At 39.2% G+C, this 144179-nt stretch overlaps 1 protein-coding gene across 7 annotated transcripts; it reads left to right on the forward strand.

Annotated features, from left to right (window-relative positions):
* Window positions 1–41714: 41714 nt before the first annotated feature.
* On the forward strand, window positions 41715–119700 carry IGF1 (insulin like growth factor 1). Of its 7 annotated transcripts, XM_058741593.1 has the most exons (5): window positions 42973–43089; window positions 46685–46841; window positions 97330–97511; window positions 99018–99069; window positions 112918–119700. In XM_058741593.1, exons 1-5 carry the CDS (start codon window positions 42988–42990, stop codon window positions 112941–112943), a joined length of 519 nt encoding a protein of 172 aa, XP_058597576.1. In that variant the 5' UTR covers window positions 42973–42987; the 3' UTR covers window positions 112944–119700. The 7 variants fall into 7 exon arrangements, with proteins under 7 accessions (XP_058597575.1, XP_058597579.1, XP_058597576.1 ...); XM_058741592.1 differs by lacking the exons at window positions 42973–43089; window positions 112918–119700 and adding an exon at window positions 41715–42056 and having other exon boundaries at window positions 99018–102074; XM_058741596.1 differs by lacking the exons at window positions 42973–43089; window positions 99018–99069 and adding an exon at window positions 41733–42056.
* Window positions 119701–144179: the final 24479 nt, after the last annotated feature.

Genomic DNA, 144179 nt, shown 5'->3' on the forward strand with positions numbered 1-144179 from the left:
AACATCTGCTCCTTTCTCCACTTCTGATGGGCTGGATGTTCAGGAACTATCTATCCACCACCACTGCCGCCACCGCCATCATCATCCATCACAGCTCCAGATGCTGTGGTCACTTGCCATGACCATGAGGCACTGATTTTAGGACAAACAAGCCCAAATTGCTGAGTTCTGTGTTAGAACGGAATTTGGACAATACCAGTGATAGCCAGCATGACGGAGCACTTGTGATGACCGCTGTTAGCACTTTACATACCTTTTGTTATCGAATCCCCACACTCGCTCCACGATGCCATTCACTGATCCCATTAATCCTATTTTCCAGATGAGGTAATGGGCCACAGAAAACTTAAACAATTTGCCAAAGTCCACACAGCTAGAAAATGAAGCCCTTTTTCTTGCATCCTAGAAAATAGAGTAGGTAAAGTCCGTATGATTTAGTTTGTTCTCATTAAATTTGTCTTTTCTTAAAATTTCCATTAAAAAGCAACACCTACATGAGGTAACCTATCCGAACAGTGTGGAGAGTGATCAAATGAAAAGCAGAAATCGCCCTCACCTGGCTGTTCCTTTCCACCTTTCCTGTTCACCTCTGTGAGGGAAACAAATGCAGCTTCTGGAAGATGTTTTGCTGAAATCCCCTTTGAGTAAAGAAGCAGTTCTTCCTTTTCAGTCACATTTTCCTACCTCCCCCAACTGTTCAGGGCAGCACTCTCTTGACACAAGCCATCCTTTGCTTCTTTCCAGTGTCTTTCCCACCTCCCCGCCTTACCTCCACCCCAAGGCCTCTTGGCCCTTCCCTGGAGGGCAGCAACTGCCTGTTGCCAACTTTTGCACAGTTGCAAGTCCTTTTGAGCACAATCACGGAATACAAGGATGAGAGCTCAATCACCAGCAGCTTGCGATGAGAGAAAGAAGAAAAGGATAAAAAAAGAAAAATCCTGAAAAGCAGAAGGTCCCTGAATAGTCTTCCTGCAGCCCTGTGGGACAGCTCTCCCTTTCTTAGGTCTGAATTGTCACCCTAAATGGGCAGACTCTGCTTAGTTGCTGAACTGTCAGGGTGAGCCCTCAGCTGGACAGTTAAATAAACACATGAGGTCACTGGCAAAGAAAGACATTCCTAAGGATCTGTGCTGTCCTTGAGATCCCCAAGTTAAGACAGCCCCAAGTGTTAATTTGGGGTTCCACCCACTGTTCTGCTTTCACCACAAACTGCCTATATTTTTTTATTGTTTTCTAAGTTAAAAAGTGCAGCTCTCTCAGAAAAGCCCCAAGAAATAACCTTTCAAATAGGGCCTTCCGAATGTGTTCTATTCCAAATGCTTGCTCTGTCCAGAAGAGGCACACATTCCCACTCACTATGAATCCCAGTTCACTCTCCATCTCTCTATTATATTCCTCAATAGCATCGACCTAAGTATTAGCGAGTAACAAACATTTCCTCCTTAGAAAATCAAATGGAGGGGCACTGGGTAGCTCAGTCAGTTAAGCATCTGACTCTTGATTTTGGCTCAGGTCATTATCTCACAGTCATGAGAGAGTCTCTCTCTCTCTCTCAAGAAATAAAGAAAGAGATAGAGATAGAGAGAGGGAGGGAGAGAGGGAGGAAAAAAGGAAGAAAACCAAATGGAAATTGGGCAGCAGGCACTGGATCTCCCTAGAGCCCAGTCAATGCTGCTCCTGTCTGAGAAAGATAATTTCCTGAGCAGGTAATGGCTCAAGAAAATGGGGTGAAAGCTCCAAGCCCACACCTGGAGGATTTCATGATATTGGCAACAGGGCAGGGACTTTGAGAGATGCCCTAGTCAATAGGGAAGAGAATTGACCAGCTGGTAAAAACAAAAATATATTTAGATGCCTCATGAGTATATACATGCCATGAGCACATAATCCACCCTTTGATTTTGAGCTAGGTAACTCAGATTGTTCCCTCCAAGATGAGGTATGATATATAAAGATCTAGTCTTGCTTTCGACATAGCTCTATCTCCCTTTCAATGCCCATCACCTCCACCTTGATGGCATCTAGCACTTTCATCAAACTCCACCCCCCAAGCCACCACCACCACCAGACAAGCATCTGGCACTCTCAGTTTGTATCAACCCTGCGCTGATACCCCAAGTTCCAACTTGTGTGAAAGACTAAAATATTAATATCTGGACACCCTCCACTGATTGATAGAGCCTGCCTGGTGGGCCTTGTCCAGATTCAAGAGGAAGACCTTATGAAAAAACCATGTTTCTGTCATGGGTACATAACTGGGGAGTTATACAGTTGGATTGCCACAGATTTGCAACCCTGACAAATTCCTCCTCTCCTATCAAATTAACCTGATACTTAGCATCTCTTGGAAACTATATCAGGTCCATTCATTCATTCCACACATATTTATTGAGCATCAATTATTACCGTTGGTACTTGCGATATTTTAGTCTATGATACAAAGAAATTTTGTCCTCATGCAGCTGATACTCTATGGAGGTATGAAGAGAGGCAGGAGTGAAAGTGGAGATAGTGAGTAAACGATAAACATGATAAAAAAACTTAAGTTATATAGTATCAGAAGTGCTATGAAAAAGGGAAAAAAGAGTAAGGGTAAGAGAGATTGGAAGTGATAGAAGGTCAGACTGCTATTAACATTAAGGGTTTAGCATAGGTCTCAGTAAGAAAGTGACCAAACAGGTGGCCTAGAGTCCTTAAGACCACGTGCTCCTTGAATGCTTATGTGTGAGCAGGATACCCAGTAAAGCTAAAGTAGAATGGAATGGAGAGAGTGGTAGGAGATGAGGGAATGAGTTAGGAAAAGCAGATGCTGTACGATCTTTTACTCTAAGGAAAACAGGGAGCCATTGGATGGAGACATCTGTAGCTTTGTTGCCTACCCAGCACCCATTTCTCACCTTTTATCATACTTCCATTTTCCCTCTCCCATTCAGTCCATGTGGTTTAGGCGGGGCTTACCAAACCTCATGATCCGGGTTTGGACACCCAGGTCTAGCAAATCAGAATCCTGGTCATTGGGATCGGTTCAGAGGTGGACATTTGACCCACATTAAGCCTAAAATTCAATTCCAGGGTTTTCACTGAAATAAATGAAAAGAGGAATGCTCTTTCTGCCTGGGTTGCCAAGTTGATAAAGTAAATCTGGAGTTTTCAGCAACCATTGTGGCATCATGAAGCAACAGCTTGCCTCAGCATGATGCCAACACAGAACCTAGGGATGGAAAGACACAGAATCCTATTCACATCATCTGAGCACCTGGATCCAGCCCTGCCTGAAGCTAGTGTCCCATCTTTTTAGTTATGTTAATAATTTCCCTTTATAGCTTCAGCTAGTTTAAGTTGGATTTCTCTTACTGGAATGGGAAAAGTAATGATTACAACACTGATTGATGCAAATTAGTTGTTGTTTTTCTAATGGTCTTAATGTGTTGTCCCTTCAGCCAAAGGAGTAATTAATGCAAGACAGCAAGGAGTACATGTGAGTTGTGGATAACATTTAAGAGAACATCAAACCTTATGCTCAGCCTCAAACTTCCACAACTGAGACCATTAAAGCCCCACCTTCACACTCAGCCTCACCTCAGTTCATGAGGACTTTTCTAGGCAAACATGGATATATTGGAATAAATAGGCCTTATATCTGGGTCCCTCTGACCGTTGAAGCCCCGTTTCACAGTAACTGACCTCCTGCTTCCGCCTCCCCCTGTGTCTGAGTCCTCTTTAGCTCCGAAGCTACCGGGGACTTCACTTCCTTCTCCTGAGTCTCACTTTCCCCACGCCCGCCTGTAGTCGATTGAATCACCAGTCCCAGGTCTTCACTCCTACATTCACAGCCTTTCATGGCCTCTTCATGGGGGCAGTGGGCTTCCCTACCTTTTGATTTTTGAGTCTGGCCACATGATTTGCTTTGGCCCGTGGCATGTGGGCAGAAATAACAATGAGCTAGTTCGAAGCTTAGGCCTTAAAAGGGCTCACATATTTCTCGCCAAGGTGACTCAGTCAGTTAAGTGTCTGACTTCAGCTAAGGTCATGATCTCTCGATTCATGAGTTCAAGCCCTGCATGGGGCTCTGTGCTGACAGCTCAGAGCCTGGAACCTGCTTCAGATTCTGTGTCTTCCTCTCTCTCTGCCCCTCCCCTGCTCACACTCTGTCTCTCTCTCAAAAAGATAAACGTTTTAAGAAAAAATTTTTAAAAAGGACTCACATATTTCTGTTTACACTTTGTTATCACTGGTTCCTAGAAGAGGATAAGAGATATGTGAGAGCCTTCCAATCTGCAATAGCCTGAATGGAGTTATCCCTATCTAACTAAAGATAACATTTACAGGCAGATTTGCTCACCCAAGTCCATTCCAGATGAAAAAACCACAGCCAACTTGCAAAAGCACTAACAATGTATGATTATTATTTTGAACCACATGATTTTGGAGTGATAGGTTACGTAGCATTTGATAACTGATACACTGACTTCCTTATACTGGCTGTCAATATCACCTTCCTGGCCCATATTCTTGGACATTTACTGACTAGATATCCTGGGCATCTTGGAGCAAGATGTTTAGACTTCACATCTGAAAAGACTTCTCTTTTCTTCCCTGTAGGGTTGCCGGATAAAATATAGGACGCCCAGTTTAAGTTGCATTTCAAATAAAACCTGAATGTTGTTTAGTGTTAGTATATTCTGAGCAATATTTGCAAATATTTATCTGAAATTCAAATCTGGGGCACCTGGGTTGCTCACTTGGTTAAGCGTCCAACTCTTGGTCTCAGCTCAGGTCATGGGTTCAGCTCACAGTTTGTGGGTTCGAGCCCTGTGTCTGGCTCCATGCTGACAGTGCGGGACCTGCTTGGGAATCTCTCTCTCCCTCTCTCTCTGCCCCTCCCCACTCACGTCCCCTTGCTTCAAAATAAATAAATAAACTTACAAAGTTTCAAATTCAAATTTAACCGGGCATTCTGCACTTTATATTTATTAAATCTGACAACACTGCTCCTCTACTGCTTAACTCTGGTTGGTTATGAAAAAAGAAAAAGATGCCCCTCCCCCACAGCACACACACGATTCAGGTTTAGGATCACTTACTCTGTCACTTCATGGAAGAGTTATTTGCAATGAAAGTTTAGAGCATTTTTTGGGTCAGTTTGTTTGAAGTGACTGCCCTGTGAATATTCTCTCCAAATTCCAAGGTGCAGAGGTGAGGGAGGGAAGATATGTGGAGTTGTTTACACTCTGTGCTCGTGCAGTTAACTGAGTAAGGACTCCATTTCTCTCTCCGTTGGGAAAATCTGTCCATTCTCAACACATTAGAGGTGAAACATAGAGTTAAATTCCAGCAGCCACATATTGAGATTGCAAATGGCTGCTTATCATTCCTCAGTTCATAGAAGGACCATATCTTTTATTGTCAATTTGATTAAAGGCTTCAGCTTCAAAATAAAATTCGTGTCCAAGGGGCTTTCATTTTCCCTTTGATAAACGGGCATAATTCACTTTTCTTTAATGTTATTCCAAAGAGTGTTGTGTTACAATGGGGTTTTTGTGATGCCCCAAAAACATTTTTTGAAACTGTTCTTATCTTTCCAGGCTCTTGCTAACAGCCACCACGATACTCTCTTGGGCATAAGTGTGCCTGCTCTAGTAAAGGCTCAAGAAATAAGTTCATAGCCTCTGGAAGTTGGATCTCCTGGGTGGGAGGGAAAAAAAGGTTGCACATAAATTCTTTTCCATAAAAGGCTTTATCAAATGACTGAAACAGAGCATACTAGGTAACTAGTTCCAGATTCATTTTCAATCAGCATTTTGTGAGCACCAGCTAGGTACAGGGTGGTTCATGGTGGTTCCTAACCTTGAATGCACATGAGAATCACAGAGGGAGCTTTTTAAAACTACTGCTCCCTGGCGCCCACCCTCAGAGACTCTAGCTCAATTGGTTTGGGGTGGGGGCTGAGCATTAGTATTTTAAAAAGCTCCCTAATGATTCTAAGTTGGAGGCAGCAATAAGCCACGCTGATATATACAATTTCGTTTATTCTCCCCTACAATCTGACAAGGTCGGCAGGGGTATCAAGTATAACACAGGAGGGGATTTCTCATTATAAAGCAGCCTCAGTGACCTCCTCAAGCTTGGGCTTATTTCATGCTCAATTTCATACTATGACAGCTCCGGGCACCAAGAGACTGAAGGGAATTTTTTTTTGAGGCCTCTAAAAAGAGTTTAAATGCTCAGAGCATCTCAGAAAATTAAACTCAACATACCAAAACATGATAGATGCACCTTAAACTTTATATTATCAAGTGATTAACACACATAAAAGCAAAGGAGCAGTGTGACTGACCCCCCATTACCCATCTCTCAACTTCAGCAATTACATACAGTTTCCTAGTTCTGCTTCCTCTCTGTCCTCCAGGGTTTCGTTGTTTTGTTTTCTGAGATTATTTATTTATTTTTAATGTTTTACTTATTTTTTAAAAAATTTTTTTTTTCAACGTCTTTTATTTATTTTTGGGACAGAGAGAGACAGAGCATGAATGGGGGAGGGGCAGAGAGAGAGGGAGACACAGAATCGGAAACAGGCTCCAGGCTCCGAGCCATCAGCCCAGAGCCTGACGCGGGGCTCGAACTCATGGACCGCGAGATCGTGACCTGGCTGAAGTCGGACGCTTAACCGACTGCGCCACCCAGGCGCCCCTGTTTTACCTATTTTTGAAAGAGAGAGAGAGAGGCAGAGAAAGAGGGGGACAGAGACTCCCAGGCAGGCTCCACACTGACAGCAGAGAGCTCGATGTGGGGCTTGTACTCAGGAATGGTGAGATCATGACCTGAGCTGAAGTCAGACTCTTAACCAACTGAGCCACCCAGGCATCCCGCTCTATCAGGTTATTTTAAAGCAAATCCCATCCTCTGGCGGTTTTCTGGGTTCAATGTCACTCCTTATCAGGGAAATACAAATCAAAACCACACCCACACTCAGATATCACCTCACGCCAGTCAGAGTGGCCAAAATGAACAGATCAGGAGACTATAGATGCTGGAGAGGATGTGGAGAAACGGGAACCCTCTTGCACTGTTGGTGGGAATGCAAATTGGTGCAGTCGCTCTGGAAAGCAGTGTGGAGGTTCCTCAGAAAATTAAAAATAGACCTACCCTATGACCCAGCAATAGCACTGCTAGGAATTTACCCAAGGGATACAGGAGTACTGATGCATAGGGGCACTTGTACCCCCAATATATAGCAGCACTCTCAACAATAGCCAAATTGTGGAAAGAGCCTAAATGTCCATCAACTGATGAATGGATAAAGAAATTGTGGTTTATATACACAATGGAATACTACATGGCAATGAGAAAGAATGAACTATGGCCCTTTGTAGCAATGTGGATGGAACTGGAGAGTGTGATGCTAAGTGAAATAAGCCATACAGAGAAAGACAGATACCATATGGTTTCACTCTTATGTGGATCCTGAGAAACTTAACAGAAACCCATGGGGGAGGGGAAGGAAAAAAAAAAAAAGAGGTTAGAGTGGGAGAGAGCCAAAGCATAAGAGACTGTTAAAAACTGAGAACAAACTGAGGGTTGATGGGGGGTGGGAGGGAGGGGAGTGTGGGGGATGGGTATTGAGGAGGGCACCTTTTGGGATGAGCACTGGGTGTTGTATGGAAACCAATTTGACAATAAATTTCATATATTGGAAAAAAAAAATAAAGCAAATCCCAGCTGTCGTATTATTCACCTGTGACTAATCCAGAATTTATCTCTAACACCTGAGGACTTTTTTTGTTGCGATGGTAAAATAAACACGACACAAGATTTACTATTTTAACCATCTTTAAGCGTACAGTTCAGTGGTATTAGGAACATTCACATTCTTTTTTAAATTTTTTTTTTAAAATTTTTTTAATTTATTTTTGAGACAGAGAGAGACAGAGCATGAACGGGGGAGGGGCAGAGAGAGAGAGGAAGACACAGAATCGGAAGCAGGCTCCAGGCTCTGAGCCATCAGCCCAGAGCCCAACGCGGGGCTCGAACTCACGGACCGCGAGATCATGACCTGAGCCGAAGTCGGACACTCAACCGACTGAGCCACCCAGGCGCCCCAGGAACATTCACATTCTTGTGCAGCCATCACCACCACCCATTCCTAGAACTTTTCTCATATTCCCAAACTGAAACTCTGTTCCCATTAAACAGTAACTCCCCGTTCTCCCTTCACTCAACCTGTGACAACCACCACTCTACTTTCTGTCCTTATGAGTTTGACTCCTCTAGATCCTAGTTTCAGTGGAATCATATGATATTTGTCCTTTTGTGTCTGGCTTATTTTACTTAACATAATTTCTTCAAAGTTCATTCATGTTGCAGCGTGAAAAACACTAAGGACTTTTTTTTCTGTAGCAAAATCCAGTATCATTTTCATCCTTAATGAAATTAATATGATATTATTAAGATAAATTTCCTTTAATCTAATAGTGCCCTCTTACCCCAAACCCGGCGCCATTTTGTGCCATTTATTTGTTAAAGAAACCAGGTCATTTGTCCATAGAATTGTCCATGTTAAATTTGGCTGGTTAGATTCTCACTCCCTGGGAAGGATTTGGTATGCCCCTCAATCCCATTATTTCCTGAAAGCTGGTGGGTAGAATCAGAAGCTTGACCAGACTTGGACTATTGTCCAATTTTTTGGCAAGAAGAATTCACGGAGGGTGTGACATATGTTGTATGGTGCCTTTCAGGAGGCTAGTAATGTCTGATTGTCCTTTTAGTGATGTTAAGTTTACTCAGGTGATGCCACCCTGATCTTCTATCCAACTTCTCCATGATAGAATTTCAATACTTAAAGAAGCCACTTTGAATTTATGACCCCCCTACCCAGCTTTTCTCCTCTGTTTGAAGGAAGAAATAGTACCAAAGAAGCTTAAGGATTTGTTCAACATCATTGGTTTGTCAACCAATATATATCAAGTTCCCACTCCTGAGAGAACTCTTTCTTCTCCATCCTTCCATGTGGCTCAGTTCGTAAAGAACTTACTAGGCCATGAAAACTTCCTAGAGTAGACCACAAGCCACAGGAGGGAAGAGAGCTTATCTATTTATTCTCCTTTGAACTCCTTGGGCAGATGGCACAGAGCCAAGACTACTAAATATTTGTTATATCAAAGAAAGACAAAAATGAATGAATGAATAATTACTTAATTTAATTAAAAGATGCATGAACTTTTTGGGCACTTTTCTAAACATTAGTTTCTACATACATCTTCATAAAAGAAAGCCAAGTAGCTTTTAATAGATTCTGTCCATGATTCCATCTCAATATAAATTTTAGATACTTGTAGAAAAGCAGTGTAATCCTTTGCAAAATGCCTTTTCTGGGAGCTCTCACAAGGGGTCAAGGACTGGCTTTGATTCCCCCACAGGGCTCTGAAGTCTCTTACCTGGATACTCTGATGCCCCTCTACAATTTGCAGAGAGCAGCCAGGGTGAAATTTTTCAAATGCAATTCTGATCATGTCATTCCACCACTGAAAACCCTCCAATGTCCTTCCATTGTGCTTTAGAATAAAGCCCAAACTCCTAGCTGGGACCCCCAAGTTCCTATCTAGCCTACCTCATATCCATCTCTCTAGCCTCTTCTCTTAGCTTCTCTTCTCCTTCACTGGCCTCTTCATTTCCCTGACCCTAGAACCTGAAGCCTGTTCCCACCCAAGGACTTTTGTACCTGCTTTCCCCTCTGCCTGGCCTGTTCCCCAACAGATCTTCCTAAGGGTGGCCTCTAATCAATCGCCCTGGGAAAACCCTACTTAAAATAGGCCTCCCTCCTCCTGGTGTTCCATCACTGGGGGTATTTACTTCTGTTCCATCACTGTGGGTATTTACTTCATAACACCATCACCATTTTATTTTATTTATATTTTCCCTTGTTGACTATCCCTCTTCTCCATTAAAACAGAAGCTCCATGAAGACAGAGAGTTTGTATTTTTACCATTCTATTCTCAACAACTAGCACAGTGCTGAAAACAGAAAATAAATTGAATGACTGTTTACTAGGTGAATGAATTAAGGCAAACCTTTATAACTTGTGAATGCAGAATGCCTAAATCCTTACATCAACCTTGCTGCTCCCCTATCCTGGGCCTCAACGCAGTATACAGCTAAACCTTTTGATGCACTATGGCTCCCCTCAGACCCAGACTGTAGGAAATGCTGAAAGAGCCCTGATTTGCTTGGATCTCACATCTAATTTCCCTCATGTGAAGCCTGCTCCCACTTTGGGCCTGAGGTCTAACTCCTAAGGTTGTAGCTTATTCCTTCACCTAAATATCCACATTATTCCTCAGGTCATACATAGACTCTGCCTTTTTCTCCCTGCTTCTCCCTTTGCCTTATTCTTATCCACTCTCCCCTGATCACAGGAGTTAGAGCCTGGTCCTTATCCTATCCCTGTGCTTGGGCCATGCTGCTGCTGACCTGGTGGGTCTCAACTGGATCTATCTCCACTCCCCCATTGAAGCCTCTCACCAACTCTTGACCAAAGCAGCCAACACCAGAATGGTGGGCCGTCTTAAGTACTATTACACCAAGAGCAAGCAAACTGGTCTTGCTTCTCCTCTATGGAAGATGGAAAGGGTGTCCCCAAGGTCTTGAAAAGGAAGACGAAGTGGGCCTGTTTCTCTCATGTTTATGAGAGAAACTTAGCATAAAAAGAAACATCAACATTGCAGATTTGAACTATTAAGTTGAACTACATGAAATTGCCAGTATGCTACCTACCAAAAAACAAAAAAGAAGGTTCTTATCAGTCAGCCTAGAACATTTCCCACATGCCTCTTCCACCCAGTCATGGCACACAAAACTATTGTCAGCTGTTTTAGACTAACTTGGAGTGAAGAAAATATGGACCATAATTAAAGGGTGAAGTCTGAGACCAAAAAATTCTGTGGAAGAGAAAGCCTCCCAACCCCTTTGTCATTGCTTAGGAACACTTGAAGCCAAGGATAAGAAGGAAATATTGGTCATTCATTCGATTCCTCAGCACAAATGCATTCAAGTCCTATGTGCACTAGTCGCTATGCCTTTAACCTAACATTATCTTCATACTTCATGTTTAATCCTAGCCTTATTCTTCCTTTCTAGAAAGATCTTTGTGTTACAACAGAAACAGCACTGCTTTAGGGTCCCATATCTGTTCTTAATTAGCTGCATGACCATGGGAGAAGTTTCAGACTCTGAGTTCTATTTTTCTCATTGATAAAATGGGTATAAGAAATACCCACACTATACTTTGAAAATGAAATCAGTTGATCCATACAACAAGTGTACTCACTACAGGAAAATTCCCTTCATTTCTCCTTTTTTTCATAAACACTTTATATATTCTCAGATTTCCTCGTAGCAGCCACAGCCTCTATTTTTGATAGGTTTGTACAGTTGGAGCAAACACTTAAAAAAGTCTGGGGTAAGGTTCATAGACACCAGGTGAAGAGTCCCTGATGTATGTTTACATGCTCCAATACTCAGTGGATGACTCTGACCCCAAATGATCAATGTTGCTGTTTGCTTTCCTGTTCTATTTTTGGATGTTTTATAAACACACTAATATCAAAGAGCAATATCAGAGTTTGGCTGTCACACTGGACTTTGCCCAAAGTCCTTGGCCAACGTGATCATTAGTCACGACTAATTGTTAACAAAGCTGCAAAGAAGAGCCACCACTCTTATGTCCTGCTAGGGAAAGTATAAATTCAGAATACTTTTTGGAAGACAATTTGACAGTCCATATTAAAACCCCAGAAATGTGTATAACTTGTGATCTAAAAATTCACCATTAAGAATACCTGGTGGGAAAATAATACATTAGATGTTTGTTTATAACACATTGGAGGGGAACCCCTCAATATCCACCCAGAAACTTAATTAAATCAAGTATAGCTTCCCATAAAATGGAATACAATGAGCCACCAGACATTTCACGATGAAATGAGAAAGTGTCATCTGTCGCTAAGTGAATAAAGCTGACTATAAAACAACATAGAACAATTATTTCATTTACTTATTTTTAATAAATACACCAAAGGCTTAACAGCGGTTACATCTACATGAAGGGATTATTGGTGGTTTTTGTCACCCTCTGTGATTTTGTATATTTTCTAAATTTTCTGCAACCCACATAAAGTACTTACAATGCTTTCAAAATTAGGAGGTGGGTGAAAGGATGCATCTTTTTGTTTCTAAGTAGTTGATTTAAAAACAACTCTTCAAATAGCATTGCCCCATAGGGTTGTAGAGCAGAGAGCACGGACTTCTGAGAATGATGGGGATATAAATAGCCATTTATGTCTATGAAAGATTTGAGGATCAACCCTGTTGACATTTCCCTGTTCTATATCATTACATGTTTAGAGGATGTTGTAAGTTTTCCAGGTGACATATAAAAGATTGCCTTGACCAGTTGCATTAGACTCAGTGAATAATAATACAATGGAATTTCAGGGCATAAAGGAATCTTCAAAATCAATTTGTTTTGTTCCCTTTCTTAGATGAGGCATCTACTCAGAGGAGTCAAGTGACTTGTCTTAGGCTACAGAGCTAGTCATGTCCTTACAGATGACACTATGTAGAAAGTATATTGGGGTTCATATGATGAATGGGGAAAGATTACCACATATTGGAAAGACCCATCACAAAACTATCCATCTGGAACAAGGTGGAGTATAAAAATCAGTAATGAAACAAGATGAAAACTGTGTCCGCCAGCATTCCACTGAAGGAGAGAGCACAGTGTTTGCTTTAAGGAATGTTATGATAAGCTTACTTGGACTGGAAGTTGAGGCCATGGGGTCATGAAATGGTTGGTGCCAAGGCTTTAGGAAGAGGGCAGAACCTCTCTCCACAAGAGGAGAGAAATGTATCTTTTCCTTAAAAAGGTAAGGATGAGGAAAGAGGAAAGAGATGAGAAATGTTAGTCATGAAACATTGGTGAATAGATGTTTTTTGGGGGGAGGTCCATGAAATAGCTATGTTCTGTACCCAAGTTGAGGCAGTCAGTAGGCTGACTTGTCCCAACTCATCCAAGTTTGCCTAGGACTTTCTTAGTTTAGGGGTCATAGTCCCATGCCCCAGGAGACCCTCAGTCCTGGACAAACCAGGATAGTTTATCACTCCATGGCAACATGCATAGTTATGGGAGTTGGAGGCCTCATTTAACATTTAGTTTACAAAATAACTTTTTTAAAAATCCAAAGGACTGTCAAATTTTACAAAACACTATGAAGTTTTGTAACAGGTTAAGTGAGCAAAAAGGGAAAGAAAACATCTCTTCCCACATCAAAAGAATGTATAATTTTTCAGAAGCCACTTCCTAGGATAATAGTAATGCTTTAAATTATTTATGAATGTGAGAATCTTAATTAGAAAGCTTCTCTCTTGCCAGTCTTGTGCCTGATGAGCAGGGATTAAATTCCTACCCTCCCAATGGTGAAGTTTACCAAACTTCTGTGATACATGTAGAAATAACATCTCCTATAAATAAAATCAAACTTCTATATGTAAAATGGAAATATAATTGTTGTACTATTTCAAAGTTCCAAGGTTTAAATGAGCTCATGAGTGTCATAGTGACTTAAAAAGTTGCTAGTTTCTTTGACTTTTACTGGTTAGAGGTGCCGTTTGCATTTCTATTTCATTTTTAGATCCTCTGAAAATATGCTTAAGATTGAAGGCAGAAGAAAATTGAATGCAAAAATCCCCACATCATAGTGTTGGGCCAGAAGCTGCTACCCAGCTCATAGAAACTGCCACTTTTTCCTCTTCTAAGTTTTCTCACTTTTCCTTTCTTAGTCTAATTCTCTGCAGCTCCAGAGTGAGGATTTGGATGGCCATCACCCATGCCTCAGGGGAGAACTTGCCTTGGGAGGAAGAGTCAGGTCAGTTGGAAAAAGATGTGCCTTCCTTCTTGTCATTGCATTAAAGCCCTCCAGAGTTTGGTACAGCTCTCATAAACTGCCTTTCTTGTGGTCTCTTTGTGGCCACAATGGTAAGGATAGCATAAGGGGGAGGTGATGATGGAAAGATGTGAATTGAACAACAACAACAACAACAACAACAACAACAATGAAAACATCTGTCCATTTAACTCCTAAATAAGAGTTAGGAGTATCTTGTTCTAGTGGGTATAGAATAATGGTTCTCAACCCTAACTGAGCATTAGAATCACCAAAGAAATTTGTTAAAAATAGAAATGCTACTATAGATTTACTCAATCTGTAGGTCAGCTATGACCTGAATGTTTGTTTCCCCTCAGAATTTATACATTGAGATCCTAACACCTCAGGTGATAGTATTAGGAAGAGAGGCCTTTAGGAAGTAATTAGGTCATGAGGGTGGCACCCTTGTAAATGGGATTAGTGCCCTTATGAAAGACATCTGAGAGAGATCTCTTGCCTCTTCCACCATGTGAGGACACAATGAAAAGTCTGCAGCCTGGTAAGAGGTCCCTCACCCAACTATGCCAGGACCTTGTGGTTGGACTTCCAGCCTCCAGGACTGTGAAGAATAAATTCCTGTTGTTTTTAGGCCACCTAGTCTATGGTATTTCGTTATGCCAACCCAAATGGAGTAAGATCAGGTTTATATTTTTAGCAGGCATATGTATATTTAACTACTTCCTCAGATAATTCCAAAGTAAAGTCAGGATTGAGAATCTTGAGTATAGCATATGTGTGCTATACTGGGTGCAATGGGTCTCAGACTGGGGGTTCTGAGGCAAGTAGAATGCAAGCTGCACTCTCAGAAAGGGTGCTCCAGTAGTTAAGAGCACAGGTTCTGAAGTCAGGAGGACCTGGGTTGGAATTCCAGCTCTGCCCATGTATAATCAGACAAATTACTTAACCTGAGTCTCACTTTCCTTAGGTATAAATTGAGAATGAAAATAAGACCTTCCTGTTAGATGAGAGAATGTTTGCAAAATATTTATAAGCACATTAACAAGGTATACAGTAAATAGCAAAATATAGGCGTTCCTCTACTTCTAACTAGTCACTTAATCCTCTGTTAGTCTCAACAACCTCATCCACAGAACAGAGTGTGCTCAAGATTATCTCTCTGGTGACTCTCAGTTCCCATTTTCTATGACTGAGTAGGATGTAAAGGAGGCATTGGAAAACTTTTTCTCTAAAATGGTAAATATTTTAGTCTTTGCAGACCATACAGTGTCTGTTGAAACTGCTAGATTCTGCCATTATAATGTGAAAGAAGCCATAGTTAATACATAAATGAGTGAGTGTGGCTGTGTTCCAATAAAAGTTTATCAACAAAAACAGGCAGTGGTCCAGATTTGACCCTGGGCTATAGTTTGTAGAACCCTGATATGAAGGATAAAAGGAGAAGGCAAGTTCTCTCCACTCTGTGCTAGTCAGAACAACTGCAGGTACTACAATTTTAGAATATACTAAGGCACAGAGAGGTTACATAATATGCCTATGGTATGCATATTTTTCGAATATGGTCATAACAACGTCTCCCACTGCACATGCTGTTCACACAATGAGACTTTGACATCCTTTCATCAAGAGGTGGGGTCCATATTTCTTACCTTTAACTCTGGGCAAAATTATGACTACGGAATGATGGCACAATGTGTCTTTTGAGACAAGTTCATAAACAGTGATACAGCTTCCATCTGGTTCTCTTGGGACACTTCCCTTTGTAACCTAGACACTATGCTGTGAGAAGCCCAAGGTCTCCTTGTGATAAAACCCACATGGAGAGAAATTGGCAGTTAGCACCAAATTATCAGTCACGGGAATAAGCCATCTTGGAAGTGCATCATCCAACAATAGACGGACCACCCCAGCTGCGAGGATCAGAGATGAAATGTTCCTGCTGAGTGCTGTGCAGGTTGAAGATTCATGAACTAAATAAATTATTGCTTTTACTCTAATCTGTAAGTTTGGAATGGTATATCATGGAGCAATTGATAACATTTGGTACTGGGAACGGGAGGAAAAAGTAAAATACACCATACCAGCTTTGGGATTGAACAGTGGGCAGAAATCTAAAGGGTCTTGAAGAGAGTGAAAGCCAAAAGGCCTTAAGAAGGTATAAAAAAAAAAAGTGAATTCAATGTTATTTTGAAGCTAGAGGAAAGGGTATCCATATTGTGTAGTGGCAGAAAATTTGACAAGTCAGTCACCTAGGGTAACATGGCCAATAGGAAATGTACCCAGTGAATTTGATGACTTAGCTAAAGGGATTTCCAAAAATATTGGAAAAAGCCACCTTGCTTCTTCTCACTATCTATGATAAAATGTGAGAGGAGACAAATTAGCTAAAGAACAAACTATTGTGTACAAATAAGCCAGGATTTGCAGGGTTTGAAAATAAAACTGTCTCATTCCTAGCCTTTCCAAGATTTTCAAATCTATAAATGGCTTCAAGGAAAAGATGATTAAATACAGGGTGTGACTATAAATCCTTTTGTTAGGGCTTCAGAAAAATTTAACCTGGTGCCTCAGAGACCTTGATAAAAGGACTTCTAAGAATATGAGGGGCATAGATCACCAATGATCTCCATTAAATAATAGGGTTTCCAAGAATCTTAAAGGCACTGTCATCCAGTCGACTCACAGGGGGCCAAATATTTAAAGGTCTGAAATAGGTTTGTGGGTATAACTTTTGTCTAATGGGTAAAGATCAATATGATGCATAGAAAACCCACAGTGTTTTTAAAATAATTTTTCTGGTGGAAGCACTGCCAATTTAGGTTGAAAGGACAAAGACTATATAAAATTAAAAGACTTTTGGACTGGGATATGGACTAAGAAAATTACTCAGCTGCAAACACAGTCTACTGTTTATGCATAATAAAGGATAATTCAGAAGATGGAACCAAGAGTTAGAAGGTAGAGAACCAAGAGCTGTGGAGAACCATTCTAGAGAGTAGGATAAGCCCTAATCAAGGACTAACATATGTGTCTGGCTGGATTCCAAAATTATTATAGCCCCAAACAGTTGTGTGTTTCTTATTTTCCCTCTCTCTGAAAGACAACGTCTGTCAAGTTATTTAATGCCTATCCCAAATTATATGTTGGCTATGAGAAGAGCAGATAATTTGCCTCTCTAGTCACAAGTCATCAGAATAAAGACTCAAATGACTGTACTTGATGCCATAACGAGATGAGATTTGGGGTTCCGGGAGAAGGGGATGGCACTCCTCTATCAAAATGTGATACTCTGTGCCTTCTGAGGCTAGGTCATAAAAGATAATACAGCTTTTGCCCAGTTATCTTGAACTACTCATCCTTGGAATTCAACCACCAGGCTACAAGACAGCCCAAGCTCTCATATGGAGAGGTCTCTGTTGAAATTGTCAGCCATGTAAGTGAGCCATCTTGGAAGTAGATCTTCCAACCTTAAATGTGCCACCCCCAGCTGATACTGTGCAAAAGAGAGATGAGCCACTGAACCTTACCCAAATCGCAGATTTATGCCGTAAATAAATGATGATTTTTTTTAAGCCATTATGTTTTAAGCCAAAACATTATTATGTTTTAAGTTTGTCACATAGCGACAGATAACTGGAACACTTAACAAATGGTGGAGCTCACACCTGAACACGAGTAGTCTAACTCCAGAGTCCACATTTGCAGTTGATACAGAGTTGATGCAGGATCTGCACTGCCCAGATTTCCCTGCAGGAAAGAAAGGTGTATTCACTCAAGTGCTGCGTATGTTGCTCACCAATGGCTCTCAATTCTCAGGCCTCTACTGTAATTGCCCTTGGCTGAAAAGAGACACCTTGCCTAAGGTCATGGCTCTCTCCAGGAGCAGCCTGCATCCAACATCTGGTTGATGTAGAGACATGAAAGTTCGGCCTCCTTCCCCTGACCTGGGCCAACTCTGAAGGGCTGCCCCAGCTTCAGAACTCTCTGAGGTCAACTAAGGCCTTCCTGCTGCTGTGCCACAGCACAGCTTCTCTCTCTTCCCAATCTGCTTCTTTCACTTCCTCCACAGGTGCAGATCCTGAGAAACCTCCACCAAAACTTCCTGCATGCAAATCTCCATTTCAGAATATTTTTCTCGAGGAACCCAACCTGTAACACTATTCTTATCCATCATGAAAATAGAATGAGATGTCTACAAAGGACACAAGTTGAAGGCATTCAAGCACAGGCACTTGATGGAAATAGGGTAGAGGGAAGTTAGTCTATGTAGGTAACTTTTAGTGATTACCTACTACATGGGAATATAAAAATAAGAGACTGCCTTTATCTAGAAAAGCTTGCCATCTAATAAAGGATATACACAAACATGGAATTACAATACAGTGTTATAAGTACTATGAGACAGAAGGATTCTTTTTTTAAATTTTTTTTTTCAACGTTTTTTATTTATTTTTGGGACAGAGAGAGACAGAGCATGAACGGGGGAGGGGCAGAGAGAGAGGGAGACACAGAATCGTAAACAGGCCCCAGGCTCCGAGCCATCAGCCCAGAGCCTGACGCGGGGCTCAAACTCACGGACCGCGAGATCGTGACCTGGCTGAAGTCGGACGCTTAACCGACTGCGCCACCCAGGCGCCCCTGAGACAGAAGGATTCTAATGAGTCCATGAGAACCTAAAGGACCAGGGACAGTGTCTCTGTGTTTTGAAATATGGCAGAACACGAGCAGCATACAGGGATCCATTGGCACTGCTGAAAATACAAAAGGATGGGAACTGGTAAGTGATATAGCTATAGGAGTTGGCATGGGCTGGACCATGAGAGACTGTGAGTACCCTGCTTAGTGGAATGTATTTTACTTTATAGGAAAATAGGCTTCCACTGAAGGGTTTCAAGAAATGGATCATCAGAGTTATACCCACATTCTAGAAAGATTACAATGGTCACATCTTGGAAGAAAATTTTTAAAATGGCAACACTGGAGACAGAAAGAGCATTTAAGGTTTGCTGTAGCAATGATCCAGATGTGAAATTAAGATCTTTATTATTCTTCAGTGGTGCCGACTAAGAAAAATGGGAATTCTGTACCTCTTCCCCAACTCCCTGCCAAAGATTAAAACATCTAATCTGGGCAGTCAATGTTAAATGTGGCTGTCTGGACTGATTAAACTGAGCAATTAGCTGATTAATCCTCTCTTCCATGGAGAGTCTGAGAAGGCAGAAGAAACAGCAATAGGTCACCAGTTTTGTTAGGGAAAATTAGTTCCTCCAGCGCCAGCACTTCAGAGAAAGCACCAGTTCCTCAAAATGAAGATCTGTATTAGCCACTTCTGTGACATGCCACTGCCCAGCCAAGTGTTGAGACATTCTGGGCACCCCTAAGGAGTGATTTCCCTGCCCCAGAGTGTCAGGACCACTCGAGGGACTTTCCTCAAGGATGAGAACATTTCTGCTGGCAATGTCTTATCAAGAATATCTAGTCCAGCTTGTGCCAGAACTTATTTCTTGTTTGTGTTTACCTTAAAAAGTTATCAGCTGTCGTTTCTTTGGTTCACAGGAAAGCAGAGACCTGAGAACAGTGCAACAGCAGAAGAAGTATGGAGGAGGTCATTCTCATGATTGGCTGGGAGCAGAATAATCTCAGCATTAGGACATCTAAGAGTTCAAGAAAATTGCTGGAATCCTTTCATATTCAATTCCCTTAAGATTAGAAGGTGGGAATGGAAATAGGAAAAAAACTTTCTATTTTGTTTCATTAACTACAATCTACACATACACACATACATACACAACTACCCCAATTCACTTAACATTTTAATTTCTTAAAATAGGTCCTACTTGAGCATATTAAAAAAATTACACAATACAACATACTATAGTAAAAATAATGTTTTTCTCTTTCACCCTGTCTATCTTGTCTCTCATTCTTCCAATTTCCATGTTAGGGCAATTACTGTGTGCAGTTTCTTCTACATCCTTCCAGTGATATTTTCCAGTGTGTATATACACACACATACACACACACACACACACACACATATACACACATATATACACACATTTTTACACATATGGTAGCATATTACTCAGGCCATTATTAATCTTGCTTTTCTATACTGATAATACACATCGATGATCTTTCTGTATCCGTACAGATAGAACCTTCTTATTTATTTAGCAGCCACATAGGATTCCAATATATGGTTGGCAATAATTTGTTTAATCAGTCTCTTACATTGATAGACATTGAAACTGTGTCCTAAATTTTGCTACTACAAATAATTAGTCAGTGAATATTGTGTGTATATGTGTACGTATTTGTGCAGTTGTATGCATTTATCAAGTGCATAAATTTATAGAATTGGAATTATTGCATGGAAGGGTATGAGCATTTAAATTTTTGAAATATAGTGCCATACAGGCCCTTTGCTTCCGATGCCCCCACCATACCCTTTCCTTAGTCACTAATGGCTTCCTACTACAAGCACCTGCATGGCTTTGTCTGAGGGATTTCCCTGGCTGTCAAAGTGTGTTTTGAGTGCTCTTGGGTAGGCCAGAAAAGCTGGGAACTGAACATACCAAAGAGAAGTCCTCAGTCAATGACAAATAAATGCCCCCACTTTCTTCACCCATTGGCAGGGAACATCTCTATACTGAGGTCTGTAGTGGAACTGAGCCTCAGCTATCCACAATGATAGCCCTCTCATTAACGTACCCTTTTATTGGCTTCCTTCCCTTCCCTCGCCTTTACCCGTGCTACATGGGATCGCCTACTAAGTAAACTACTTGCTCTCAAATCTTTGTCTCAGAGCTTACTTCTTTTTTTTTTTTTTAATTTTTTTTTCAACGTTTTTTTAAATTTATTTTTGGGACAGAGAGAGACAAAGCATGAACGGGGGAGGGGCAGAGAGAGAGGGAGACACAGAATCGGAAACAGGCTCCAGGCTCCGAGCCATCAGCCCAGAGCCTGACGCGGGGCTCGAACTCACGGACCGCGAGATCGTGACCTGGCTGAAGTCGGACGCTTAACCGACTGCGCCACCCAGGCGCCCCTCAGAGCTTACTTCTGAGGAAACACAATTAAAAGTACCCTCCACAAAATTTGTGATAATTTGCACCTCCACAAACAATGTCTGATCCCATCCCCATTTCAATTCCATCCCCACTCCAACTCACTATCTGTTTTATTGTTTTTTTATTCATTTGTTCATTTGTTCAATAGATACTTCTTGAGTATTCTCTATGTTTCAGGCACTTAGCTGGCCCCTGGATACAATATGAAGCACTACAGATCAGACGTACCTCCATTGCCTGTATTCTTCCTCCTTTAAGTTGACACTTAAATTGCTTCTAAGAAAAGGAAGTCCAATATTATTCCACAGTCAGAGGAAAAGCATTGAAAATGCATAATCTTGACTAAAGAAACACACAAGTGAGGGATTCCAAAAATCTGTTATCAGCAGCAACAAGACTGATTATCAAATCCTCCCCAGGTTTGTAGATGGATGGGATTGAAGAGAACAGGAGATGTCAGACCTTTGAAGTAGGTCAAAGGGACCTAGGACAGAAGATATTCTTCAGAGATTTCACATGGTGATCGAGACTAGGGTCTGGTCCAGTACAAAAAGAAACTGTGTAGTAAGCAAGCAATTCTGTCATACAACTACAAGTGTTCTGCTTTCGTGATTTATGGACATGTTTTTGTTTTTCAGACTGCCTGTTTTAATAGTAAAGAACTTTATTCCCAGAGTACTAATTAATGGAGGTATTATTGTTCTTAAAAGAACAAGAAGGAAAGTCACCCCTATTCTGGACAAATGCCACAGTCTGCCTTCTCTGTTCCTAAACCAGGCTGCCAAGCTTTGCTGGGAAGAAGTAGCTCCATTCTAAAATCATGGACTCCAACCACAACTCAGCCCTGGTTGCTCTGAATATGACCTGATGCTTGCCCACAGTCAATTTTCCCCCATTTTTCTCAGCAGCTATTTTAAACTTTCTCCTTTCTCTTTAACCCCCCTGAGCTTCTACCTTTTGCCTTAATCTAAGCACATGACACTTTTTCCTATTTTAAGGGGAAAAACTGGGCAATCCAAACATGGGCTCCTCCATCCACAAATCTCTCCATATCTGCTCCATCTTCTGCTCTCAATTACTGAGAGGACTCAAGGACCTCACCTATTTCTCTGGTCTCCTCCAACTCATTATTCTAGGGCTCACCTCCTATACCTCTTGTATCTTCATTTTCCCAAGGCTTCACTACAGACCTTTGTTTTTAGCAAATAAACATGCCCAATCTTTCCCAACTTTAATTAAGAGGTGCTTTTTGGGTCATTCCCTCAAACTCGCTCCCTCTCTAATTTCTTTGATAATTTTATGCCTTGAAATAATTGCCTATCCTCACTGCCTTTACTCCACCTCCCCATCACTCCAAACTCCCTGCATCTTCATCCACCCACCACAAACACATGTACTGTTCTCCTTTTCCATATTTTCAAGTCGAATAAACTCTTTTCACATTTCAACCTTCTTCAAAATCTCCATAGCAGTGGTTCTCAAAGGTGGTCCCCAGACCAGCAAGCAATCAATACATACATACATACATACATACATACATACATCACCTGGGAACTCTTGAGAGATTTAAACTCTTGGGCCCCACTCAAGACTTACTGAATTAGAAATGCTGGGGTGGGGCCCAGCAATCTGTGTTTCAGCAACCCTTCTAGGTGACTCTGAGTTTAATACTTCTAACCTTTCCTCTTCCTTTCCAAGATTCCTTCTTCACTTAATTTCTGTGAGCTAGATAGTACTGATTCTTCTTTTACATTTTAAGCTATTCTTTTTAGTCTCCTTCTTCCATTCATCCATAAATACGGTTTTTCCTGGTGCTCTATTATCTCACTATCTGTCCTGCCCATGTGGTGTAATCTATTTACAATACTTCAATTACAACCAGCATTAGTCAGGAGTCTAGGTTATAAATGGCAGAAAATGCAATTCAACTTAAGTGATGTTGAACAACGTTAAACAAAAGATAGAATTTATTGGTTCGTGTAACATGTTTGTCTTGCCCCAGGATCTTAAATAATGTTATGAGGATTTGGCCTCATTCTCTTTCTCTCTTAACTCTGCTTCCATCCAACTTGGTTTTGCTTCTAGTCCACGTCCCTCTATGTGGTCCCTTAAAGCTCCAAAAATACATGCTTTCAGTTCCAGGGCCATATTGGTTTATGTGCCCATCTTAAACCAATCATTGTCTCCAACAAAGTAATATGATTACTTGTTAATCCTGAGTCATATCACCATTTCTGGAGGCAGGAGTGAGGTCAACCTCAAAAAAACTGGTGTTTATTTAACATACATTGAGCACTTACTATGTGCCCAGTTCTTTGTTCTAGGAATGCAACAGTGACCAACAGAGTCAAAGTCCCTAGGCTCATGGAGCTTATATTACAGAGGGAGATATAGTCAATAAACAAATAAAAGAAACAAACAAAGGAAGATAAGCATAGGAAGATAAGGGAGTGGAGAGTGGTAAGCTGCTGAGAGGGACAGGGGTAACTTCCCAGAAAATATCAGGATGTTGTTAACAGAAGGAATAATGAATTCTAAGTGGGTAAAAACAATAGATACAATTCCCAGGTCTACATCTTTAACAATTATAATCAATTGCCTATTGACCCTATCACTTAATAGGAAAATTAAAATTCCCAAACTGAAATTAGCATATGCCCTACTTTGAAGTCCTTACTCAGTTTTCTTTGAATTGTTTTTCCTTTTTAAATGCATGATTTTTTTTTAACTATTAGGGATCAATATCTTGTCTTCATCCCTTCAAACAGGAAGTTATAAATAACAAAGGATAGTAGAATGGAAGCCTCACAAACAGGAATGGAGAGAAACTACAAAGACTATTTTTGAGAAGTCTTAGGTAGGAAGTTTGTTGAAAGGTGAAGTGTAAAGAAATGAACAACAACCTATGAACAACAGAAATGAACAACTTCCTATGAACAATAACCTTCCTATGAAGTCCCCTCCAATCATCCAATGAAATATTCTGGGTAAAATCTTAAATCTAGAATGACTTCATTTGTCCATTATCTCTAGCTTCTACCTGATGGTTCATGATATGAGCCAAACTGATTATCTAATTTCCCAAGTCAAGTTTCACTCACCAAATCTTGCAAATTCTGCTTCCTAAATGTTTTTGGAAAATATTCTCCAACCAACATTCCTGTGACTATTTCTCTAGTTCATGGCCCACCATCTCTTTTCTGATTCTTTCATCTGAATCCTACCCAGTGTTCTTGTTTGTAGTATTGTCCCCTTCCTCAATATTCTTCACATTATTTCTGGAAAGGTCTTAGATTTCCAAGCAGTACAACCTACTGTACTGTAGGTTGATTTGATGTTTGAGGGGAAAAAAATCTAATGTGAGGCTGCTCAGCCTGATTATGTGTTTTCGTTAGCCACATTCAACTGATAAGGTGCAGCTAGGGAATCAACAGAGATTTAGAGTTGGGGTTTTTGCCTGACAAATGTGGTGGGAGGAGGGATGGACAAGGTATATATATACATAGGGATGGATTAAAGTGCCAGGTCATAGAACCTAAATTGGTAGAGAAGGAAGCAAGGGCATGAGGGAATAAGACAGGGAAATACGGTAGAATCAAAGGATTGGATATCCCAGTGGGGTTAAGAATGGTTAGAGGAAGAGCACTGAAAGAAGTAAACTGGAGAGATAGAAGATGGTATGCAGGCAGTGGTAGGTATACTTGGAATAGGGATTTTGGAGATGATTCTTTTTTTTCTTTCCTGAGAACATGTTTATCTAACATATTCTGAAAACAATGGAAAATGGATTGAATTCAATTTAAAGTGAAAGCATGTTTTTGCATTGGAATTTTGAGGAATAATACTTGGTCACCTAAGTAAGTGGCAAAAGCCACAAACCCCCAAACATAAACTTGAACCCTGAACCCTCGGATTAAACATCTGATGCTCTACCAATTGCTATACCCAAGAGAGTAGTAATTGAAATAGAAATCTCTAGGGTATAGTGTGTGCATGTGGAAGGTGGGTGATAGCTGAGACAGAGTGGAGGAACAGATGATTGGATGCGAGGAAGCCAAGGAGTTCAAAGACCACATTATCAGATGGATTGTTCATATGGATGCTGTAGTCCTCAAGAATGGTTATAAGAAAAATGATGGAAGGAAAGACAATGATCCAGACAACAAATCTTCAATGAATGAAAGGGAATGACTAGGAAGACAATGGGTAATAGCAATAAGGTGGGATAGAAGGTGGCATATTCTGATAGCTTGTGCTCCCCAGGAGCTGGAAGTAGAGTAGCTTGGGAAAGAAAGAGCAAAATCAGAAAATTGTCATGGGGAGTAAAAAAGACATCTATCCATCATTTCCAGACCCTGCTGTTTATGAAATATAACATGAAAAAATAAAAGTTTCAAGAGAAGACTAGAAAAAATTGCTGTCCTCAAGAAACAGATGGGTTTCAGTCAGAGTAAAAAGGGGAAGCAAAAGATGAAGAAATGGGGGATTTTGCTGATGACATGTCATGAGTTCCAAAGAGCATAGTTGAAGAGTTTGGGGAAGGAATACAGAAGACTAAGTCAGATTAAGGAACGTGTAGAGCAGGATAAAGAATATTCATTATGAGAAGTGACCTGAAATGTAAACAAGGATCAAAAACATGATGGGATTAGTCTACGTAGTCTTTTAGAGGGAAGTTAGTAACCAGCTCTGGTTGTAGTCTCCTTTCTGTGACTGGTCTCTGAAGCAGTTTTCAGTAATGAGGTGGGAAGTGTTGGAAAGCAACATGGTCTTGCTAAAAAGCACGAGAAGCTCTGTTAGCCTTTTAAGGAACCCCAAAGCAATTCCTATTAACCTCTGCATAAACTGGAACCTTTCCAGGGACTGTTTGTACTTCTAAGTGAGGCTGTTTTCCTTAAGTATATGGAGGGAACGGATTTGGGCCTTTACATCTTGCCTCCTCTGATCCATTTTTATGTACGTTCCTCCACTTCACCTCAGCTAATTGTCTAGAGAGTTAACATGGCAGAACAAAAATTACAGTTGCTACTCAAATCATCAAAATAAGATAAATACTAATCATCAAATCATCAAAAATAAACAAATCATCAAAATAAGATAAACACTAATATTTAATGTAATGTCTTTCTAAATTAAAGCTAACAAATATGACAGAGAGATCAATGTGACTATTTTCAGTTTGAATGAAATTTCAGAATCTGAAATTCTTTTGGATAGCTATTAGGTGTCCACTGTGGATTAATGACAGGGATAGTAAATTTTATAGTAGGTGATATTTCCTATGGACATTGCAATCATTCATATTAGCTAGCTTATCTATCAAGGCTTAAATAAATTTGAGAACATCCAAATTGGTTTGAAACAGGTCACCTTGACCTTGACCCAATTTTTCTACTAAAGAGAGGCCATCAGGAAACTCTGTATACAGATAGCACAAAATAGGTTCCAAATTGGAAAACTTTATGTTAGTGGTTTATACTCAATGTATATAAACATTCTCACACTAACAACATCTACTTTACTAGCACTTTTTGTGTGCTCAATCCGTGAAGTATGTATCCATATCCTAATTTTATAGGTAAGTAGTTTTCCAGAGAATAAATAACTAGCCCAAAATCATACCAGCAATTAATGATGCTGCTGGGATTTAAGTCCCAGTCTGCTTCAACCTGGGATTATAGATAGAAAAGCTCAGAGAGAATGAGTAAATATCCAAGGTCATAGAACTATTTGGCAATACTTCTGGGATTTAAATCCAGGTCTTGTCTCAAGTTCTGTGACACTTAATTTGGGGTTATTTACTCTTTCCAACACAATGCTTCTATGTCCCAACCTAGACCATCTTGAAGCTTGGCCTATCCACCCAAAAATCTATGTCTAAACTTCCTTTCTTTTAGTGTTGCCTCTCTTTTCTGAGGCACACAAATCTAGAAGAAATCTTTTTCCCAGGCAAGTGCCCATCAATGTGTCCAAGAGGCCATTCTATTTATTCACCTACCTCTTCCACAAAGTGCCATATTAGTGAACATATATAGCAAAGATACATTTCTTCTTTCTTGTTCTGTTGCCTAGTTGAGATCACTGTACCTCATTATTCTGTACATTATCCCTCATCAGACCTCCCATTCTCCATTTCAGTAAGATATCAAATGAATAGTCAGGTGGACTTGTGGTTTCTAAGGTCCCTTCCAATACTAAAATACCATGAGTCTCTCAATACTGTACTTCTGATTCTTGTCTTGAAACATGGTACATTAAGCACTGATAGCAAATATGTGCTTTTCCTTGCTATCACTCCTCCTCCACCCCTCCACAAGGATATGCATAGTATTTATTTTAAGTGTTGGCTTTGCATTTCTATAGTTTCTTCTATGCTGTTAAGTAATAAGGTTTAGTCATGAAGAGGGAAGGTTGTTATGGTTTTCTGTATTTGCCATCTCAGTTTCCACATACTCAGTAGTAAGATGAAAAGATGATGTTGGCTTTCCTGTCTTTGAGGCTGAGAGTCCATATGTACTAATGAGTGGTTCATGTGCTTCTTCTAGATGTCTACAGATTGTCTGTTTTAGAAACTTTCTTGGCAATTTACCAGTTAAGCTTTGTCTATTGCAGCTTCTGATTTTCTATGAGTTTTCTCAAATAGCTTTCCACCTACATCTAACACAATTTTGGTTCAGTTCTGTGAACTAGATAAAATTATTTTCTTTTTTTTTTTTAATGTATATTTTTCACAGAGAGAGAGAGAGAGACAGAGCTTGAGCGGGGAAGGGGCAGAGAGAGAGGGAGACACAGAATCGGAAGCAGGCTCCAGGCTCTGAGCCGTCAGCACAGAGCCTGATGCAGGGCTCGAACTCACAGACCGCGAGATCATGACCTGAGCCGAAGTTGGACGCTCCACCAACTGAGCCGCCCAGGTGCCCGAGATTAAATTATTTTCTGCCAATAAACTAAAATTATCATAATTATAATTCAGTAACATAAGAAGCAGTATCTAATACACCAATGATTTGTGTTCTAAATGTTTATGTATTCCAAGAAATCGTAGCTGCATGAAGGAACTGACCCACTTGCTAGGATATTGGCTATGAAGTCACACTGAAATACAAAGCCCTTCCTTTTATTCCAATTTTCTTTTTACTCTACCTACTTTTAAGAAGTGTTTTTTTTTTCCTAAAGAAAAGATTATTTCTATTCAGTTGGAATCAGACCTTTAGGAATTCTTACCACTGATAACACTGTGATTTCCCCTACTCCCTATAACAATATACACATTTTTAATTCAGTAGGGAAAAGTCCAACAACAGAAAGGTAAAAGGAGAGAGAGAGAGATGAGCTGGCAGCTGGATGGGAAGGTAGAATCAAGATGCGAGAAGGGCAAGCATATTTATGTGCTAGTGAGAATGATGCAGGAGGGAGGACTAATTGAGAATACAGGAGAGAAGGGAAGAATTTCTAGAGTGAGGTCCTTGAACAGGCAAGAGGGAAGGCAAAGGTGATTAGTCTCAACTAGGAGCATGGGCATGTACATCTGCTAGTGGGAAAGCCACAGTATGTGGCTACAAAAAAATGGGTGGACAAAAGAATACTATAGGAGGAGGTTGTAGGAAGTCTCTTTTGATGCTTCTATCTTTTTGATGAAACAGGAAGTAAGGTCTTCAACTAAGAGTGAGGATGGTGGTAGAGGTGGTAGAGAATTTGCGAAATGAGAGAAAATGAAAACCACCATCTATAAGAGGAGGTGAGTGAACAGATAAAGGAAATGAAGTATGATTGCTAGCCCAGGTCAAGGGCCCATTCTCCCCTCTCTGCTGACCATAGCAATAAATACATACCAATAATCACATAATCTAGGAATTCGTCACCACATGTTCAATTTAATACTTCATGGTTATATCATCTCTAATTTTTGTGTGTGTTTAGTGTCTCTTAAATCAAAAGAGCTAGCTCCTCCAAGTCATAGATCATGTCATGTATTTCTCTGTGTCCTTCTGGTGCCAACTAATGGAGTGGGACACATAGTAGAAGTTCCATGAATGCTCACTGCATTCGATTAGAACCATAACTGCTCCCTCTCTAGAATCAGAAACTGACCTCATGTGGCAGCACTCACAAGGATGATGCCAACACAAAAAGAGAATGTGGTTCAGAATGGTTGATTTTAGAGCTTGGGGATTTGGACTGGGGGTAATGGTTACGAAGGTACCAACTGGGATACAAATATCTACACTGGAGAGTTGTATGCTCTGTGGAGACTTCAGACTACAGAGGTGCCTTTGGAAGACTTACTGTGTTCAAGTAACGTCACCAGGAATGCATGACAAAACCTTATCCAGCCCATGGCAAATACAGTAAAACACAGTCAAATCTTTATCTGTGCCATTTAGATAAGTTAACTGTTAATCCATTTGCTTGCTCATTTTTCAAGAACATTTGAATATTTGTTTCAATTTATACAAACTACAACTTTAAATGAGGAAACTTTGATTCAACTCTTAGTACTAAGCTTATTCTGCCAGCTAAAAAGTTTAAGCAACTTGAGATTTTAGTTTTTATTATTGGTCCTTTAACCATGATTATCATAACAGGTAATTTCTTTCAAAGAACTACTTCTAGATTCTTACATTTTTAATCTTATTTCAAATTTAAATTATTCACCATCTCTTGAGTCTAACCTATTTTCTACCTGCATTTAAAAAAAAAAAAGTTACTTTGGGTTCATGTTGTTTAGTGAAAGCCCACAGTTAGTGCCCACAGCATACTTTCCCTTTGTGTTTCTAGGAGGCCTTTTTTCAAAGTGGGTCAGTGACACAATCAATTAACCCAGGTACTGGATAGAAGAATGCAGCTAGAAGAATATAGATTGTATTTCTACTTTTTACCATGTTGCCTACTTTGCTCAATGACTATCTTATGAATGAAGGAATAAATATACAAATAAGTGTCTGTATGCCTATACAAATGCATACAAGAGGAGAAGGGCATGAACAAGTGATATGGGAGTTTACAGGGATGAATCATCACTTCTAGCCAGTGCAGGGGTGAGGAGGGTATGGAAGAAATGGCAGGAGGATTAAGGAAGGATGGGTGGAAAACATGCCAGAATTTTCAAGCCAAATGTGCTGAGGTTGAGGTAAGGATGAAAATGACTTTAGTAGGAGCCGAAGGTACAAATGGGGCAACACATGTCTAGAGTATAGTAAGCAGTCTAATTTGGTCCGATGGACAGATGAGTTATGGAACAAGAGGTACTTTTGTTTGCAAAGGTACGTTTAGGCTTATTTGTATAGGGCTTGGAAGTTGTACTGATTTATATAACTTCAAAATAAAAAGCTGGTGTGATTCAATACATTACCCTCCAGGATAGAGAACATTGTGAAGCAGATATCTACAAAGAATCTAAATACTTCTTTTATTTTTTAATGTTTATTTATTCATTTTGAGAGAAAATGCAGAAGCTGAGGAGGGGCAGAGAGAGAGGGAGAGAGAGAATCCCATGCTGGTTCCTTGCTGTCAGCACAAAGCCCAACGCGGGGCTTGAACTCACAAACCACGAGATCATGACCTGAGCCAAAATCAAGAGCTTAACAGACTGAGCCGCCCATGTGTCCCAAGTCTAAATTCTTCTTAAGATGACTCTTTAGAGGTTGCTTAGAATGTCTCCTTTTGGAGGACATTCTGAAATGTAAGCAACACAACAAATAGAAGCCTCTTGTTCTGACAGTGCAGGACACTGAAAGGTCTGATTTTACAAAGTTTGGATACTCAGTGATACAGTCAAGGTGATCTCTATCTGCATTTGCATTCCTTGTCCCTAGAAATTTCCGGCAAAAGTCCGTTTGACAGTAGAAATGAGCATGGCACCATGAGACTAAAGTGAAAAAGAAAGATCTCAGATGGAAAGGTCCTTCAGTATTGCCTTTGCTTGCTTTTTCTTTTCTTTTTCTCTTTCTTCCCACTGCTTTTTACGTGTTTGTTTTGTTTTGCACACGTACACTTACTTAACTGGAACTATGGGATTTAGCATTATAATTCCACACGTATCATATTTCAAGTGTTTCTCTGTCTCAGTTACTAAAATCAGACTTCCTGGGCAAGGAGAAAGCCTCCACTCTGCTCCCAGCAGATGATTGGGACATAATGAACATCTGGAATGTATACTCAGCTTCTTTACATGATTACTGATAGACCCAATCCTATTGCGTTCTTCCAGGACTATAAAAACGTGTTAACATGGTTACATCACACACTTCAGCTGGTTTGTATAAGGCTGATTTTGTCACATGATATTTACTTTAAAAAGTAAATAATAGTCTCATTCAAAGTGATGCTGTAATTCAGCGCACCCATGTCAGCCCAGCCCTGGCATTTCCTGCCCATTTTCTGGACTTAACCAAATTACTTAGCACTGAGCTATGTAAATGTATTCTCCAGGCAGCATAATTTAGTAGTTTCAGGAGAATGAAGTTTTCTCCAGTTTGGGATGACCCCAGCTTCAGTGTGAATAGCTGGTATGCCCTAAATGATGAATTGGATCTTCTAGTCATATGTTTCAGAAATGTCTTACCTTTCACAAAGAAAATCCCTCTTGTGTAGGATAACACAGCCCTGGGTTTGGCATGTTCAGGACATGATTGCCGGTAAAATTTTTCAAAAGAGCTCAATGAAGATCCTGTGGAATTGTTATTTATAACCTGCAAAAATGCAAATTTATCATCACTGATGCTAAATGCTGACAATTGCTATTGTCTGGTTATTCCTGACTACACTTAGCATTTGTTCTTGGTTCTTCTCTCCCACTGAAAAAAATTCCCTTCATTCCCCAGGAACTTTGGGTTTTATGCCTTGTCTATTTTGTGTTTGGGTCTTAAGAGTTGGTTAGGTTTGGATCACAAGAGTCCCTTGCCCCACTGAGGCTATCCATGGATGCAACACTGGCATATTGTCTGTTGTTTCACAACACATGCTTTATCTGAAAAATCCACAAATGAGTGGGTAGAAAAAGTTCAGATGTTGGAAAACTTGACCTAGATAGCCGCTTGGGAAAAACAGATGCCCTCACTTAGCAGCCCCAGCCTCTCTTCAAACACTGCAAATGCTACAAATGCCTCTGGATGTCTCTTGCTTTCCAAAGTAGTGGAGTGAGTTTAACAACCTTGGCACCTTGCAGAGAAGCTAGCTACTCCAGGATATGGGATTGCTACCTTGATGGGAACCCAAGCGGGGAAGGAGCCTGCCAGTTGGATTGGCAGTGATCTAGCCCCAGCAAGATCCAAATCTGAAGTCACCATCTTCTTTGTGAAGAATCAGAAAAGGAAAGCCAGAGAGCAGTTGATTAAAGGGAACTAGTTCAGCTAGTATTCATTAGCCAGTAAAAGAATGGAAAGAAAGGGGTATGGAAACGAACACAAAGAGTAACTGGGAATGAAAGGCCAAAATACTAGTTAGTGAACATACAGTCTGGCCAAAGCAACCTACCTTGAATCGCAGAAAAGTCAGCAAAAAATTAGGAACTGTTCCTAATCTATCCTGAGGTCCATTTGGGAATTGCCAGACAGGAAAAGTAATAGCTTTCTGAGAACCCTCAACCTGTACTGGTTCTAAGGCAGGTTGAGAGGGATTTGCTATGTTATCCATCCCAGGACAACCTGTAGCTGTTTCCCAACCTTAAGAAGTACAGACACCAAAAATTGAGTTTGCCCTAATGTCTAAGAGTCTAAGAAGTTGAGCATAAATTACCATCAAATAGGAAATGTTAAGATCTTAATGTCTCATTGGAACAAGTTCATATAAAGCAGAGTAGAATTCAGTAGATAGATGTTTGGCGGTGTGAGTTGCTTTACTGCAGCTGCCCACATGTACATCCCAGAAAATCTACACTCTGTTCTTACTGTAATCAGGAGAGTATAAGCCTCCTGTCTGAGGCAAGCTCTGCCTGAGCTTTTGGCTTGGGCTCTTGTACCTTTTGCTTCTTGAGAGTAATTGTCTATTTATTTGGTTACTTGTTTTGTTTTATTAGACACAACATAGTGTAGTGAAAATTCTGTGGGGACTTGTTTTCTTCTCTATGCTTCTGAGGCAGCAGCTCAGGCTGGAAGTAAGCATAATCTTTCTTTGTTAGTTTCTCTTAATATGCTCCAAACCTGGCTGTAACCAGACTCCACCCTAAGAGCTCATCTCTGAGCTCTTCAGGCTGGCTATTTTAGAAATTACTATTACAATTATTCTAAATTCATGTTTAGAATTAATTATCCCTTTACTGAGCAGCAAGGAAAGTAGAATATTGTACAATGGGGGATGGAGGGATTATACAACAAAATACTGAAAGGATCATCCATCTACTAAAGATGTATAAACCATGTCATGTTATATAGTAGACTAGCCTGAATTTGATCCTGGCTCTGTAATTTACCAACCATGGGACATTAGGCAAATCATTATGTTCTCCTAACTCAATTTTCTCTTCATTCATCCAACAAATACTTTTGAGAATCTGATTATGTTCTAAGAAGTGTGCCAGGCACTTTGACATGAAAATGGTAATAGAGTATTTCATTGGGATATGTGAGAATTAAGTGATACAATTAAAGTAATATGAAATAAAGAACTGAATATAATATATACTTAATAATATCAGTAGTTATTGTCATTGTTAATTAACAAATATATACTGAGAGCCTATTAAAAAGCAAGCACTATGCTGGGACTAGGGATATGCTAGTGGACAACAACAGGTTATGAAGAAGCCATGATGAGCATTATCAAGAGAGGAGGCTACTGGGAAAGGGGGTGTTTTGAATGGGAGGAGAAAGACTTAGATGTGGCCAAGGGACTCTGAGGCAATGTGAAACACATGAACATGGCATTTGAGGAGGATGATTCTAGAAACCAGAATTGGCTAGAATGACATGAGGGAGGACTTGTTAGGAGCCCATGCAATAATCCAGGAATTCATTAATCCAATCTAAAACAATGCTGGGCAAATTGAGAGGAAGAGGCTGAGCTTTTCAGACATTATAAAGGAAGGTGGAAGAATGAGGGTGAGGTCTGATGAGTGAGTGTGTATCCACATCACATAAGTAAGCCAAGACCAAGATAGTAATCACAGAAGTTCAAAATATTTGCAGAGGTAAACTGAATTACTAGATACACATCTTCTCAAACACAAATGCATATATGCTCCTATTCAGTCAATACTAAGGACAGATGACATTTTCAATAAAATTTTTGAGACTTTTATTGACTATAAAAGTAATACCTGCTGAATATAAAATAACAATAATAATAATAATAATTGGAAAATGCAGGAAAGTATTAAGAAGAAAGTTAAAATACCACTTGTCTTCCTGAATCTGAAAAGAGCATCAGCCCCAAAAAGCCAGGCATGGAGTCAGTCTCTGGAGGCAGAAGCATGTGGGAAATTTCTCTCCCATTTTGCAAAAAGGCAAGACATCATCCTACCCAAACACCACCATAGGCCTGAAACTTCTCTCCAGTGATCGAAACAGCTATTTTTAAAATAAGAGAATGAATACACTTATTATCTAGAGAAACTAAGCACTGATGTTTGAGTGTTATTGTGTGCATACGTCAGAGTTGTGTGAGTGTGTGTGTATGTGTGTTATGTATATTTGTTCCCATTAGTGGTAGGGAAAAAAAAACTGTTATTGTTTTTTGTCACCAGTGAGAAGTATCTTCATAAAATATAATGACATGGACAAGGCAAGTGCCCTGTGACTTCCTTTTACCAATAATCAGGGAACAGTGAGTGCAGGAGCCAAAGGTTTAAGAAAAATGTATAGGAAGAAAACTTAGAATTGGGAAATATAATCCATTAACTTGAGTTTTCTTTTCTGCCAGGAAAAGACAATTATTATTGTTCAATTTTAGTGAGGGAGGACTAGTGAATGTACCTTTGGAGAACCAGTGGTGTGATATTAATATATATGTCAGCTTGGCTAAGCCACAATAGCCATATATTTGGTCACATTCTAGATGTTTTGTGAAGTTAATTTTTTATTTTTGAACTTTTATTATTTTTAAGTTTATTTATGTATTTTGAGAGAGACAGAGAATGTGAAGGAAGGGCAGAGAGAGAAGAAGAGAGAATCCCAAGCAGGCTCCACACTGTCAGTGCAGAGCCAAATGCAGGGCTCGAACCCACCAGCTGTGAGATCATGACCTGAGCCGAAACTGAGAGTTGGACACTCAACTGACTGAGTCACCCAGGCGCCCCTGTGAAGGTAATTTTTAGATGATATTAATATTTAAATCAGTATACTTTGAGTAAAAGCAGATTACCCTCCATAAAGTGGGTAGGCCTCATCCAATTAGGTGAAGGCCTCCACAGAAGAAGAGGGAATTCTACCAGCAGACCACCTTTGGATTCAAACTGCAACTCTTCCCTGAGTCTCCAACCTGCTGGCCTATCCTGCAGATTTTAGACTTGCTAAGCCTTCACATTCATATGTACCAATTCCTTAAAATACATTGAGAGAGAGAGAGAGAGAGAGAGAGATCCTATTGGTTCTGTTTCTCTGGAGAACTCTGATCAATACAACTGGGTTTAAATATTTATGTTGAGTTCTGGAAGAAGCTGAGGCCTATAGCAGGTGTTGTGAAAAATAGCAAAGTGTGTTATAGGCATATCTGAATCCCTGCCTGTAAGGTGTCCATAGCCTCCTTTCACCCCATGCTCTCAAAGAGAACAACAAAACGTCCCTGATTGACCCACATAAAGAGTGGGATGCTCTCATGAACCGGTTTTTATAGCAAATTCAGGTCTCACCAGAAATAAGACCTTTCTGACTTATTGTGCAAAATCTTTATCAAATATAATTATTTCATTTTTCCATTAAAACCTACTTACCAAAGTATACACACAATTTAATCTTTCAAAATGGAAGCTCTGGCAAGACCATTGGGTGACCAATAGATACCTCAGTCTTTCTCACCTAGCACTGCTCAAATTGACCTATGTTATAATGTAACCCAGGTTTGTTCTTGCATATTTACCTTGAGGCACAATGCTATTCCCAGAGGTAATCACAGATTCAGCTACGTATAAATCTTTGTATCATGAGAGAATTAAGACTATTTTCCAGTCTTGTAGCCAAGCAAGGACTACTGATGGTGAAAGAAGACAAAAGGGTTTCCACAGTGCAGAAGTCTGAGAGCATAGCTACAGCCTCATCCCCCCACATCCCCCCAACAATGGGAACCTCTTCATTCCTATATAACTTTGTCCAAGCTGTTCCTTCTGCCCAGAATAGCCTTTACTGATTTTTTTTTTTTTTTCATCTTGGACGTGAACTCATGCCTCAAGACCTAACTCAAATGCTATTCACTCCTTTTTCAACATCTCTAAGCTCTATGAAAGACTGGAATAAAAATGAGTGTGAGTTTAAAGGGTATTTAAATTATTAAGAAACGTAATCAATACATTTATATGGTAGCATTTTTTACATGCAGGGTCTTTGTTCCATACCTTTTCATTGTGGCTATGAACTTTTTTTCCCCAACACATGGCAGAGTCTACCGCAGTGATTTTCAAACATCAGATATTCAAATATCAATTACATATTTGTTTTTTGGTCATAACTGTTGGCCACCTATATTATCTACTTACTTAGTTTTTTTTCTTAAATTGATTTTTTAAAAGTTAGATGCTAAGTTAGATTCTGAAAGAATCTGAGATTTAAAATATCTATTTCAAAAACAGCATCAATTGCCTTAAAAAGAAGTTATCCTTAAAAATAAACTCCATGAAAACAAAATAGTACTTTTAAATTCTGGATAAAACCGCTGCACGCAAAGCCTTTGGGCTTAAGGTCCATGTTTGTTTGTTTGTTTGTTTGTTGTAATCAGACAGGAAGATTAGGAAATGTTAGAGAGGCAGTGAAGGCAGGCTGGTACCAAACTGAGATTTTCTCCCTGGTAAACTTAGGGTAGAAAGAATTGACAATAAAACTACACCTACACTTGCGTGACTCTTTAATGCCCTGTCTTTGACCATCAGTGTAAAAGCCCTTATTTTGAACGGTGATGAGCATAGAGCAAACAGGAAGAGTGGATTTGAGATCCACTTACAAGCACCTAAATTTGTTTCATTAAACAAGTAAGTCACTTTTCTATCCATCGATGCCCCCCCCCCTTTATTTTTCTTATTCACCTGCAAGAGAATTTATTAAAGTTTTCACGTGAAATAGTTTACCTTTATCATCACTTATTTTCCGGACTTTCATTAAATCAACAAAATGTTTTGAACCCATACCAGGAGCTCAGCATTGGGACTGCAGTCACGGGAAAGACATGTGTGCCCTCGCTAAGTTTATCATCTTTCTCTCCCCTTAGCTCTCTTCCCCTTTTTAAAACTACAGCGAATCAAAGACCCAGCTTATTTATTTCAAAAAGATGAAAAGATTAAAGATTAGTGCAGCTTAAAGTCTATTTGAATCTGGAGCTTTTCAAAACGCCCCACCCATCCCAAACTCCACACATTAACCACGAAGATTACCCTGGCACTTTCCCTGCAGGCCACTAGGCGGCGCGCACATTTTTCGATTCCAAAAGAAAGTGCGTATGTGGGTACTTCCGCTGAAGTTTGGAATTGGTATCTCCTTTCCCCACTTTCTATTTAACTTGGGGCAATTGTGGCGCCCTCGGGTTCTCTCACTGCACCAAGACATCCCCGCCCCATGCAGTGACTCCTTGTCTGCCATTACGAAGAATTCTTTTGCTCCCCAAACCACAACAGTTTTGCTTCTGACTGTTTTCAGCATTTGCCCTTTTGACATTTTAGAAGAAATGGGATCCAAGTTTGATGTTGAAAAGAAAGCACTGATTTATTTAGTGAGAAGATCTCTTCTCGCTATTACCGTTTTCCCTAGCTGTGGGGAAAATGCTCCTCTAAGGATTTAAAGCAGTTCATTTGAGCTAAAGATCGTCCTAAAGAATAACAGAGCTCCTTCTGAGCAGATCTTTCGGAGCTGACATTGGTGCCCTCGTTCAGCAGCATGTTGTATTTTTGAGGTCCAGCGTTCTTCTCTGAGTTTTACATTCTGAACTGACAAACGTTTGATTTCAAACATTGCAGAATACGCTTCCAGACTAACCGTCCCAATAAATCATGGTCTAAGACATACATCCAAGAGTTCCCTATGTTCTTTGCCTGGTAGGTGGCCCTAGAACCTTACACCTCACTGTTTCTCTGATCCCAAAGTCCCCTTCCCTCTAAATATCCATCCTGAGCATTTCTTGGGAGTCAGCAAAGCCATTAATGAAATAAATTGTAAATATGCCCTATTGTACATGGATACGAAATTGCCTTTTGGGTGAGTTCCTCTGCAGTTGACCCGGGGAACGCTGGGAACATGTTTTGAGAAAAAAGAGTGAAGACTGGGCCTTGCCCACTGCGTTGTGTGAATTTCCATCAGCCTGCTCTTTTTTTTTTTTTTTTTTTTTTTTTTTTTTTTAATTTTTTTTTTTTTTTTTCCAACGCTTTTTATTTATTTTTGGGACAGAGAGAGACAGAGCATGACCGGGGGAGGGGCAGAGAGAGAGGGAGACACAGAATCGGAAACAGGCTCCAGGCTCCGAGCCATCAGCCCAGAGCCTGACGCGGGGCTCGAACTCACGGACCGCGAGATCGTGACCTGGCTGAAGTCGGACGCTTAACCGACTGCGCCACCCAGGCGCCCCTCCATCAGCCTGCTCTTTAAGGAGATGAACAACTTTTTTGTTTGTTTGTTTAAAGAGAGGTGTCAGAAGTCTTCTGAGGCTGCAGCTTTATGCAAATACGCTACTCAAGAAGCCGGCTCTAGGGGAGAGTTATTTATATCCCATAGGCATTACACATGCAAAAGGTGAAACTGTGAATCTCTGAATTTCCAGGAGTGGATGTTCTCATGATGAGCACATCCTTGCAGTTAGCTATTTTGGTGGCACACAGTTCCCATACCTAACTGTCAGATTGTTCCAGACAGGAGACTACATAATCATTCAGTAATTTTAGAATGACCCCGTATGTTTCTCTCCCCATGGGACTTCATGATCTGAACTTTTCCTAGGATCAGATTTACTACCACCTTGGACTGTCTGGTAATAGATACATTTCATTTCTTTTTTTCCTAAACAGGTACAGCCCTCAGTTATTAAAAGGTAATCATGTGGCACATTTATTGCCCTTTCGCTTTCATATTGACTCGTGGAATTAGCAAAGAAATTCCATTTCTCTAGGAATTATTGCCCCGCTCTATTGCTGGCTCACCCTACCCAGAAATACAGACCATTCTCCACATCGAAGTATACAATAATCACTTCAGGAAATTGCTTTCCCTATTGGAAACTGAGAGCTCACATCGGAATGTTTCCACAGCACAGCTGATGATAATTACGACTCACTGAAATTTCAGTTTTCTTTGATTGTGACATAAAAACTGGGACATAAATTAAAACCCAATTATCCTTTAAGGGTAATTGGGGTTATAAAACCAAGAGACTGTGAGTCAGTGTGTCGATATCGCAGGAGCACAGCGTCTGACGGAACAATATGTGTCCTGTGTCCCAAACAGCCTTTCACACGAAATGGTTGGGGATAAGGTGATCTGTGCACAATGCATATGCCGAGAGAGTACATCAGACTGGGTTACGGCCTTGGAGAAATGCAGTGAGCCTCTAGGACATCTTGGAAAGATTAAAATGTGCTAACACTGCAGTTGGAACGTCCTGGCCTTCACCTGTGAAGGTGTCCAGTGGTGGAGCAAGGCACTCAGCACTGAGACTCCAGCCAAGACCTGACTGCACGCTTGGAAAATGCAGTTCTTTCTACCTGGGAAATAGGTACAGCTGTTTGGCTCAATACAATCTATATCATCAATGTCCACGAAAAGGTGGGCTTTGTTTTTCACAAAGGGCATGATCCACAAAGGCTGCAGAAAGGATTTTTGGTAAATCATGTCATAAATTAAGTGCACAGAGAGGAGCTCATTAAAGGAAGATCTGAGTTATTCTTTAGGACAGGAATTGCCCACACACCCGCAGCTGCCTACCAGGCCACCTCCCGCTGATGTGTATTTGTATACACTCTTCAGGTCACATCAAATCCACTGAAACTTCACAACGTTGTACCCCAAACCCTCTCGTGACACATCCCTCATTCTGGATTTCCAAAGAGTTTCACTTCCCCATCTTTCTAGAGAATTTTTTACTCCCTTTCAGTGTGTACTATTTGTATTCTTACAAGAGCACATACCCGCCACATGACAGTGACATTTTCCTCTCTGGCTCTGCCACTCAGCTGAAAGCCCCGTGGGGGCCTTGACTGCAATGCATGCAGCTGGGCACATAGTAGACACTCACTAAATGATGCTGAATATAATGCACCATCCAAACAGCATGACTCCAGATTTCCAGTTTTTCTTTCTGGAAGGTAAACATTGCCACGAGTTATTAACTACACAGAAGACTTGACCAAACCCAACCCCCTTGCAAAACCAACCAGGTTTTCCTTTGAGGACACTCACCTCTGCAAACAAATTTCTGGCCACAGGACACCATAAGGGTCCAGACTAGGGTTTGGAGCAGACCTCTGTTTTAGTTGTTGCGTCAGAGCCATCGAGGCCCCTGAGAATCACGAGAGAGAAACACGAGGTCCAGGTTATTTCCACCAACCCGGGAAACCATCCCTGGATAGACATCTAGGGAAAGTGTTATGTCTGATCTGGGCTTTTGCAACCTTATTTCATAATCTACTTTCTTATCTACTATCTCACAAAACCAAAGAGCAATTGGTACAAACTGTATTGACAAAAGATCAGAACTTGATTCTCAATGGCAAAGGCAAGTATACATTATAAATAGCAAAACAGCTGGCTTGGACCATGTTGCCGGCCACTCATCCAGTTGAGGGATTTAAATGACATCATAACCCTTGAGAGGGTATTGCTAGCCAGCTGGTGTTATTTAGAATACACAAACATTGGAGAAAGAAAAACACACACACACACACACACACACACACACACACACACACACACAGGTTCAAGTTATGCAGAAAAACACGAACAATGGAAAAATAGTTTGCCCCTCAGGTGCCTTTCCCCTGGGGGGTTGATAGGAAGCCTAGCGGAGAAAGGAAGAAAAAAATTTTATTTTTTCAATTGGCTTTACAGCTCAGCAAAGTCTTTGCCCTGTTGTGGGCAAAAAGCATGAGACAGTGTCCTAAAGGGAGCCAATTGCAATGCTGCCTGCCCCTTTTCTAGGTTCTAGGAAATGAGATCATTCCCCTTGCTTGGCAACTAGGACAAGGGGTCACCCCAGTGCTATCTTCCAACCTAGTTTACCCTGGTCATTTCAGGGTTAAAATTATAGGGTTTGCTCGAGCTGGTTTTTTTCTTCATTTCTGTCTTTTAATTTTGCATTTGCTCTAGAATATAAAAACGTTTGCCCATCCTCCATCGTATGTTCCTTTAATACTGGTAAGGTGTATTAGCAGATGTGTCTCCCTGCCCAGCAGAAAGTTAATCAGAGAACAGATCCTTATTTTCTATGGCAGCATCAGTATTTTAATGTCTGCTAACCCTGTCACTAACACACATTCTTTTAAGGGAAAAAAATGCTTCTGTGCTCTAGTTTTAAAATGCAAAGGTATGATGTTATTTGTCACCATGCCCAAAAAAGTCCTTACTCGATAACTTTGCCAGAAGAGGGAGAGAGAGAGAAGGCAAATGTTCCCCCAGCTGTTTCCTGTCTACAGTGTCTGTGTTTTGTAGATAAATGTGAGGATTTTCTCTAAATCCCTCTTCTGTTTGCTAAATCTCACTGTCACTGCTAAATTCAGAGCAGATAGAGCCTGCGCAATGGAATAAAGTCCTCAAAATTGAAATGTGACATTGCTCTCAACATCTCCCATCTCTCTGGATTTCTTTTTGCCTCATTATTCCTGCTAAGCAATTCATTTCCAGACTTTGCACTTCAGAAGCAATGGGAAAAATCAGCAGTCTTCCAACCCAATTATTTAAGTGCTGCTTTTGTGATTTCTTGAAGGTAAATATTTCTTACTCTTTAAAGTCATTGGGGAATTTTCTTTAAATTGTGTACTGTTTGCTTCTGCCTAGAAATGTTATTCACTTTAGAATTTTCATTGTTTCGGAACTGGGAGTTATTTATAAATTGCTGAATATGCATTTCTGTGGGATCTGAAAAAATAGCTCCGGGAGATGGATGCCTTTGCACAGATATCTGTATGAGTAGAAACTATTGCAAGGTACTTGTGCTAAATCCTCCACTTCTGCAGGGCTTCAGTGGTGTCCTTATAGAAGATTCCTTTAAATCCTGTCTATGGTTAAAGACTGTAGAGCATGGATATGAACTTTTGGATTTTTTTTGCAGGTGCAGATGTTTTATTTTTAAGACCATGTTCGTGTGTGTGTGTGTGTGTGTGTGTGTGTGTGTGTGTAACTTGTCAGGACTGGACTTTTTATTACAAGGCACATACGAAGACTTATCTTTTAGATGATATTAAAGCTTTTAAATATGATCTTTGGAGCTAAGGTCCCAGAACTCTCTGCACTTATGCCCAGAGAGTCAAAGTTAGAGTTGAAGTTTAATTTGCTCTTCCGAAAAAGAACTCCTTGACAATTCTTGCTGACCTCGCATATTCGTATAATTTAAACAAATGCATACTGTATATACGGAGAGGGAAAACTTTCCAGCAACTGCATGTCTAAGTTTTCTCTTTTGAAGAGGACTATCATGGGCGAAGTTTGGACTTAGGGTTTCATGTTGTAACACTCTGATTTTATACTCGGTGTTGTAAAGTCTCTTTAGGTAAATTTGGCTGCTGTTGTTAATGCCAACTTCTCGTTTCCAATCACTGGCCCTAGTTCAAGTTTCCATTCTCAGCAAAATTATATCCTTCAAGACTTGTGTTTTTCCAATTTGCAAGCACTTTTAAGCCGCTGTCACTGGCTTCTCAATGCAATTGCCTAAGAGCTCAATTCATAAAACGTCCCTGCACTTAGTACAGCATTCATTCGCTGCTTTCAAATACTCCACCACTAGGACTTTTCTTAGTCAAGTAAGTGGCTTAGGAGTTAGGGATACGGCTTTGTCAGGCACCTGATTCTGCTACCCTCAAGATACAAAGCCACATGATGGGTACTTTGCTTTTAAAAGAAATGAAGTCTCTCTATATGTATATGCATGTATGTGTGTGTGTGCGTATATATATATATATATATATAGATATAGATATAGATATATATATATATACATACACGTATATATATCCATATATATGTGTGTGTATATATATGTGTGGATAGATAGATAGATAGATAGATAGATAGATAGGTAGATCAGGCGATCTTACAGCTAGGGTTTTTGTCTCCCTACTTAGATATTCATAAAAGAGGTTGTTGAGTGTTATTCTGCATTAATTACAAGTTTAGAAAACTGTCTCCAGATGAACTTTTCAGAAGTAAAGCTAGCAATAAGTTATTGCTTTCCCCCCATTCCTGGAGCAGTAAGTGGTTTGAGGAAGCCGTGTGATCCTTCAAACATAATTCAGTAAGTAAAGGTGTCCTGCCTAGAGGCAGCATTCACAACTTGATTGTACTGAGTCTCAAGATATTTGCAAGTGTTTGAGTCAGAGGGAAGAGGGTAAGGCAGAAGACTGGAGCTTGGGTCACTGTTCAGGGTGGCTACAATAGGCACACAATGGAAATTGGTGCCTTGATTGGGAGGAAAAGATTGACTCAAATCCCAGCTGTGCAATTTGTTCATTGTTTGAATGGACAAAAGGCAGTTTACCCAGGCTAATAGCATACCTGCCTGGGTGTCCAAATGTAACTAGATGCTTTCACAAGCCCCACCCACAAAGCAGCACATGTTTTTAAGTCCTGTTTTCTATTCACATCAGCCTCATAATACCCACCCTGACCTGCTGTAAAAGATCTGGAAAAACAAAAATGGTTACACCTACAGTGAGTATTTTCTTATGACTATTGCCCTGAAATTTTGCTGGGCATTTTCGTTGTAGCCCAGACATCTGGAATCAATTGATATTCCATTTATTTAAGATAAAAAGAAAGGTCTTTTAAATTTTGAAAATGTGAATGATTTTTGAGAAACAATGTTCTGATGTTTTTCCCCTTTTTTTCTCTCCTTCTCTTTCTGGTTCTTCTTTCCTTTCTCTCTGTATCTTTCCTTTCTCTGTTTCTTTTGTGTTTGGCAAAATAAAAGACCAAGAAAAGGATGAACATATGGGGCCACTTGTTTCAAACTTTTAACTCCTAAGCGAGTTTGTTATTGTTTTCTTTTAGGGGAACATGATGTGATAAAATTCTCTGGTTCTCTGTGGGTGTACTGGACTGTTCTCTGAACTAAAGGAAAATGCAGTAGAGGTTCTATCCTGTCCTAGAGATAAAAGTGCTGATATTTATCTAACAATATAACTCAGCAAAAAAGAAAAGGAAAAAGAAAAATCTATATAAAATCAATCTCAAATTCTTAAATGTTAGTGATCTATAGGTATTGTTGGGGTTATATGTGCCATACCAGAAATAACTATGGAAAATACAGTTTTGACATCTCCCGAAGTTCTCAATTCACTAAGGCTACCTCTTTCCCTGGATTTCACAAAAACTAAAGAACTTCAAGGCATCTACAGTTGCAGGTGCTTGGCCCTCGGCATTACTATAAACTCAACAAAGAAGGGAGAGATGGAGAAGTGAGACAGGTAGACTAGCATACATTCTAAAAATGGCCCATTGCCAGAGTGTGGGGTATGTTCTGTAAGATCAGTTTGGAGTTTGCTCTTTTGAAAAACGCAGTGAAGTCCAGTTGGGTTGGAATTGTTGAGATTTCCACTGGAAGTATTGAAGGGGAAAGCCCCCACCAATTATTTTATAACTAAGACCAATGCAGATTGGCTGATGACCTGTGCCCAGCAGTCCTGGTGGCTTTGGCTATGTGGTGGCAGAGGGCTTCCAGGCAGAGATCCTCCTGAGAAAATGGAAGAGATGTTCAGTTGGGTGTTTACCTTCTCTTCTATTTTACGGTCATTATTTATGATGATCTGCAAACAGAGGGCACTTTTCATCTTAAACTATTTTACAAGCATTAACTAAATATTTACGTTGTGTTAACAAGAGTCAGGGGTTTAAGGTTTTTTCCCAATTTCTGAGCTGAAGGTCTGGCCACAAAAATGGAAATCTTAATTAGAATGATGGAATAAAGTCTGCCACTGATGTAGAGAGCCATTAAGTTGAGAGTTAGGAGGGCAAGGAGGACAAATGATGGAGTCTGTTTCTCCAAAAGGGATGGGGTTGAATGGACCGGCCTCTACTGTGAGGTTCAGAAAAGCCTCTTTTTATAATGATCACTTCCAGCGTAACTCCTTGACCCTTTTGACAGGGTCCCTCGCTTACATCCTGTCAGTGACTCATCCAAGGCCACTGAAAGTAAATGCATCTGAAAGAGATGAAGCTACTTGCCTTGGGAGTCTTCCTGGAAGAAACCACATCTTTGTGCCACAAGTAGCAATGTGGGAAAGTTAGTGATCACTACTACTCTGAGAGTGGATGGAGCCTTGAGCCACAGAAATCTTGCTTTAGGCAAGGCTGCCATTTGGCTTCTATTATTGGCTAAATAAGTCAACCAGGGGTCCCTTGGTATATTTTGCTGTAAAATGGATACAGTGACACATAAGTCCCTCCGAGACATGAAGTCACAATTCCTGTGACCAAAAAAAAAAAAAAAAAAAAAAAAGGAAGTCTTTTGCAGGTTTTGAGCTTAATGCCCTGTTCTTGAAAGGCAATATCTACACATACGTTGATTTGATAGTGCACTTGACACAGAAGGCATTAGAATACAGAAGGTGAAGGGTCTACTTAGCATGAGCCAATTTCATTCCTAAATCCTCATATTTCTCCAGTTTCTGTTCATATTTTCACTTCCACTTGTGGTTGTGTTAACTACTGATATTCTCTAGGTAAAAAGTTTCTCTCTTTGTGCTTCTCTCTGTCTCTGTTTCTCTCTTTCTCTCTCTCATTAAGTGAAAAATTAAAAAAAAACCCACCCTATAACGACATACAGTATTTTCACAAGTCCTTTTTTATCCACAGTAAATTCTTTTTAATAAGTAGCTGGAGAATGATGTTCTAGTTAACTTAATATTCTGGTCCATAACGACTGCATATGTCATCTTTGAATGCCAATCTTTAGAGAATTTAAATTAATAAAACGTATTTGGCCCCAAATCTGGACTGAGCATAGTTTAACCTTTGAAAATTCAGAAGGTTTACCAGGATCTCTGAGTGGTGTGGGATTCTACTGCAATAATAGCATTTTTCATTTACATAGTAAATGTTTCTAGATGTTTTATCTCATTGAATTGTAATAGGAATCTGTAAAGAAGGGGTTCGAAAAAAGTCCACAGTGGCAAGGGGATTAAACACAGGTTGTTTGATGCCAAGACATGATCCGTCCACACCACCCTATGGTCTGCCATGCACTCTGATGCACTTTTGTGCAGGGTAGTTCGGACTAATGGCAGTAACAGAATGTGTGTGTGAGGGGAGGGGCAGGGGGGCAATGTACCTTTGCCTCACCCACACTGCCCTTGCAAGGACCAGGGAGGAAACATGACCATTCTTCTGTGTTTTTGGCAGGTAAAGATGCACATCATGTCCCCCTCTCATCTCTTCTATCTGGGCCTGTGCTTGCTCACCTTCACCAGCTCTGCCACAGCTGGACCAGAGACGCTCTGTGGGGCTGAGTTGGTGGACGCTCTTCAGTTCGTGTGTGGAGACAGGGGTTTTTATTTCAGTAAGTAGCCCTCCCTCTCACTGCTCTGTGGATTTACAACCGCAGGGAGTGTGTGAATAACTGAATGACTGCCCGTGGCTGGCAGCCATCCTCAGCCTCTGAGATTCTTCACCTTAAAGTAAGCCTAGTGTTTCAACGGGGCTGTGGCAGGTTTTGCAGATTTAGGATGGAATTTTCCTCCTTAGCAGTTTGTCTTTTAACTACTTCCTGCTGAGAGCTTTCCCAAATCTATTGTGCTCTACCCTCACTATTCCTTTCCTTTCAGTGAAAGGATGGGACAAGATGGAGCCTAGAGGATTGCGGTTTTTTTGTCTCAAGATCTGTGGGTGCACATATAAACATATGGAGACAAGTGCTAGGTAATTTGGAGTAAAATAGTAAGGGGGACTTGGAGAAAGAATTAAGGGGGGCACATCCCAGATGTCTCCACGCAATATGAAATCACCAGGAACAGAAGGTGAACTTCACTCAAAGGCACATTTGCAAATACACAGACAGTCTCTAAATGCAAACTCAAATGCCATATTAATTTGTCCTCTGTGCAAATTGACCTTGATTTTTTTGGTTATTGCCTTCCTTTGACTTAGCTTTTCTCTGGGACTCTCCATCTGGAAAAGGGTTTCTGACAAGTGTGGGGTTACTTATCCCATAAGTAGATCTCAGGTGATTAAAATGTTGACAGTCAATAAAAAATAGACAGCCAACTCAATGTTTCCAAATAATAAACACAAATATAACTCAATGTTGCCTGGGGGAACTGACCACTTAAAGAATCTACCTCAGAGGTACCTATCAAATTGTACATTATAGGACAGTGAAAGATTTAAAGCCAATTGCTCATTCTATATAATTGTTTGGAATTTTAGAGAGTTCCAGGAAACTGATGTTCAGGTCCTCAGTGAGCATGAATCATTCTTAGAGGTTCATTATCACTCGAGTGTAGACAGCTTACCTCAGTTGCCCATTAAGCTTTGAATAGCTCCTCTGATGACTCACAGACTTCAAGTCTCTCTCATCTTCTTCCTGGGGAAGGTGGCGTGTGTGTGTGTGTGTGTGTGTGTGTGTGTGTGTGTGTGTGTGACAGAGAGAGAGAGAGAGAGACAGACTAGGGGAAGGGTCCTGAATATAGCAGTCTGTGATGAGTCGGGGAGATGGGAAAGGAGAGGCTGGTGGAGGACTGATGGGTACTCATCACAGATTTGGCAACAAATAGTCTTTAAACAACTACTAACAGAGAATGAGAGGTGCTTTCTATACTTGAATGAGTAAATTCCCCCTCTCTGTTTCCAGCTAATGCTTCAATAGAGTGAATTCAGGTATTTTTCTCCCAACAAAGCAATTCTATCTGGTTCTCTGTTGTAGTGCAGATGAATGAGTTCATTGGGTGGGTAATTTTAAAATAGCAGACCTGTTTTACCTTTGAAATATCCAGTGAAAGGCAAATGTGTTACATCAACATCACCCAATGGTGGGTTGTCATTACTCTTTATTTTGCTGCTACTGATCCACATATAAAAAATGAATAAGTAATTCCACTTATTATGCTCAAGAGATTTTTCCCCTTGATAATCCATTTGCAAAATTTCCTTTGATCCAAGGATCCAGGTGATTGCCAAGCCCACAATTGTCTTCTGTTATGTGCTAAGCTGAATTGTCTTGTTTGACATGATGTGCTGCAGGATTCCCATGCACAGTGCATGGAAACTGGATCATTCTGTGCCTATGATGTTTGAATTAGATGATGAAAAATGGGAACAGAAATAGTGATTTGGTCCCACATAATCATATAATACTGATACATGTGCACACAGACAGTTAAGAGTATGGGACAACTAAGATGGAAACCAATTTCAAGCCACTGAAAAGGTTCTTTTATTGTTACTACAATGATCAAATTTTAGCAGATGTTTTTAAACTCCATTTTAATAACTTGAAAGGGAAAGTTTATATATAGGCACTCTATATGTTTGAAGTATAACTTTGGATAGAAAGTGGTTTCATAAATTGTGATTATTGTCAGCATTGCCATTGAGACTCTATGTTTCATAAATTCTGCCTAATAGAATTCTATGACTTACATAAATTTTTTGTCTGACACAGAACCTCATGAACAAAAGTATTCTTGTTAACTTTCTAGTCAACTGGACAATCTCTTTTGCCAAAGAGAAGTTAGCTTTAATTCAAAACATTGATGGAGCATGTGCTATATGTGAGATACTGTACTAGGCATGAATAAGATGCCTAGAAATGAATGAGAGATTGACTTGGCTTTCAAGAAACTCATAGTCTGATCAGGATGTTTCAAAACTGCATGTAACTATTATCAAATGTCATATGAGAAACACAATCATAGAAGGATAGATTATAGTCCTTTATGCTTTTCCTGAAGATTTTGTCCCATTTGAAATCACCTAGCCATGATCTACCCTCTCAATGGGCTTCTTGATGCCAAAGACTATATTTATTTACCATTGAATCCTAGTATCTAGCCCTATGCCTGGCTGATATAGTAAAGGCTCGTATTTGATTATTGAACTGACAAGCTTGAATTGAATTTAATTGAATCCAATTGAATGGAATGGAATTACTTATTTGGGATCTCAGTCTTCAGAACCTTAAAGAATTAGGTTTGTCAAGTACTTTGGACAATTTATACCTCCTATATATCTAGCTATTGGATAAAACTATTTTTCTTTTATTCAACTGAATACAGTGTATACTAACAATGTCTTAGAGACTGCATTCTGGTCATCCCCAAGCTACACTGATGGTCTGGTTTGTGTCTAAGCCAATTATTCTAACAGGCATTAACTGTTGTCAACAAATTTTATTGAGTTTCCTTTTTGTCCGCTGAGATTTAGTGTGTGTAGAAGTCAGCTTTAAGCATTTACAGTCTTTGAGATACTTTTTAGAGGAAATCAGTCTTCCCCACCTCTATCCCCTGTCAATTGACTCTTATCATTGTTTTTATCCTTATTTTCAAAGTTTTACTGTGGCTGTGCTTTTTATTTTAAGCTGTGTCAAATCCATTTTGAAAGTATAGTTTTGTTGTTCTTGTTATTTTTTAATAGTGGAAGGCAGTTTCTGATCTTAGTTTGAAATTCAAACATCTAAAAGAAAATTGCCTCCATATTTATCTTTTTGCTTGGCCCGAATGTTTAACAAGGGGAATTTTCTCAACCTATTAGAAAAGAACAGTTCTGAATATAAAAAAAGTTTTTAATGTTGACTTTGTATTGACTGACCCAGTGTGTGAATGAGCTCATCTTTGTCTACAAGCACAAGTTCCACTACAGCACAGTGGAAGCATCCTTCCAGATTATCTGTTTTGTGAATATTTTCCCAGCATAAGTGGAACAGTTCCTCTATAATTAATGCAGCTTCCCCAGACATTTTATGAAATGAAAGTTCCAATGAACAGCTAATTACTAATTCTTCCCTATGTATCATAGTAAGAGAAGGTATCAGCCAGTCTTGTGCTCTCACCGTCCTATGAGGAAAATGGTAGCATAATGAAGTGGCACGTTGGGAAAGAGCTAGCTATTATCTTGCCAGATTGATGGAGCCCTCATAGAGGAGGGCTTGTTATAACCTCATTTTGCATGAAACATAGCAAGAGGAAAAGAGCTTCAACTGAAATAGAAGTTAAGCTTGCCATAGATATAATTTTTTGACAGTCATGGTGATTAACCATTTTAACATGTACTTTAGGGGCTCGTGGAATTTCTCTCTTTGGAGATACTTAAAAAATTGACAGACAACCAACTATCTTGGATGGTTTCAATTAAGAGCAACCAAAAGGAAGCAAGTTTCGGGGGTCCTTTTTAGTTTTAAGAGTCTATAAACAGTCCCTTAAATAAACTGTATATGCTTTACCTCGGCAGTCTGGGAAAAAGGAGAAGTAAATCAATTAGAAAAAAAGTTGGATACCCTTTCAGCTATTCCAGATTTATGGCTTTTGTAAAACATACTTCCAATGCATAGTTATTAAGAACGGGTCTGAATAAACTAAAGGCATTCTTCATGTATTAAAACATACTGCTTTAAGTGAAACTTTGCAATGAATTTCATTGTTATTGATTGCAACAACCTTCCTAGATCTAGGTATTATTATTAACTCAGGCTTCTTTCATTTGAAATATAGTGCTCAGAAAACTGCTCCCAGACCTGTCATTCATTAGCTGTATGACTTTGGCAAGCATTTAAACTTCCTGGGTCAAAATGTCCTTGTCTATAAAACAAGGGGATTTTGTTAAAGCAAATGACTTCTTCTAACTTTAATGGACTCATAGTCCAGATTGTAATTATCAAGGATTGGGTGCTATTCAAGAAAGGAGAACCTTGGATTTAAGTAGTGGCCAAAGAACATTTAGTGTCCTTTATCTTCTCTACAGAGTTTCTGTTTGCTCCTAAAGATAGGCGATTCCACCTACTTAATGAAAGAGTAGCCAGCTTCTTTTGTTTTGTTTTGTTTTGTTTTGTTTTGTTTTGTTTTGTTTTGTTTTAAGGTGAGCTTCAACCCCTCAGGGATGGAATAAAAGCTCAGACATGACCAAATACATGAGGGTCATCTGGCCAAAGGAGCACACACCTCATGAAAGCAGATAGCCATCTTTCTTTGCAAGGAAGGACTAGCTCACAGGTCTCATCTTCACATATTCTTACTCTCTTGAATGTGAGAACAAGTGAGTAGGTCAGTTTTAAGTTGCACTTGATTACAATTGAGGGGACAATAAGAATCTATAGGCTTCTAAACCTTGACCAGCCACCTTTTGCCAGCCTATTGATACTGTCTTTCCAACTAAAGAAGGAAGTGTATAGTTTGGGGCATTCAAAGATACATACTATTAGCATTGCTTTGAGTGGGGCTGGGTTTGGGCTACACCATTTGTATTCCTTGTTTTGGTACCCCTTGGACTGCCAGTCATGCATTTGTATGACAGCTGGTCAAAGTTAAGGGTACACTCACTGGCTGTGGAAAAGCTTTTCAAAGAGAAAAGCTTTGAAATTAATTGGCACATGTGGGGTTTGACCTATGGCCCTGGCCTCATTAGCACCACTAAACTAATAAGTCACAGGTATTCTTAAAGAAAAGCAAAGAGTTTTTACATTGACCTGAAGTGCTTGCTACTACTCTAAATATGCCCAAGAGGACCAGTCTATGCAACCAAAGGACCACTTAAAAAGTGATAGTATCTATGCAAAATAAGAAACTAATTTGCATTTTTCTGACATTTTCAATGTTCTTTGGGTTTATCTTCCTGATGGAGAATTATGGGAAACAGAAAAGTGAAGGGTTCGAGACTAAGATCCTGGTCTCTATTGACAAAAATTTAGAGTTTGAATTCTAATTTACTTGGTGTGTGGCCCTGAGCAAGCTACTTAACATCTGTTCCTCAATTTCCTCATCTGTAAAATGGGGGCCTACCTCATAGAAGTAGTGTTAGGATTAAATGAGTTAATGTATTAGAACATATTGACTTAGAATACTGCCTGGCACATAGTAAGCACATCCATATGTTAGCAATTATATTTATTTATTCTTTTCTGGGATCTGTTGCAGAGTCTATTGCAAAGGTTGAGGAATCTGCACAGCCCAATAAGTTATACACTCATTTTCTCTCCTTAGGGACAACTGATAACACCTGTTATTAGTAATAATTGGTATATAGCAGTATCAGTAACAAGAAGAATGTCTTGTGTTTGAATAGTACATTTACTTTTTCAAAATTCAGTTGCATGAGTTTTCTCACTTTGTTTGGTTTTACCCCTGGAATGCAAGACTTATGGCTTCACTGAATAAATGAGAAACATAAGACACTGAGACTTTGTGACTTACCTCACTGGCTGGATCCAGAACCAAAGCTAAGGTCTCTTGTCTCCAAGAAGCATATTCATTTGGCCATTTACATTGTTTAGAGGCCCAACGTGTGATAGCATAGGGAGATGCTTCCAAAAATCCCAGTCCTCTTCCGAGAGATAAGGAGCAGAAACCCCTGGGTAACCAAATTGATTCTGAAAACTTCTTTGGAAGGAGGCATGAGGGAGATATTCATGTGATAACCCTACAGTTTCTCTTGTAGGAAAAATTAGGAAATACTAGTAGAATTTCCTCAGGGTGCACAACAAAATCTTTGATTGGAGGCTACTGCTGTTCAAGAGCCTTCAGAGACTGGACCCCATTCAGACAGAACACTGCAGCTCACCTGTGAGCACCAGGATATGTAGTATGATCTGCGTGGGGGGGAGGGGGACATCTCCTCTGGCCAACTTCAAGTTCTCTTCATTCTCTTCCAGCAAACTTCAGGTGCCTCATTTCTTGCAGCTGTTAGTTCTGTTGCTTTTTCTCAAAGACTGGTTGAAGAAGGGCTGTTTATTTGGACCAGAAATCTTTCTCTGGGGATTATGAGAGAGATGTGGTAAAGGAGAGGTGGTCACAAGGTTCCATAATCCAGATAGTGTGCCAGGCAGGAAGAGGCTTCTCCAATTTGGCCATGGAAGGAGTTATGAGAGCAGGTTTGGGTTTGGATGAAAGGCTTCCACCTGTGCAGGTATCACTCAACCAGCTTTTTGAAGACCATTGGTTTTGGATGTCTCGTATCTTAAGTGGCTGGTAGGTTAGGCATTTTAGATCCAGAAGAGAGTTTTGGCATTCTTCAAATTCCTTGGGCCTCCATATACCTTGTCCAGACATCATGTTCCATGCCAGCATTCCTCAGGGCCTCTGTTAAGAGATGACTATCCCTCTAGCAACCTTCCTTCCCATTTCACAGCCTGTAACAAAGAATCCGACACACTGAAAACAGGCACAAGATCTCTCTCAAGTACATTTTTCATTGTTCTCAATAATGGACTACAAAGCCTTTGCTCTTTTATGCAGCCAGACGTCTTTGACAACCATGGTGGCAAAAAATCATTTTTGCACTAAGCTGCTGCTCTGGCAAAGTTCCATCCTACACCTCTCTGTGAAACATCAGCAAGCTCTTACATCACAAAGAATTACTTTTGGTTGCCTGGAAAGTTCAAATCCTCAGGCCTTATTAGCTGTTAGACTAAGAAGATGACAACACAGCATTTTGTTTGTCTTTATCTACATGTGAGATCATGTTTAAAACAGCAAAGAGCTGTTATTTGACATGCAATTCCTGAACCGTAGTAAGTTGTATGCCTATTTAATGCATTGTTTAGTCTCACATTGGCTAAAGCCACTTAAAGAAGCACTTGGCAAGCTCTGGCTTTTCATTCTTGGCATAGCTGCCCCTCTTACTTTTTCACTGAACCTTAAATACCAAGAAAAACCCTTCACTTACTTTATATCTGGCATATTGCTTTATGCAGTTGGCCAGAACTTTTGCATGTGGCCCTCTGCATTTGTCCTAAGGTAATTAATGGCTTTGCAATATTTGATCAGCAGCGGTACGGATACAAAGAGAAATTGTGCAACCAGTAGAGACCACACAGTCTTTTAAATTAAAACCTTTTGCATTTAATGCTCAGGCATACTACAGGATAATGGTTTCCATGCCAAAAAAAAAGGGGGGGGGGCATGGGGACGCCCCTGGGAAGACATGCAAAAAACTGATTATTGATTAAGCATACATCTCTCTAATATCTCCCTCTTAAAACTACCTGATTGTTCAAAGGAAGTAAAATTAAAGACTGCTACAAGCTTGGAAAGCCTTGAAAAATAGTCAAACATCAAGAATGAAATCCAGAGAGGGGTGCCTGGGTGGCTTAATCAGTTGAGTGTCTGACTTCGGCTCAGGTCATGATCTTGTAGTTCATGAGTTCCAGCCCCACATCAGTCTCTGTGCTGACAGCTCAGAGCCTGGAGCCTGCCTTGGATTTTCTCTCTCTCTCTCTCTCTCTCTCTCTCTCTCTCTCTCTCTCTCTCTCAAAAATGAATAAATATTTAAAAAAGAGATTTAAACTCAGAGAGAAGTGATGTGTCCAAGGTCACACTGTTAATTAGTGACAGAAATAGAAAAAGATACTGTTGATTCTGTTTTCTGATTCTAATGCAGTGTTTGGCCTTTAGAAGCAATGAACCATGCCTATATCAAAATTACCTGGTAAATTAAAATGGCCAGGAGGGGCCTCCAATCAAGCTCACCCAAATGAACGTAGATCTTTGTGGCTCTCATTCCAACAAACTCACCTGAAAGTTAACACTTTTGTTCCCTTGCTGTAGAAATTTTCACAAACTAAAATAATTCCCTGCCTGTTTCTTATACATTACACAAAACCTGCAGATGCTTTGGGCATTCCACTCCACTTAAGGTCATAATTTAGACTATTATTGTATATTATATTATTCTGACTCTTTGGTCACTCTCTCCAATGTCAACTTGGGTAGAACTGCCTTGGAATGACTTAGCAAAGCTGTGCTCCTGGAAAATCTGAAACAGTCTGACGAGTTGTTGGATCAGCTTTTTTTTCTGGAGATTTCTCTGACGGCCCTAGGCCAAAAGAAATTTACACCTGATTTTTTTGCAGACTTCCAAGCAAATACTCTATGAATCTCTTCAGACTTTCTTCTTTCATCTGTGGTCTTTATGAGGTACTAAAAAGGCTGTTGAAGGGGTCTTTTTAAACTTTGAAATTTTGTTAGTCATAGACTCAATTCTGTGAATATTGCTGGGAAGATCGTACTACCTCTGTGCCATTTACCCTGGTGAAATGGTCTTTCATCAGAAGCAAGTGATTAAGAAAGTCCACACTGAGCCAACCCACAAGCAGCCAACTCCTGATAATCTATGATACTGGGGAAAGGAGCACCAAGAGTTAGAATTCTGGATTAAACTGATTTGAGGACACTGTAGATTTTGGCTTCCTTTCTCGCTGCCCCCTGCCCCAGCTCCTTTGTGAGACCAAGTGGCCTGTTTTTAAATCCTACTTCATTCTCATACTCCCCACTTGCCTCCGTGAGCAGTGCCATTGGCAAGAGAATTTCTCAACCTAAGCACTATTGACATTTTGAGCCAGATATTTTTTTTTGTTGGAGGAGGAGGGCTGTTCTGTGCATTGTGAATGTTTAGCACCACACATGGCTCCTACCTTCTGGATGCCAGTGTCCTTCCTCCCAGTCGTGACAATCAAAATATCTCCAGACATTGCCAGATGTCTCCGGCGGCGGGCCGGGGGTGAGGGGTAGTGTGGAATCACCCCTAGTTGAGCACTACTAGACTAGAGGTTTCCAGAAGAGAAGCAGTTCGAGAGATGAGAAAGCCATTAGTGAAACTAACATAGAAAGTAATTGTCAGTCACTGGTTAATCAGAAGTCTATGTTCCATTACCCAGAGTAACAATGAGAAGACTCATTGTGGTTTCAAAAGTCTTTCCCTGAAAATAAAAAGCTCTTCCTATAGACTATCTAGAAGGTATTTGTAGGTGCTCCTTCTTGTCTTATAGCTGTGAAATTCATTTATTTTAGTAACGCAGCAAAGGAAGGCAGAAATGGTGTAAAGCAAAACTTTGTGCTTCGAAGTATGATTATGACCACCTGGAGCAAAAGATAACTAGACAAGCTAGTTATCTTTGACCTCAATATTTATGGCCATTCCCTTCTTAGTCATATAACAAATAAGCTGTCAATGTCCCACAGTTGAAAAGGCCTGGTTCAGATATGGTGGCCATGATTTTTCTCTTCCCTTCTTGTGTCTTTCCTATCTGAATATCATCAGAGGCATTTTATTGCCAAGAAACAGCCCCAGCAGAAAACAGAAAGAGAAGACACTGGAAATCAGAAGTTCCACATTTGGGCCTCACCCAGCTCCCCTACTTAACAGCATTTCTCCCCTTTGGAGCAGTTAGTTAATATCCTTGCGTCTTACATTCCTCATTAGTAAAGTGGGAATTAAAATATTATACCTCAGAGTTCTTTTGAGGCTCAACTATAGAAGGGTTTGGAAAACCTAAGGGGTCATCCAAACATGTTGCTATAATTGAATGAATTAAATGCTTTGCCTTGTCCCTCTAATCACCACCACAAATTAGTTTAGTGGTTCAACTTCAATTATTAATGACATTGACCCATTAGTTCAATTGTTCTGCAATAATTATAATCTAGACAAGTTAATTTGGCAGTGTATCACCTCAACCTTATTAATTAGAAAGAAAAGTATGTTGGTATCTTCTGTTCACTTCTATATCACTTTACATTTAGACCACCCAAGAGTTAATTAATGTATTTTCAGAATGCTCACCCAGTATTACTGTTATGTCCTCATTGCAGGGAACAGGAAAGAGACAGAGCCTATCACTTTACCACACTAAGCTTGCTTAAAAAGTCTGTCTCCACAAGGTGGTTTTGTAGGCACTGAGGTATCACATGTAGGCAAGAGATTTCCATTCTCCCAAGTCAGCTATTGGTTATTTCTGCTTAGCCTCAAAATGCGGTGTTCAGCAGAGGGAATGTACTCGCTAATCAGAAAAGTATCTTTGCACTCTCAGGTTGCCCATTGTAACAGCTTCCTTATCATAGCCTGACTTAGGGGAATTGAATTTTTTTGTTCGAGCATGGATTTGATGAAATCAGAATTGTGAGTTTTATCACCATGCAGTCCAGTGACCAACTGGCACATGTTTCTTCTATCCCAGAGGCTTCAAATCCAACAGCTCTCAGATACATAATATTTGACTTAGCAAAGACACTTTTGAACCTCACAATCAAGTACTGGTTACCACTGCTGTGAATTTTCATTCTATTTTGAGCTATTTTAGAAAAACAAAGTTTTACTTTTTTTCCTGTCCTCCACACCATCCAATATTGGGCACTTAAAACTCATTGCTTGACTTGATGTTAACAAAGTCATTCCAACAACTATTTCCTTCTACCAGTCCCCAGAATATACCCCCATCTGCTGCTGCCACCATTAAGGATCTGAGATTTAAGATATAGAATTAAAAATCTATTTGAGGTATCTTAGGACCCATTCACTATTGCCCCAGTAAAAATTTCTCCTTGCTCAACAGTAGGCTAATTCTAGTCAACAGAGAGTTTTCGAGGTCTACAATAGGAGCCTTCACAAAAAGATTCTACCTGTGGAAATGGCTTTGAAAACAGACCTCTATTTAGTTCCTCTCTATTTCATCTGAGGTATCCATACTAAAAGGAGCGATGGTAGCCACGGGCAGGCAGGTAACAAAAGGTAAATCCCTGGCAAATAAGCCCCCAAGGTGGGTAAATCAGCTGGAGTACCAGCCCTCAGAGAACTCTACAAGCAGTTTTTATTTGCCAAAGTATAATTGAAGAATCGGAGAGCTAGAAAGAACTGTAGAGAGCAATCTGGTCCAGTGCACTCACTTCCCAGATGAAATGAGGTCCAGAAGAAAACAATGTGCATCAGGTCACAAAGTACACTGGTGGGCAGGCTGGGACTGCAATTCAGTCACCTTGCTCAGTCTAGGGGTTTTTTTACACAGGAAGATGCTTTGAACTTAACCTTGAGAAACCCACATGAAGGTAGCATTAACAACTCAGAACTGCTATGTCATTCTTCTGTTGTAATGCATTAGAATAGTATTTGAAAATCTGAGCCCTTAACCAACAAGAAAACATTTTTTCCAAATATTACCACCCTTTGGATAACATCATCAAGTCTCTTTATCTCAAATCTGATCAACCTGACTACAGGACTATGGATCTTCATAGACCCTAGTAGTTTGATGAATTGGAGGCCTAAAAGAAAAAAGTGACGAGCTCATTTCTTTTTAGAGATACTTTTAAAGTCATGTCAGTTGGTTGCCTAGTTTATGCATTTGTATTGCATGTTAACTCAGAAGCTACCCAAAACAAAAGGCACTGTCAATACATTATTTCTGTCTCCACATTCCTGACTTGCTAGTCTTCCATGAAGGTCTTCCATGAAGAAGCTTAAATTTTCCTACGTATTTTGAGTTTTATGTTTCTTTCCATTAAAGTTTCCAGCCGTTCATAGACATATTTAGTTTGGCAGAAGGTCGTGGTGACTCATGGAATGAAGAAATTTGAAAGCAAAGCTACTGAAAATGGATCTAATTTCTTTTTGGGGTAATTTGGGAGCGAGCGATTGATAATTTGTCTAATTTTTCCTGGTTTCATCAGCTGCCATACTGCCAAATATTTGTTCCATATGGATGCTTTGTTATTACTGAAACATATAACAAATTTCAGCTGCAACTATATCTAATATGGTCAAAGGGCAAGACTATTGTTGGCTCATTTTCTCATTGTTTTTGGCTGGACACCCTCAATCAATGGTTATTGAGTGAAAAAACAGGATCATATTGAAACCATTTTCAGCATGTTCCTTCCTATGGATCTAACCGTTTCACTGTGAGTTTGTCAAGCAGGGCAAATGTTCCTTATTAAAGGGATGATTATGTTTTCGGCATAGACGTGACTGCCAGTTAATTGCATTCACCTTATAATTCCACTCTCTCAATTTGGTATAGAGATAGTTTTTGGCTTTCCAAAGATTCCTTCTTTTCTGCTGATTCTTGCCTCCCACTATGGAATAGATATTTGGGAACAGATTCTGAGGAGATCAATGACATACTCACACAATAAGCATCACTTCAGACTTACCTTAAGATAGTCTATGAGCCCTGAGTCATTTGAATCTTAAGACTTATAAAAGGTATTAGTGCCACAAATCCGGCTGGCATTCTGTAGATTACTAGTGCTTTGCATGCAATTGTGGAAATCTCCCTTACCAGAGAAGCCAGACAAGGGTTCAGTAACAATGCACGGAAACACTGGCCTGCATAAGCTAAAGACATGGAAGGACTTCTGGCTGATTCTGAAGTAGGCATTGATCACTTACTGTCTTAAAGTCATTCAGCAGGTAACTAATTTCTTTCACTATATATGATTTCAAATCCCACCCCACAAAAAAACACAAAAGCAATAATAAAAAACAGAGAAGTCTATCTCTTAGAAGAAACCAGATGTTATTGAAGACCATGGAAAGTGATTTGTGGCAAGTAGTCTCTTGTTTACGATAGGAAAATTTGGTTTGACTAACAAATGTTCTAAGGGGCACACATGTCACATAGTAAAAATATAGCTTAGCATATGAAGACAGATACAGAACCTTGCTACTTACTCAACGCAACCTGATAGCTTGTTTGAAGTGCAGAATCAGGGGCCCTACTTCAGACTAATTAAAACAAAATCTGCACTTGTAACCAGATACCCAGGAGATTTGCATGCACGTTAGGATTCAAAGGGCCCTGGTCTAGGGAATCACAGGAAATAACAGGTACATGTTGATTAGTGACTCATCTCTGAAGAAAGAGAACACCAACTAGTCAGGGCTGAACTTCCACTGACGTTTTGAAAAATGTTGTTGGGTCAAACATGCTTGTGATCATTAACAATGTATATACTGATTGAACAGTATTAAGTCCCTGATTCCTTAGGTCAATGGAGCCTTTCCTCAGGGGAAGTATAGAACTGCTCCAAGGATAACCCCAAGGCCTGACCTTCTGTGAACTGGAAATTGGAACTCCTAATTGCTGTGGCTGCAATTTCCAAACCCATCACTGGGGCCAGGAACTGAGATCCAGTCCTTAAGATCTTGCCAGCTTCTTTTTCAATAGTTACATTTTATAAGAACAGCCAAGCAAGAGTCCTTAAAAAAAATATTTCTAATTGCATTGAGTGGACAAATGTGTGTTTTACTCATATCAAATTGCTTCCTTTGTCATGCTCAGCCAGGTTCTAATATTATTTCTTATGACTCTGGGTTGATCAGATCCATTAGATTTGTTATCAAGATTTAAAAGAAATGGTTTTGAGCTAAGAAAAGTGGGTTTCTATCTCCTATTGGAAGATGAAGGGTAAACTTTAAAACTGCTTTTCAAAGAGGCAGTTGGCTCCCCAGTTGAAAGCCTTCACTGGATCCATTCTGGAACTCGGCAAGCTCCCCAGCCTGAACTTTAATGAAGGTCTAGATATCTAAAGGACATGTTTCTTCAGAAAGATCTTATCCCACAGCAGGGCAGGTAAAAGTGATAGAAGACCAGTTTATAACTTATTTTCCTTGAATGACACTAGAAAAATGGGGGAGAGCTTTGAATTAGGGAGTTAGGGAATCTTGGATTTACTCATAGGTTTATCACTAAATAACTTGGTAAATTTGGTGAATAGTCCCATGAGTCTCAAAACCTGTTTCTATTGGAACAATACTATTAAGATGAACCATGACATTCCACTACTGAAATGGGATCACTGTGATCTCTTTTCACAGTTTTCTGGGGGGGAGCCGGGGGAGGGGGGAGGAGAGAATAAGTCATAGACATAGTTTTCACATTTTTTTTTTCATATTCGTTTTCCTTAAACTTTAAATAACTGTCACCTCTTGATTGCGTTCAATTCTAGGATTGGTGGTATTGGACTTAGCTAACAATTATATATTTTATTTGTTCAGACTTAATCCACAGCATTTTAATGCAACAACCCTTACTCCTTAGCACTATACCCATTGAAAGAATGTTGATAAGATACTAAGACCTTTTCCAAAACTAATATTTACTATTGTTTCATGGAAATCTCTAAAATCCTTTAAGAAATCCAACTGGATATAAAGCTATTATTGTTTCTTTATTAGCATTCTTCTTTCATTACTTTTATTCAGAGCTTCAGTAAAATGTATAGAAGTAAAATTATGTACTAACCAATTTAATTATAGCATTGACTAAGTATCTGCTCTGTGTTAAGCAATACCCAAGGGAGGATGAAACTATGCCTTGAAAGAGGTTTCACACTGGTGCATGAGGACCCATTAAATATCAATCTTAAACCCCAAGCTTGGGTCAGATAGAAATATCTCTCCCCTGTCTTATTCCAGTCTACACCATCCATTGAGTGCCTTCTGGTTAGCAAAACACTAATGATTGAAAGGAATGTAAAGCATACCTACTACCCTCATGGAGTTACTTTAGAGCAGATGTCACAAAATGGTGCCCTATTCCAATCCCACCTGAATCTAGCTCAAAACTGTTTTGTTTTCTCCAGCCAATATACTTTCTAAGTTTTGGAATTATAAACACCAAGAGATTTAAAATAAAAACAAAGATTAAAAGCTCCTCTTGAAAAGTTAGGTGATCTAGCATTGCTGGCCAGCATTCCTGAGTAGCAGCTATTGGCTAGAGCTTTTTAGGTGGGATATGTATCCCTCCAGCTCACCACAGGGCCTTACAAGCTTGCTTTATTCATCTATATACCAACCCGGCCTTAGCATACATGGACAAATGCCTTTCCTACCCCAGATATGCAAGATCTCTTAACACAACTTTCTTTTTTATTCAACACAACATTCACTTATTGCCTTTGTACCATCACCCATGCATTAGGCCAGCCACTGCTGATTCATATGAATAAGGCACAAAATTTTTATTTAAGGCACTTCATAGTTCTTCTCAAACATAGAAAAGGTATAGTTCAGGTAAAATTTAAAAGACAATCAAGTCCTCCTGGTGAAGGGAGAACCCAAATATGAAAAATTCAACATTCAATAATTTAGAGATCATCAAAGGGATATTTCTTCAAGAGTAAGTGGAGTTTTTGGCCAGTGACCTTGTAAAGCAGGAAAGACCAGGTTCCCAGCCAATGCAATGGATGAGTTACGCAATCACTCAGTGTTTAGGACAATGGAGACCATCAGACCCAACTCTTCAGACAAAGTGAGTTGTAGCATTGTAGTTTGTTTTCCACCAAGATCCAGAACAGCTGTTACCAATTCACTGGAAGATTACACATGTGTCCTTCCTTCCATTCCCATCACTATTTAGGTCCTCCTCATCACTCACCAAAACTATTGCAACAGCCTCCTCAATGATCATTCTGTGTCCAATATTGCTTGACACCAGCCATCCCACCCATGAAATTAATCTTTCTAAAGCACAGTTCTAATCACTTTATCCCTTTTCTAAACAACTTCAGTGACCATCCATGGCTAAGTAAATTGAATCCAAACTCCCCAACTTGACAGTAAGGCATTTTATATAAGACCTCTACCTAACTTTTCAACTGTATTTCCTAACATTTCCCTACAGCATAGCTCACAAACTGGCAGTCTGTAAATTGTATCCAACCTTCAGGAGTATTTTGTTTGGCAAATGCAGTGTTTTTACAAAACTTTGAATTATCTGTCAATATAAATAACTCTGACTTCTACATTGGCACCAAAGTCTTCACCATTCTCTATTGCATTACTGTGGCCCACTCACTCCTTTACATGATTTTCTTGGCTTTTGTAGGCATTTGAGTTTACAAATGCTCCCTACATATTCCAACATCTAACCTAGATGATTTCCTACTACATATATTATTTTCCTCCTGTTTTTTCACATGTCACCTCCTCTGAAAAATCTTCTACTAGATGTCAACTCCCTTTCCTTTGAATAGCAATAATATTACTCTTACAACTCTTATAATCTATTCTATATTGTGTTTTTTAGTGAGTGTTTGTGCTTTATACCATCTGGTTGGCTGTAAGTTCCTTGAAGGTGAGAGCTGTTTTATTAATCTGCTGTAAAATCCCACATACTCCCTTGTATACAACGTAGTCAATGTCTGCATGGAATTAATTAAGCTATCCATTTTTCTTTGGCCTTCCAGGCCTATATTATTGTGTGTGCCCATAAGAAGGTAGTAACTCATTTGAAACGCAGACATGGCTGAGTCAGAAGGCCTCCATGGACTTTTAAGCATTTTCAAGTAGGGAGTGAGAAATGCTGTATCTAAAGGAAACTACTGAGGGAATTTAGGTAAACAGAACATGATCCTTTTTGTTGGAAGCTGGCTGTGATCTTCAGATTAAATCCTTATTGCATGTCTCACAAGGAGTGTCAGCAAACCCTTTAGTAAGCTCAACTTTGTCAGAATTACAGGAGTCAGTCTATTCCTGGGGGCCCAGCTGAAACAGTGAGCTGAGCCAGCACCAGGTAGAGCACAAATACCCCAGAAAAAAATGAAACAGAAAGAACTCTGCACACTGCATTCAAAAGTGTCCATTTCCAGAGTTACTGAGTGCCCAGAAATGCACTCTCATTCCTGTTTGCCCTGGGAGAAGGGCCATCAATAAGTTGCAAGCTTATGGAGTCAGAATTCAGTGGTTCCAGAAATGGATCCAACTTCATGGATTTTGAATCAGAATGATCAGTTGTAAAATATGAACTAAAAAGAAGAAAGTCACTCTTCTAAAGTGTAATTCAATTCAGCAATGTTTTATGGACAAATATGCACCCAGGACAGTGCTAGAATTCAAGAGAAAGCTAAAACAAGAAAGCAAGTAGGGACAACTAACCATATTCTCAAGGTATGACATAAAAGCCTGCCTCAAGTTACCTTCAATCTGGTTGAGAATGTAACCCTTACCCATGTGTAGGAATTATCATCAAAGTAAACTGACAGCATTAAAATAAATAATAAAATATAAAAATGGCATTCTTTTTTTTATTCCTGCTAGACATGGCAGATGTCAAACATGTTTACTAAATTTCCAAATGAACACTGAGAATTTTCATTCTCCTCTCTCTACGTTCAGTTTTGTAAAGTTTTCCATGGTTGTTTAAAAGGAAGGTGGACTTTGTCACTTTCATGTACCTTCTGTCTGCCTGGATCCTTAACTAGGTAGAGGTATGGATGTGCTCTGTTGCTTGAAAGAGGCAAGAAATACTGGGTGAACAAGCTGCTTTGACTTTGAGCTGATGGAAAGTTCATGAAAAACTCCCTCCCTTTGTGAAGTTGCCAGACCAATCTTTCCAACTCAAGTTCAGTGATGTATCCAAATCTTACCTGGAGTCAGAGGCTCTCCTCCCATCTGATTTTCTGTATCTCCCAGTCCAAACAGGATCTGACACAGAGAACATGGTCATCATTGGCTCCTTTTCTTTCACCACAAGTATTCCTCAAAACAGATATTTTCCCAAATTAAACAGAAATTCAACTGTGAGTGTCCAGGTATATTTGAATAATATGTATGTATGTATGTACGTATGTATACCAAAGGGTCAACGTTAGGTGTCAAAAGAGGCTCTGATTATAAAATAAGGAGACTTGAACACCTGAGGAGACTTGGCTTTGCTAGTTATAAGTTGGGTGCCTTTAGGTAATTATCTTGTTTCTAAAAGGGGTACAGTCAGCCCTGTTCTGACTCCAGAAAGGGGTTTTTGTGAGTTTCAGGTGAGATAATACCCATGGAGGCATCACAAAGTTTTCAGGGAATCAAGGCCAGCTACAGGTTTCTAGAGATAAACTGAATGAGGTGTTGTTTGAATTGATGGACTGCTAGGTCAGAGTACATTCTAAGTTAATTTGGGTTAGCCAAGATGACATTCAGTCATCTTCCTCCAGAGGTTGAGGACAGCCATCTCTTTTTGGGTCGCGTGCGTTTTTTTGTTGGCATTACAAGGGCAAAGTAGGAGTAGCTATATTATTGGTCAGTGCTTCCCATATTCCACTATCCCATGAGTAGGGATAAGAGGTTAATTAAATATATCTCTCGGGCAACAGAAATGATCAAGGCTGTCCCTGGAACACAGTTGTTTGAAAAAGTAGGCTTTTGTTTCAGGGAAAATCTCCCACAGAGAAACATGGAACACCAAAGAGAACTATAAATAGGACTATCATTTATGTCAATTATAAATAGATTTGTTCCCTTTTGATTAGAAGATTAGTTCTAGCTGAAAGTCTGTAGTTGAACAGAAATGAGGGAAAAACTGACAAAATATTATTACATGCTAACAATTAGATTTGATACCTTTTCCTCCCTGAGGTATTTTCTCTGATTTTCCCTAAATGAAGACACTTGTGTTTAGAATCCAGATTTTAGTCTTTGAAGTACATTTATTCATATTTCATCACCTCCTCAGTATCTCTCCTTACCTTCTAGATTAGAATACACACACATACACACACACACACACATGCACACCACTTTTTAAATTGAAAAAAAAAATGGAATAAATTGAATATCTGTGTTAGAAATTCAAAAGAGGTAAAACTCTCCTCAGAGGCTCCTAAGATGGTCTTCATGCCCTATTACAAATGTTTGCCTTTTCATGAAGCAAATTCTGTACCAAATTGTGGGTCCTTAGCAAACAAATATTAGCACAATGACCTAAGGGACCAGAGTAAAAGAGCTATAGAGGAAGGGCCATATCCCATAGGCTCTTGCTACTAAGCACTTGTCAGACATGCAGCCATTTTTCTTTCATTCTAGAGGGAGCAATATCCAGAGGGATCCCAACTCTTTAGATCTGGTTAGCCAACTCCTTCTCCTTTGCTCATGTTCATGACTCATCTCTTCCCAGGGCCAGGGAGAAAAGTGGCAGCTTCCCATCCAAGCCGTCTGCTAGGTTCATCCTGGGACGAGGATTTGCGGAGGGAGCAGCAGGGTGCTGCCGTACCAGGCATGATGGAATACAATGGAATGTATGTCTCCTGCCCACTGGGATGAGGGAATGAAAAATCTTACCTGAGTCTAACCTACCTTGCTTCATGGAGACTCTTGATCTCAGCTGCCCCAGACTCAGCATTAAGAAAGAGGCTATAGGTGGGGTAATTGGGAGGAGAGGGCAGATGCAGTGAGCAGGGGCCTTTCTGGGAAATTTGTCCCCACTTTAAATGCCCTATTCTGGTTTCACTGTAGGATATTTTAAAATGAACTTAGCTTGTCAACTGGAAATTCACTGCCTGACCCAAGATTCAAGGGAGATTTCTGGAAAAACACTAATCAGGGATTTGGAAGGGCTGGGCCCCAACACATAAAGAAATATATTGAATATTTTTAAAGATATAAAATTCTTAGAACTGTTGGACAGGTTTCTGCGTGTGACCTCTCTCTTCCAAGTGGCATTGCTCAACAGCCCAGCTCTCATCAGAAGGCTGACATCATGCTGTTGTGCAACTCACAGCCATTGCAATGTCACTTTACTAACTGCATTTGCTGTGCATTCAACTACTGAGAAGTCGAGCTGCTTTAGGTTTTGAGTCAGAAGTTCTGAGCAGGATCATTGCCGTGAAACCTGAGCCCGTGGTTCTTTTAAAAAGTCAAAATACATTTGGATCTTGCAAATGGAGAATGTCAGAGCCAATATTTTCTTCTTTAATCAAAACTCGGGAATGGCACAGTGGGTGGCTCGGGCCATGTCCTCCCTTTTTTTCATTCCCTTCCCCCACACTCTCAGCCAAGAATCTTCAGGCATGAGAGAGATGAATGGAAAGAAGCTGTAGGTCTTGCATGTTCAGTCCTGAACTTCTCTGCTGAGCACTGCATTATGGAGGGCTCTGACACAGTAGGATGTGGAAACAGGAAACTGGGTTTATCCATTTGTTCCCAGACTGATAGGTCAACAGAAAATAGGAAAGGCTTCTTTCCACTTGGCCTTGCATTACCAATCAAGTATTTGGGATTCCACCTCCCAAATTTTTGGAAGCTCCCTTTCTGAAAGGGACCTCTCAGTCCAACAGCCTGACTCTACCTCCAGTGCTGGCCACTGACTCTGTTGACTCTTTGATGGGGAAATCTTCTATCCTCATCCCCTTGGATCATTCCTATAGCTCAATCTATGAAATAGTTTTCAAAAATGAGGAGATGAGACCCTTCTCCATTCTTAAATATGCTGGTTGGTCCAGAATATTCTTGGGAGCTTCATGAAGAGTTCTGAGTCTTGTCTTATTCACAAAAGTAGCAATGGCCTTCAGACTGAGTTAAGTGAAACATTGCTATGTTCAAGTGACTAGCTTTATCTTGTTGCCTCCGTGTTGCTGTCTTCTTTCAGGGAAATCTAGGAACAACAGAGTTGAATCTGTTCTTCCCCCTGGTACATGCACTCCCCTCTAGGGAAAACCCTGACATTCCGAAGACCTCATGAATCACTCCAGAATGTCAGTAGTAGCCTTGGTTAATGGGAAGTTTCAGAAAGGGAGCTTCCAAAAATTTTCCACAATGCCTGTGAAGTGAAATAAGTATATTCACGTTTGTTTAGAAGTCACGTCTGGTGCTTAAGATAGGCTTTGAATAGATAGGATTTTGAAAGATGGAGAAATTCTGAGCAGAGAAAACAACTTAATGGAAAAGCATATAAATGCCAAAATATAGGGCATCTTTGCCGGTGCATAAGCTATCCAGCCAGTTGTTGGGGTAGTATGCTCGTGGAGAGTAGTGCAAAATAAGCCCAAAAGAGATAGGCTGGAGAAACATTTGTATTGAAAAATAATAATAACTAGCACTTTCCCAGCACTTATTATATGCATGGTACTGTTTAAAGCACTGATACAAAAAGCTATAAAGTATGTACTATCAGTATCCTCACTTTAACGTGAGGCACAGAGAAAGATATAATGTGTATAAAGGCACATAGCTTCTAAGTGGGACAAAACCATGGTTTTAATTCAGGCAGCTGGCCGCAGCACCCATTGTACCTGGTAGACTTTCAGCATACTGCTCATAGCATGACTTTATTCTTTGCTTTTTCTTCCATCCCCTCTTCCGTAGCTATGAAAATACTGGCTAGCCTCTAAGGGCAAGTTCATATATTCCTTCTTTAATGAGACCTCTTCCACTCTATCAGTAAGAATTTGTCTTTCCCTACTTGAGGTTCCCCTTTATTTGTATCTACAGTAATTTTTATCATCTTACTTATATTACAGTTAAGTATGTGCTCATTTACAAACTCCTTCAGGCCAGAATTCATCATATTCCCCTTTATATCCTTAGACCCTGAGATAGTACTTTACATGTGGAAAGTGCTCAATTAACATAGCCTGAAATGAATATCACAGTCCACTGGATGAAGCGTGGAGATATGTCCCCTAATCCCACATACCTCGTTAAGATCATCTTTCCAAATTCAAAACAACAACAACAACAACAACAACAACAACAACAACAACAAAACTAAGAAATCATGAGCCCTACAGAGAACTCTTCCACTCCTGAAATCCTACAGCCCATCAAAAACCATTTGGAAAAGCACAATGTGGACAATCCCAGGCCACAAACCAAAAATACCATTCCAGGGTTGGCCCTGCTTGGCTGCAAAAGAATGCTAATTCCAACAGTGCTTTTAAAGGCTAAAGCATGGCCACACGTGGATGAAGTATCTCACAAAAGGCTGTGGGGTTCCAGAATTTCTGAGAAGGTTCCCTTTATCCTAATAAAGTTCTCAGCTTCTCAACCCCCAAATCTCAACTCCCTGCGGGAGACTCAAAACACCCAATTTAATTAAAACCTCTCTTTTTCACATTGAAGTCACAAGTTTTCACAGGGTGCGACGTGTTGCTAACCCAGCAATTTCCAGACTAGACTGCTCAGCAAGGCAGGTGCTGTTTTCTTTTTACGGCCCATATCCTCAAATTGCTTTGCTGCTTAGATATCACTGAGGGCCAGGTTGCTCAGGCAGATTCCAGTCCAAGCTCTCCCTCTTTCACCCAACTTTTTAACGGCATGGAAGATTTCTTTCTCCCATAGGTGAGGCTATCCAATAGGAAGAGAATGTCTTATCTTTTTTAAAAAGTATCCTTTTAATGTTTGTCATTCATTACCTCCAAGCTCAGGGAGTCAATAACAACAAGTAAGCACAGTGTGATGCCTTTGAAAGGATGTCAGACGAGCATGTGGAATTGCCTACAATTATCTAATTGTCAAGACCAACGCTACACAGATTGAGCGTTATAGATCGGCAAAGTTGAGTGCTGAAAGGTGATGGATAAGTGCACAGTTATTTGCTGAGCATCTATTATATGCCAGGCTCTGTGGCAGGTGTTGGGGATTTAGTGCTGAACCAAACTGACAGGGTTCTTGCCTTAAGCACTTAGAATTTAGCTAGAAAAGTACGGATGGCCAGTGCTAAAGGTAAACAAGGAGTGGTGAGGCCGTTATGCCCTGCAGTTGTCTAGGAGGAGAACTATACAGTACATTCCCCAACCCTTCTTTTCTTCCCAACTGTTGGAATATGTTTAAATCTCCTATTTTCTTCTTAGCTTTTCTTCTTATTGTTGCCTTCTATAGCAGGCATTGTTGCACACCCACTGTAACAGGCACTGGTTTAGATTCCTTGTGTCAAGGAAGCCTCACTGTTAGCTTCAGTTTGGGCTCTGGATCTTTCATCTTCTTATCCCAGACAATCAAAGGAGCCAGCTTAAATTGTGTGACTAGTTTGCTTCCATCAGGAGTCAGACTCATTGTTCCCCCTCTGTTTTCCTGCAAATATTGGGATATTCCAGGTACACTGGAGTCTGGAGTCTCTTGTCCTGGGAAGGCCCACAGTTCCTGAGGCGTTAAGAAAAGGAAACCATAAAATGTCCGTGGGCCTACGTATTGGTCCCTTGGTCTCAAGCTTCTAGAAGTGCCAGCTTCCTGGAAATTTTTTACCCACTCTGTGTAAGCAAACAAAGTAGAAAATGATAAGAAACACTGGATATGTCTCAAATTATTTGTTCAGGAAATATTCAAGTGCTCTGTGCAAGGGAGAGCAATGGTCTCTGGTCCCTGATAAAATCTATGGAAGTCACAGGTTTTGATACAACTTCATTGATGAGTTTAATGCCAATCAAGGAGCCAAATTGTTTACCTAGAAGAATTCTAGGAATATACAAGACAGACCTAATGTGGAGAATCATTAATAAAATCATATCAAATTAGATATGAAACTGACTCACTTGATATGACATTAGAATGCATATTTTGACATTGCTATTTTTCTCACCAGTAGCCTTTCTGGTTTTCCAAAATCCTCTTCCTTGTTCTCCTCTGACACTATCACAGACTAACCTGCAATAACAAGATCATCTGAAACTTCATTCAAGGTTGAACCTCTGAGATTCTGTATCCCTATATCCCAAATCCCATAATTAATAGAAGTTTAGGAGAAATGATCCAAGACTCTTCTGAAAACCTACCCAAGGTGTTACTGGAGTCTTATTAGAATGACAGGAATGAATCAAAATTAGATGCCTAGATATAAGGATAAAATACTGATAAACAGCATGTAGATCTTGAGAAAATAAAATCAAAACTAGCAGAGAACTTGTTTAAGCGCACCAAAAGAATTCGAAAGAAGAGCCAGTGTGTCCTTTATCTGTATTTGCCAACACAAAGGAAAAATCATAATCTCTAAATGAGATGGTTGAAAACTCTGGCTTTTAAATGGGGGGAGGGGGGGCAGTGAAAAGAGATTGAGAATTCCAGAAAAGCAGTGTTTTATCAGGTCTAATTTAGTCCCAGAGCTATTGGGAGTCCATTTGTCTCCAAGTGGAGCATTGCCTGGTGTCTGTGTTTCTGTTCATGCAGAAAGCTGCTGGGGCCATCAGAGCAAGAGAGACTTCACAAAGAAAGTCAGAAAGCAGTGCCAAAAGGCAAACACGGTTCCTGTCACAGCCAAAATAGTTCACTTAGCTCTTTGTGTTGCTCTCTTACTCTGTAATGGAGCAATTTCTATGAGAGTTGTATAAAAATAAGGAGATTTTTAGCTTTAAGCAGCAAATGAGTGAACTGGGCAAGAAAAGCATGAAATTTAGTGAGGGAAAGAGTGATAGGGAAATAATATAAGAGCCCTGGAAAAGAGTGCTTCCTCTTTAGAGAAAATACTATGTGAAAATCCACACTTGTAAAACAGATACACTCTGGATGGATTTTCTCAGTTCAGAACAACTTATCACTTTACTGAATGCTTTTTTAAGACTTCGTCTTGTGACTTCACATTTAATATGGTTGAGCACTTCCTTTTGCTCTCTCTCTCCCTTACCCCTCTCTCTACCCTACATCTACTGGAGAGGTAAAGGAGAACCCATGAGGTGTAATCCCTTGTAGGTCTCCGTGCTTATCCATGTTTGTAATTCACTTCTACCATAGTGACAAGACTCAGAAATATGTCAAGACTTAGAAACCCTTGGTAGTCCAGAGGGTAAGAGTTTCTGTCAAGAATGGAGACAGAGGGACTGTAGAATTATAGGGCTGCAAAAAACCTTCAAACTCAAAATCCCTCTGCTCAGAAAGCAATCTCTTCTTCAACATCCTGACAAAAGGACTCTGCTGAAATCTTCCTCAACCTTATTGTGCCCCTCTTCTGCAAACAGAAAATCTTAGCAATGGGGTGTTATACCAATCCACGAGATGGTCATCTCTTATGGATGGAAGTCACCCCTCAGTGACTCAGCAGGGCTTTCTCTGAACCTTCCTTGTACCTTGTACCTGCTAAGGCACTTAGCCAATTCTGCTTTGTATTATGGTTATTTATGGGTTATCTCATCCCCTGTTGGGTCATAAACTCCTTGAAAGCTAGGGCTTTGCCTTGCCCAACTATCTGTCATACTCTATAACACTTAAGATAGTGCATCTTAAAAATGACAGGTAACAAAAAGTTTTGTTTGCTTTTTAAAGTGACTTGTTTTTAAATGGAATTCTATCTTAGTTCTACAGGAAGAGTATCTACATTAGAAATTATTTTGTCACCATAGGTTTAAATTTCCTTAATGTTCTCTTAATATTTAATCCATAGAAAGTATGCTTAACACATAGTAGACAGTGTATAAGTTTGTTGAATGAATTTATGAATGAATAAATCAATGTACAACTGCTCATAGAGGGTGTTCCCCACTTCCCCTGTGAAGTTAAGGCAGTATTAGGAGAATGCTTTACTTATCTGAGCCTCACTCTCCTGTTTCAGTCTAGTATTGCTGATACAAAGGTGTCATCATCACCGTTAACCCAATGCTGATGTAACCTGAACTTTTGCTCTGTGTAATCACAGATTTGGGTGAATTTCCTAGAAAAGAACAGTCCTGAACTAAACTGTTAAGTACATAAAATATAAATTGGGCCTCTTCCATATAGTCAAGAGCAAGGGAGGCCCTAACTCTGCTCTGCCCCTTTCATTCCGACACCCCCCGCCAACCTAGCAAGGCCTGCAACAGAGTTATAAGAATCTTAAGCTTGCCTATTTTATGCCTCCTCCTACTCCATTCATAAACCCTGAGTGATCTGTTACCTTCCTTCCCAGAAGCTCTGTATAAATATCTCCTAATCCAATGAGACAAAGCCATAATAGGGTCATTAGAGGCACCAATAACAAGCCAGTGTGACCTTCAGCAAACTTTGCTCTTTCAAGAAGTGGTTATCATTAAGATTCTGCGCAAGTAACAGAGTTCCAGGGCTACACTGGCTTAACCAACATGGAAGTTTGTTTCTCTCCCACATAGAAGTCCCAAGATACATAGTTCAGGGCTGCTGAACTATCAGCTGAACAGAGTAGCTCAGGTATCCAGGCTACTTCTAATTTTCTGTGTCACTATGTTTACACTGTGGCCCTCCTCTACATGGCCCAAGATAGCTGATGGAGCATCTTAGAACAACATTCTTACCAGCAGGAATATTTTTAAGAGCAAAGGATACATACTGGTTGTCTTTTTAGGAAGTATCCAGAAGCTGTCTTGTGACACTGTAACTTATATCCCATTGTCTAGAATTTAAGTAAATGGTCACACTTAGTTTCAAGGGAGGCTGGGGAATATACTCAGCTGAAAATGAATGTTTCCAGTACCATGGAAAGAGGGAGAGTGGGTATTGGGCAATGAGAAGGAATTCATGCCAAAAGGACCACCCACAGAGCTCCTTAAGTCATATCACTTAGGTGCTCACCTATGCACTACAAAATCAAAGTTTGATCTTGTGTCGGCCAGATCCAGATGCCAATTCTGGCAGCATCACTTAATCAGCTGTGTGACCTCTGAACCTTTCCCATGCTATTAAACATGGGAATAATACCTCCCACTTAGGTTCCTATAGGATGATGTGAGATGACTGGTGTGCATAGCACAGTGCCTGGTACACAGTAGACATTTATTATTGCTCACATTTATTATTATTATCATCATTCTCTCCATATATAAGACTCTGCATTCTCTGTTCCAGGCTTTAGACCAAGTTGGGTGTGAAAACATTAACAAAGCTCCCAGTGGTGGTATTTCTTAAACAATTTCACACCCTATCCATTAGCCAGATGTGTTAGAGCAATGAATGGCTGCTCAAGAGAATGCCTTTATCCTTAGTTGTCCTTTCCTTTCTGTCTTTGTTGCATGGTGTCAAACAAGACAAAAGCAATTAATAAAGTTCTCAGCACTGGAAGAGATGACAATTAGAATTAGCAGAGATCAGAAAGGAGCTTAAAATGATGAAGGGAGTAGTGGGATTTTTAGAATACAAAGAGTATTCATTTTGACTTCACTGTTTATCAGGTCAAGCAAACTATTGTGGAAAGTCACCCTGGAAAAGGGTAAGGAATACATACCTCTTTGGCACTGTCCACTCTGCTATATCAAGTAAATGGGTTAAGAGGTGTACGGAGCTTTATTTTCCTCTTAGAAGATGCTCCAAGATGCACTAAGCTCCTCCTATTGTTTTCTATCAAGGCAGGAACTTGCCATTCAAATTGAAAAGTATTGTAATAGAACTATTTGGTGCTTGGGCAGACAGGAGTTTAAATCATGGCTTGGCCACTTAATAGGTGGGTGATCTTGAGATATTAATAGACTTTTCTAAGGATTAGTATTTTCAACTGTAAGATAAGGATAATAATGGTGTCCATCTCATAGGATTGTTGTAAGAATTAAATGAGATAGTGTATGTATAAATCAGATGCCCCCAGGTTTTCTGGTATGCTAGGGTCACACTTTTATCCACTATCTACATAAAATGGCTTAGAACCCCTTTCCACATTTCATGGGAAGTCCATGCACTTCTCCAAAGCTCTGAATATTTGGGGCACCATGCTTCTCTTTAGTTCATTCCACAGTTTTCTTCTCCACTATTTTCCACTCGTATTGTCACTCTTGAAACTGTCATACTCTGTCACCTTCTGCTTCTTCCATAGTTCATCTAAAAGATGAATCAAGGATAGGAAAACATGGAGACAGGAAAGTCGTGAGTGCCTGAAATTTTGTGGGAGCCCTGAGAGCTATGATAAAAAAGACTTGAGGGGTACCTGGGTGGCTCAGTTAGTTAAGCATCCAACTCTTGGTTTCAGCTCAGGTTATGATCCCACTGTTTGAGTTTGAGCCCTTCATCAGGCTCCATGCTGTGGGTGTGGAGCCTGCTTGGCATTCTCTCTCTCCCTCTCTCCCTGCCCTTCCACAGCCCCCCTCTCTCTCAAGAAATAAATAAACTTGAAGAAGAAGAAGAAGAAGAAGAAGAAGAAGAAGAAGAAGAAGAAGAAAGAATGAAGGAGGAAGAAGAGAAGGATGAGGAGGTGGAGGGGGAAGAAGAAGAAGAAAGAAACTTGATGCAATACATTGCTTGCCTGGATAAAGGGGGAAAGGAATAACAAGTAAACAAAGGTGACTGTAAAACTTTGAGTCTAGATATGCAAGAGGATGATGGTGCAGACCTGGACAAGTCCAGAGGAATATTTGAACTTGGTCAATGACATAGATGTTGACTTTGGTTTTAGAGATACTGATTCATAGCCATAGTCAAGACAATTCCCATGGCTCATTATTGGTGCTGGTTCAAAGCTCAGAGAGATGGCAGCCCAAAGAAACAGGTTTGGAAGTTTCCTTGTAAACATGGTAGCCAAAGTGTGATCACTGTCACTCCAATATTTAAATATTAAGTTATTTTTTTAAATAAAAAGGAAGAGGGGCACCTGGGTGGCTCAGTCGGTTGGGCGTCCGACTTTGGCTCTGGTCATTATGTCACAGTTCATGGGTTTGAGCCCTGCGTTGGGCTCTGTGCTGACAGCTCAGAGCCTGGAGCCTGTTTCAGATTCTGTGTCTCCCTCTCTCTCTGCCCCTCCCCTGTTCATGCTCTGTCTCTGTCTCAAGAATAAATAAACATTAAAAAATTAAAATAAAAAGGAAGAAATAGAATTACCATTTTGGAGTCTCACAAGAACTGAGCATCATCCAATTACATCACATATGATCTCCCCAAAAAACCATTTCTTCAGACCAGAAACTGAGTTTTTATTCATTGTTATTTTTTAAGAAAAATTTAAAATTACAGCATCATAACATTGCAGTTGGAATAGGCCTTAAAATGTTCCTGGTCCAAATTCCTCACTTATATATGGGGAAATTGACCTTCTAGAGAGTCCAGGAGAGTTATCCTTGTCCACTCATGCTGAATAGTGATGCCAGGTATCCATAACCCACTAGTAGAATTTCTGTTCTTCTTTGCTCATTTTTTCAGCTACAGTTCGGCTACCAAAGCTTTGCTTTTAAACATTTTACCTGATTAAAAATGTTCTTTCCAATTAAAGTACATACACAGGCAGTGAGGAGACAGGGTAAAATAAGGAGCCAGAGGGTGTGGATGTTAGTCCCATGCAGAAAGAATTGGCTATGTGACCTGAAGGGAGTCATTTAATCTTTCAAGATCTCAGTGTTCTGGGGCACCTGGGTGGTTCAGTCAGTTGGTTGAGTGTCCTACTTTGGCTCAGGTCATGATCTCACAGCTCGTGAGTTCGAGCCCCGTGTCAGGCTCTGTGCTGACAGCTCGGAGCCTGAAGCCTGCTTCAGATTCTTTGCCTCCCTCTCTCTCTGCCCCAACCCACTCGCATTCTGTCTCTGTCTCTCTCAAAAATAAATAAACATTTTTAAAAAATTAAAAAAAGAAAAGATCTCAGTGTCCTCACTTGAGCAGCAAAGAGATTGGTCTGAATTAGCTCTGAAATGCCTTGCAGCTCTGATGTTCCTGGGTTCTTGGAGGTATCAGCTGTCTCCAACTGGATCCACATTTTCTAATCCCACACAAGATGGAGAGCAGGCCCATTCCAGTATTTGGGGAGGCCAATCAGGACAAGAACTGGCCTTTCTCTGTGGGGGCTGGAGAGGGGAAGCAGCTGAAGCAACACTATCAGTTTCCTTCCCATTCAGAAGAGAACAGTTGAGCTCCTCCCAGGGGAAGCCATTTGGATTTTGACAGTGCAGGGTCTGTCTTATGACGGGAATGGAGGACTACTGTCAAATGAGGGTGCTTAGCGGCTGTGATTCTGAACACAAAATCAAAGATGGAAGGAAATCCAAGAGGTCCTTGGGTCCAGTCCCCTGTCTCTATCTAAGCCTTCCAAGGCAGATGGTTGTCATCCTACATTTAAAGATCTCGAGGGCAGCTTCCCACAGCGCCCCGGATCAGCATGTTTCCCCCTCACAATCAAGAAATTCTTCCTGGTATTTAAGTGGAAACACTTTCAGTATAGCACTAGTTTGTTTACCCTTGTCTAGTCCTCAGTGGAGATGAGGAAGAATATTGTGTGTAATAATAACCCTTCTTACACCTGGGAGTGGTAATTAAGTCATTTATTAGCCCTTTTTTTTGGGGGGGGGGGGTAAATATTAACTCCATTTTCCACCCAGTTAATCTTTTTTTGTTTTTACTCCTAGCTGGATTCTTTCCAGCTTCTCCAAATGAGTCTTAAAATAGGAGGATGAAATCTGAGTTCCCACTCTAATTAAAACCTCAGCAATGCCAAGTTTTGTAGAAGGATTACTCTCTAGGCTTTCATTTCATAATTCTCAACATACGCCTGCCTCATATTACAATTTTGTTGTAGTACTCTCCTGCTGACTTGGGGCCCACAGCTATTTTGCTATAGTACTTGTCTCTGCCAGTTGGAGCCCATTTTTGTCCATTTAAACATCTTCCTGCTTTTAATGACCTCCCCCATTCTACATTGTTAAAGGTCACTTTAAATTATTTTTTTTAGTTTATTTTATTTATTTTGAGAGAGAGAGGGAGCAAGGGAGGGACAGAAAGAGGGGGAAAAAGAGAATGTCAACCAAGCTGCATGCTGTCAGCACAGAGCCCAATGTGGGGCTAGGTCTCATGAACCGTGAAATCATGACCTGAGCCGAAATGAAGAGTCAGACACTTATCCAACTGAGCCACCCAGGTGCCCCAGGTCACTTTAAATTCTAACCTTACCTTCTAATATTTGAAGACCTTTTCCTGATTTAGTGCAATCTGAAAAAACATTCTAGTCTATTATTTCATTGAGGAAGGAGTCTCAATTTTCTTCCAATACCCACAAGCATGGTTTGAGCATGAAAAACAATGTAGTAACCCCTTTCCAGTCATCTATTCAACAAACATGTTTTCAAGCACTCATGGTAAGCACTGTGCATACATTGATGGGTAAATCATAATTTCTTCATCCATTCAGCAACATGTACATACAATGCACACAAAATGGATTTATAAAGTACCTACTCTTTGCAGGCCTGTGGTGGGTATAGGGCATATAGAAGTGAACAGGACATAAAAGGCTCTTCCCTTTATGGATCTCACATTCTAAGAAAAATGGAGGAGGGAGACAAAACACTCATCAACCAATAAATAAATACTACTTTGTCAAATCTCGATAAATGTTCTGAAAGAAAACAATGGGACAATAGACATCAGAGTGGTGGCTATCTTAGGAGAGACCTCCCCAGGCAGGGAGGGGGACTCTGAAGACCTTACAGTCTCACAGGGTTTTGCTCTTCTGAACCCATTCCCTCTAGCAATCCAACCTTGTTCATGGTCTCTTCTCCCAGACCCCGAACTAACTTTTGCTGGGATGTTAATGGCTGATAATGTACTTTCCCTAGTTAATTATTTATAGTTCCAAAGGACTCTTTCATGTTCTTTAATCAAAAGAATAGATAAAAGAAAGGAATTTCAGGATATAGGTGTCTTAGTTCCACAAGAAGTTAATATACATACCTGGAAAACAAGGGTCCAGTGGTCCCTTAAGTGTGGAGAGAATGGACTTCAATAGCATCACATAGATTTCTTCACTGTAGAGTTTCTCACAATCTTGAATAGGTTGATGAACGTTAGGACTCTCCCAAATGGATGTTTATAGCTGTTCCCTAAGCTCTTTGCATGGACTCTGTGAAAGAATATTCTTTGATGAATGCCAGGCTGAGGAGATGTCCTGAATCCTTCGCTGTCTTTTGATGTAGGGTTTGGCATTTGGGATATGATTCCAAATCATAATCACCCAGTGTGCAGGTCAACCTTGGATGTTTCTGAAAGATTTGGTAACAAGATGAGCTTCTCCATGAGCCTGGGACTGTGCTTCTCTTGTTTCCTTAGATCATGAAGCCTTTTGAGAGTCTTTTGAGTGTCTTGAATAGCCTCTTTCCAGGAAAATCCACAAATATACATTATTACACATGATGCCAAGGGGCCACAGGCCTCCTACAAAAATGTGTGCATGGAATAGATTTCTAAGGACGTGTTCAATGTTAAAAGTCTAAGTTTCTGCTCTCAAATCACACTGACCTCTTGGTTCATATTTTTGGTTAGCCTGTGAGTTTTTTGAGACTGGGTGTTCCACCACCTCCCAAACTCCTTCAGCTTTGGCGGAGTGCTCAGTACACAAGGATGCTAATAAGTTTCCCTATGCCTTTAGTCACCTCTTCAGAGGGTCCTGTGGTGGCTGCTGCCTGAGAAACATCCAGGGAGGTTGAGGAGACCCCCCAACAAAGAAGTACCAGCCAACCCTGGGGATACCTGGTTGGCTTCCCAATCAGTGAATGAGATCATTTTCCCTCTGATCTTTTCCAGAAATAGATCTGTGAAGAAAGCGTGCACTGAAATGACCTAGCGAGGCAATGAGAAGGAAGTGACTAGAAAGGGAATTATTAAAAACCCAACTTCTTCTTTAAAAGGGAAATGGAAACAGGGACCTGGAGGAGGGTTATAACTGCCAAGCCAGCAGTGGCTCCTGCTTTCCTCTCCATGCTCCCAATATGGATTTCCTGCCTGCAGGGTACCGTTTGATTTAGAGCTATGAGAGCCTCACACACACTCTCATGAGAAGGGCTTGGAAAAGAAATAGAGCAGCATTTGCCCTCTTCCTGCCACTTCTCTATGAAGGTAGTTAGATTAATTAACCCTGTTTCCTCAGCAGGATTGATCCTGACACTTGCTTGAGAAATTTGATGATTATGTGTAGCCTGACTGACAAATAACAAATTAAGATTTTTCTTTTTTTGCAAAACTGAATGTCCTCTGGTTTATATAACCACCTTGGTTCTATAGGCAATCATCAGTGGCGTATTTCCCTTTCACTCTCCTTTGCCATGAGTTTTGAATGAACCATGAAAGGATGTTTTGATGATGTGGTCCTGAAGGTGTGCCAAAAACCCACCCCATCTTTTTGGCTTCGCTGCATTACCCTGGGAGGTTATAAAGGGTGAAGGCATAGAAAAAGTAGATTTGGGTCCTTGGGAAGTCTGTCTTCTGAAGTAAGTTTTACAATTGAGCAGATTGGCTTGAATACCCACCTGACAATTTTGAAAGCCTAAAAATAAATTGAACCTGGTACTTAGAAAAGGTGGCTTTCAATATCAGAGGACGTCCCTGTGTTTCTAGCTTTCCATGTGGTCGGGGAATTTGTTAAGGCTCTAATTTCCTTCCCTGCGACCTGGCTTGTCTTCAGGTGCTAGCTGGAAGTCAGAATGACACAGACTGTGCAAATAAAAATTGCAGGGAAGGGGAAAAGGTCAACATGTGTTTTTTGTTTCAGTTTAGTTTCTTACTTTTGAGGGTTATGATTTTTTTTCCTTTTTGCAATAAAACTGGTCCTGCTACCAGACTAACATATGGATACCTTTATTAGGCAATTATCAAAAGAGATATCAAGCATTTCAGGAGTTTTTAAAGCGTAAGAGGTCTTTCTCAGAACTCCTGTCTTCATTGGCCCTTTCCTGCTTGCTAGTGTTCTACTAAGTCATATATTATATATACCCATTGGAAGTCTGCATCATATATAGGCATTGGCATGGGCATCACCTGAGAACTTATTGGAAATACACATTCTCAGGCACTGCCTCAGACCTACTGAAACAGAAACTCTGAGGATGGGGCCTAGTGATGTTGTTTTAACCAACCCTCTAGGAGATACTGTTATGTTGGTCATGTTGTGCACACTGACTGCTTCAGGAACCCCCACAGATTTATAAATCTGAAATTCATCCTTGCATGGAGGTTAGTGGAGACAAATTGTTGCTGGAGAAGACCTACCATTGGAAATCAAAGGAAATTTCAGATTCATAAATCACTTAAACTTTCAGTTTTCTCATCCAGAAAATGGGGACAATTCCATCTGCCTCATAGGGTTGTTGAAGTGGCTGAAGGACAGAATGTGTGTGAATGTGATTTGTGAACTGCCAAGCACTCTATGCAGTTACCCCTAGAGTTAGCTATACAAATCAATAATGCTGAACCAATATTATGAACTGCAGGCTCATGGGAAGCAGGGGTGGGGAGAATGGCATAGGCAGGGACTGTGTCTCTTCTGTCCTTATCAGTACTCTAAACCCTGAGCTCAAGCACATAATGGCCATTAATTGACTTTTTGCTGAATAATTATAACTAACATTTGGTAAATGTTTACTCACGCACTCATCAAATACCCTTTGAGGTGGCTACATTCTGCATCCCCCTTTTTGGATGAGAACTGGGATGTTCAGTAACTTACCCATGCCCACAGTTAGAAATGGTGGAGCCAGCATCTGAATTTAGGCAAACTGGCTCTGGTGCTCTGACTTCACTGCATAGCCTCACAATTAATCCATGAGTAGTAATGCTAAGGGTTACTCTGTGCCACTCACTGTTCCAAGCTTTCCTGGTGCCTTCAGTCATCACAATCTGATAGAGGTACATACCATTATCACCCCCCTTATTAATATAACTTATTCTTATACATGATTTCAAGGAGTAGAAAGTTACGTGAATAAAGACACTTACTGGGGCGCCTGGGTGGCGCAGTCGGTTAAGCGTCCGACTTCAGCCAGGTCACGATCTCGCGGTCCGTGAGTTCGAGCCCCGCGTCAGGCTCTGGGCTGATGGCTCAGAGCCTGGAGCCTGTTTCCGATTCTGTGTCTCCCTCTCTCTCTGCTCCTCCCCCGTTCATGCTCTGTCTCTCTCTGTCCCAAAAATAAATAAAAAAACGTTGAAAAAAAAAATTTAAAAAAAAAGACACCTACTGCTATATTTGTTAAAATAAACAGAGACACAGAGACTAGCCCTGATGTTGGATTTCTTCTTACCAAGGTAAAAATATCTTCATATTGCATCTCTGCGTGTACTGTTTGTCCATCTGACTTGCCAGTTCACTAATGAATAAACATTTACGAAGTCCCTGATTAGTGCCCAGTGCTGTGCTTCTAGACACAGAGATATGAAACACAGTTTCTGCTCTTAAGATGCTTCAAATCAAGTTTCAAAAATGGGCCAGTCCTCATAAAACAGAAAATAAAGGCCAATAGATAGTTAAGTGCCAGTTATGATGCATAAATAATCATTTTATACCTTCAGAGAGGTTAGAGGGAATGAAGTCTTCAGACAAGAAATTTCACAAGGGCCTGAAAGAAACTCCTCTTTTGGGTTGGATGGGGAAGCCAATGGTCAGGGATATTACTCCCTAAAAGTAGATTGGGCAAGAGTCTGGTATTCCACAGAGACCTTGCACTCAGAAGGAGAACAGGAGGAGAGACTTTTGTCTTTACAATACAAATCCCTCCACTCCATACAGTGGGGTGTGGTGTTGTCTCCCCACCCGAGAGAAGAAACCTCATAGATACTTGGTGGTTTTGAAGATTGAGAACCAGTGTGTCTTGTCATCAATTTCATTTTCCCTGGTTTTACTTCTACTTAACAAACCTTTGGATGCCAAGCCCAAGTCTTGGTTACACCCCATGTTTCCTTCAGAGGAAACTGTATTAGTAACTGAAAACAGAAATGGTTCTTTTATTCTAATTCATGGGATGCAGGTAAGATTCCTGTTTGTGCTCCACCTTGGCTGGTGTCTTTACTAATCCTGAGACAATAGCTGGATATAATTCTCTGTTTTGATCCTTTGGTCTTCTCTTCTGGTCTTTATGAAAAGTTGTGGGCTTTCATGAAAATTGGATTGTCTGACAATATCTTCTGACTCAATAATTCCATTCCTGAGGATTTATTCTTATAAATTATCTCAAGGAGTAGGAAGTTATGTGCATGAAAACACTGCTACATTAGTTAAAATAATGATAAAACTGGATATAGCCTAAATGTCTAGTAACAGGAAAATGGTTAAAGAAATAAATGATGAAAAATCTACTCAATAAAACATTCTTCTGCTTTAACATTATAATTCTGAAGATCATGTAACAATATGGAAAATGCTTGCAATATAATGTTAAGTGAAGAAAACACGATACTGCATTAAATTTAGGCTGTGACTGTAGCTATGTCAAAATGATGTGTGCATCTGGGTGAGACCTAGAAAAAAAATTTTTGAAAGCTAGAAAAAAAATTTTAAATGAAGATAATGTTATTTGTTGAGATACCAAGATTATGGGTAAAATTTCTTTATTTCAATTTCTGCTAAAGTTGTTATAACTTTGGCAATTCAAGAGAATTGGAAACAGGATAGTCTGGCTGCTGCCCCTTCCTCAACTGGAAAGAATCACAGTGTACTGGGTGAGATGTGAGTATCCCATACCCAGCTGTGCCCCAAACTGCAGGATTACACAGACTTCTCTCTCAAGGGCAAAAGCCATGGATGGCATTCCTTCTGATACTCCTGGAATACCAAGTATAAAACTGTCTACTGCATGTGCTCAAGCCTTGGGGTTGGCTGATATAGACAGCCTCACCCATATCCTTCATGGATGTTAGCATTACATGCCTTTAAGAATCTAGCCATATGATTTGGGTCAAGTTACTTAACCTTGTTAAACCTCCATTTCCTCAGATGTAAAGTGGGTATAGTAATAATGTCTATTCCATGTAGTAGTTGCTCTAGGACATAAATGGGAAAAAGACATAAAAAGTAATATTTACTATAGTAGTTTAATAGAAAGTACTCAACAAAGGGAAGCTATGGGTAATGTTTTATTGCAAAAGTCCCCATTGTTCTAAATGTCAAAGAAATAAGTTTAAATATAAAATGAACAAAAGAATTAAATGCTGCCTTTCAATCTCAAGAGAAACTTGGGTTTAATGGAAAAGTTTCCAACCTCATTTGGTTATATCTTTGGGTCTTATTATAGCTCCTTCTCTCTTACTAGCTCATGATTATTTCTAGGTTTGAGTCTTGTCAAGTGTTCTTGCTGTGTGAGGAGGTTGTCTGCACTACAGTGTTTAAATCATGGCAGGGAGTTTACCCAAGCATCAAACAAAGTAGCATGGTCTGCATAGTAACTCTGACATTTGAAGAAATGCATAATTTTAGGCCAGATAGAAGGCTAGAAGAAAGAGACACTGCTGGTGATACCACAGATGACTAACCCAGATGAAGGAGGTGAGAAGTCTGAGAAGCCAAGAGCCACAGCCAAGGACAAGAGAGGAATTTGGTTTGAAAGGAGAGTGTTAAGACATCAACAGACTGGAAAGAGAAGTCCAGGGTAATTTGTGGCTTGTTGAGTACCAGGAAAAAAGATGTGGCAAAAGAAGGCACAGATGTTGTGAAGAATGCAAGGAATTTATGACGATTCATGGTCTGACTGCAAGAAATGCCTGCCAAGGGCAGGTCTCAGTGGACCGTGGGAGCACTGGTTCAGGGAGAAGATATGTGAAGATCAGGACTTCACAAGTGACCTTTACCAGAGTATCATCTTGAACCAAAAGCAAAGGAGGAGAAGAGGTAGAAGACAAGAAGTTGTTTGAGAATAAAAATAAATGTTAGCAAGGCTTTAGAAGTAATTAAAATGTTTCTAAACCAACAGCCCACCTTTACCTATCACTCTTTTCTTTAAAAGTCATCAACAGTGACTTGCACTCACAGTTCTCTTATCACAACCCCTACTACTCAGTCAAAAAGCTTTGCTTCTCTCCTCTCATCCCAAGTATACAAAAGTTGCTATAAAACCTTGAGGATCATTTCTTCTCATCATCCTAAAGGTTTATACATGCAGTTTTTATACAAATATGCATCTAATCGACATGGTGGGGATTATAGAGACCACACTTATCAAGTGGTCAAAGGATTTGATATTCTCCTTTCCCACAGATGTGAGGGGCTTGGTGTAGTGCTGCAAGGAAAAAGGTACTTGCTGGAATGCTGGGAAGGGAGAATGGAGGCTACCCTGCTAAAAGACTATGCATCAGAAGAGATCTTTTAGCCTCTGAACTTGGGCCCTCACTTCCTGCTTGAGTTAGGACAGAGCTAATTATGCCAAATTATTAGCATAAGCAATGCCTCCATGCAACCTTCCCAGACCCAGATCTGAGCCAAAGAGAGCAGACAGAAAGCAAGTGTTGTGGGAAATAAAATGTCCCACAAGCAGTTATCCTGGCCCAGAGTTCCTGCACAAAGGAGCCTCCCCAGCTATATTAGACCTCATGTCCCTTGTTCCTAATGAGGCTAACTAATTCCCCAACCATGGACAAAGGTTTTGTGATAAACTGAAAAATGACTTCCGGGGCAACTGTCTTTAGTTCTCAGAAAGTAAATTCATGGAAGTGAGTGACTGGCCAGAAGGCCAAGAGGCCATTGCTTCAGAGTGGGGTCCCAGAGCAGAGCGATGTAGTTATTCACAGCATGTTTGACCATGTGAGAAAAAAGTAAAAATAGAAGAGTTTGGTTTCTCTTTGGTGATTTCTCAATATCACAAGATGAGAGTACTTTTCTTTGCTGAATTTAGTAAAATAAATAAGAGAATCAGAGAATTTTGTTCATTGATAATATTTGTTAAATAGCATTAATAAGTTTTGAAGAGGTAGGCATGGTAACAGTCTTAGATGAAATACAATTAAGAAAAGTTTTTATCTTGGAGATAAGCTACAACTTAACCACACCTCTCTCTCTCTTCTTATTCATAATTTACTTCTTCAACTCAGAAAAAAAAAATACTTGGGGGAAGGAGGTTGGGATGAGTGGGTGGCTAAAAGCTAACAGTTTAGTGATTGCCAGATTACTAAGAAACCTCTTTAGTTGACCTCAAGTTTGCTATCATGTCCAAAGATATATGAAATTATAAAATACAATAATTTGAGGAAAGCACTTAAAGTCTCTTGGTCATGTTCAAGCAATCAATTAAGAGAAAAGAGAGAAAATATAGCAGTTTAATAGAAATTTAATAGAAAAAAAAAAAGAAACAAAGGATGGTCTCATGAGTCCAGATTTTAGCCGAAAGTTCCTGAAATAATATAATCACTCTAAATAAATTATTCAGCCTCGGTCTGCATACCTGCTTGGTATTTTGATAAATACTATTACTTTCTTGAGAACTCCTTGTACAGATTTTTAAACTTTAATAACCTTAACATTAGTTTATTTTACTACAAAAGGGAGTGATGTTTGAAAAGACATGTTACAATGGTCATCTTGTAATTTTGCTCTGGGCAGATCTTGGGTACCAAAAGTAGAGATGATGACCTGTCTGGAAGTCCGTTCACTTTACCAGAGATGAGACAACATGTAGTTGTAGCTAGGATTTTCCAGGGAAACCATGTATCTGTCCCCCTGGAAGGAACTGAATATCATATAGGATTCATATACTATTCATAGACACCAAGGAAACCAGTGAAATAAAAGTCAGCCACAGCAAGGGTTACAATGTTTAGCAATTTAGTCCACAACATTAGCAACCTTCCTGGGGCTTGTCACTTACTCATCTTTTGAAGATGCAGCTTCGTGAGGGGTAATGATCAAAGGTGGTGCCCAGGATTTCACGCTAATCCTCATTTCCAAGTGCCCACATAAGTGAAGGCCATGGCTCACTTATTCCTCAAAGCCTTCAGGACCTTGATTTTCAGAATATAGTTTGGTTCTTTCTACTGTTTCAATAGCTCCAATAAATGACTCTCTTTCTTATCCTGTTTCTAATTCACACCTGTATCTTCCTTGAACCGGCTTCTGCAATCCCCATAGATGGTCTTGTCCCCTCTTCTTACTCAAACCCACCTCCACGTTGGACATTCCCTATTTGCCTCCATGAAATTCAACACTGATCCCTGCTTTCCTTAAATTCGGCCTATAAATCTTATTTTCATCTAAAATTAAACCTGACAAAGAGGAAACTCCTTGTTCTCTCATCAAACTTCTCTTCACTATATATTTTCCTATTATTAGGGAGAAGCACTGATATGCCATATACACATTATTGATTAAAAAGTGGATAGCATAACCATCCAGATAATCCTGAGTCATACTGTTAGAAGGAGCGCTTGATACTATCAGTACTTTGTTTTGTCGATGTGAGAAAACTAAATCTCAGAGAGTTCGGGTGACTTGTGAGTTTGCACAAAGGATCTGAGGCAAAAATCCAATGTTGTTTTCAATATACCACATTGCCTTCTTTTTATTCCCTCTCTGCATATGGCATGGTTCTAGGTGCTACAGAAACACTTCCCAGGACCTTTCAGTTCAGGAACAACACTGTTCACAACACCGGCATGAAAGGGACATCACACACAACCCACTGGCACTGAAGTGAGCTCCGTGTAGTTATTTATATCATGTAACGCCCTAACCACCTTTTCTCTCCCTCCTCTTCTCTGTGTTCAGTCTGTCGCTGACTCTGGCTGTTTCTTCTCTGCAGTGATGCCAAGGGCTGTCTCTGCTGCTGTGGAGGCTGCCTTCCAACAGCTCACTCCCTGATGCAGGCCCAGTGCCTCTCCTTACGGGGCCTCCACCTCCCAACACTCTCCTTCAGACACGCCAGACTGCCCTGGCAGCTGTCACCCCCTTCACCTGCCATCCTGACCGTGTCACACCCACCCCTGGGAAAATCTCCAGATGCACCCTGAGCAAAACACAGAGGCCTGAGTGAGGAGACTGACAGGGAACAGGGCCCCTGAGAACGCAAGGCAGGTGCCAAGTTGCAAAGAAAAGAGAAATGATAGACTTTAGAGTGAAACTAAAAATAAAGAGAATGTGTTTTAATACCCTTTTGGCTGAGTCATCTTTCTGTGGCACCCGCGAGAGAGGCGTTACCCTCTATTCACCAGTGCCTTATGTTTCGCCTACAAGGCCTCTCTTCTCACGTCTGAAAGAGTAAATGAACAATAACAATGCAAGTGTAGGAGATAATGTTGGTAGCATGGCTGTAATCTCCAGGTTGGAGCCAGACTCATCTTACAATTTCCGTCATAGCCTTTCTCAAAAAAAAAATGAGATAACTGAAGTCCATATATGCAATTCCTCAATGTCCCTCCGTATTCTTTCTCTTGTCTGTTTTCATCTCATTCAGGCATGGGTCCAAGATGGAGTAGTGATTAAGTGGGCCTGGTGACACTGTATACTTGCTGACTGCTTACTCCCAAAGTGTGGTTGGCAGGACAGGGAGACCCACTTTCAGTCATTCCAGGGAGAGAACTAAACACTAATTCCCGTGAAGTCTGCATAGCATCAACTTTTGTGCTAAAATTCATCAGTGGTAAAAACGTCAGTGGCTGTCAATAGCAGGGGAGAAGAAATAGAGGAAGAAGAGAAAAGAAAGAGATGAGGCATGAAGCAAAGTAAAGAGAGAAAGATACATAGGCTGGTCGAAAGTGATTGGGAAACCACTTCTGATCATCTATTTTGCCCATACCCATCTCATGCCTTGCAACACTGTTTTTGAAATAAGCAGATGGACATGGATGCTAACAGTGAAAAACTGTTGGGGAGAAATACAAGGTAACAAAAGGTCAAGATAAAGCCCATATGACTTTGCTTTGTTAGACTTGATATGAGGATCCATTCTGAGGGTGTCTATTCCAGATTAAAATTATTTAGAACAGGCTATACAGCATGTAGTTTGAATATCCTTTAAAAAGAACAGTGATTCATTTTTTAATGGAGAACAGTCCTCCTTTATCTAGAAAGGATCTTTTTTAACCAAACTTTGGAAAAGATGCATTTTTAAGAGGAAGAGAGGAAGAGGATACCTGCCCAGCTAGCTATGTTATCCAACTCAACTCCACTCCATAATAATAATTACTATTATAGCTAACATTTATTTAGGCTTTACTGTATACCAGACATTGTGTAAAATACTTTACGTACATTATTGCTTGATCTTCCCATCAGTCCTGGGACTGACGTGTTCTCTTTTACATATGTCCATTTCATACAACCTTTGAGTCTTGGAAGATTTTGGTGCCTGCCCAAGGTAAACAGTAGAATAAGTGGCAGAATCCAGGTCTGTCTGACTCCAAAACCTGTGCTTTTAGCCAGTGCACATATTGTCTCCTTCATTGGTATGACTGATGTCACTGGCAGATAATACTCTAATCCCATAATATGTTCTAAATAATTGAAACTACATAACTAGAAAATGGTAGCTAACGTATATAGCAGGCCCAACTGAAGTAATTCAAACATAAAAATGACCTCTTGGCATTTGATTATCTTTTACCTTAGACGTTGATAAACCAAACCATTCCCTTAGGACAACATTTCTGTCCAGCAAAGCATTTCTCTTGCCAAAGTATAATTTTGTTGGCTACATCTATCGCCTCCAAGCCCTGGAATCAGACCTAAGCTAGTAAATTGTGCTGTCCTGGCAAGACGCTCATCCTCCAGGGCATTGTATCAGACTAAAGCAATACATCATGTTGCTTCCCACTCTGTTGGACCATTTATCCAGAGTCCTAAAACGGTAATGTTTCTTCTCTGAGTCTCTAGTTTTCTTGTCCCTGGGCCTTGTGCTTTAGCATCCTGATCTTAGAGATGGAGGCGAATTAAATCGCATTATTTTTACACCTGTCCTTGAGTTGAGGCTTCCAAAAGAAAGGAGGGTTTAAAGAAAGGGGAAGTGGGGCGCCTGGGTGGCTCAGTCGGTTGAGTGGCCGGCTTCGGCTCAGGTCATGATCTCACAGTCCGTGGGTTCGAGCCCCGCGTCGGGCTCTGTGCTGACAGCTTAGAGCCTGGAGCCTGTTTCAGATTCTGTGTCTCCCTCTCTCTGACCCTCTCCCATTCATGCTCTGTCTCTCTCTGTCTCAAAAATAAGTAAACGTTAAAAAAAAAATTAAAAAAAAAAAAAAAAAAAGAAAGGGGAAGCCCCATAGATCTCTGTTTCATTCCTTTCAGACCCACAGACACACATTCACTTGATTGGGTAATGAGAATACTTTGATCTTTTGGGGTTGTGGGGATTTAGTACCTGAGAAAGAGGTGCTGAGTGGTGGGGGTAGAGGTGGGTCAAATAGGGCCAAGATTCCTAGAAAAGATGACCTCGTCCAACTGAGAAGTATTGGGACCAGCAAACACCAGCAATTAAAAATTAACATAAGCCAGAGTGAAATCAATACCAAAATGTGATAGGTTTTCCAGAAAAGTTCATGACATGTAGTTCATAGGCAAGAGGACATTTTCTCAGCATTCACTTTTACAGATGCCAAAGGTCAATCCTACTTGGAAAGATCCTTCTGCAGGGAAGCAGAAATGTATAGAGTCCACTAGCAACATATAAGGCAAGCAATAGGTATATATTTTAGAAAAAAATCTTCAAAAACAATCTTAATTTCAAAGTGTTTTATAGTAGCTTTGATATGATGGTAAGTCACTTGACTCCCTGATACATGTGTATGTATATACCATGTTATTCTAAGTGCATAATGATGTGCCTGGCCTACAGTCATGAAAGCTTCTTTCCATATCTTTACTAAGCACAATGGGACATATATCTCAATAACTGTTTTCATTCAAGTGTGATTTCTACATAATTTGTTTAAAAGGTAAAATAATGACTCATCAAAAGGCCTTGAGTTAAATGCAAATCCTATGAATTCACCCATCAGTGTATTACATGTTGGGTTTGAATAAACAGTCTTATTACAATTTTCCTTACATTAGGAATTCACAAAAGGAGTCCAGTTTTCCGTATAAACCCATAAAATGTGTAGGAAGGATTGAGAAGTGATTCTCACTTTTCCACAAATGAAAATAGCAATTAAAATGCTAAAATAGAGACAACTTTAAGATTACTTATATTTTACTCAACTTTCCTACAGTATACCATGCAAAATTATGTCAACTGAATGATTTTTTTTTTATGAAACAAGATGGCCCATGGGGAAATGTTGCCTTAAGAAACTAACCATTCTGAGTTACTCTAAATTGTCAACATGCCTGGAGGTTTTGGATAAATAGCTGGTGTAAGAAACCTAATTTTTTGGCTTCTGTAGATTCTCAGTATAGTATTTAATTTGGTGATCAATCTTCAGTTAATCAAAGTTAAATGGAAAGTAGTTTATTATTACTTAATAACCCCATCTGTGCTTTCTATCAAACACATAATCATGAATTTTTTAGGAATAGCCAGCTTGAATTGTCTTACTTATTTTTTTCTGCTTTCAAAATATGATTGACTTTAGAACCTACTCCTATTAGCAATTTCTAAAGAATAGTTTTATTCCTCAGAACCCAAAAGGTAGCAAGGTGTTTTTTCAGAACTGGATATTTCTTTATTTGCAAAATGTTTGCATTTTTCATTATTTAAATACTGATTCTTGGGGCTCTTGCGTGGCTCAGTCAGTTGTGTCTGACTCTTGATTTCAGCTCAGGTCATAATCTCATGGTTTGTGGGATTGAGCCCTGTGTTAGGCTCTGCACTGAGTATGGAACCTGCTTGGGATTCTCTCTCTCTCCTCCACTCTCTCTCTGTCTCTTTCAAAATAAGTAAATAAACATTTAAAAATAATTAAGAAAAAATAAATACATATTCTTCAAATTAGTGTCTCCTCTTGCCACTGATAGGGTTGAAATAATTAAAGTAAAGCTTTCTCAAGAAGAGGGGATGTTTCAAAGGAAATTAAAATTGGGTACAGCATCCCAACTGTATTCTGAGAAACCTATAAGAAACACAAGCATATATAGTAACAGTAAAGATAGTACCATTTTTACTAGTAATGAACAATTAGAGCTCTTTGTTCTAGAAGTGATGACCCCAGTTAAATCTCAGAATTATACCTTCTTCAGAGATGGAGGGAAGCAAGTTGCTTGCATCCATGACAAAATGTGAGACTCAGCTAATTGGTGTGGTTTTGATGATGCCACAATTCTGCCCAAAACCCTTGTAACTAGCAAGTTTGCCCTGAAGATTATTGAATTACTCCACTGACCATGCATTATTTAAAGGGAAGTGCTATTATTATAGAAGCCAGCTGCTTAACCATTGGAATTTTGTCTGTTGGCCAACTTTCAAGATACAGCAGTGCACTGTGACTATGCATTTTGTCTACACATAGAGCAGTCAAAGCCTAGGTTAGGTGGTGGCCAGCTTGTCTACTAAGCAATATTTGATGTGCATGCTTTGGAGAAAAACTACTGATAAAATAAATATATAAAATTTCAATGTCAAGATTCTGTCAGCAAGAAAACTGTGAAATTTTATACATGCGTTGTCTCTTCATGCTAATGGTTGAGTGAGTAGATGGTCATTTCTTAATGAAGTGACCAGTACCACAGAACTCTGGGACTATACTAGTTGTAGAAAGGTCTATCCCTTTTCTATTTTATTTGTTTTGTGGCAGTTTCAAGGGAGAAAAATATTTTAAGACTCTTGGGGAACTTAAGTGATAAATAGAAAAAATATTTTTGCTTTCTAAGTTAAAAAATATTTGAACCTCTTTTTTGAAGATAATGTAAGTAGCTTCCTACCATATTGAATATTTTGCCTAGAAGGGTTTTCTCCTACATTTCTTTACTTGTTAGAGAATCTTTGAAATAGGACCATGGCAGTCATATGTTGTGTACAATACAGGAGTATGCTCCTAGGATCTCTGGCAGGTGTTCAGACAGCCTTTACTTAACTGTTTCTAGAAATGGGAAGGTCATTACCTTTAAAAGAAGTTTGTCCCATTTTTAATACTTTTGAACACAAATTGTTAGGTTTTTTTCTTATACTAAGGCAATATTGTTTCCTATTCACCTACCAATTCTGACTCTGCCCACTGGAGTAGAATTACATAGTTACTAATGAGGAGCTTTTATTTTTTTAAAGTTTATTTATTTTGAGAGAGACAGAGCATGAGCTTGAAGGGGCAGAGAGAAAGAGAGAGAATCCCAAACAGGCTCTGCAGGGTCAGCACAGAGCCTGAGCTAGAGCACAAACTCATGAAACCATGAGATCATGGCCTCAGCCAAAATCAAGAGTAGGATGCTTAACCAACTGAGCCACCCAAGCACCCTACTAATGAGTTTTTAAAGGTAAGGATAGAACAATTCATTCCATCTCATTTAAAAATTAATCATAACGACAATAGCTGTAATTTAGATGTCATTTAAAAATCCCTATTTTTCTCAAAATTTATACTGGAGCAAATTATTTTACTGCCTTTCTAGTAAACCACATAGTTTCAGACTTCTAGTTTTAACCATACCAACAAATATCATTATTTTTTGTTTTGTTTGTTTTTTAGAAAAAGAGCACAAATGGGGGCAAGGGGCAGAGGGAGAGAGAGAGGGAGAGAGAGAGAGAGAGAGAGAGAGAGAGAGAGAGAGAGAGAGAGAGAATCTTAAGCAGGCTGCATGCTCAGCGTGGAACCCAACACAGGGCTTGGGATCCAAGCCCAAGACCCTGGGATCATGACATGAGCCAAAGTCAAGAGTTGGACACTCAACCGACTGAGCCACCCAGGCACCCTTTTACTTTGGTTTTAGAAAAAAAGCAATATGAGTATACTTGTAGTGGGAATGCAAAATGGTACAGCCACTATGGAAAACTGTATGGAGGTTTCTTAAAAAATTAAAAATTTAATTTTCATATAATCCAACAATTCCACTTATGGGTATTTATCTTAAAAGAATGAAATGTTAATTTGAAAAGATTTATGCCCCTCTATGTTCACTGCAACATTATTTACAATGGGCAAGATATGGAAGCAAGCTAAGTGTCCATCAATAGAGGAATGAATACACAAGATGTAGTATAGAGTATATACAATGGAATATGACTCAACCATAAAAAAACTGGAATTTTGCCCTTTGTAACAACACGAATGGACCTAGAAGTATCACACTAAGTGAAATAAGTTATATTGAGAAAGACAGATAACATACAATTTCACTTATATGTGGAATCTAAAAAAACAAATGAACAAACAAATCAAAATAGAAACTGACTCACAGATACAGAAAACAATCTGGTAGTTGCCAGAGGGGAGAGGGTGAGGAATGGGCAACATAAGGGAAGGGGATTAAAAGGTACAAACTTCCAGTTATAAAACAAATGAGAAACGGGGATGCAATGTGCAACAGAGGTAATAGTTAATAATATTGTAAAACTTTGTATGGTGACAGATGATAGCTAGATTTATCATGATGATCATTTCATAATGTATAATGTTGAATCACTATGTTGTACACCTGGAACTAATATAATAGTGTATGTCAATGATACTTCAATTAAAAAAGAAAAAGAAGCAATATGAGGTATTTGAAAGATAAAGGACAAAACTTTGACCCTCAACTATGGCCTCTCGATTAGTGAGAAATGATTTTTTTGTTACATATCTTGATATAGAACCAGAAATCAAGCCTATAGCATACTTCAAAGGATGAATTAAACTTCAAAAGGTCATAAATAAACACTTATTATATTCATATATTCCAAATGAAGTATAATTAGTCCATTGTAATATTATGAATACTCAAAGAAAATCACCTCTCTAGAATTATGGTAGCTAAAGACAACCAGTAGTTACATTTATGGTAAAAATCCAAGTTTTTATACCACCATTTCAACAACATTTAAAAAAAAAAGCCAAACAAATATGGACATAAGGTCAATTTTCTTTATGGAGCATTACAGAAAAGTCCTAAATTTCTGTTCTTAAATTCATTGACCTAGAAGCACAGCTATTTTATAGAACTGAGCCATGTCAAACTCTGAGATCAGCTAAGAGAGGTGACAAAGCACATGCCCAGTATGTGTTATTATTTTTGCTATGTTGATGATTACTTTATATTTCATAAGAGGAAATAGACCTGTGGTGAGTTTCATGGCTATTGAGAATCTCCAAGAAGGGAGTATGCAATACATACAGTGTTTTCTGCCTTCCCAAGATTAAGGTTGGTGTCTTCCTCTAGAAGGAACATTATATTAGAGATGCATGAAATGGAAATGCTAAAGAGGTCCAGGCATTGCAAAGCCTATCCCTCTCCATATTCAACCCACAAGGATGAATTTTGAAATCAGTTGTTTCTGAATTAGCCAAGTTTGAAGATTTTTGGAATCACCTTTACCACCCTACCTCCAAGCATCAGATTACTATTCTATACGACACAACAAACGAATCCCAATTATGTCTCATTAAGAAATGTATACTTTTGACAAAGAGCAATCATTACCCATGATGGACAACAGGGATACCTCAAGGTAGGCTGAGTCACTTTCTCCTTCACCCTAAGAGAAAAACCAAAGTGTATCAGCTACTCTCAACTGGCTGACCCCTTCAATCTCTTGAAATAACCACTTAGCAAGAAGTATGTAGAAGTCCTTTGTGGATTACAAAGAACCATGTAAGCTCATTTGTGTCTTTCCTCTAATTTATAGTCCCAGGAAAAGATTATAAAAACAAAACAAAAAAAAACAAAAAATATTGTTTACGTTGCCCAAGGGACTGGTCGAGTCTCAGCTTGCCAGGGCCCGGCTGGCGAGAAGAACAAGTCTTCTGCACTGGTAGATCCTCCAATGGCAAGTGAAAGCACTGCTGAGGCCTCATGTGGGGCCAGCTGACTGGTCCCTCCCAAACCTCTCAACCATGAGGCGCCCACAGGGTTTGCCCCTAAGCAAGAAAGCAGACCCCACCCAAAGAGACCACAAATGAACCCTCACTGAGTTACTACCCCCCAGCTGCCCTAAGTATGACAATAAACCTGCCTTACAGGGAGGAAGCATCCCCAGGCTCCTGTGCCAAACATCAGGAAAACATTTGGGTTTGTAGAGGATGCCATGAATGGTTGGCCCTTCAAGCGGCAAGGCAGCCAGACTAGTTTGGTAGCAGGCCATTACCATGGGTCTGATCTTCCCTAACGAGGGAGTTCAAAATATACATGAGGATTTTGACTTTCAAAACTCCATTCTGAAGAATGGTGTCATTATGATACAAACCTAAGACTTTTTATTTAAAATATAACATTATCTTCTCTGTCAGGAATAAAGATCAAATAAATGCCAGATTGATGAGTTGGATTCTTCTGGATCAGTGGTTCACAAATTTTCTTCCATGAAGCCTGGATATCAGTGCAAAAGACCCAGGCCCCCTACCTCCCTTGGGAGGAGAGAAAGCCAAGATCCTGTCCCCCTGCCTTTGCCCAAGCCAGAGCAGTTTCACTTTTGTCTGTTTTATCTATTGGTATATAAGCAATATTTGATTTAACAGAAGTTCTACTGTGACAAACAGTTTACAAAGAATTCAGGTACATTTTAAGTTCCTGTAAGCTTGTTTTGCCCTCTCTTTTAGTTGTAGAGCCAGGAAAAGTGTGTCCAAATCAAAACAAAGCAAAATAAAACTAAACCAAAACCTACTTGCCAAGTAAAGAGGTCTAATTGATTTGTAAATATCAAAAGAAATTTGATTCATCATATGCCCTCTGGGCAATTAGAATCACATGAAAGATGGACACTTAGTTCATTCTGTCTCAGTGTAGTAGTTATTCTATAAGAAAACAGAATTGATTGCTCTGGTCTCTCTAGGGTGAAAGGAGAGGAAGCCCTGTAACACTAATATTGCTACCAATTCCAAGTTCCAAGGCTTCTGGATGCAGTTAATACAAAAGCTGTTTCTTCAGAGACCATATAAGACCCTGGAAAAGGATACTCAGAGAAGGTGAACCAATATTTATTTAGGACCTGCTATATGTCAGGGGGTGTTCTAAGCACCTTTAGCGCATTTTTTCATGTAATCCTTAAAGAACCTTATAAGGAATGTATTAAATCTACTTTACAAATGGGTAAACTGGGCCCCAGGAGGCTTAAGTGTCTTGTCCATAGCTACTCAACAGATCTCCTGGGCTGTCTGAGGAACTTGAACTTTGCAGGGAATAGATCTGAGTTTGAGCCCTGGCTCCATCCCTTACTGCATGAATGACCTTAAGCAACGTCAGTAAAATGAGGAGCCCTTTGAAACTCAATTTGATGTTACAATGGAAGCAGTTAAGCAAAAGAGTAAACACTTGAGCCATCCTGTGCATAAAAACTATGCAAATTTGCTAAAAAGATGAAGAAAACTTGAAACATGATCTTCCTTTAATTAATATTCCTAGCAGCCTCCAAACTAAGGGAATATATAAGGAAAGACTGGGTTTGGGCATAAATAAGATCCTTGACTACAGGCTTCTGAGAACTTGAGAATTAACAAAAATAAACTGCATGGTGCATGAGTTAGTGCTAAGGAGTGTAATGCAGAGTCTAGAGACACACTGTGATCCAGAAGAATCTGTGGGATCAGGAATTGTTGGGGAAGCTTCAGGAAGAGGTTGAGGTGTGTAGGTTGACCAGGTGTGGGGAGAGGAGAGGCTCTAGGGGCTGGGTGGAACTGTGAAGATAGCTGATTCCCCTCTAAAGCCAGGCCCCTCTGTTTGATTTGTACAGACAAGCCCACGGGGTATGGCTCCAGCAGTCGGAGGGCACCTCAGACAGGCATCGTGGATGAGTGCTGCTTCCGGAGCTGTGATCTGAGGCGGCTAGAGATGTACTGTGCACCCCTCAAGCCTGCCAAGTCTGCCCGCTCAGTCCGTGCTCAGCGCCACACTGACATGCCCAAGGCTCAGAAGGTAAGCCAGCTGGTGGGGAGGGATCCAACATCCTCAAGAGACTGAGGTATCTTATGCCTGTGGGTAGACCAAACAGAAACTGTGTCCCATAGTCTCCTGGCTTCCATGTCCAAAAACCACCATTCTCACCTCAGATGTCCATCCCTTTGGTCACTCCACATTGCAAAGTCTCCTTTTCACCGCTCTGGACAGTCTGATACTGGAAGACAATGGAGAACAGTCACTGAATGTGAGCTTTGGTATCAGATAAAACTGAAGTCCTAGCTTCACCAGTCACCAGCTGAGAGCCCGTGGCCAAGTAACATAACCTATCCAAGCATTAGTTTCATCGGTAAAACTGATACAATACCTACTGCATCAGGTCGTTTTAAGAATTAATAAATACACATGCAATTCTTTTCACGTTCTGCACAAAGTAACTGTTGGACAAGTGTTAGCGTCTGTCATAATTAAAATTAATAACAAAGCACATAACTTTTCAAGTCCTGGTATTCTGCATAGGTGCAAAGGAAAAAAATGTGCTAAAATGGGAAGTATTTGAAACTCACATTCAATGGCAAACCTGATTAAAGAAAAATATATTAAAAACAGAAATTTCTGTTTGGTTCTCAGAACACCTAGAAACTTCTAATGATCAAAATCTGTAGATGTCTTTTTCTATGAACTAGACTTCAAACAAACCTCAGAGGTACTATTTATGCCATCCAAAGCAACATAAATCATCTAATACACATTAGCCACTTGATAAATTTTGTTGAATGGGTGAAGAAATGAGTCGAAGTGATTAAACTCTAGTAACTAAGTAGAAAGAATGAGAACTAAAGAGCAGGTGGTAGGTGAAGGAGAAAAAAATAAAGTGAGGATGGGTGAGTAAGGAAAGAAAAGCTCTCATTAGGGTCTCTTTGGGGGCACTATTTAAAAAACCAAAAACCAAAAACCCAAACAAAAAAAACTGCGGTTTTACTCTTTGGAGGCCAAACTAGCATTGTGCAGAAAGCATAAGAAGAGAAACCAAGAAGTTCACAATGACACATTTACTGCTTCCTGGTCCTAAACTGCAGCTGAGCCTGGAGGAGGACCAGGGAGCTTAGCAGAGATGTGACCCCAGGGAGCCAGCTTGAATGATGGAAAGGGACTGGGCACAGTCTGGTGCAGAGAGAACACAGTAGCCAATGGGTGAGTCAGGGAGGAAGCACCACAGAAGTAACTCAGGAGAATGTGGCTGAGAAGTGTGCTTGTGGGGACAAAGACAGGTTAATTCTTTCTCTTCCTAGGTGGCTCAGTGCCTCTCAATTTCTAGTTGGGGAGGGGGTGGGGATTAGAGATAAGTCCCAAAGTTCTAGAAGCTTGGTTCTTGTGACTGAGGCCTAGACATCCCTCCAGCACCAATGCTGTCTCCTGTACCACATGGATCCCGGGCATTCTGGGCTGACTCAAAGGCTCTGTCTTCTGGGACACCAAGGGAACCATCTGTTCTCAATGCAATTATTTTTGTGATGTTTACAGTATCATCCCCCATCTACCACCAAGAAAACGAAGTCTCAGAGGAGAAGGAAAGGTGGGCCAAAGAAACACCCAGGAGGGGAGCAGAAGGTGGGGACGGAAGCAAGTCAGCAGATGAAAGGAAAGAAGAAAGAGCAGAGAAGGGAGACTGGAGCTAGAAACTGAACACAGAGGCAAAAAAGGAAAATGGAGGAGAGAAGGACTAAGCAGACAGAGGCAAGGACGATGAGAGAGAAGCAGACAGCGATAAAGAAAAGTGGGAAGTGCTATAGAGGAATGAAGAACAGTAGGCCTGGTGGAGCTAGATAATGAATGTGATGGAAGGAAGAGAAGTAACCTGTTGTAGAATGTGGATAACAAACATGGAGACAATGGAAAAGAAAAACGTAATGCTCAAGGAAGTCCAAAGAAAGACAGTGGCAAGAATGAAAAAAGAACAAAAATTATAAAAAAGGCAAATAAGACACTACATTCCCCTCCCCCCAAAAACAAATGAGAGTTAAAGGATTAAGACAAAATTCAAGGCTTTTACATGTATTTTAAAATCTTGTGTGAAGCTATTATAGAAGAATTGCCCATGTCAATATATGTCCAGAGTTAAATATTAGCCCAAAATTCTCAGCAAGACTGAATTGTGTCATAGAAGTTCCCAGATTTTCTTTCCTGCAGTGTCATTGGAGGCTGCATTTCTTAGTCAAGTCCAGGTTGAGGCCAAAGGGCATCCAGTATTTGCTTAAAGGCCTATGAGGCCTGTGGGGTAACCTGCAAGAGGAGTCATTGAACCTTTTCTTTTTTTGCACTTTGGAATCAGATATAAAAGATGTATTGGTCTGCTTGGGCTGCCATAACAATCGCCACAGACTGGGTGGCTTAAGCAACAGACATTTTCACACATTTCTGGAAGCTGAAAGTCCAGGTGAAGGTGTTGACCTCATTTTAACTAAATTACCTCTGTAAATACCGTATCTCCAAATAGGAAACAGTTTAGGTATTGGGAGTCAGGACTCTAGGTACTGGGAGTCAGGACTTCAACATATGAATGGCTGAGGAGAGACACAATTCAGCCCAGAACAGTTCCTAATGTCTGATCACTGCCTTCTGATTCTATCTCCTATAAACCTGTATGTCTGTCTCTGTCACACACATGCACATACACACACAAACACATGCACAAATCTAGGTTTTCATATATGAAATCCTATGAGTTTCTGTTCCATGGAAACCCTAGGACCGTGTTACTTTAGAGCTGAAGTTCATTGGTTCAATCCTTTCATTTTAAAGACAAGGATACAGAGATCCACAAAAGGGTAAAGACGTACTTGAGTTCTAAGCTGCCCTCCTTCTGGCCAGCAGAGAAGAGCACATAATCAACATGGACTAAGAAAGAATTCCAAAAGGAAAATATGGGGCAGAAATAGGCAGATGAAATCTTCCATTAATTCAATATTTTTCCACCAGAAGGAAGAACATGAACGAGAGCAAGGGGTTGGATTTCCCTGAGGGTAAAAAGAGCTAAGTAGAATCACAGAATTTAGGTCTTGTAAATCTTCTCCTTCAGCGTCTCTGATTTAATTAGTAGGGTTAGAGTCTTAATAGATATAAAGCAAAAAGTTTCCAGATCATCCAAATTGTGAATTATAAATGCTGAGAGAGGGTATAAGAGAAAAGTGGTCAGTCAAGCAAATAATGAGACTTTGGGTAAGAAGATGACTAAACCAAGAAGTGAAGCATTTCATCCAAGTAACCTACTTTGAAGATGTCATGGTATAAAGGAAACTTTCTGCCTGGTCCTTCATGTCCCTGCTGTATTTCTACTTCAGGATCATTCTTCCTCTATGGTCCAGTGAAAACCCAGGATTATATAATAAATATAACATAACATAACATAACATAACATAACATAACATAACATAACAAAACATATAAGGCCATGCCCAAGACTTAGCCCAGGAGGAAAATGTCCAGTCAGAAGCATGTCAAAGCCCCAAATGGGAGCCAAGCCACTTCTGCTGTGGTTACAAAAGGCTGGCTGATCTGAAATGACAAAAGCTAGGCTGGTGCCTAAGCCCATCTAGCCAGCCACCTTATTCAGGAGATGCTGAGTTCTTCTGCTAAGACATCCATGCTTTGGAACCAGTCTCAGGCATAAGCCAATATTTACTGTGACTACCACCTGAGAGTAGCCTGCAAACACAGATGGCTCTTCAAGTTCCTCAGAAGAATTAATGATTTGTGTCCTATGGAAATGTTCCTTAGAGATTTTCTCTTCCCTATTTCACTGTTGACTGAGTAAATGTCAATTATGACTCAAGGCTTTGAATAAGCTATTAATTATCCTCTATAATAAACTTCATTCAAAAGAAGTAAGGCAAAGACTTTAAAAGAAAAAAAAAAAGGAATAGAACTTTCTAGTTAAAGAATGCTTAACTCTCACACTATGGCTTATAATACACTTCTTCTTAGAATGGGTTTTATCAACTCTAAAGCAGTCATCTTGAATTCCTAACATGATTTCTGAATAATATGAACGAGGTAAACAGGAAGCATCTATTATAGTCTTTCCATCTCCTCCTTTCTAGTATCAATACTAAGCACCTAGTGATACATGGCATATAATGCTAGATGGATGGATGGATGAAATAGACAGACAAATACTTGTTATATGCAGCTTAATACTGGAAGAGAAAGACCATAAAAATGAGTAGCATTGCTGAGATGAAATGACTCCTCTTGTCCTGGCATAGGATAGCAGGGCAAGGACACAGTAAAAAAAGGAGAGCAAAGGAGTTGCACTGACCCAAGTCTTGCCTGTTTAGAACTTCCCTCTATAGCTTAAATTGAAATCATTCATGGACCTACTGCTAAAGGTGGCAACTGTCTGAGTAGTACTTTATAGTGAATGTTATGTACCTATCTCTCTCCTTGCTGCTTTCTTGAAGTAGGCAGAGTATTGATCATCATTTAAAATTCTACTGTTTCTCTTAGGGCAAATTGACTGTGTGTAAAACAAATGGGAAGATATAAGGAATCATGATCCTGAAATAAATTTGTTGAAAAATATTTTTATTGAGCACCTACAATGTGCCATCCTCTGTACTAGGCATGAAGGAGAGTTATAAGGACTGAAGAGGCAATAAAACATAGTAGTTAAGAATACCTGGCTAAGAACACTGCCTGGGTTCAAATCCTGATTCTCACTTACCGGTGGTGTGGCCTTTGGGCAAATCATGTCATTTACCTGTGCCTTATTTTACTCATCTGTCAAATGATGGTGCTGATTGAATCTGTCTCCTACAATTGTGAGAATTTATCGAGATTATGTATGTGAATGTGTGTGCACAAACTTTTATATTGCTTAAAATGGTACCTGGCACATAGTAATCACTATTAGAGTTTTAGTTAATATTATTTTACCTAGTTCTGAAAATTCGAGCCATCTGAAAAAGAAACAGATCTCTTCATGTGGAAGTGAGTCTTGTATCACCAAAACCTTCGAGGCCAACTTTGCCAGCACTTTCTGGTGAATTTTCAGCACTTCTGAATTGTAGGGTTTCAAGCAGATGATAGAAGGGAACTCAGTGATCTAAGAGCCCTTCCAACCCAGAGAACACCAGTGCTATGAATAATTCCAACTTAAATGGAAGCTCAGCTCTCCCATGTGAGGAACTGCTAACTTTTACTTCAAGGTCACAGAATGAACTTTCAAAAAACCACCATTTTTCTCAACCAGTTAAAATCAAATGTAATATGTGTTTTCATTTCATGGTGCCTGAGGAAAATTTAATTGTAGCATGAACTCCAGCTCTTACTAGTTTTAAGTAAAATTGCCAAAGTAAATAGAAATGTGGGATATTTCCGGGCTCACACAGCTTCCGGGACATTTCAGTTTCTAGGGCTGCCAATCCAGTGCCTTTCACAGGCATTTGATCTTCTTTCAAACATCTCTTGAAAACAAACAAAAGCTCATACAGCTTCGAATGTGCGTGCTGTTAGGATGTAAGGGTGGAAAAAGAAGCAAAAAAAAAAAAAAAAAAAAGAGTCCTCAAAGAGACCCTTCTCCCTCCCGTCACCCCTTGACCACCTCCCTCCCACCAACCACCACCAAGAAATAATGTTTTCTTAAGTAATACATTTTGCAGTTTCTTAAGTATATTAACATCCATGGGGAAAGATGAAGTCTATTCTTTTTACTTGTCTATGTGAAAGGAATAGGGCTTTTGCACTATTTACTAGGTAACATGGAGTTGACTTTTAAAACAAGGGCAAAGTTGATAGTTTGAAGTTAAAGTGGAAGCCTTTGGTAGCAATAAGAAGATAAACTGTTTTAGGTGAAGCAGCAGCAGAATGCCCTTTTATGAGGTTAGGAATTTGGGGTAAATCATTTTCCAAAATTATAGGTAAACAGAGTTTCTTGGCTTTTCTTTCAGTGAAGAATTCCTCAGGTTGTATGCTCATCAAAATGAATGAAGGCCCAGCTACCAGATTTCTTTGAAAATCAGTGACAGTATTTACTGACCTAATAAGCAAGACAAATCCATTTTTAAAGGAGCGGGTGAGGTTAGCAAATGTTCCTCAATGGCTACCAAACTTCCAGGTCAAAATCAGCTTCTCCATCCTCAGGGTATTAACTGAAATTTGAGCACCTTTCCCTGACATTGGGGTTCATCTTTAATGGGGCACTGTTATGCCTTTAGTGCTACCTCACTTGTATCCACCAACCAAAAGAGATTGCTTAGAAAGACAGACTTATATTTAAACTCAAAAAGAGAGAAATAGAAATTGAGAACAGCAGGGAAATTATGTGCGATGTGGGACAATGGGCCTGTGAGTCCATATCTGATCCTTCTTGAGAGCAGCCAGGAAAGTTCTCACCATATACTAGAAGCTCAATTACAGATCTGATGGGCTACTGCTAGATAAGTAACAAAAGCTAGAAAACATTTTGGAAAATTCCTAGCTTTATTTTATTAACTAATGTGGTTACAGTTTTAAGACCTTTAGTCAGGAAACTAACTCTTTTGAAAAAGTGGAAGTTTGATAGAAGTTTGATAGAAATAAGAATGCTTATTGGTACAACCAACTAATTTTAATTTTAAATGCCCTTGCTGGTAATTTACAATCTGTAATTAACTACAGAAAATAGCTTTGAGAAGAAAGGGATTCTTTTCTCTACCTTCTCCATGTGCATGCGTGCGTGCGTGCGTGCATGTGTGTGTGTGTGTGTTTGTATAGTTTTGTGTTCTAGTATTGTTTCAATCACTAGGAATTTAGGGTGAATCACTTTCCAAAAGTATAGATAAATGCAGTTTCCTTGCTTTTCTTTCACTGAAGGCACATTCTTATGGAAAACTAATCATCGTTCAGGAGAAATCACATTATCCCTTTGTCTTCTCAAAGGCCCAGGTTTAGTTCTAAGTTAAATATTATTCAGGAAATAAAGGAAACATTACTGAGGGGGCAGAAAGAAGTTGGTTTTCTTTCTGTTGTACCTAAGGGTCGAAGGATTTCAACTACTTCCAATCTGATCTATAGAGAAAGAGAGTGACTCTATAAATCAGAAAACAGAAACTTTCATACAGAACCAATTTGCAACTATAGAAATTTTCAGGCCTAATTCTTGACTTAGCACAAAAGTCATTGCATCCAGCCTGTCTTCGTTCCAGCATTCTCTTCCCCTATTTCTATTAGAGATTGGGGGTATTGGCAAAAACTATTAACTGCCTTTTTCTACCATGTTCCCCTTCTGTAACCATAAACGTCTAACCTCCTCAATTCACTTGGGCATACACATTTGTTCCCATTGGATCAAATAAAGGAACATACATTTATTTGAGTAGGCATGTGTCACTGTCAGTCTGGAAAGAAGGTGGCAATCGTTTCTACCATCCTCCTTGGCTCCTCTAACTGGTAGGATCAGAATTTCTGTAAGAAGGTAGGATGTTAAGAGTAAGACCTATGAAAGGCTGCACATGATGGCAACTCCTCTGTCTGGTAAAATAATACCTAAGTTCCCAATGAGGGACCAAGAGATTTTCCATCAAACCCAAACTGACCAAGAGGCCCAGGCTTCCAAGATGGGATTCATATGTCAAAAGTTTTAATATAATTCTGTGTAAAATATATAAATGCTTGCATGGGGCTCTCTGTCTGGCCAGCTCCAGGAGGTCAAGCAATCAAAGACCAGCCATCTCTGCCATCTGTGAAAATATGATGTGCTCTTTTCTTAGCCATAGATCACAGTTATGGCAAAACAAAAATTTCAAATGATTAGGTTCAAGACCATGGCAGGCTGAGGGTTGGACAAGAATTTCTAATCAGTTGGACTGTTGTAGACTTGGAGGGTATGCAATATTCATGTCATGGTGTGAGTGTGGCATGCTTGAGTAGTTTCATGAGGCATTGCAGGACCAGAAAATAAGAAAAGTATAAATGAATCAGTAAATATATAGTATCATACTGTTACTTTGTCAGTATTGGTTGACTTAGGCCACTAGTGGATGCTCTGGCTTGTCCTTCTGTAAATAATGACATGCTTCCTTCTTCAAACGAATATTAGGATGGAGGTAAAAGTGATGATGGCACAATGAAGCAATTCTGATTTCTAAAAACTATACACTCATGAATTGTTCTTGTGCCATGTTTTTGTCCTGGAAAAGCTCCGTCTGGCACCATGTGTGTTTACTTTTATATGCTGAAAGGCTCCCATCAACCTCAAACAGATGCAAATCACTTTAACTTGTCATAGTGTTATTTTGTTCATCCTAAAAGTTCAGACAAGCCTTCCAAACTTCCAAAATTTCTCTCAACTCAGTGAGGAGGAAAATTTAGAACACAACATTTGAGTGTTCTGCCCAGATGTGTCACACACACAAAGAATGAGTGGAGGAGGACAACACCCTTTCCTACCGATTCTGTGAACTCTTCACTATGGTGTTGAAATGACACTGAAAGGTACAACCCTGGGCCTTAGAACATTGTAAGATAAATCACTGCATACACCACTGTAAGTACCCCTGCATAAGTTGTATGTCAGATGAAACAATGGCATTTTGGAGGCTTGAGAGAAAAAAATAATCAAATCCAGTTTTTAGGTAAAAATGTGCTGAATCTTTAGCACATATCAGTGAAATTGCTAGAATCTGGTGTTTCACTTTTTAAAATACCACAACATTTGAACCTTTCAGCAATTCCAAAATCAACTCCTTCTGGGAAAGATAGTGTGCTTAATCTTTTTTTTTTTTAATTTAAAAATGTAACACAAACACAAACAGCTAACTAAACAAGCTGCCCATAAAATCAACAGTCTAAGCAGACTGAACCCTGAAGTGTTTTACAACATCCTTCAAGACTATTAAAGGCAACGTAAATACCTCTTGCCAATGAGGGAAAATACCCTTCAGTGCCTTTTTTTGCCTTTTATTTCTTTCCCAGGCTTTTAAACAATTTTGGTAGTGATTTCTTACATCACAGACAGAAATATTTAAATGGAGTCAGGTGGTATCTTTTGAAGAGTAAGAAAGTTGCTAAATCAGGATAATCTGTGAATAATTATGGGACAAATATAAATTCCCTAAATCCCGGGGATTCCTAGGGATGTACCAGTCACTAAAAAAAAAGAGGTATACATCTGGTATCCCAGCACTCAAGGGAGCTCTGAGCACCCAATAAGTAGATTCCCTTTCTCCAGCCAGGGAAAGGACAGCACCCTGCCATGGGATGCTCTTTGACAACAATAACTATAAAAATGGGGGGTGGGCAGTGAGAACACCTGGTATTTATTAAGCACAAGCCCTGTGGTAAGGTTTATAGTGAATTATTTCAGTTAATCTTCACCATTAGCCTGTAGGGTAAATACTAAAATTATCCCCCATTGTATAGATGTAAAAACCTGGGCTGAGTAAGGCTAAAAGTCTTGCCAAAGTCTTGCTCTAACAAGTGGCCAGACCAGAATCTATACTCAAAATGGACTCCATTGTGTTAACCATGTACCACCCTCTCTTTTCTGCATTTTTCCATTGATATTTCTTGTGCCACAACCTACTAATTGTGAGTTGCAAGACAGGAGGGGCTCTGTGCTGTTTGTCCCTGTGAAGAGGACAGTAAAAGTAGGACACCATGCAAGGGTTGCTATTGGCCTGAACTCCATTGCACTACTTCTTCAGAAAAATTTAAACAATTTAGCAAGAATTTCCTGGTTTGCTATGTTTGCTCAAAGCACCATGTCTATGGGGAGGGTAGGGAGATGAAGGAGACATGCTACTTGTGCTCAAGGAGCTTACTTTTCAGTGGGGAAACAAACACATACAGTACTCTGTAGCACATCAATACTCCAACAAAGATAGAGGCAGAGTAAACTCTGATAGCAAAGAAGCCTGAGCAGACTGATGTTGCTAATAAATGAGTTCACAGAATAGATCAAAATCAAGGGCCCTTGAAATAGTAGGCTTTCTCACACACAACTATGCCAGGTAAATGTGTAAGGGTAAACACATGCACTCATAACAACATTATGAGGTGGGTACCCTTACCCCACTCTTTCGTTTTACAGAAGAGGAAACTGAGAAGGAGAGAGCAATATAGTGATTGTCAAAGGTCCCTGAATTCCTACGTGGGGAGATGGGATCTATACCAGGTATGTGAGCCTAGGTCTTTGGGGAAACCAAGATGAGACTAGGCTAAAGAGTAGGATTTCATTAGGAAAAATACCAGTGTGAAAGGAAATAGGGGAGGAACGAGGAAGCCTGGGCAAGCCCTCAGAACACAATGCAAGTCTGACCCCAAGTGAAGGAGAAGGGGAGGGAGAGAGAACATTGGGTGAAAGTGTCCTATACTGCCATACAGGCTAAGGAAAAGTTCAGAAAAGTCACTAGGGAGTCCTTGAACTGAAAGTTTGCCAACAAAGGAATCTCGTGTTTCTCAGGAATGGGTAACCTTCTATCCCCACCAAACTCAGTCTTGGCATTGGGTGAGGTGCCAGCTCTGGGCCATTCCCCATGGCTAGAGGAAAGGGTAATATTGGAAAAATGGCCATTACCATCATAACCACAGAAAAAGTAGGATGAGGTAACTTCCAAAAAAAATAAGAGTCTGAACAGACTGACATTGTGTCCAGTCTATATACCTTTCACTTTGCTAAAGAGGCAACCATCCTACCAGCCTCTCAGAATGTGCACCTTTGTCCTTTGGTTTTAAAAGTCACACCCCAAAGCGCTGAGTAGATTGCATGACACTTACTCTCTTGGCTCCCAGAGATGAAAGGCTGACCCAACTCTCATGGAATTTGAACTTGTGATTCCCTGAAGTAAAGAGATATCAAAGTTGATACTGAAATATTTAAACCACTCTCCACAATTTCATGTGTCTCCAGGCCAAACCAGCAAAATAGCTATAACATGTTTTTTTCAACAGGTAAAGAGCTGATATGTGGGTGATCTTTCCAATTATATGATCTTTTTTCCTCATTTTGCCCTTTTTAACAGAAGGTCAATGCTGAATTATGACTTTATGCTATACAATAGCTGCTGATATTCCATGCTGGACAATAACTTCCCAGCATTTTTTTATAGGGTGCCAGGCTTTTCTTAGACTTTATGTCATACAATACTTACTTGTTTGGAGTAGTTGAGATGGAAACAGTCTATTGAAAACATCACTACTTCCTTTCTGAAATTTAAAGAGACTATTATCATCCTGCTTTTAGATACTGTTTCTCAGGCAAAATCTCATAAAGATAGGCAGCAAAAAAAGGGCTTATAATATCCACAGGGTTCACTCTTACTAATTGAATATTGTGCTACTAGATTTCTATCAATAATAATAGACATGGGGCCCAACTCACACTTGTGGTCAGGGAGGGCACCCTACTCCTGAGTTTAGAGTCTTGCCTTACCCTTTAAACAAGAATCTACCACCATCTGGGATCATGGGCAGCTCATAACATTGTCAGTTATTGTCATTGGAAAGAGATTTGGATTTTGAAACACCCAATATTGTTTTATCTTCTGGGGAAGCAATATGGTAGAGTGGCTAACTGATGAGCTCCAGAATCAGAGGGAACTGGTACAAATCCCAACCATGGTCACATCTTCCTTATAAAAAATTAGGCAAGTTTTCTAAGATTCAGATTCCTTCAAGGTAAAATGGGCAAGACATAGTGTCCATCCCCAAGAGAACTAGAAGGATTAAGAAAAATATATGCAATTAACATACATAATATAGTGCCCAGCCCCTAAGTGATAAAATTATCTTATTTAAATAATAAATTGTTTTATTATTAGTCCTAGGTCTATCAATTTGTTCTTATGTGACCTCAAGCAAGTCACCAAATGTTAGCAAGCCTCAGATTATAAATGGACTGAAGCAAATAATATCACCTTACTAGAGATCACTGTGTAAAGTATAATGTGTCTGCAAATGTTAATCAAGGTTACTGTTACTGCCATTGCTATTAGCTCTCAGTGATCTTTTTAATCAAAAAGTTTGTGGATTGTTTTCCTTTATAAAGTTAGGAGCTAGGATAAGAGCCAAAAGACAATGGGAGAATGTGAATGTCATGCAACATTTCAGGGCATTTTTCTGCTTCCTAAATATCTGTGCATGGTACATAATGTGTTATAATGTATATTGCATATTAGGACCTTGAAACATATTCCCTGATGAGTTGGTTTCCTTCAGAGTGATAAATTTCCTCAACCAACCTGAGTGAGCTAGAGGACCAACTTTTTTTTTTTTTTTTTAAATAATCTTACCTTCCCTGGTGTCAATAGGAAACAGTATTTACTCACTACTGTTTTCCTTTCAAAAATCTGTCTAGTTGCATACTAGAAACAGTTTCAGCTGGTTTGTTTGTCTTGGACAAGCTGTTGAAGTGAAAAGTTTTTGCTTGGCTGAATGTGGGACAGTTTCATAACCCTCAAGAAGTGCATTGAAAGTGGGTGCCAGCTCCGGCTGCTTCTAACATGCCTCCACTTGCTGCCCATTGTCAAGGGTGGCCGGCATAATTAAATTAAGACAATGAGCAAAGCAACAGATGCGACTGAGACCAAATCCCTGAGTGCTTTTGTTTTGTCACCATCATTGTCTGCAACAAAGAAGTCACATGTGAGAACCTGGGAAGAGAGCCAAATGCAAACCAGACAGCATCCCAGCTGGTTTTGAATGGCCTCCACCTTACGCGTTTGTGCATGGGAACCATGCTACTTGGAGCAATGTCTGCTCTACTCAAGTGAGTTTCTGCTCATGGTTTTGCTGCAATGTCGGCATTGCAGACCCAGAAGAAATAGGCCAGAGTATCCCTGTGCTCAGACTGACACTTTACACCTCCACTTTGAGAGAAAAGAAAAAGAATCTCTCTGTTGGGGAAAAGGATAAGATCTATATGATTGACCAATCTAAACTCAATCCTTTTTGCTGTGGCCTTCATGAATCTGAAGAGGGAAATATAGAAGATACCTGAATTTTTTTATTCTGTAAATCTGGGATTAATTTGGTTTGAGAGAAAGATTGGAGATTAAGCACCTCCTTTAGCTTTCTTTTAATTTGTTACTATTTCATTCTTGAGCATTTTCCTATGTGGGCATTATCCAGATTCTTAAAAACCTTCTTTTCCAAGCTGGTATGCCTGTTAAACAGAAAAAAGGCAAACTCAAATTAGTATATTTCTAGACCTGTTATTTGGCTAGCAGTTTGGTAGAGAAGTGGTATCCTTAATAATCGCCATTTGGGAGCCACCTACCATCAGCAGGGTCCACTGAGTATTGAACAGAAATGTTTCAAGGAGTTTGGGACAGTAGTGATCCTACTCTGTAGCCCCATTTGTCTTTCTTCCATTTGTCGGCAGAATTCCTAAGCAAGCAGAATAACATGTAAGATTAGAAATACAAACTTACTGGTAGCTTAACAGTAGATGTTTTGTACAGCAACATATGAACATTAAATGGACTTGGTAAAGTTGTATGATATTTGGGGGAAAGTGCCAGGATTTTAAACAGATGGCATTTCAAGCTATCCTGTACAAATGCCAAACTTCCTCCCACAAGCTTTTTTCGATGGCCACTGAGCTAGTTATTTTAATAAACATATTTATACAATGACACTATCTTCCTTCTATTCAGTCAGTACAGGATATTGACCACCAACTTACAAAGTGCTAACTAGTTTTTTTGAAGGACTTGGTGATAACTCTAATGTTCCAGGTACAGCTGGAAAATATGTGTAAAAAAAATTACCAATCTCTATGGGCCTTAGCCAATAGATATTATTTCCAGAGACTGTAGTTAATTTTGTTCCAGCTTCTCACACTCTGCAGGTCTCAGGTCTCAGCAATCTCCAAGGTCCTTACAATGACCTCTAAGTTCCTAAGAATGATTGGATTGAGCAGTTGTTACCTTAGCCAGGAGGAAGAATTTGGAGATTCCAGACATCATAATAAGCACTCTTGTTTTGGGTCATGATGAAAGCATGTTCTGGGGAAAAGGGATACTGCGGATTCTTGACCTCACTTTGTACCAATAACTATTCATTATGTTCTCCTCTAAGGTCCTCCTGGCTAGAGGTGAAACCAAGAGGAGAAGCACCTTATGTTTATGCATGCAAATGCCATTTCTTCCTGGATTTAATTCACATTTTATTTGTCTAAATAAACTTTGCTATTTAAATATATTCATGGATAAAATAATAACCATAGGAAAAGCATAATGACTTCGTTCTTCACATTATTACAGGGTCCATTATGGTCATCCATTTAATTAATTCTCTGGCTATTTATTGAGCAACTGCAATATTCCAAGCATGTTTTGGACATACGGATATAACAGTGAACAGACAAACATGTCTCTCTAGGGCTTCTATTTTAAGCAAAACTCAATATTCCTTGGATAACAGCATTGTTTGCTAATAAGTGAATGGTAGCACCAAAGCAAGGAACCAGGGTTTTTAGTCCAGGAAGGTGACTTTCCAATGAAGATGAAAAATAGTAATAATGAGTAAATAATAATAATAATAATAATAGCTAATACTTACATGGTGCTTACCATGTGCCAGAACTATTATAAGTCTACTTATATACTAATACTAATTCTTTAATTCTTTTTTTAATATGAAATTTATTGTCAAATTGGTTTCCATACAATACCCAGTGCTCATCCCAAAAGGTGCCCTCCTCAATGCCCATCACCCACCCGACCCTCCCTCCCACCCCCCTAATTCTTTAATTCTTAATCCTACAGGTAGGAACTATTATTATGCCAGTTTATAGATGAAATTGAGACACAAAAGACTGCCATTTGCACAAGTTCACACATAACTAAACATGGAAGAGCCAAGATTTGAACCCAGCTCAGTATGTCTGTGATTTGATAGATTCTAAATCAATTATAAAATCTCCCAATCTTCTACTTCTAAAACTTTCCCTCTGTCCAAAGAAGAAAAAGATAAAAATGAAAAAGAAATGTCTCCTTTTTACAATAATTAAAATAGAACAAAATGCAATAAAACAATAGAGGATGACCCCAGAATGTGTTCGTTTTTAAATTTTTTTTTTTTTAATTTTTCTTTCACCGGGGAAAGATGCCACAGGCCAGAATTCTCAATTTTTCAGAATCTCCTACCTGTCAACGAATCTGTGATGGCGGCAGTTGAATAGAAACATATTTCTGTGTGTTTATAAAGCAATTTGTGGTCCTCAAGACACCAAGGGCACATAAAAGTAGCCTGAGTGAGGTTCGACTAAAGTAAAAACTAAAGGCCTATCCACTTCTTTCTTAGGAAAAAAAACAGACCCAAGCTCTCTATGAGATTGACTGATGAGGCATAAAATAGGAAAGGTTGAAACCCCATGTTACAAATAGATGGGTAGGGTACATAAAACTTCAAGTTAATGTCACTTTTTCTCCTTCATTTTTAGGAAGTACATTTGAAGAACGCAAGTAGAGGGAGTGCAGGAAACAAGAACTACAGAATGTAGGAAGACCGTCCTGAATTGTGAAGAATGACATGCCACCGGCAGGATCCTTTGCTCTGTATGAGTTACCTGATAAACACCAGAAGACCTACCAAAAAATAAGTTTGATGACATTTCAAAAGATGGGCATTTCCCCCCAATGAAATACACAAGTAAACATTCCAACATTGTCTTTAAGAGTGATTGTTAAAAGCTTTGCACCTTGCAAAAATGGTCCTGGAGTTGGTAGATTGCTGTTGATCCTTTAACAATAATGTTCTATAGAGAAAAAAAGAAATATATATATATATATTTCTTAGTCCCTGCCTCTCAAGAGCCACAAATGCATGGGCGTTGTATAGATCCAGTTGCACTAAATTTGTCTCTGAGTCTTGGCTGCTGGAGCCATTCATTCAGCAGCCTTGTCTAAGTGGTTTATTAATTTTTTTTTATTTGCACTTCTTTCTACGCAACACAGGCCGTTTGTTTTACAGTGTCTGATAATCTTGTTTGTCTATCTTCACCCCCTCTCCCACCTCATCATCTTTATATTTGCCAAATTTGGCCTCCTCAAGAGCAGTAACAAGCAGTCCAGTAGCACACCCAAAAGATTTTAACCCAAAAGATTCCATCTGTGGCATTTGTACCAAATATAAGTTGGATGCATTTATTTTAGACACAAAGCTTTATTTTTCCACATCCTGCTAAAAAAATGCAAGTAGTTGCAGTTTTGAGGCCAATCATTTTTAGGCATATGTTTTAAGCATAGAAAGTCTCAAACTCTCAACACTTCTTTCAAATGATGAGTTAGTGTGCAACCTGATTAGTAATTTCTCTCTTTTTATTTTTTCCATATAGAGCACTATGTAAATTTAGCATATCAAGAATACAAGATATATCACAAACAGTATGTAAAACTCTGTTTTTTAGTACAATGGTGCTATTTTGTAGTTTGTTATATGAAAGAGTCTGGCCAAAACGGTAAAAGGTGAAAGCAAAACAAAAGAAGCCTGGAGCCAAAAATGACACAAAGAGGAAGGGTACTAAAAATCCATCCATTTGGGAAAGAAGGCAAAATTCCTGCAATTATGCCTTCCAAGAGAAACTTAAGACACAAAGTCCGCTGATGCAAATTTGATTGGTGAGTCTAGAGAGGAGTGGAAAAAGCAGAAGGCTAGGAATTTAACGTCCTGGTTTCTATTTCTCATTGAAGAAACAAACATCTGCCCACTCTGTCTTGGACTCACCGCTGTGTGACTTTGGGCAAGTCACTTCACCTCTCTGTGCCTCAGTTTCCTCATCTACAAAATGGGGGCAATATGCCATCTACCTACCTCACAGGGGTGGTATGAGGATTAAAAAGATAACGCTCCAGATTTTCTCCTGGGTTGCTATGAGGGCACACGGTCAGAGCCCTTGAGTTGCTGGGATGCCAGGAATTCTATAAACAGCCCATCTGCAATATAGCTAGAAAATTGATTAGCCAAATGCTCCTGACATGCTAATTCTTGTCAATGAAGCTATCCAATGAACTATCCAACTATCTAGTTGTTAAAAGCTAACAGCTCCATCTCCTTTAAAACACTTTTCAAAATAACTTAGAAATGTCTGACTTACATTTGATCTGAATTCTGCGTTTGGATTTATGAATACAAAATGAAAAGAGAGAAAAGAAAAGAAAAAAAAAAAGATTTCCACCAGTGAAACAGCAACTACTCCATCTGACTCTTCCGGGCAGTTACTAGTAATGTGGTAATACTTTTTGCGATATTATAAATGATAACTTTATTCATTTTGAACAATATAGTTATTCTTTCTCTTTGGGCAATCTAAAAAAATGGTTTCAAATATTTAAGATTTCAAATATTTAAATAATATCTAATTTTTAAAAATCACAAAATTACTTTAATAAATTTGTGCTTCTCCTTAGCTGTATTTACTTATATATATATATTTTTTTTTTAATTTATGTTAAAATATACTTGACTAGAGTTGCTAGTTAAGAGGCAAAATTTTCCTTCAAAACTAGAAATTTTCCTTCATGTCTGCTTACAGAAGTGACCCCTGACCCGCTGTGGGTGCATCTTATCCATTCAACTGAAAATTGATATCAAGAAAATCCAACAGAGAGGACAGGCCCATGGTGGCCTAGAAAATGTTTCCCATCTGCTTATCAAGATTTTCTTATTAGAACAATGAATCATCCATCATTTAGATCTTTTTATCTGCCTTCAAACTTTTTGGTGAAAAGCAACCAGGCTTGATTACTTCATGCAAATTGTATCCCTTTTATTCTTAGAAAGTGTACATAGAAAACAAAAATAACAGCTTTAGTTTTCATCCCACTGGTTCACCTCAGGGTTGAGAGACCAGAAAAAGTCTGACTTCCTGGATCTTCAGACATACCCAAAAGAAGGCCTATAGAGCAGGTACCTCTGCTCAGCCAAAAAGTGTTTAAACCCTCAGACCCTCAGCATTATTTGAATTGAGCACTTCTGTCATGCTGAGCAATGTTCTGATCACTACAGACAAATGTAAAAGAAACTGTAACTCATTTTTGCCCTTCATCTATTTTCCAGACAGATGTGTTCGATGGAATTAGGTGCTTGACCCCTCTTCCCAAAATGGCACTTCTGGTTTTTATTTCGTGTTCTTTATGTATACCTTCTAAAATTACTGTTTCCCAGCAAAACTTTACCTGTAATCCTCTGCAGACCTATGAGTTTCCAGACACAGTTGAATATGGTAATTCTAAGAGTGTCTATGACTTATTTGATTCACTTAATAATTCTATTCACAGCCAAAAATACCCCAGTGAGGAAAGCTTAAATGTGCAAAGTCATATTATCTTTCTTAATTTTTCCAACATATAATCCTCTCCTTTATACCATAAATCAATGAATTAAAAATTAACTAATTATACTAACTCAACTATCTTATTTTAAAATGAAATAAAACTAGAAGACAAATCAATGTAAAACTTCAAAAGTCAGTTGATGCCATACTCTACAGCAGAATGACACAGGATTGATAGAAAGGAGCACCTGAAATTTCACAAGTCAAAACTTTTATAAGCTTTGCTTTTGATTTCTCAAATGAGGCAATTTCAAAATGTTTATGAAAAAGCTGTCAATATTGGTAATAACAGACTTAGTTCTAGTTTAACTGACAATACTGAATTACCTACATCAAATCTCTGTTCCCAATTCCCCAAATAATAGAACAGTATCTTTTGAAGACTTTAAGATGAGGAGGCTCCACTGAAAAAGTTAATGTATCTTTACATCAGAATCTACTCTTCTAGAGATAGAGAAAAATTTGCAATACCCACTCCTCCATACACACATGCATGTGCATGTATGTATACACACACACACACACACACACACACACTCATCCTAAGGGTCCAATGGAATACTCAGAAGAAATCACTTCCTTGGAAAATCTTATTGAAAAAAAAAAAAAAAAAAAAAAGCCTGGCCTCCCTTGAGAATCCATCCCCTCCTTGGAATGTCAATGTTTATGTAGATGAAACCATCTCATGCACTGTGGCTCCAGGGTTTCTGTTACTAGTTTATGCACTTGGGAGACTGCTTGAATGGAAGATGTAGCACATTTTGCTTTCCCATTTATTGTTTGGCCAGCTATGCCAATGTGGTGCTATTGTTTCTTTAAGAAAGTACTTGACTAAAAAAAAAAAAAAAAGAGAAAAAAAAGAAAAAAAAGAAAGCATAGACATATTTTTTTAAAGTATGAAAACAACAATTCTATAGATAGATGGCTTAATAAAATAGCATTAGGTCTAGTCACCACCACCTTTCAACTTTTTATCACTCACAAGTAGTGTACTGTTCACCAAATTGTGAGTTTGGGGGTGTGGAGGCAGAAGATGGCATTTTTCTGAAGTTAGAAGCCTCCATTATTCTGCCGGCTCTCAAACTCAGAAAAATTAGCAATATATTATCCAATCTAAATACCTTAATCAAGAGCATAGAGTATATATGGAGGGCGGGGAGGACCTTACAGGCAACTGGCAGAACAAAAGATGATAAAGTTACTTATTGATTTTTGTGCTCTCTGCTCTAAAAACGGATATTCAGCAAGTGGAGAAAATAAAAACAAAGAGAAAAAAGGCATAGATTAAATCTGCTAAAAATAGCTTCTGCCATATCCCCCTTAAGTCATTCTTTGGCATTTACTGGTTTATAGAAGATATTCTCCCTTCATCTAATCATCTCAAAGAGCAGTAGCTCTCATAAAAAGCAATCACTGATCTCATTGGGAAGTGTTGGAAAGTATTTCCTTATGAGATGGGGGTTATCTACTGATAAGGAAAGAGAAGAATTTATGAGAAATCGTTGAAAGAGATGGCTAACAATCTGTGAAGATTTTTTTGTTTTGGGTTTTTTTGTTTTGTTTTGTTTTTTACTTTATACAGTCTTTATGAATATCTTAATGTTCAAAAATGACTTGGTTCTTCTTTTCTTTTTTTGTATTGGAATGAGGGATGATAAGTTAAACCCACATAGACTCTTTAAAACTATAGGCTAGATAGAAGTGTATGTTTGACTTGTTGAAACTATAATCAGACTATTTAAAATGTTTTTGCTATTTTTAATCTTAAAAGAGTATACTAATTTATTAGAGACAGATCCTGTTTGGCTCTTTTCATAAGAAAGAACATTCCCACTCAAATCACCTGTGCTTTCCCAACAATATTTTCAAAAGATAAATCTGATTTTTTAATACAAGAATTCTTTATGCCCCTTGCCTGCAATGATCATGAAGTTCAGAATATGAGGGGGCAAAAACAAGAAGAAAATTTAGTTGATTCTTTGTTTTTGGTTTGTTTGTTTTCAATGCTAGTGTTTAATCTTATAGTACATATTTGCTTATTGCTATTTTAATATTCTAAAAGACTTTCCTATTAGGTATTAGAAACTGATACATAGGTATTTTTGTGTGTGTGATTTCTATTTAAAAAAAAGGATATGAGAAGACTGTCTGAAGCTTTAAGTGCATATGGTACAGGATAAAGATACCAACTGAAATAACCAAGTCCTATCTGGAACAATACTTTTTTGGGGAAACCTCTCATAGATAAGACAGAGGCCCAGGGAGTTTTTGAAACTGTTTCTATTCCTCCCAGTCATTCATTTAGTATCTGCCTCAAAATTTTATAAAGGGGTGACCAGGCTGAAACCCTGGAATTAAAGGGACCTCTTTAAAAATAAATACTCCTCATGTTCCCTCTTAATTTATGGTTACACATTGATCTTAAACATGGTCCTTCTTTCTCCCCATTCTTCAGCTGTCATTGATAAGGTCTTTGAAGGGAAAAAAAATTTTTTTTTTCATTTGAAAATGGAGAACACAAAGTCCAAATGTTACTGCCCAATTGAAATGTGATTTAAGATGGAGATAGTTTCTCCTACTTAGTCCTTGCTGAATCACCTGTCACCTTCAAAATGACCTTTCATAAGACTTAGAATCTGCCCTTTCTTTTAATTGCCCAGGCCTACTGTAGCCTAAAAGTAAACATTATATTCATTTTCTTTTACCCAAACTACACTGATGTAAAAGTAGGAAAAATAAAAACAAAACTCAAAATCCCTTCCAAGCCACCCACTGGCCCCCTTTACCTACCCAGTGCAAAGTCACTTCTGTGAATCTCTTAATCTGATTTTGTTTGGATATTTATCTTGTACCTGCTGCTAAACACACTGCAGGAGGGAGTCTGCAACCTCAAACTGTCTACTCACATCTCTTATCTGTGTCTGTGTATCATTAAAATGTCTATTCAAATATTAAAAACTTTCAAACACCATGCAGCTTGTATTCAGTTTACATAAAGGCCCCAAGTACCATGTCAGATCTCTTGTTACTAAGAGAGTTAATGAACTATGAGAACTGGGATTATATCATGTGCTTTGATTCATATGTTTGTTTGTTTTTTCACACCTACAAACCAGGTGTGATAAAGACACTTACAGACACTGAATTTTTCCCTGCTACTTTGGAACAAGAAAATAATGATTGGTCATTCATTATATCTGTCTTAGTTCAAAGGCATTTTTTTATTAAATTAATTCTGATTGCATTTGAAATCATTATTCACTTATGGCAGAGGATATCAATCCTAATGACTTCTAAAATTGTAACTACTGAATCGTTATCTTACATTTACTGTTAAGTAACCATATTTGGAAAAATGTATGGCTAGAGCGTCATAATAAAATGATATATCTTTCTTTAGTAATTACATTAAAATGAATCATGTTTGATTAATTAGTTCTTTTGGACAATGTTGGTGTAATGTGTCATTCCTTAAGAATTCTATTGTTATGTAGCATTTTTATTAATGAAATCACTGCAATAAATAAACAAAAAAATTTACCCAGAAAAATAAAACTAATCATATACCAGGATGGAGATATCTTATAGAATTTACAGATTATATTTAACAATAAATGTTTCAAAGAACTTGTACAAACTATGTAAAAGATGTATGAATTGTACAATATATGCATTAACAATAAAGCAGGTTTAAGTAACTGACCCCACTCACTGTAACCCAACAGTGAGTTATAATCCATGACACAAATGGTCTGGGAAAAGATTTTCTATCATGTAGGACACATCTACAAGTAGCATTCAATACACTCCCAATATTGTGTGGTTCCATCAGAATGTGGTCTCTCAGCATTGGGTTTTTATTTCAATAAATTTTTCTAACTCTTTACTGAATATCAAACTCATAGCAGTATTTGTGGAAGCACAAAGTGGAAAGATCAGTAATTTCCCTCTTGTTATATGAAAGCATTTCATTCTATTTGCCTTTTCTTAAACCTCCCATGAACTATTTGGAAAGTTACCTAAATGTCTAAAAGGCTCAGGAGTCTCGTACGTATTTTAAGAAACTCCTAGCAATACCAGTTTATTATTTTCCCACGTGCAGCTCACCGTTACTCTGTGACTCCCTCAGAGTTTCTGCGGCTCTCCTTTGACACTGACATTTTCCAGGCCTCCTTGTCCTATTTGTGCTCAGCATCTTGCTTCCAGTGGCCATGAGCTTCTAACCGCATTGTTTCTCTCCACCTTCCCCCCTAGACAATACTTTTCTCCCTTCCTTCACACTAGGCTAATGTGGGTACCGCCTTTCACTGAAGGCTCTGGGGATGATGAAGTGGGAGGCAATTAAGCATGGGGCAGAAATCTGCTGCCAATGTCAAACATCACTGTCACTAAAATCCATTAAGGAATCTCTGGCTGCTCAAGTGTCTCTTGTCATTTTAGTAAGACCCCTTCCTCTCCTCAGCAAACTCTCCCTGGAATTACTTCCTATCCAATCCTTCAAACTCTCCCTTAGAAAGAACTTTCAAGGACATTCTATTTCATTCTCATGCAGAGCAATCTTCCCTGTCACAGCTTCACCCCTGGTGGGAGTGGGAGGAGGGCCTGCTCACTTTTTATTACTGAATATGACCCAAAGGTGATTTTTCCTAAACAAAAGAGCAATTCTGTCCCTAAGAGGAATTTTGTCTTCCTTCAAGGTCGTCTGAGTAAAATTGCAGCTGCTTTTTTAAAATGACATTTTTGCTTTCCTGTAAGATCTGTAAGAGTGGTAATATTGTTGATTAATAATATTAATATTTGCTGAGCACTTACTATGGGTCAGTCACTATGCCAAGTGGTTTACCTCTATTATCTCATTAGTCCTTATAAAAATTCTGAGTCAGGCACTGTTATGAACCCTATTTTACAGATGAAGAAATGGAAACTCAAAGACATTATTTAACTTACTGAAGGTCACAGGCAGGGTGGGCTTGAATCTGGAACTGAGGACATCAAAACCTGCGTTTTTACTATTTTGTCATTCATGCCTCAATCCAGACCCAAGGTCAGTTCCATATACTGACAGATACATTCTTATTAAAGTTTGGTTTTACATGCTATAGGAAAAAATATAGTTAATTGCACCTTTGAGTGATAATTTATGAATATTATATTCTGAACATAAGTAAGCATTTTTGCTCAATAACCAACGTATCTAACTGGGCCTTCAACCCTACCTGTCGCCATTTCTCTGCTCATTCACACTGCAGGGTCACTTCCTGATAGTCCTTCATATAGTGATTGTAACATCCCATGGTAAGCCAATCTCGGGATTTCTCAATGAGGAGGTATGACTTGGGTCCTTATACAGTCCAGAAATGAACCATTACCCACATAAGTAAAACTAGAAGCTGATGATGAAGAATCTCGCCAAGAACTTTGGCAACAATATGCCTATTATTCTCTTGACAGCTTATCACAGCCAGTGTGGTCTCCAGGGACATGGTTGAATTGGGGCTTCGTAGACAAATGTGGATTCAAGGGGTGAGTTTCATGAGACACATGTTCTTATATCCCTGCCCTTCAAAAGGGCCTTAATTATACCACTCTAGGGCTTCCCAGTGGGTATAATGCTAGCCCCAAATGGCATTTTGGAAACATGTAAGGACATTTGGGGTTGTCAGTCATGATGATTGAGGAAGGCATTATTGGCATTTAGCTGGACAGGGGTTAGGACTCCAGACATTTCACATAGATGACAAACCTATTTGTAATCACGTAAGCCTAGACTGTAACTCCAATTTATTCATAAGCTCAAAGTATTCTTCCATAACTTTAATATAAGCTGATTTTTTCCAGGAATGTAATTACCATGTAAATTAAGAGGAAGGTGGTACTTTATTTCATTTGGAACTTTACCCAGTGTTGCCACTATTTTAGAAAAAAAAAAAACATCATTGATGACAATGCTAATTGTGCTATTTGAATCTCTCCATTCTCTGAACGGATCAGTCTGCTTGCAGCTGTCACATTCATGATTCTCCACATAAGTGTAAACATCTGACCACTTCATTATGTGTTCTAATAGAGTTGTGCCTGAGCATTTCTATCTTGTAATGCATGTTATTCTATTATAAACTATCTTCATTTTAGTTCTCCTTTATATTATGGTTCAGGCAACATTTTGTTTTTTGTTGAAGTTGTATATGTCAGCAATATCTATGAATTTCTCTTTGGGGCATTAAAGGGTATATCATAAAATATTTGTTCCATAAAGGGGAGCTTTGGGTTTGACAGAACTGAACCACTGGGCTATACATACCAATTAGGATCCTCCCTGGGTTTGCCCTCTTCTCAGTGAGGCGTCTTTAAAGTATAAATGCTGAGCTGAAAGCTGGTGTCTTCCTCACCTGTTTATGGATAGAGATTAAATCTCTCTGGGATCCAATAAAGGATAATGGTTATGGTTAATATAACATCTGGTTTCTGAATGTTCTTTCCTTCACCCTGTGATGGGATGAGATGATTTTGAAAAGAATAAAGCAATCAGTAAAAACAGAAACAGATGTAAATTGGATTTGAGACAATTGCAGCAGCACATCCGAAGTAAAATTCGACCTTGGATTTCAAGCAAGGTAGGAAATGTGGCCCAGAAAGGAGGTTTCTCTTTTTAATGACTACTACCAGGAAAGTTAAAAATGGAGTAACTGTCCTATAATTTCCTAGCTCTACTTTGTTTATTTAACTCAGTGGCTCCTACTTAGCTCCCAACCTCTTTCTCAGGGAACAGTAGTAACAGTCTCTCTCCAAATGGAAATGGGGAGTGGGGTGTGGGGTGGTCATCATCTCTATTCATGGCAAGTCTCTATATAAGTACTATGGTTGAATCTATCATTCCACCCCACAACTATGGGACTGTCCTTCCCACCTCAAATCTCTGAGAGACAGTGAGGAGAAAGTAATTGTTCCTGTAAAGAAGGAAGGAGACAACAGTATCAGAAGCAGAAACCATGCCCAGGGTTGTGCTCTGCCACTTTATTTGGCCCAGAACTTCTACTTCAGCCACGCTCGTAGAACCTAAAATACTCAAAGGCAAGGTTACCCCAAGACCAAAACACTCTTCTTATTTCTTTTGCCTCTCTCTGCTTTAAAGGCCATTTGGAAATAGAAACATTCCCATCCCCTTCCTATACCAAATAAATTCTCTTACACTGTTAATATTGAAAAGTTTCTCCTGGTATCTCTGGACCTCACAGCCACAGTAAAAGGTACATATTTTACACTAGAATGTTTATCTGTTTGCGCTCATACCCATTTCCCAACATTCCCTTCATTCGTTATTTCACAAGGAACATTTCCCAGTCCCTGTGTTCCCTGGTTGCTGACTAGGTTTGCCTAATAAGAGGCACTGTGACAAAAGAAGCAAGGCAGGAGGAAGGAAGAAGCCGGGGTGTTTTCCCCATTTTCTCTCTCTGTTTCAAGTAGCATCTTTGGCACTGATGGCAAGTCCTTCATGGTTCCTGCTCCCACCCTGAGTAGCACCCTGTGCCAAGAGGGGACCTAGACCCACCCAGATGGTTTTTCTCAGATGGGAACACCACCTCCTGTCTGCAACGATGGTAGTGACTTCCTGATGTTGATCTCTGGGTTGACTCCCCTTTCTTACTTGGATACTCATTTCTTCCATCACCTGTATTAAATACCCTCTGTTTACAATACCTAGAATGGTTTCTGCTCCCCTCACTGGACCCTAACTCATACCCACAGGGATAACATGGTGGTAAGAAGCATGAGCACCGAAATCAGGCAGATGTGGGTTTGTGTTGTGGTTCTGACATTTCTAGTTGGCTGCTTTGGACAAATTAAAACAACTTCTGTGAGTCTCGGTTTCCTCTTTTGTAAAAATTAATAATAATAATAATAATAATAATAATAGTCTACCTAATATTAGTATTTGAGGATTGAACATTATCATGCAAGTCCCTAAACTTCTAGATTTCTCAAAATAGTGCAATTTCCAAAAATAAACATGTAAATTGACATAAGGTAGAAAAATATATTTGACTACAGTAAGGACATTTAAAAAGAATCTTTCTGTAATTACAAGGGAATGCATTTAAATATCATGGATATAATCTCAGAATAAAGAGAAGTTTCTTAAATTTAATAAATTAACCTTTATGGAAACTCATCACTTTGTATTAATTTTTTCTTTTCATCTTTTCAATTTCTCTATGGCTAGATTAAAACACTGGCACAGTTCTGCATTGGTCTGCTCATCAGCTCTTGTTTAGTGTGATTCCTAACTTTTGTACGATTTCCTTCATTAGCTCTACTTCCATTGTCTTATTAGTCATGAGAGAGGTAATTAAAGACCTAAGATACCCAAGGTAGAACTCTCTCCATTGGCTTGTCACACCCTTTCCTATGTACGCTCTGGTTCAAGGCCTCAACTTTTCTGACACTGACCAAGTGACCACTTTTTTCCTTAATTTGATTCTGACAGCAAAATCAAGTGAAAAGAACTGTTGGAACCTAAAAATCCTTGCATCACAAATGTGAGCCCAGCATTTTCTTGCTGTGTCACTGATCCTTTCTTTTTATTCATCCTGGCCCAGCCCAGCCATCAGAGGTACAAACTTTCCATATAATGATTTTTAAGAGCTTATATGGTATTTTCAGGCTGTCCCTATATAATATCAAAATAACTACTCTTTTACTATAAGTTCAAGAAAACAATGCAAATAAGTCCCTTGTGTTTCATTATGCACAACCTAAATACCAATAACTTCTTAATCAGTTTTCCTGAATTCATCAGCATATAACTTCAGTTATTCTACCTTTTACTTTTAGTCATATTTGTTCCATGCCGTATTCTTCTAAGTCATCACTGTAATTTTTGGCAACCTGTTAAATAATATTTGATGGTCTAGTCTCTTACTACTCAGCCTTTCAAATTTTCCATAATGTCAAATAGAAATATCCCTGATGTGGCAAACACAAGAGTCCCTGAAAGAAAAGTGAACCTATTTTCAAGTGCTTCTTAAACTGAGGATTTAGTTTGAATCTTTCAATATGTGCGTAACATTATTCCAAATCTTCTTTGGGTTGCTCTTGCAGGACCCAGGGGTGTATCAGTCAACTGGAAAAGCAATTTGAGAACCTCTAGGATTGATTTTTGAAAATGCAGTATCCACAAAAACAGACTTCAGATGCTATCCCAGCAAATCTTGGCAACTCTGTACTTATGTAGAAGATGCCTTCTGTGGGTTTGTCCAAAGGTTGTTCTATGAACACCGTCACTCTTTTAAACACAGCACATTCTATGCTGCATCCACGTATGATCATTTCGCAAGAATTCTCAGTGTAGACTTGTATTTCCCAGTAAGGGTAGGCAGCAAGCTAGAGCAGCCTGATAAGATAAGGAAAATATGTCAGTAAAAGGTTTGCTTAGAGAGTCTTTTGGGCACATTCATGTTCTCCAGGGTTTATTTGTACAATATTAGTAAGCCAATTCCCAAAGTCAGACTGATAATATTCAAATACTTCCAAGAAGACACTTGCACTGAACAACACATTCTTGGATCATCATACTGCCTTTTACCTGAGAAGTAAATAAATGTGGTAAAACAGATGTGGGTGGCCATAAACAATACTGTTCCATGTGCATTTGGTCATGACGTTGTCTCTGAAAATATGATCTCTGAAGAAAGGCAAACAAAATTTCTTGAAGAAGCAACCCAGATAAACCCACGTGAAGCCACTCTTCCAGTAGTTTTAATGGATTGCACATAATCACTCATACTTTCTCATGTCCCCCGCCTTGGGACCAATGCTACATAGTTTAGAGACAAGTAGACAGGATTAGAGGTGAAGTCTGTGAACCACAGAAAACAGTTTTCCTCTCCATGAAACTAACTGGCCCTTCTGGGGATCAAACCCATGACCTTGGGCTCATTAGCACCCTACTCCAACCATGCCCAAAACAAATACAGGTTTGAAGCAGAGGAGCTTCAAACCACACATAAGAATGTAATCAACAGAGCCACAGGGAAACACATAAAGTAAACACTTTTTATATAGGCAAAAAGAAAAAAAATATTTGGAAAGAGACTACATTCTCTAAATCCCTTAGTCATCTGAAGTCTTACTGGAAATTTCCACTTGGATATCTTCCATCACTTTGACTTCTACTCACTTTCCTCTCTCAGCCCCTACCCCTGAAAGGAATTTACCATTTGGAACTTTTGTCTATGGCACCATCACTCAGTCAATCACGTTAAGAACCTTGGAGTTGTCCTTAGCAACACATTTGACCATCCAATGCATATTTAGGCCAAAACAAAATCCCCCTGAGATCTTTATTCAAACATCTTTCATATCTCTCTTTCTGTCTATCACCAAAGACATCACCATAGTGCAACACCTACTGCCTTCTAAACAGTTGCAATGACTGCCTATAAGCTCTCCCATCTCCAATCTATTTTATATAAAATTCTAAAAATCCTAGTTAGCATATCTTCTCAAAAACCTCAGTGACTACATACTGATGTCTCAAATGTCCAATCTGATATCTTAAATTTTCCCAATATCTACTACAACTAAACTTTTGACATGTATCCCACCTTTGCATAAACCATTCACCCTACCTGGAAAGTGCCCCCCTTCTTTTCCAAATATCCAAAGGCTAGCCATCATTTAACATGTGGCCCATGTTAAAATTCTGTCTCTCTAGCCTATTTCAAGCCAGGATTTTCCTGGATTTTTCACTCTTTTAAACTCCTGAACCCCTCATTAGCAGTACATTCATTAGGAATCTAATTCTCTACTAATCCATCATTAGTTTATTTTTCCTCTATGTAACACTTGTCCATCAACCATATTGTAGATTCTCTGAAGTCAGGGATTTGGCTTTCATCTCATAGGAATTCATTGAGTTCTAATGTGTGAGAGGTACCATTCTGGGAATATAGTCATGAAAAAACCATTATATGATAGTAATAGTATAGTATAGTCGTATATCACAGTAAGAGTGAGATGGGAAATAAACAAATACATGAACAAAGTACTTGCTCTTTCTCCCAGGTATTCCCATGGATCTTCCTACTTCACACAGTTTTCACTGAAAAAGAAAAGATGCCATCCCTGGCCTCGATCTAAAATAGCATACCCTGTCTTGGCCTTTTGATCCCCTTACCCTGCCCCATAGCACTTCCCACTGGCTCTATATTATACATATGCTTATGTATTGGCTTGCTTACTGTTGGTTGACCTCAGTGATGTATCTCCAGCACCTACAACTTTCTGATACATATAAGGTCCTCAATAAAGATTCATGAGATGTATGAATAAATGAATGAAAACTTGAGTTGGGGCCTGAGGAAAATGTGGTAGGATTTTGTGATGAAAAAAATATAATAAACAATAATAAAATATAATAATATGATATATAAACAATAATAATATATTATTTATTATAAACATATAAAATAAAAACAATTAAAATATAAACAATAGCAGCAGCAACCATTTCTTGAGGAATTCTATGTGCCAGGTATTGGATGAAGGGCTTTAAATATCTTATCTCAATTAATCCTCAAAATAACTCTATTAGGTATTCATGATTACCTATTGACTAAAGTGAGCTTAGGAATATTAAGTAGCATGAACATACATAACAGAAGAAACTGCCCAGAATCTACACATAATTCCTATAAATCAACATAAAAATAAAAATAACCCAGTATAAAATTGGGCAAAGATATGAACAGAGAACTTGTGGAAGTGAACATACAAATGACTGATAGTCATATGAAAAAGAGTGCTCACTCCCATTTATAGTGAGGAAAATTAAAATCTAAGCCACAGTGAAATGGAATTTTTTACTCATAATATTGGTAAAAGTTCTAAGGTTTAGTGATATCAAGTATTGACAAGAGTGTGGAAAAACATATTCTCATATTCTACTTGTGGATGTATATTCTAGTTCATTGGAGGGTGAGTGGGCAGTAATTAGTAAAATTTAAAATGCCCATATCCTCCATCAATTCTACTTACTACCCTAGAGAAGTCCTCAGCAGTGTATGCATGGGGGAAAGCACAAGGATATCTGATGCACCACTATTTATTAAAGTAAAAACCTGTAAATAATATCAATGTTGACAGGGGTGGGAGGTAATGATTAAATAATTGTGAATGTATTCATAGTAATGAGCACTACCATGTCGTTTTGAAAAATGGGGTATATCTCTATAAACTATATGATTAGGTGTTCAAAGAAAGATTTAGAATGATATCAAGGGGCACCTGGATGGCTGAGTCAGTTAAGCATCTGACTTCAGCTCAGGTCATGATCTTGTGGTTCATGAGTTCAAGCCTCACTTCGGGCTCTGTGCTGACACCCTGGAGCTTGGAGCCTGCTTAAGATTCTGTGTCTCCCTCTCTCTCTGCCCCTCCCCTGCTCTCTCTCTCTCCCAAAAATAAACATTAAAAAAATTTTAAGATTTATAATTATATCTAAAGTAGCCTATAATATATGCAATAGAAAACAAAACAGTGCATTTTCTATGGAGATAGATGTTAGATAGATAGATAGATAGATAGATAGATAGATAGATAGAAAAAAAGGAGATAGGAAGAGAGGTGGGGGAAGGAGGGAGGAAAAAAGGAAGACAATTTAGAAAAAGAAAATGGATAAGAACACCTAAGGAGAGAGTATGGAGAAGAGTGGAGGGCCCAGGACTAAACCCCAAAGAACTACATTACTCAGTTTGGGTAAAGGAAGAGGGTTCTGAGAAGCTTCAGTCACAAATATAGAAAGAGAGCCAGAACACTGAGGTGCACTGAGTGAGGTCAACAAAATGTTACAAGGAGACTATCAGTGTTCCACTACATTGAAAGGTGATAAAATGTTTAGCAGGTTACTTTTGCATCATAGCAGATATTGGTGGCTTTTCTTGACTAATTTTTGGACAAGAGAGAGAAACACATTAAGGCAAAAATAAAGAATTAATGAGAGGTCAGGAAATGAAGAAAAAGATATAGAGAACTTTTTTTTTTTTTTTTTTTTTAATTTTTGGGACAGAGAGAGACAGAGCATGAACGGGGGAGGGGCAGAGAGAGGGAGACACAGAATCGGAAACAGGCTCCAGGCTCCGAGCCATCAGCCCAGAGCCCGACGCGGGGCTCGAACTCACGGACCGCGAGATCGTGACCTGGCTGAAGTTGGACGCTTAACCGACTGCGCCACCCAGGCGCCCCAGAACTTTTGATCAAGGTGTCAGAGACACAATGGGATTGTGGGCCCCAGAGTTATTTTTAATGGAAGATACTAGAGAAGGTATGTTAAGAGAAATGACCCAGTAAAAAAGGTGAAGATCAAAGATTAAAATAGAGAAAAGGAACAACTTGAAGAACAAACTCCTTGAAAAGATTAGAAGGGATAAGATCCAGACCCCTGCAGAAAAAAAAAAGTTATTTGATAAGAGAAGGGATACTTCCTGAAGGGTAGCAAAAGGGAAGAAAGCAGTGCGACTGCAGGTAGGTTTATAAATCCAGTAGCAAAAGAAATGGGTTGTGCATGTCTGGTGACGTCTACATTCCCTGTGAAGTAGGAGGATTCAAGGTAACCATAAAAAGAATGAAATCTTTCCATTTACAACAACACGGATGGAACTTAAGAATATTATGCTAAATGAGTTAAGTCAGAAGAAGAAAAATACCATATGACTTCACTCACATGGTATGGAATCTAAAACCAAAACCAAAACCAAACATGTAAGCAAACAAAACTCATACATACACAGAACAGACCAGTGCTTATCAGAGGGAAAGGGGCTGGGGGTGGGCAAAGGGGCAAAGGGGGCCAACTGCAGGGTGATGGGTGATAACTAGACTTGGGGGTTATCACTTTGTAGTGTAAACAGAGGTTGAATTATAATGCTGTACAACTGAAACACATATAATGAAAAAAAAGTGAGGGCAATGTGGGGAGTGGAGGAGGTCAAAGTTTGAGGTGGGAGAAAAAGGTATAAAATACATTTTTTGTGGCAGGTAGGAGGACAACCTTAGCAGAGAAATGTATTAGCAGAGAATGTCTATTTGAAGTTGAGAATATATGCCAATATAATCATTTGTGACTATAGGTTAAATATACCAGAGAAAATGTATAGCATTAAGCTTTCCTTTCATTCAACTTTCAGTAAACATACAGTTAATCAGTGTGCAATGTATCAGGCATTTATTTTCTGAAATCAAAAAATCATTTGAAGAATACTGTTCGGTGCTCCTTCGTTAATGCTGTTCTGAAAGGAAAAAAAAACTGTTCTGAAAGCTTCTCCGTTAATTAAATGGGCAGTATTCTTTTTGTTTTTGTGAATGAACTGAGAAACAATAGGTATAAGTGAGTTATCTTTGATCCTTCTTTCCTTCATTCCTGTAGCCACCTTAGCCATCAAGCCCTCGCATTCTGCCTTCCTGGTGCTTCTCCAGTATGTCCTCCTGTTCCATAACTACTGATATTACTCTAGGCCTGCACATCAGTGGGGCAAAAGCCAGCTGCATATAAGAATCCTCAAGCTCTACCCGAATTGGTTCAGCACTCTCAGACACTGGAACTCTAAAGTGTCCATTTTTAAAATTGAAGTGTAATTGACATATAACATATTAGTTTGAGGTGTGCAACATATTAATTCAATATTTATATACATTGCAAAATCATCACCACAGTAAGTCTAGTTACCATCTGTCATTATGTAAAGTTACCAAAAATTTTTTTCTTGTGATGAGGATTTTTAAAATATACACTTTCAGCACCTTTGCAATATATAATACTATTGACTATAGTAACCCTGCTGTACATGAAATCCCCATGACTTATTTATTTTATAACTAGAAGTGTGTACCTTTTATATACTTGGTTATAGATCCCGCCCATTTTGCATACTCCCTAACCCCCTCGTCTCTAGTAATCACCAATGAGTTCACTGTATCTATGAGTTTTGTTTGTTCATGTGTCTTCTTTTTTAGATTCCACATATAAGTGAAATCATACAGTATTTCTCTTCCTCTGTCTTGCATATTTCACTTAACATAATACCCTCAAGGTCCATCCATGCTGTCACAAATGGCAGGATTTCATTCTTTTGTGTGACTGAACAGTATTCCATTATATATACATTACATCTTCTTTATCCATTCATTCATCCATGGGCACTTAGGTTGCCTCCATATCTTGTCTATTCTAAAGAACGCTGCAATGAATGTAGGAGTGAATATATATTTTCAAATTAGTGTTTTCATTTTTTTAAGATAAATACCCCAGAATGGAATTGCTGAATCATATAATATTTCAATTTTTAATTTTTTTGAGGGAATTTCATACTATTTTCCATAGTGGCTGTACCAATTTACATTGCCACCAACAGTGCACAAGGGTTTCCTTTTCTCCACACCATTGCCAACACTTGTTATTTTTTTCTTTTTGATAATAGCCATTCTAACAGATCTGAGGTGATATCTCATTGTGGTTTTGATTGGAATTTCTCTGATGATTAGTGATGTTGAGCATCTTTTCATGTGTCTGTCTAATCAATCCTCTGCCTATTTCTTAATCAGATTGTTGGTTTGTTTTGTTATTGAATTGTATAAGCTCTTTATATATTTTGGATATTAGCCCCCTATTGGACATATGATTTGCAAATACCTTCTTCCATTCAGTAGGCTGCCTTTTGATTTTGTTGATGATTTCCTTCACTGTGCAGAAGCTTTATAGTTTGGTGTGCTCCCATTTGTTTATTTTTTGCTTTTGTTGCCCATGCCTTGGGAGTCAAATACAAAAAATTATCTCTAAGACTGATGTCAAGGAATTTATCTCCTATGTTTTCTTGTAGTTTTATGGTTTCATGCCTTACATTGAAATTGTTCATCCATTTTGAGTTAATTTGTATGTGTGATTTAAGATAGTGATATAGTTTCATGCTTTGCATGTGGCTGTTTAGTTTTTCCAACACTGTTCATTGAAGGGATTGCCCTTTCCCCATTGAATATTTTTGCTTCCTTTGTCATAAATTAATTGACCATATATGTATCCATTTATTTCTGGGCTTTCTGTTCTGTTCTATTGATAAATATGTTTGTTTTTATGCCAACACCACACTGTTTTGATTACTATAGTTTTGTAATATAGTCTGAAATTAGAAAGTGTGATGCCTCCAGCTTTGTTGTTTATAAAGATTGCTTTGTCTTTTGGGATCTTTTGTGGTTCCATACAAACTTTATGTTTTTTATATTTCTGTGAAAAAAAGTCATTGGAATTTTGATAAGGATCACATTGAATCTGTAGGTTGCTTTGGATAATATGGACATTTTAACTATTAATTTTTCCAATCCATGAGCATGGAATATCTTTTCATTTATTTGTGTCTTCTTCAATTTCTTTTATCAATGTCAGTTTTCAGTGTATAGGTTTTTCACCTCCTTGGTTAAATTTATTCCTAGGTATTTTATTCTTTTTGTTGCAATTATAAATGGAATTGTTTTAATTTCTCTGATAGTTTGTTATTAGCGTATAAAAACACAACAGATTTTTGTATATTGATTTTGTACCCTGCAACTTTACTGAATTTGTTTATTAGCTCAAAAGTTTTTAGTGGAGCTTTAGGATTTTCTATACAGTTGACCCTTGAGCAAAATGGGTTTGAACTCTGTGCATCCACTTATACATGGATTTTTCTCAATATAGTACAGTACTATAAATATATTTTCTTTTCCTTATGATTTTCTTAATAACATGTTCATTTTCTGTAGCTTATTTTATTGTAAGAATACAGTAATACAATACATACACAAAATATGTGCTAATCAACTATTTTATTGGAAAGGCTTCTGGTCAACATTAGACTATTAGGAATTAAGTCAAATTTGGGGGGAGTCAAAAGTTATACACAGATTTTCAACTGTGCAGAGGGTCAGCATCCTTAGATGCTGCATTGTTGAAGGGTCAACTGTATGTAAAATCATGTCATCTACAAATAGTGACAGTTTTACTTCTTCCTTTTCAATTTAAATACCTTTCATTTCTTTCTCCTAAGATTCTAATTGTTCCAGCTACTACTTGAATAAAAGTGGTTGAATAAAACTGGTGAGAGAGGGCATCTTTGTCTTGTTCCTGATCAAATGCTGAATGTTTTTGCACGGTTGAGTTTGATGTTAGCTTTGGGCTTGTCATTTGTGACCTTTACTATGTTTAGTTACATTTCCTCTATATTCATTTCACTGAAAGTTTTTATCATAAATGGATGCTGACTTTCTACATCCATTGAGATGATGATTTGGTTTTTTACCCTTTATTGCATTAATGTTGTATGTCACATTGATTGATTTGTGAATGTTGGACCATCTGACATCTCTGGAATAACTCCCACTTGATCATAATGAATGATCCTCTTAATGCATTGCTGAATTTCATTTGTAATATTTTGTTGTGTTGAGCGGGGGGAGTGGTGGTGCATCTATATGCATCAGGGATATTGTTCTGTAATTTGTTTTTGTGATATGTTTTTTCTGCTTTTGGCATCAGGATAATTCTGGCCATATAAAATGAGTTTGGAAGACTATACGTTTCTAGGAATTTATCCATCTTATTTTATTTTTTGCTTTTTACTGGATTTTTTTCCCAATATATGAAATTTATTGTCAAATTGGTTTCCATACAACACCCAGTGCTCATCCCAAAAGGTGTCCTCCTCAATACCCATCACCCACCCTTGCCTCCCTCCCACCCCCCATTAACCCTCAGTTTGTTCTCAGTTTTTAAGAGTCTCTTATGCTTTGGCTCTCCTTCACTCTAACCTCTTTTTTTTTTTCCCCTTCCCCTCCCCCATGGGTTTCTGTTAAGTTTCTCAGGATCCACATAAGAGTGAAACCATATGGTATCTGTCTTTCTCTGTATGGCTTATTTCACTTAGCATCACACTCTCCAGTTCCATCCACGTGGCTACAAAGGGCCATATTTCATTCTTTCTCATTGACACGTAGTACTCCATTGTGTATATAAACCACAATTTCTTTATCCATTCATTAGTTGATGGGCATTTAGGCTGTTTCCATAATTTGGCTATTGTTGAGAGTGCTGCTATAAACATTGGGGTACAAGTGCCCCTATGTATCAGTATTCCTGTATCCCTTGGGTAAATTCCTAGCAGTGCTATTGCTGGGTCATAGGGTAGGTCTATTTTTAATTTTTTGAGGAACCTCCAGACTGTTTTCCAGAGCGGCTGCACCAATTTGCATTCCCACCAACAGTGCAAGAGGGTTCCCGTTTCTCCACATCCTCTCCAGCATCTATAGTCTCCTGATTCGTTCATTTTGGCCACTCTGACTGGCGTGAGGTGATATCTGAGTGTGGTTTTGATTTGTATTTCCCTGATGAGGAGCGATGTTGAGCATCTTTTCATGTGCCTGTTGGCCATCTGGATGTCTTCTTTAGAGAAGTGTCTATTCATGTTTTCTGCCCATTTCTTCACTGGGTTATTTGTTTTTCGGGTGTGGAGTTTGGTGAGCTCTTTATAGATTTTGGATACTAGCCCTTTGTCTAATATGTCATTTGCAAATATCTTTTCCCATTCCGTTGGTTGCCTTTTAGTTTTGTTGGTTGTTTCCTTTGCTGTGCAGAAGCTTTTTATCTTCATAAGGTCCCAGTAATTCATTTTTGCTTTTAATTCCCTTGCCTTTGGGGATGTGTCAAGTAAGAGATTGCTACGGCTGAGGTCAGAGAGGTCTTTTCCTGCTTTCTCCTCTAAGGTTTTGATGGTTTCCTGTCTCACATTCAGGTCCTTTATCCATTTTGAGTTTATTTTTGTGAATGGTGTGAGAAAGTGGTCTAGTTTCAATCTTCTGCATGTTGCTGTCCAGTTCTCCCAGCACCATTTGTTAAAGAGACTGTCTTTTTTCCGTTGGATGTTCTTTCCTGCTTTGTCAAAGATTAGTTGGCCATACATCTGTGGGTCTAATTCTGGGGTTTCTATTCGATTCCATTGGTCTATGTGTCTGTTTTTGTGCCATGTTTCTAGGAATTTATCCATTTCTTCTAGGTTGTCTAATGTGTTAGCATATACTTGTTTATAGATTCTTTGTATTTCTTTGGTATCAGTTGTAACATCTCCTCTTTCAGTCCTGATTTTATTTATTTGAACCCTTGCACTTTTTTTTCTTCATGATTCAAGCTAAAGATTAGTCTATTTTTTTTATCTTTTCAAAGAAACAACTTACTTTCATTGATCTTTTCTATTATCTCTTTAGTCTCCATTAAATATATTTCTGCTCTTTATTTATTATTTCCTTCTACTAACTTTTCCTCTTTTTCTAGTTCCTTTATGTGTAAAGTTAAATTGTTTATCTGAGATTTTTCTTGTTTCTTGAGGTAGGCCTGTATCACCATAAACTTCCCCCTTAGAACTGCTTTTGCTGCATCCCACAGATTTTAGTATCTTGTATTTCCATTTTCATTGTCTCAAGGTATTTTTATTTCTCTTTATTTCTCCTTTGATTTCTTCATTGACCCATTGGTTATTCAGTCATATGTTTAACCTCCATGTATTTGTGGGGGTTTTTTCCATTTTATTCTTGTAAGTTTCCTACTATTGTAGTCAGAAACAATGTGTGATATGATTTCAATCTTCCTAAATTTTTTGAGACTTATTTTGTGGCCTAATACATCTTCAATCCTGGAGAATGTTCCATGTGCACTTGAGAAGAATGTTATATTCTGCTGATTTTGGGTAAAATGCTCTACATATATCTATTAAGTCCATCTTGTCTAATGTGTCATTCAGGGCTGACGTTGATTTTCTATCTGAATAACCTATCCATTGGTGTAAATTGGGTATTAAAGTCCCCTACTATTATTGTATCACTGTCAATTTTTCCCTTAAGTCTATTAATATTTGCTTTATATATTTAGGTGCTGTCATGTTGAGTGCATAAAAATTTGTAAATTTTATCTTCTTGTTGGATTGACCCCTTTATCATTATGTAATGTCTATCTTTGTCTTATATTACAGTCTTTGTTTTAAAGTCTATTTTGTCTGATATAACTACAGTTATTCCAGCCTCCTTTGGTTTCCATTTGCATGAAATATCTTTTTCCATTCCTTCACTGTCAGTCTCTGTGTGTCCTTACATCTGAAGTGAATCTCCTGTAGACAGTACACATATAGATCTCTCTTTTTTTTTTTTTTTTTTTTTTTACAGTTCAGTCCCTATGTCTTTTGATTGGAGAGTTTCATCCATTTAATTCATACATTTAATTATTGTAGGTATGTACTTACTGCCATTTTGTTAATTTTCTAGTTGTGTTGTAGTTCTTCTCTTTTTCTCTTGCTTTCTTTCCTTGTGGTTTTTCTATAGTGTTATGCTTAGATTCCTTTCTCATTACCTTCTGTGTATCTACAATAGGTTTTTTTTTATGGTTACCACAAGGCATAGATAGATAGATAGATAGATAGATAGTGCATTAAATTTGAATGCATTCTAAAACTCTACATTTTTACTTCCCACCCTCTATGTTTTATGTTTTTGATATCACATTTTATTTTATGTATCTCTTAAGTATTGTAGCTATAGTTATTTTTCTAATTTCATCTTTTAACCTTCATACTAGCTTTATAATTGATTGATCCATTAACTTCACTATATAATTTCTTCTAAAGGCAGTTTAGTAGGTGATGAACTCCCTTAGCTCTTACTTAGCTGGAAAACTCTTTATCTCTTCTTCAATTCTGAATGATCACTTTGCCAGGTAGAATATTCTTAGTTGGAAGTATTTTCTTTTCAGCACTTTGAATATATCATGCCATTCCTTTCTGGCCTGCAAAGTTTCTGCTGAGAAATTTGCTGACAGTCTTATGGGGGTTCCCTTATACCTAACAAGTTGTTTTTCCCTTGCTGCTTTTTATATAATTATTGTATTCTTCAGTTCTGTGACTTCTGTTTGGTACTTTCTTATACTTTCTCTTTGTTGAAACTCTGTGTTCATCCATTCAGTGAGCATATTTATGTCTAAGTTCAGTGAGCATATTCAAGTTCAAGTTCAAGTTCAGAGAGCATATTTATGTCCATTTGAGCTCTTTACCAAGTAAATTACTTATCTATGTTTTATTAAGGCTTTTTCTGGAGTTTTATTTTGTTCTTTCATCATACATGTACAACATATTCCTCTGTTACCTCATTTTGCTTGACTTTCAGTGTTTGTTTTTATGTATTAGGTGAAACATCTCTCCCAGTCTTGAAGTAGTAGCCTTGTATAGAAGATGAACATTATTTAATGTTGCCCTAGCTCTTGGTTGTCTCTTGAGCCTTTGTTATTGCCCAAGCAGCCTGATTTATTCTTGATAGAACCCTATTGTTGAGATGTGTCAAATGTTCCAGAGGGAGGGATCTCGGTCACCACCTAGTTTTAGGCTGATTGGAAGCTAGAACATCAGAAAGCAGCTTTAAAAATGTGTAAACATACACAGTCCTGTGGGGTTGCAATTGTAAATCCTGCTGGCTTTCAAACCAGGTGATCTGGGGGTATCTCCTTGGCAACGTTGCAAAAATCAGGGCTCCAGACAAGTGTATGAGCTCCTTTCTGGGAGGTACTGATGAGCTGCTGTGAGGCCAAGAGAAAGTACAAAAATGGTATCCTCTGGTCTATGTTCCTTGAGAGCCTCTAGATGTGTAGTAAGCCTAGAGTCTGCCCCTCAGGCTGAAGGTCCAAGACAAGTAGATAGGCCTTTTTCACAGGAAGACTAGGATATGTTTTGGTCTGCTGTATGTGCGGCGCCCTGGAGTGGTAACCTACCAGGAACTGTCCCTCTGATTGTTTCAGATCCATGGGGCCCAGAAAGAGAATCCCCTCTGGCCACCTTACCTAGGTGCTCCAGGGGCATACCCTGTGTGGTCTACATATGTGGCTTTGGCAGAGCCATGGGAATAACACCCTTCCCTGCCCTATGATGCTAGCAGGTTAGAGGGAAAATATAAAAATGGCACCTGCCAGTGCCTCAGTCCCCAGAGTTCTAACAAGCTCCTGCCCTTCTAACAGATGCTTTAACATTAGCAAATGAATCCCTTTGTCACATGGTCTAGGTGTTTTTCAAACCGCTGGCTTTTCACTGGGTCCCAAGGTGAATGAGTCTGCATGTGAACTCAGAATGTAGAATGTTCATTTAAAAGTAGAATGTTCATTCCTGACAACCCTCTGGTTCTCCTTAACATAAGCCCTATTGGGTTTCAAAACCAGATGTTTTGGTGTGGAGCACAAACCCTTGGCTCCTCAGCGATAAGCTCCATATTTATGAGATCCTTCACAATTGTGGGTCATCACACCAGAGGTGTTTTTTTGTTTTGTTTTTTTGGTTTTTTGTTTTTTTGGTTTTTTTTAGCAAGACTGCATGTCTGCCTCTCCTTATCTCCATATGGCCCTTCTATCCTCTGTTGTGAGGATGCTGGTTTTTCAGAGGGAATCATCACATAGGTAGGTGTCCTTTTGTTGTGTCTGTGGGAGGGGAGTTCAGGATCTTCCTATACCGCCATCTTCAGGCTATCTCCTAAAACTCCATTCTTGACAAACTCAAGTGGTATTTTCTCAAGTCTACATCTGTCCACATTTGGAACACACTCTAATACATGCAAGGTATATTTTGGTCTTTCCGGACTCTGGAAAGAAGCACACCACTGCCCCACCTGATAGAGAAACGAATCTGAGCAAGTGAAAGAGGACTTCCATGTCTGCACCAATAAGTTATCCTCACAGATGACGGCTTGAGTCTAAAGTACATAAGGCCATTTTGTGTGTAAGAATTGTTTGTGGAATGAATAAATTAATGAATAACAGTTGAGTCCAAGAAGGGGACAAGGAGATGCTACATTTAGTAGTAGTCTATAAGACTGGACAAGAACTTTGCACATCCTCTGTTGAAGAGCTGCCAGGGATAAGAAATGCTTAAGGCCAAGGAAAAGTAGTGTAAGAGGAAAACTTAAAGAGGAGTATGAAGCTTGGAAGGAGCCACATATAAAATAAAATGCCATTTATTCTTTTCTAATCACAACTCAGTTTAATGAGGGGATTTGGCAGGGAGGGGGCCCCGGCTGGAATAAAGATGCTCTATTAACCAAAGAAGCCAGAGGAGATTACGTAGCCAAATAAACTGTAACGGCCTTCCCTAATTTACCAGCTGTTTCCTTTCTGTTGAATGGAAATAGAAAAATTAAGCCTCCTAAACTCAATATAAAAATAATTCCTTTAGACTCTAGAGAGCATGATCAGGTTCTTACAAGAGAAACTATTTAGCAATGACTTAATAATGCATCTTCAGAATACAAATTCAAGGGACCAGACATGGAATGTTCATCAGTCTTTCTAATGACATTCGCAGAGTTATTTTTATGCTTAATCAAATGAGTCTCAGACAGCTTTTGAATATGGAAAGGATGATACACAAATGTTTGTGCCAATTTCTGGTTATGCACTTTGCTTAAAAATTGACTTGGACTAGCTGAAATTTTGGCTGAAGGGTTTTCTTGGTAAGAACACAGTAAAATATGTGGGCATTTCATCGGAATTGGGGAAGGTGTCACTTCACTTTGGGTCTCAGGGTTGGAAAAGGTCAGCTAGGTGACAAAGTGACAAATTCTCATTACACTATTTAACAAGATTTTATAGATTACATGTTGAAGTAGGCAATTTCCATTACCGTTTCCTGGATGGGGAATGCACTGAAATCGATTAAAAGGATAATAAATGACTCAAAACATAAAAATTAAAGTATATCCCCTGCATTTGCTTTTGCCTTAGAAATACAAATGCATGATACAATTTAGAACTAAAAGAAAGCTAACTCAAAACATTTGTTTCACAAATCAAGAGAAGTTGTCGGATTTAGTCCAAAATTAGAGCACCTAAAAGTTGACTGGCTTTTGATAGCACTGCCAACTTAGTATGACTGAGAACCTTGCTTCAATTTTCCATATATGCACTGGAAAGACCAGGGCTCCCAAAATAACACCCCATAATGGACAGCTGTCATTTCCCTCAAAGTCCTTGTCTTCATATCTTTCCCACAATTTGCTGGTTTCTAGGAAATATCTGTTGGAATAAAGCAAAGAGGGGAAGGGAGACCCCTACAAGATCTTACCAAAACTACCAATTCATCTTAAGAGAAAAAAAAATAATTTTTTCCTTGGCTAAAGTAATTTGGTTTGGCTTTCCACATGACCCAAATTCACCAGATAATTACCAGTTCTCTGTTTCTCTTCATGCCATTTTGGTCTGGCCTTTGAATCCTGAGTGTACCCACAGTCCAAGGGATTAACTGAAAATTTCCCTTGACATTATTAAACCCATATACCATGCATTTTATGGCCTGCTACAGGACCCCAGATTGCCAGCACTATGGAGTATGCTCAGGAGATTGTGCTGTGTTCCCAGATCAGATAAAGGGAAAGAAGCTATGTGAAAAGACTATTTGGGGTTGCAAACTACATGAGGGCGGAAATATGTCTCTCTTATGTCATTGTATCTTCACCACCTTGCACAGTACCTGTCAGTCAGAAAGAAGGGGCTCAGTAAATAGTTTTTGAAGGCACATATAAGCAAATGAATAGAAAATCAAATGGTAACCCTAGAAAGTTGACACACTGAAAATGTAACTTCCCTTTCGGTTACAGTAAAAAAAAAAACCTGTCAGTTTGTTAGCTCTGACACACCACACACACACACGCACACACACACATTTGCCTTGGTGTGACTGAACAGAAATACTAAGAACAACTGGAGCTAATAATTAGTGGACTCTTTTATGTATCAGGTATTATTCTGAGTGGGTCCTTCATGTGTATTAATTCATTTAACCACTGCAAACCTATGTAGCAGACATTGTGATTATGACATCTGGCAGACAAGGAAACCAATGGGTTGAGAGTCTGGTAAATTTTCTCAAAGATTCCCAACTAATAAGGGGAGAGAACCAGGATATTAGGCACACACTCTTAATCACTATGCTCTGTTAACTTCTAAAAGTAACATTAAACCTAAGTAATGAAGATGGCTGGTGACCCAGGATGAGTGTTAGGGGCTTACTCTCTACATTTCCACCCATCTTCAGAGAACTGTGGCTGTGTTATTTGTTAGTGTCATTGGCCACCAAATGAGAAATATCGGTAGCTCTTATGGAGCTTAGCAAACAGGTAGCTCTTATGGAGCTTATCAAAATCTTGAGACATTGTAGGGTTTCACTTCTGCTGATAGCCCACATATGACATACAGGCAGCTGTTTACAGAAGGTCCTCAACAAAAAAGGATGAAACAGCTAACATGACCCTCTGCTTAATGGGAAAGCACAGTCTGCAAGGCATGCCCTGTCCCTCAATGCTCACCAACTCCCCTACATGTGGCCCCCTCAGGTCAGACCTGCTCACCCCAACACTCATCTTACCCCTTATCCTCTCCCTTTTCTAGCCAGACAACCACCACTTGCTAGCCCAAAGAGGAGGTGCAATAATCTGGCTCTTTATTTTCTTTGTCACCTAATTTGATGTCATAGATTCTATAGCTTGCTTCCTTAAGGACCTTTCCTTCGGATTCTCAAGGTTTTTTTTTTCTCTACAAAACCTCCATCTTACAAATCAAAAGCTTTGATTTAGCATTCAAATCTATGCTTCTGTAGTAGGCTGCATGAACATACTTTGTTAATTTCTTTCTTTTTGCTTTCTTTATCTAACAATCCTAACTCTCCTCAAAGCAATATAGATGCTTCTGGCTGAATAGGGAAAAAGTGCTGAAACATAAAGAGAGGCTAGTATTTCAAAAACAAAAATAAAAATAAAAACCTCCCTTTCATGCCAGCCAACCATAGTCCACTCAATTTAAGAAATCATCAAAGCTTAATAATTCACTTCATTGAAGTGTTTTGTTTCTTTTGTTTCATTTTGCCTCTTCCCAAAATCTGCGGAAGCAATTCATGGACATGGCCCGATTTGCTCCATAGTGGAAAACAGCTCTGGGCCTTCCTTAGCTTTTGTCCTAAGTCTGCCATTAACTTACTGCAAAACTTGGGCTGGCCACCTCCCTGCACTACTGGGTAATCTGTCCCAGTTGCACAACCTATGGAATAATCATTTCACCCACTGTTTATGAGGCAATTACTGTGGGCCAGACCTCTCTAGGAAGGGGTACAAGCATTGCCTCTCCTGACTTCACAAGAATCCTGAGGACAAGAAAGGTATTTTCATCCCCATTTTAGAGACGAAGCAACTGAGGGTAATCCAGGTGTGGTGACAAATCCAAGATTCAAACCTAGGTTTTCTGGACTCTGAAATGTTTTTCAGTCTACAGCTATTAGTGTGTGTGTGCGTGTGTGTGTGTGTGTGTGTGTGTGTGTTACTATAGAGCTGCTAAGTCCATCATAGGGGAAACATTAGTGGGCAAATAAATACAAATTCCAAAACACATCTATGCCAAAGAGAATACCCAGTAGTTAGTCACCCTAGTCAAGGGGCAGGGCCATGGGGATATCCTCATCCAAGAAGATACAGGCAGCAAATGTGAGCGAACAAGCAAATTCCCTTTGGTTGACCAATCTGGGTTGATTACATCGTTGGGACAATTTCTCACCCTTCTAAGGCGAGACCAGAGTTGCAAAATCTTTTAAAAGGGCAAGGCAGAGACCACAAGCATTCTGGCAAAATTCTGGTTTGCAGTGGCCTCTCATGATGACTTATTTCTGCTGAAATGATAAGGATCCCAGGCAGGCTCTCCAGGCAGGAAACTCCAGCGCCTAGGGAGGGAGCCTAATTGGGAAATGGATAGTGAACCATATGCAGACTCTCATATCCCTGACACAGCAAAATACTCTCTTTGCTCTGGATGGCAAAGTTGTTTTCCCACTGTGTGCGTGGGAGAGAGATGACGCATTCTGTGACAGTAACTGCGAACAGGTGGGGGGAAAAACAAGGGTCACTTCCAAGAGGTCTGTTAAAACTTTCCCTTTTCAAAGTCTGAGGAAATAATAATGTGGCTGCACAAGTGAAAGTCTATCTGTTGCTATGTGTTCAGTGTACACCTTGCTTATCCACTCAAAAGTCTCAATTAAAATCACAGCTGTTATTTGTGTATTGGGTTCAGAAACTTTCCCATGGCCATAGCAAAGGAACAAAGGAAAATAGCCTTGTTGGTTGTTACACCTGCAACTGGGATGAATGGAGGTTGATGTCAACTGCATTCATATTATGTCTGGAATAATAATAATGCTTTTCATTTTCAGAGAGCTTTACAGTTTATGAAGCCCTTTTATGTACATTTCATGTATTCATTTAAATATGGTACCTCCCTTACAGAAAACAGTACAAAAGGATACTTTTTTTTTTTTTTTTTTTTTAATTTTTTTTTTCAACATTTTTTATTTTTGGGACAGAGAGAGACAGAGCATGAACGGGGGAGGGGCAGAGAGAGAGGGAGACACAGAATCGGAAACAGGCTCCAGGCTCCGAGCCATCAGCCCAGAGCCTGACGCGGGGCTCGAACTCACGGACCGCGAGATCGTGACCTGGCTGAAGTCGGACGCTTAACCGACTGCGCCACCCAGGCGCCCCAAAAGGATACTTTTTTAAAAAAATCAGCTTCAATGTCATGTAAATGACCAAATGGTTTTGAGTGTCTGAATACATTCATTACATGGTCATAGAGCCCCAAGATTTCCCACTCAACAAATTTCTCCTCCATCATAACAACAGTAACACACACACACACACACACACACACACACGCAAAGTATGTAAACATATTTCCTGTTTTTAGTTGGGTTGTCTCTTTTTTGCTTATTGATTTATAGGCATCCCTTACACATTCTTGATATGGGTTCTTTGATACGAGTTCTCGATATGAGTCAGATATATGATTATAACTATCTTCAAATTCCTTATGAGTCTGTGATTCATATACTATTTGTGGAACCTCAGAATTAGAAAAATTATTAGTGATTCTTTAACCCAACCTCTTCATTAACAAATGAGGGAAATGGGAGCAGAGAGAAGTTTATAAAGCTGCTTAGTGGTAAAATTAAGATTAGAATCTTCTGACTTTTTCTCCTGGGCTGTAGCTAATGTTCTGCACTAGTAAATCCTTAAGTTGTATGATTGTCATACAATGTGATATAGTCATATAGTTCATACACACAAGTGAAAATAAAACAACCTCCTGACATGTGAAACAACACAGATAAATCTCAGATGTAATGTTGAGTGAAAGTCAGACATAATAGGTTATATACTGTGTGATTCAATTCAGATAAAGTTCAAAACCAGGCCAAACCAGACTGTGGTGGTAGAAATTAGATCTCTAATTCCTTAAGAGA

The sequence above is a fragment of the Neofelis nebulosa genome, chromosome 8 (genome assembly GCF_028018385.1).
Source record: "Neofelis nebulosa isolate mNeoNeb1 chromosome 8, mNeoNeb1.pri, whole genome shotgun sequence".
NCBI classification, from domain to species: domain Eukaryota; kingdom Metazoa; phylum Chordata; class Mammalia; order Carnivora; family Felidae; genus Neofelis; species Neofelis nebulosa.

Bases quoted from the DNA above. Each gene is read 5' to 3' on its own strand.
- IGF1 (XM_058741591.1), top strand. From the start codon at position 42,988: ATGCAATTGCCTAAGAGCTCAATTCATAAAACGTCCCTGCACTTAGTA. The intron at 43,090-46,684 runs GTAAGTGGCTTA...TGTTTTTGGCAG, and splicing joins CTAGGACTTTTCTTAGTCAA to GTAAAGATGCACATCATGTC. The intron at 46,842-97,329 runs GTAAGTAGCCCT...TGATTTGTACAG, and splicing joins AGACAGGGGTTTTTATTTCA to ACAAGCCCACGGGGTATGGC.